General features: G+C 40.5%; 1 long non-coding RNA gene across 3 annotated transcripts; it reads left to right on the top strand.

Annotated features, from left to right (window-relative positions):
- The first annotated feature begins 43797 nt into the window (after positions 1 to 43797).
- On the top strand, positions 43798 to 137489 carry LOC132818792 (uncharacterized). Of its 3 annotated transcripts, none has more exons than XR_009645025.1 (6): positions 43798 to 43908; positions 96309 to 96431; positions 115605 to 115716; positions 125818 to 125925; positions 127771 to 127934; positions 137255 to 137489. It is a non-coding gene; the product is annotated as an uncharacterized LOC132818792 (long non-coding RNA). The 3 variants fall into 3 exon arrangements; XR_009645024.1 differs by lacking the exon at positions 43798 to 43908 and adding an exon at positions 62183 to 62541; XR_009645023.1 differs by lacking the exon at positions 43798 to 43908 and adding an exon at positions 62183 to 62574.
- Positions 137490 to 144179: the final 6690 nt, after the last annotated feature.

Below are 144179 nucleotides of genomic sequence, written 5' to 3'. Positions count from 1 at the left end.
AAGAATGTTACAGGTTGCAGGGCGACTTGGATAAACTGCAGAATTGGGCGGAGAGCTGGCAAATGGAGTTCAATGCAGTTAAATGTGAGGTGATGCACTTTGGGAAGAATAACAGGAAGGCAGAGTACTGGGTCAATGGAAAGATTCTTGGTAGTGTGAATGTGCAGAGGGACCTTGGAGTCCATGAATATAGATCCCTGAAAGTTTCCACCCAGGTTGATAGTGCTGTTAAGAAGGCATACGGTGTGTTGGGTTTCATTGTTAGAGGGATTGAGTTCCGGAGCCATAATATCATGCTGCAACTATACAAAATGCTAGTGTGGCCGCACTTGGAATATTGTATACAGTTCTGATCGCCATATTTCAGGAAGGATGCGGAAGCATTGGAAAAGATGCAGAGAAGATTTACCAGGAGGATGCCTGGTCTGGAGGGAGGTCTTATGAGGAAAAGCTGAGAGATTTGGGTCTGTTCTCATTGGAGAGAAGAAGGCTAAGAGAGGATTTGATAAAGACTTGCAAGGGTAGATAGTGAAAGTCTTTTTCCTAGGATGATGACGTCAGCTTGTATGAGAGGACATAACTACAAATTGAGAGATGATAGATTTAAGACAGATGTCATAGGCATGTTCTTTACTCAGAGAGTGGTAAGGGTGTGGAATGCCCTGTCTGCCAATGTAGTTAACTCTGTCACATTAGGGAGATTTAAACAATACTTAGATAAGCACATGGATGATGATGGGATAGTGTAGGGGGATGAGCTGAGAATAGTTCACAGGTCGGCGCAACATTGAGGGCCGAAGGGCCTGTTTTGCACTGTATTGTTCTATGTTCTATGGCTGTGAAGGGCTGCACTATGCCATTGAATGTTCAGTGCTATAATGTACTAAGCACCAGCCTTTTAATGACTTAATTGTCCAGCAGTCTAATGTTACTCAGTATTCAGTATTTTAATAGACAGAGTTGGCCTATAGAGTCATAGAGATGTACAGCATGGAAACAGACCCTTCAGTCCAACCTGTCCATATAGTTCTATAATAGCTGAGCACTGGGCATTGCAAACATGTTGAGTGAGCAGCACTGCAATGTTTAACTCTCAACATTGCAATAATACTTTGCCCAGATTTGAAAAGCTGCTGGTTGTCCAGCAGTTTAATAGTACTGAGTCTTCATCATTGTAAAGGTGCTGATAATACATAAAGCCATTCAGTGTCAATGCAGTATGTGTCCTCTTGATGGGAGAGGGGATGGGTAAAACTCCTAACCGAAACGTATCGAAATAGGACAGAATCTGATCAGACCCAACAGCCAGCCCAAATTAAAGAAACGCCACAATTTTTTTTAAAAATTGCCTTTTTGACTTTCAGAATTTTACAGTTGATGTTGGCAGAAAATGCACCACAGAAAGAGAAGCTCCAATCACTAGGTCCTTGAGGATGGACTGGAGTGTGAAAGAGAAGCTGGATCAGAGCAAGCTTTTGCTCCAGAGATTGTAAGTGGAAGTTATTTGGAGGATGTAGAAATTCCCAGAGTTCTGTATTTTATAGCACTGCATCATTGACAAATCGGGCTGATTCCAACATGCTCCAAAACAAATAAAGATATTTTTCTCTTGCTGATATTAAAAAGATAAACACTTCATTAATATAAACAGCAGAATGAGAAATGTCTTAATTCAGGTATTGGTCTGTTTATCTTAAATTGTTAAATAGTGTAAGCATTGGCCAGATCACACATGCAGAGAAATATACAGTCACCCTGATTTAACCATCAGCATTGGCTCCTCTGCATTGTCTCCAACTACTGACTTATTATTTTCTGTTCTAGTGCTATCTGTCTCACCTTTGTATTGCTCTTTGATGCTTTTTTCTTATTCCTTCACTCCTGCTGAGTTAGTTTAAACTCTGCTTAATAGCAAAATGCCCACAAGGACTCAGTCCTGCCTCTGCTAAAGTACAAACCATTCACCCTGTACAGATCCCACCTTCCCCAGAATCAGCTCCAAGAATCAAAAGCCACATATACAACTCTCCAGCCATATATACAACTGTCGTTTCCTTACCTTTCTACACTCTCTTCCTACAGTACTGGGAGTAATCAGGGGACTTCTATTTTTGAGGACCTACTGGTTATTTTTCTACCTAGCTCCCTAAATTCTGACAGTTGGTCTACCCCATATCATTGACTGACTTCACCTTTTCTCAATTTATCAGCTGCTGAATCCTTCATTCATGCCTTTGTTATCTCCAGGTGTGGCTATTTCAATGCAATCTTGGCAGATCACAAAAACTTCGGGTCATCCAAAACCTCGGCTTTCAATGCTTTAACTCACACACAAGTCTTGTTCCTCTATTTCCCACCTTCTGCTCTGCGATACACCCCCAACACCCACACCACACTCTCTAACCTACATTGGCTCCCAGTCATTTGAAAATGATATTTCTTGACTTCAAATACCTTTATGCACTTGCCAATCCACAATTTTCTTAAGTTGCGCCACCTTCCGAGATACCTGTGTTCCATTAATTCTGGTGTCTGTACATTACTCCTCCATTTGTGGCTGCATCTGCAGTTGCCTTTGTACCAAAACTGGGGCATACTACTTAAATTCAACCACCTTCGTGCCTCACTTGCACCTTAAATTGTATCTCTTTCATCATGCTTTTCATCATTTCACTTAATATTGCCTTATGCAGCTCAGTGTCATAATTACAATTACAAATTTTTGTTTTAACTAGCACCATATCACCTGGCACTCTTGATAAACGAACAAAAAAAAAGTACGTCAAATGCAGTACTGCGACCTATCAAGATGTCCAACTAATTCTGTTGCAAGTAAATTGAATTGAATTGAATTGAATTTATTGTCACGTGTACTGAGATACAGTGAAAAGCTTTGACTTGCAAGCAATACAGGCATATCACGTAGTTAAATAGCAGGGATCGTAAATAATAGATAAACAGTGGCAAAAATCAAAACAGAGCTACAGGCAAATGTTAAGAGTTTGTGCATCCATTCTGTACTCTAACAACAGTAGGGTAGAAACAGTTGCGAAACCGGCTAGTGTATGTGTTCTGGCTTCTGTACCTTCTCCCCGATGGTAGAGGTTGTAGAAAAGCATTGCCAGGATGAGATGGATCTTTGAGAATGCTGGCAGCCTTTTCTTGACAGTGGGCCTGGTGGATGGATTCTACAGATGGGAGGTTGGCATTTGTGATTGTCCAGACTGAGTTCACCACTCTCTGTAACGTCTCCAATCTTGAATGGTACAATTGCCATACCAGGTAGTGATACATCCAGACAGAATGCTTTCAATGGCGCACCTACAGCTGCATTACTTTTCGATTATTTACTGCATATTTTTACATTGATTGTTGGAGGTGTGTTGATGTTTTTACATAGATATTTTGAGGGGTATTGATGTTTCAAAGCTTTGCTTGGTCAGGGTTTACTATGGTATGTGTATAGCTTGAATATCCAGAATATTTGATCAACTGGCACACTTCTGGTCCCAATGATGTGGGTTAATAAAATGCTTGCTGGATATAGGTAATGCTCATGTGGGATGCTTTGGGACTTTTCATTATGCTAAAAGGCAATATTGCTGGTTACATGTCACCTTGTTGATTCCGTGACTCTACTAAAACAGCAAAGAAACATAATTAAATTGTTCATTAAAAATATACTGCCTCCCCCCTGTAATCTCTGGTCCTTTGTTTATGTTATTTTTCGGCCTGAATCCACTGTAGCTTGCTATGTGCAAATTGTTTGTTCCATTTTCTACATTGCAAGAGTACAGGCTGAGTCTTCCCAGAAATTGACCAATTGTCAATTTTAGGGAGTTTCGTGGAGAGATTCTCTGCAAAAGCTCCAGCAAGTTACCCCACAGAATTCTTTGCATCGTACCTCATTATGTAAACACCATGCCCTGGTCATGTTATCCTCCAATCAGCAATGATGGATGTAATCGCCACTGCCAGCACTGGCTGCATACTTAAAGCCCAGTTGAGCTATCATTCACACTGCAAATAACGGGTGGCAAATGAAAAAGAAATGCTTCTGAGACCACATGGATGACACTTCGATGCAAATAGAAGCTCAGATTTTGCACAAATGTTAGGTAAATGCAAGTGCTGTAGCAATACTGGAACACCTTGGACTGGACACATCAACACATACAAGAGCCCTCTCAATGTTCACTAATGAGGCTCTCTTCTCACGTTTCAAAACCTGGTTGTTGAGGCTGGAGTTATTTTTCGTGGTGGTGAGACTGTCAGTTCTTTGAACTCACTATATTTTCTCAAATGTCGCATATCATCTTGGGGCTGGAAACATTCAGCCTTATGTTTGAAGAGTTCTTCTTTGGCGACAAAGTGCTTTGGAATATGTGGTGGTCATTAAATGCACAATAAATAGTGAAAAGCAGGAAAGACTTTCTTTCATTTTCATTATCCATGCTGTTTGTACATTTTTTCCCAATACTTAGAGTTGAAAACACAAGCATGCAATTTATGCACTAGAATTTACTTGTTGAGTAAACAAAATAAAATTTAATTCCTTTCCTACCTCATTCAAAAATCTTTGGGGATTAATATATTGAATCTACACAATTTGGAGGCCAAGTTCAAAAAATCTGTAAACGCTAGTCAATATGCTCAAGGTCAGGGCCAACCAAAATATCTACATGTTAAACTAACAGAGTCTGTCATCTCCCCATCTCCTTGTATATCATATCACACTTAACAGGAAATGAGAATCAATTAGGCTATTTCCTAAGGTGACAGATGCCTCCCTTTGAGTGATACACATGGAACCTTCTGAAGCAGTGTTAGCTAGATGCAAAAGATGACATGTGAAGAAATGAAGGCCATAGTTACCATGCCCCCTCATCTCTCGATCATCCATAATTTTATGGGATAGTGGATACTGCAAATCGAATTGATTGCAAAATGTCTGTATTTGCAAAGAGCTAAAGTTACTGCAAAACAAATTTCTACTGTGAAGCCCAGAGTTCGCTGGGACCTGTGGTCAAAAATATCTGGGAATATAACACTAAACATAAAAGCTGTTAGACTTATGTGTAAAAAAAGAACAAACATCTGGTTCACAAAATCCTTTGTCCTTCCTTGCCCAGACTTGCCTATATGAATGCGGCCCCATGTGGTTAACTCTTAACTGCCTGATGTGGCCCAGCAGGCTTTCATAAACTTCAAGGAAGAAAACAGAAATCAAACATTGAGTTGTACTTACAGCCTAGAGGAAGCCATTCAGTCCATCACATCCATTCTGGCTCTCTGTAATATATTTACATGAAATGATTTTGTTTGTTTCAACATATCTGTACCCAATCTTTGAATGGACTTTGCATTTATTCTTCTCATTTATTTATCTTTTTTATGGTTTTCTTATTTGTGTTTCTGTCCTGCACTTTCTTTTTTTAAATCTACATGATTTAGAATTCTCGCATGCAATCTGTTCAATCCTCCATTATAGCTTTCCTGATGTCTTGTGAGTGGGATGTATAAAATGCTATCTTCATTTCTTGCAACTGGACTGCCACAGGAAAGAAGAGATGACGGACAAATGAAAGCTGATTGCCAGCATTTATCAAGCACCGAAAGCGGGTAAGCGTAGGGCTCGGAACGCTCGGAAACATGTAGTCTGCTCGATGATGCCCTATATTTGCTCAGAATATGGCTGTTGGTGAAATAGTTCTTCAGAGGCCAGTATCTTTTCTCCAAGTCTCTCTTTACTTCTATTTGGACAGTCCTTGACACTGATCCAGCTTCTCACAGAGCCAGCTCTCAGAGTATTAGAATGACTTATATTCCTCTTTTTATCTGTCAGCCAGGGGTCCCTGATTGGAGCAGATTAACAACCCCAATCACAGAACTCATATTCTATGAGATCTACCTGGCCAACTTTGTAACAATCACTACACCCTCCCCCTCTGAGTCTGAGGACATAGGTCAGCTCTTTTTTTATAGCTTCTTGTAGGACATTTTAACAGAGCCAGGTTGCTCCAAATTGCCTCTGATACAGATGGTGTGTAACACACAGTAGCTCACCTCTTGCGCCAGGAGTGTCTTGGAAGAAAGTCATTCTCTTCTTCAGATGACAAAGGTATTGAGGCAGTGACATCAACTGTGTCCATCTCAGATTCCAAGCTACCTTCAATGCTTGATGGAGAGGGGGAACCCACAGGTTGGGAAAGCCATTCTGACTGTTCCGAGGTGACTTGCATTTTGCTCCTGCCCCATTTGCAAGTTTGCAGCTTTCATGTGGTACACATGCTTGTTCAGGAATGTCATACCTAGCCAAACTTTATATGTCTCTGGACCAGACCTCGTGTCAAACATACCTCTTACCCAAGCATGGCCATTCCTGAGGTATGTACACCAAACTTCGTCTCCTGAAGTAAACTGTCTCTCTCACTTAATGGAGTCTTGTGTCTGATTTTGGTGTTCCTGGTGCCATTTCACCATCACCCCCATGTCCAGGAGGTTCAGATTTAATCTGGTGCAGTTTTCTCCACATTAGCATCTCTACTGGAGCTATCCCTGTTGTTGAATGAGTGATGGTCCTATAATCAAATAGGAACTAGTATCTCGTGAAGCTTTAAGCCTGCTTTCAAAATTTGCATGGCCCTTTCTGCCAGACCATTGGATGATGGATGGTATGGAGCTGTCCATATATGTCGAATGTCATTCGATTTTAGGAAATACTCAAACTCCTTGCTGGTAATTGATGGCCTATTTTCTGCAACCAGCACTCCCAGGAGTCCGTGTATTGCAAAGGATGCATGCAATTCTTATATCATTGTCTCTGCATTTGACAAATGAACTCTGTGCACATCTAGCCACTCTGAGTGGGCATCCACAATGAAGAAGAACATGCATAGTTGATGTGTAACCGAGTCCCAGGGTTTAAACCCATTATGGACTCTCCAAGTTATTGGTAGAACTTTCTGACTCAAAATATGATTGCCAAATCTAGGCGTATTTACATTCTGCATTAGCCGTATGGATGCATATACAATTGGGTGTTCCTTTCCTTTGGACCACCTATGAGCTAAAACTACCCTGATGCCATACAGGGAGGCATCATAGGTCAATACCAGATCTTGCTTGGGATCATTGTGTGCTAATACCTTAGAGGATGATAGCTGTTTCTTCAGTTCCCTGAAACGTATGGCTTGGCTACCTTTAATCTATAATGGTTCCCTGGTACAAGTTCTCAGTCTAGCCCAGGTCATATGGAAACTTAAGGGTTGAAGTCCAGAGTGAAGTTTGTTAAAGACTCATTCTGCAATCACTGAAATGATCATGTGAGTATCAACCTCTATTAGAACACGATAAACTGTTAACCAGATGTTTGTTTTGATTGGTTCTCATTTGAATGTTGTTCAGCAACTCAGCTGTTCCAAGCCAGGTGTAGGTAGACTTTCCAGGATTTTCACTGCCCTGGATATCAGCTTATGAGTTCTCTTACTCAATTCTAGGTCTGGTGGGACTGTTTTGCTGTCTTGAGTCTGCACACTGGCAGCCACTACAATGACTTGCCAGCCGAGATTCTGAAGAAACTTTTAACCATTTGGCAGAGCTTGGCTTTGTTTTGTTTAGGGGTTTGACTATGGGCTGACCGAAAGTCCTGCTGTTCAAGTTATGTCCTGAGGGCAGCTATGAAATTGCCTCCACTCAAGTGGTTTTCCACAAGCTCAGTCTGACTGGTGAGGGTGTCCACTTCCATTGGAACACCCAGCAATTCAAATGCTCCACAACTGAAGATGGTTGGGCCTAGGACACTAACCTGAGGAACTCCTGCAGAGATGTCCTGGAGCTGAGATGACTGACTTCCAACAATGTGTCAGGCCTGACTGTAAACACCAGAGCATTTTTCCTGATACCCGTTGCTTCCAGTTTTGCTAGGGCTCTGAGATGCCATACTTAGTCAATGTCAAGGGCTATCACACTCACCTCACCTCTGGAATTTAGCTTTTTTGTCAATGTTTGAACCAAGGCTATAATGAGGCCAGGAACTGAATGGGCCTGGTGGAATACAAACTGGGCATCACTAAGCAGGTTATTGCTGAGCAGTTGCTACTTGATAGCACTGTTGATGATATCTTCTATCAGTGTACTGATGATCAAAAGTAGACTGATGAGTGGTAATTGGCTGGGTTGGATTTGTCCTGCTTTTGATATATAGGATGTACTTTGGCAATTTTCCACATTGTCCGGTAGATGCCATGTTGCAACTGTACTGGAGCAGCTTGGCTATGGAAGTGGCAAGTTCTGGAGCACCAATCCTCAATACTATTGCCCTAATGTTGTTAGGGCCCATAGCCTTTGCAGTATCCTGTGCCTCCAACCGTTTCTTGATATCACATGGAGTGAATCAAATTGGCTGAAGAATGGTATCTGTGATGCTCGGGAATCACTGAAGGAGGCTGAGATGGATCATCCACTCGGCACTTCTGGCTGATGATTGCTCTGAAAGTTTCATCCTTATCTTTTGCACTGATGTGCTAGGCTCTTCTATCTTTTAAGATAAGGATATTTGTGGAGCCTCCTCCTGCAGTGAGTTGTTTAATTGCCTATCACCATTCATGACTGGATGTGGAAGGACGGCAGAGCTCAGTTCTGATCCCTGGTTGTGGGATCACTTAGTTCTGTCAATCACTTGCTGTTTATGCTGTTTGGCATGCAAGTCCTGTTTAGTGGCTTCACCAGGTTGACACCTCATCATCGGGTATGCCTGGTGCTCCTGGCATGCCCTCCTGCACTCTCCATTGAACCAGTGTTGATCCCCTGACTTGATGGTAATGATTGAGTGGGGGATGTGCTGGAGGACAATTCTGCTGCTGTTGATGGACCACAGCGCCTCATGTATGCACAACTTTGAGTGGCTCGTCTGTCCCCTTTAGCACGCTGATAGTAATACACAATATGATGGAAGTTACTCTCAATGAAGGCAGGACTTCATCTCCACAAGGACTGTGCGCTGGTCACTATTACTGATACTGTCATGGGCAGTGTACCTGCAGCTGGCAGATTGATAAGGATGAGGTCATGTATATTTTAACGTCTTGTTGGTTCCCTCATCACCGCATAAGGATTAAACCAAAGTGACATGTCTCTGCCAGTTGTCTTAATCTTGTCAAAAATCCTGATACAGATTCGCCTGATTCCTGAATTGCCAAGTAAAGCCGATAACATCTCAGAATTAGAGGAGGCTTGGGGCTGTAATATTATTTAACTGAATCCATCTACTCTTGAAAGGTTTTAGTATCTCGTGCCTCAGGGAAAATTAGGCTCCAAGTAACTGAAAACACTGCAGGTCCACAAGCAGATTGGCAGATTAGTTATAATCGGGGACCATAGGTAAGTGCAATGCAGGACTTATGATGACTTTTAGGACAATTCCTATGCAGTGCAAAGCAGGTTAGTAGTCAACACATTATTGGTACCTTCTGAGATTCTGATCCTTGCAGTTACTCTCCAGATAGCAATTAAGATATTAAGAACAATGTCTCTTGCAGCACAATCACCACAGCTGCCAAATATGAATACAGAATTTGGATCTGACTGCTTAACCATCTCAAAATATCATTAAAGTTCAGCATACCTCTTACCTATTAGTATTTCTTTAAGATTAATCCAGGTGAAAACTCAGTAAGAAAGTGACAGCGCCCACTTAAATTGAAAAATGGAAGGGATGGAGTTCTATTCAGTTCTGACTAATCCCTCAGTGGGATGTGTTGGAAACACCCAGCTAATTTACTAGGAGGAATTGAAGTCTGCAACCATGAATGTCCCATTGTTTCACACAGCTAGGGTAACTGATACCAACATGTATTTACAACCTCACTGCAACAGTCATTATAGGGAGGGTTTGTGGATCTGAAGTGAGCAAGAACAAATGATACTGAGAATTCTGATAAAACCAGCATTGACTAAGTAATGTGGTTAGCTAATTAAGATGGCTTGTGATGTCAGGAAATCATTTCTTTGTAGGCACAAATTTCAATTCATAGATGAAAAATTAAAGCTTCCACTAATAATCTCATTTCTACTCAATCAATGGAACATTGCAATTCTTTATAGTGAGGCTTAGTTAGAATTTTATAAAAACAGTGAAGGGTAAAGTGTATCTGTGAGGAACAAATCTCTTTTCAAATTCAACAAATCAAAATATAGTAGTTACATTTGCAGTTTGGACATTTTTTTCCCCTGTATTGGAGACCAGCACACACATACAAGATACTGACTGACAATATTCTAATATAAATCACAAACGGAAAGAACTGTGGATGCTGAAAATCAGAAACAAAATCAGAAATTTGCCGTTCTGAAGAAGGATCACTGGACCTGAACATTAATTTTCTCCAAGATGCTGCCAGACCTGCTGAGATTTTCCAGCATTTTCTGTTTTTGTTTCAAACATCTAAGTTGTTTATATTACTTGCACATAAATTAATTTTCAAAGCCATTTATCTATTTATAGAGTACTTTGCATGACTGCAGGCTGTTTCAATGAGCCTCACACGCAATGTACATTTTGAAGTACAGCCCCTATGGTAACGTAAGAAACATAGCAGACTCTGTTTTTGCTTCGGTTGTGGAAGAATGTGTATGAATATCCATTTTTTTCCTAATATTTATATGATCAGTCCTGGTTTATCTGCTAATATGGTAGTCCTGAAAATGAAAAGCTTGGAAATGCAAATAATCCAGAGCTGGGCCTATGACTATTTCCTTTCCACTGTGGCATTGTTAAGTTGTACACAGAAAGGTTCAAGAAAGAGCAACAAAAAGAATTAGCCAGATCATTTGTTTTAATTTTTAGTTGAGGGACAAATGTTGCATGGTATGGAGGACTATTCAGCTCCTTTTTGTACCATAGGACTTTTCTTTCACTTTAAACAATGCAGAGCAACCTCAGCACTGTGCTGAGTGTTAGCCTAGATTTTGCATTTGGACCTTTTGTGCAGGCCTTAAACTATTGATGCTCTGACTCAAAAATGCAGGCAATGTTAAGGTAAAGTCAGAGTTACTTTATCTGCTAACTCTCTGTGGGACCTGGCAAAGTCTTATGACTCTCCTACACCAATCCTTCAGCCTGTTGGATTTGCTTCTAGTGGATACAAGCTCACCTCCACCCCCACCCACCCCCCTCCACCTCACTATTAGCATCAGGTTCAACCTCAGATGGTCCTAGTGACAACACACAGCAAAGGCAGGTTCCATTCAAGAGCATTCTGCTTGCATACTGTGTCCAATGAACTCATTGATACATTCTCCTGCTCAAAATTTACACAGGGTTTTTTGAAGAGACTGTGGTGGCTCATGTTATGCATTATATTCAGGCAATTCCCTTAGCGAACAAATTCTGAAAAGTCTAAAGTTGTCTTTAGTTTAGGAAGAACTGTGTCACGTATACTCAAATCAGGTAACTAGCGTTAGAATCAGGTCAGTAAACGGTTGCTTGCCTTTATAAAATTTATTGTTTCATGGGATGTGGGCAACATTAGCTGGGACAGCATTTGTTGCTCATTCTTGATTGATCTGAATGGTTTTCTCAGGGTATTTCAGCAGCCAGTTTAGTGTCAATTACATTACTGTGTGTCAGGAGTTTTAAGGATGACAGATAAGTCAACCAGGTAAAAACAATGACTGCAGATGCTGGAAACCAGATTCTGGATTAGTGGTGCTGGAAGAGCACAGCAATTCAGGCAGCATCCAAAGTGCAGCGAAATCGACGTTTCGGGCAAAAGCCCTTCATCAGGAATAAAGGCAGAGAGCCTGAAGGGTGGAGAGATAAGTGAGAAGAGGGTGGGGTGGGGAGAAAGTAGCATAGAGTACAACAGGTGAGTGGGGGAGAGGATGAAGGTGATAGGTCAGGGAGGAGAGGGTGGCGAGGATAGGTGGAAAAGGAGCTAGGCAGGTAGGACAAGTCCGGACAAGTCATGGGGACGGTGCAGAGCTGGAAGTTTGGAACTAGGGTGAGGTGGGGGAAGGGGAAATGAGGAAACTGTTGAAGTCCACATTGATGCCCTGGGGTTGAAGTGTTCCGAGATGGAAGATGAGGCTTTCTTCCTCCAGGCGTCTGGTGATGAGGGAGCGGCTGTGAAGGAGACCCAGGACCTCCATGTTCTCGGCAGAGTGGGAGGGGGAGTTGAAATGTTGGGCCACGGGGCGGTGTGGTTGATTGGTGTGGGTGTCCCGGAGATGTTCCCAAAAGCGCTCTGCTAGGAGGCGCCCAGTCTCCCCAATGTAGAGGAGACCGCATCAGGAGCAACGGATACAATAAATGATATTAGTGGATGTGCAGGTAAAACTTTGATGGATGTGGAAGGCTCCTTTAGGGCCTTGGATAGAGGTGAGGGAGGAGGTGTGGGCACAGGTTTTACAGTTCCTCTGGTGGCAGGGGAAAGTGCCAGAATGGGAGGGTGGGTTGTAGGGGGGCGTGGACCTGACCAGGTAGTCACGGAGGGAACGGTCTTTGTGGAAGGCGGAGAGGGGTGGGGAAGGAAATATATCCCTGGTGGTGGGGTCTTTTTGGAGGTGGCGGAAATGTCGTAGGATGATTTGGTTTATGCGAAGGTTTGTAGGGTGGGAGGTGAGCACCAGGGGCGTTCTGTCCTTGTTACTGTTGGAGGGGTGGGGTCTGAGGGCGGAGGTGCTGGATGTGGACGAGATGCATTGGAGGACATCTTTAACCACGTGGGAAGGGAAATTGTGGTCTCTAAAGAAGGAGGCCATCTGGTGTGTTCTATGGTGGAACTGGTCCTCCTGGGAGCAGATACGGCGGAGGCGGAGGAATTGGGAATACAGGATGGCACTTTTGCAACAGGTAGGGTGGGAAGAGGTGTAATCCAGGTAGCTGTGGGAGTTGGTGGGTTTGTAAAAAATGTCAGTGTCAAGTCGGTCGTCATTAATGGAGATGGAGAGGTCTCAGAGATGGTCCAGGTAAATTTAAGGTCAGGGTGGAATGTGTTGGTGAAGTTGATGAATTGCTCAACCTCCTCGCGGGAGCATGAGGTGGCGCCAATGCAGTCATCAATGTAACGGAGAAAGAGGTGGGGAGTGATGCCTGTGTAATTACGGAAGATCAACTGTTCTATGTAGCTAACAAAGAGGCAGGCCAAGCTGGGGCCCATACGTGTGCCCATGGCTACCCCTTTGGTCTGGAGGAAGTGGGAGGATTCAAAGGAGAAATTGTTAAGGGTGAGGACCAGTTCGGCCAAACGAATGAGAGTGTCGGTGGAATGTACTGTTGGGGACATCTGGAGAGGAAAAAACGGAGGGCTTGGAGGCCCTGGTCATGGCGGATGGAGGTGTAGAGGGATTGGATATCCATGGTGAAGATGAGGCATTGGGGGCTGGGGAAATGGAAGTCTTGGAGGCGTTGGGGGCCGGGACCAGTTAAGGATGACAGATCTCCTTCCCTAAAGGATATTAGTGAACCCAATGGGTTTGTAATAGAAATCAACAATGGCTTCCTTGTCCCATTTGGCTACCTCAATTCCATACTTTCATTGAATTCATGGGATTTGGAAACTATGACTCCAGACTGGGCTTCTGATTACTAGATCACATTTCCAATACACCATTGTGTCAATCTTAATTATCTCAGCAGCTTTCTCATGATAGTTGGTAAAAATGTAAATGTCAAAATGTACAATAAAATGAGAAAATTGGAGGCAATCATGCCTGAAACAATTACAACCAAACAGAATATATTGTTGAAGAAAATGCCACATATGTTAATTGTATAGGTATTTTCATTAGATATTTGCAAGAATGTTGTATTGCAAGTTTCTTTCAGTCATAGACAGTCAGAGATGTATCACATGGAAACAGACTCTTCGGTTCAACCTCGTCCATGCTGACCAGATATCTTAAATTAATCTAATCCCATTTGCTAGCACTTGGCCCATATTCCTATTCATATATGCATCCTGATGCCTTTTAAATGTGGTAATTGTACCAGCCTCCACTACTTCCTCTGACAGCTCATTCCAAACATGCCACACTCTCTGCTTAAAAAAGTTCCCCCTTAGGTCCCTTTTAAGTGTTTCCCCTCTCACCTTAAGCTGATGCTCCCCAGTTTTGGACTCCCCTACTCTGGGAAAATGACCTTGTCTATTTACTCTACCTATGCACCTCATGATTTTATAAACTTCTATAAGCCCACTCATTAGCCTCTCTTACTGCAGGGAAAAGAGTCCTAGCCTATTCATTCTCTCCCTATAGCTCAAACCCTCCAATCTTGGCAACATCCTTGTAAATCTTTTCTGAACTCTTTCAAGTTTCATAACATCCTTCCGATAGGAGGGAGACCAGAATTGAACACAGTATTCCAAAAGTGGCCTAACCAATGTCCTGGACAGTCATAACATCTCCTCCCAACTCCTATACTCAATGCTCTGACCAATAAAGGCAAGCTTACCAAATGCCTTCTTCACTACCCTGTCTACCGGAAACTCCATTTTCAAGGAACTATGAACCTGCACCTCAAGGTGCCTTTGTTCCGGAACACTCCCCAGAACCTTACCATTAAGTGTATAAGTCCTGCCGTGATGTGCCTTTCCAAAATGCAGTACCTCACATTTATCGAAATTAAACTTCATCAGCCATTCTTTGGCCTATCTGCTCATCTGATCAAGGTACCATTGTACTCTTAGGTAAACTTCGTTGTCCACTGCATCACCAATTTTGGTGTCATCTGCAAATTTCCAAACACACCTCCCATATTCACAACCAAATCATTTATACAAATGATAAAAAGCAGTGGACCCAGCACCGGCCCCTGCAGCCAATCGCAGGTCACAGGCCTCCAGTCCAAAAAGCAACTCTCCAGCACTACCCTCTTTCTCTTACCTTCTTGTCAATTTTGCATCCAAATGCCTAGCTCTCTCTGGTTTCTATGTGGTCTAACCTTGTTAACCAGACTACCATTTGGAAAATTAATGAAATCCATATGGACAATGTCTACTGTCTGCCTTCATCATATGTCAAAATTATTAAAAATATCCTTTCCTTCCACATTGCTTACTTGATAGCCCCACAACCATTTTATTTTAACACAAAACGTAGCCTCTTTTCAAGCCTTGTTACCCATCAATTGCACTTAGAGTCATAGAGATGTACAGCACGGAAACAGACCCTTTGGTCCAACCCGTCCATGCCGACCAGATATCTCAACCCAATCTAGTCCCACCTGCCAGCACCCAGCCCATATTCCTCCAAACCCTTCCTATTCATATACCCATCCAAATGCATCTTAAATGTTGCAATTGTACTAGCCTCCACCACTTCCTCTGGCAGCTCATTCCATACACGTACCACCCTCTGCGTGAAAGAGTTGTCCCTTAGGTCTCTTTTATATCTTTCCCCTCTCACCCTAAACCTATGCCCTCTAATTCTGGACTCCCACACCCCAGGGAAGAGATTTTGTCTATTTATCCTATCCATGCCCTTCATGATTTTTATTGTTCTAGATTGCTTTAATTCTTTCATTTATGTTCTAACATCAGGAACCTGACAAATCACAAATGTGGAATGTGATGGTTCTTTCACCTTCAGGAAGTCAGCAGTCCTGGTGAGTATGGTTTCCAGCAGAGTATTAGTTGATAGTTTTCAATCAGCTTCACCAGAAAAAAATGCATACTGTATAGTAATTGCTGTCTAATAGCGAAGTGTAGATATTAGACTGGAATTAGCTTCCACATGGGAATGGAATTGTGTAGGCAATATTCAGACATATTTACAAAATGTCAGAAAGTGTGATCTCAACTCAGTTGGTTTTGATTTCCAGATTTCAAATCTCCAAGTTCACATGCCACATTCTCAACTGCATTTAAATGGACATTAAACAAATGGAAATTGTAGATGGTCAGGATAGATGGTGAACATTGATCGAAGATGCCAAGCAAATTCATTGGTGCACCATTGGAATGTGTGCAGTTATAGCACTATTGAGAGCAGCAGGGCCAACATGGGAGAAGAAATCTGTGACCCCCGTCAAGGTGAGAGGTGAACAGCAGGACTGGTGTCTCAGATTGTGTGTGTAATGTAGGAAGTGGTTTACTGACTTAATCACATCCTGAAAAGTTCATTCAATGGGAAAATAAACTACATTCTGTACTTTAACTGCACTTCACTCTTCCAACTCTGTGTTTCTTCAAGATATCACTCTTCACTCCTACTGAGATTTCAACAGCAGCCAACCGTACACTTTTTATTTGCTTCAGCACCTAGCCATCTACCATCATGACTCACATTCTTATACAATGTGATATGCCTTTCTGATAATCATTTCCATTAAATGCTCTACATCCATGGATGGGAGGTAGCTAAGAGTGCAATAGGTAGAGAGGTGGGTGTAATGGTGATAGGTTCGAGAGGAGGGTGGAGTGCATAGGTGGGAAGGAAAGTGGACAGGTAGGACAGGTCATGATGGTGATACCGAGTTGGAAGGTTGGAACTGGGATAAGGTGGGAGGAGGGGAAATGAGGAAACTGGTGAAATCCACATTGATGCTGTGGGGTTGGAGAGTCCCAAGGCAAAGAAGAGGCATTCTTCCTCCAGGCATTGGGTGGTTAGGGAGTGGTGATGGAGGAAGCTCAGAACCTGTATGTTCTCAGCAGAGTGGGATGAAGTTTTCAGCCACAGGGCGGTGGGGTTGGTTGGTGCGGGTGTCCCAGAGCTGTCTCAGCAGCGGTCTGTAAGTGGGCGTCCAGTCTCCCCGATGTGGAGGAGACTACATCAGGAGCAATGGATACAGTAAATGATATGGGTGGAAGCATGGGTAAAACTCTGATGGATGTGGAAGGCTCCTTTGGGGCCTTGGACGGAGGTGAGGGGGGAGGTGTGGGCGCAGGATTTGTAATTCCTGCGGTAGGAGGGGAAGGTGACAGGAGAGGACGGTGGTTTGGTATGGGGGGACGGCGCGTGGACCTGACAAGGGAGTCGTGGAGGGAATAGTCTTTACAGAAAGTGGATAGGCTTGGGGAAGGAAATATATCTCTGATGGTGGGGTAGTTTGTAGGTGGTGTAAATGGAGGAGGATGATGCGATATATACGGAGGTAGGTGGGGTGGAAGGTGAGGACCATGGGAATTCTGTCCTTAAGTTCACGTGGGCCACCTCAGATACATCCCTACCCTTCCAGGATCTCTCCATCTCCATCAATGGTAATCGGTTCAATACTGACAACTTCTACAAACCCACTGACTCCCACAGCAACCTGGATTATACCTCCTCCCACCCTACCTCCTGTAAAAACGCTACCCCTTATTCCCAATTCCTCCACCTCCACTGTGTCTGCTCCCAGGAGGACCAATTCCACCACAGAACACACCAGATGTCCTCCTTCTTTAAATACTGCAATTTCCCCTCCAGCACATCTCATCCGCTTCCCGCATCTCTGCCCTCGAGCCCCATCCCTCCAACTGCAACAAGAACAGAACAGAACCCCCCCCCCCACCGGTCCTCACCTTCAATCCCGCCAACGTCCGGATACATCGCATCATCCTCCACTATTTCTGCCACCTACAAATGGACCCCGCCACTAGAGATATATTTCCCTCCCCACCCCATCTGCTTTCCACAAAGACCATTCCCTCCGTGACTCCCTTGTCAAGTCCATGCCCCCTAACAACATACACTCCCCTCCCAATACCTTCCCTTGCCACCGTAGGAATTGCAAAACGTGCACCCACACATCTGCCCTCACCTCCATCCAAGGCCTCAAAGGAGCCTTCCACATCCATCAGAGTTTTACCTGCACTTCCACACGTGTCATTTTCTGTATCCGTCGCTCTGGATGTGGTCTCCTGTACACTGGGGAGACAGGACGCCTACCCGCTGAGCGCTTCAGAGACCATCTCCGGGACACCTGCACCAACCACCCCACCGCCCCATGGCCAAACACTTCAACTCTCCTCCCATTCAGCTTTGGACACTTAGGTCCTGGCCTCCTCCATCAACACTCCTTAACCACTGAATGCCTGGAGGAAGACCGCCTCTTCTTCGCCTCGAGACCCTCCAACCCCATGGCATCAATGTAGATTTCACCAGTTTCCTCATTTCCCCTCCCCCCACCTTATTCCAGTTCCAACTTTCCAAATTGGCACCACCCTCAAGACTTGTCCTACGTGTCCTTCCTTCCCACCTATCCCTCTACCCTCCTTTCCAACCTATCACCATTACCCCCACCTCCATCTACCTCTCGCACTCTCAGCTACTTTGCCCCAGCCCCACCCCTCTCCCATTTATCTCACCACCCCTTTGGCTCACAGCCTCATTCCGGATGAAGGGCTTTTGTCTGAAACATCGATTCTCCTGCTCCGCAAATGCTGCCTGATCTGCTGTGCTTTTCCAGCACCACACTCTCAACTCTAACCTCCAGCATCTGCAGTCCTCATTTTCGCCTCTCTTATGTCCAAGTCCCTTACCCCACACCCCAGGCTGTGTTATCACATAGTCTGCCTTTACACACTACCTATTGTTAGTCACTATCAATCTTCATTAACATTTATTCACCCTCCTAGCCAGATCGTTATCCACTCCTTTGTCTTTCCAACTGTCTTCTCTCTCTCTGAGCTCATCCATACCTATCATTTACTCCTTACCCTCTCCCCACCACCCTATCTTCTGCAAAATAAGCCAATATTTTCCTAGCTATCATCAGTTCTGAGGAAGGGTCACTAGACCCGAAACATTAACTCTGTTTGTGAGTGGCACGGTGGCTCCGTAGTTAGCCCTGCTGCCTCACAGCACCCGGGTCCCAGGTTTAATTCCTGCCTCAGGCGACTGTCTGTGTGGAGTTTGCACATTCTCCCTGTGTCTGCGTGGGTTTGCTCTGGTTTCCTCCCACAGTTCAAAGATATGCAGGTCAGGTGAATTGGCCATGCTAAATTGTCTGCAGTATTAGGTGCATTAGTCAGAGGGAGCAGGATTGGGTGGGTTACTCTTCAGAGGGCCGATGTGGGGAATCTAATCTAAAATTATCTTCACTTTTGCTGCCAGACCTGCTGAGCTTTTCCAGCAACTTCTGTTGGGCTGAGAAATGGCAGATGGAGTTCAAAATGGGTAAATATGAAGTGATGCATTTTGGAAGGTGGAACTCGAAAGCTGAATATAGGATTAAAGACTGGATTTCTGGCAGTGTGAAGGAACATAGGGATCTGGGTGTGCAAGTCCCTAGGTCCCTCAAAGTTGCCACACAGGTGGATAGGATTGTTAAGAAAGCATATGGTGTTTTGGCTTTCACTAACAGGGGGATAGAGTTTAAGAGCAATGAGGTTTTGCTGCAGCTCTACAAGTCCCTGGTGAGACCCCACTTGGAATATTGTGTCCAGTTCTGGTCACCCTACTATAGGAAAGATACAGAGGCTTTGGAGAGGGTGCAAAGAAGGTTTACCAGGATGCTGCCTGGACTGGAGGGCTTGCCTTATGAAGAAAAGTTGAATAGGGTCATACTTTTCTCTCTGGAGAGAAGGAGGAAGAGAGGAGACCTGATCGAGTTGTACAAAATAATGAGAGGAATAGATAGATTCAATAGCCAGAGACTTTTCCGCAGGGCAAGATTGACTGGTACGGGAAGTCATAATTTGAAGATATTAGGAGGAAGGTATGCAGGAGACGTCAGAGGTAGGTTTTTTTACACAGAGAGTTGTGAATGCATGGAATACGTTTCCAGTGGTGGTGATGGAAGCAGAGTCATTGGGGACATTTAAGTGACTGCTGGACATGCACATGGATAGCAGTGAGTTGAGGGGTGTGTAGGTTGTTACTATATTTTACATTAGAATTAAGTCTCGGCACAACAGCGTGGGCCAAAGGGCCTGTTCTGTGCTGTACTTTTCTATGTTCTATGTTCTAATTTGTAGCATCTAATCTAATCTTATCCGCAGTTCTTCCGGTTTTTCCCAGAACATTACCTTGGTCTCTGGATTAACCGCCTGCAATAACACCATGAGGGCATCACCTCCCCTGAGAAAGAAAATGCTAGAGATGTATCAGTAACTTAGCCAGACATGGATTAATATGCCCACACTTATCATTTACATTATTGAAGAACATGGAGTAATAGATTTTCTTTGCTGTTGAGAGAATTGTGAAAATGTCTGCCATGGGGAGAGTGCCTGCCCCCATGGAGCTTAAAAGTTCTCAAATGAATGCATGCAGACTAATGACCATGATCATGCAGATTTTGGATGCTAACTTGTCTTGTACCCTGTAGGCTGATAGATAGCCATGACCATACAATCTGTCATTGATCTTCAACCAAGGGGGTCTACAGCAGAGAGGTAGAAATTGACCTAGGGGAGGGATGACAGTGAAGGAGGAAGTGAAAACTCTACACCCACTCCTCACCTGTTGCACATTCCACAAAAAGCACTTGATGATATCTTTACTCAGATCAGACAATGACAAATGTAATCTCCCACTTGGATGGCACTTTGATCTCACTGCTGTTTCCCTGATCAGTGTTCCTTATCTCAAGGAAACCAGAGCTGCACACTTTCAATTTGAAGCAATGTTAGAATCAATTTGCAAAGGACTCATTAATTTCTCCTGATTGCTCCAGTCTTGATCCTCCTACCTGCAAGAAATAAATCCTTGATTCTCACTGCCATCCAGACATGGCTCCAGAGTGGATGCACTGAGATGGATTAAAGTTCCAATTAAAAATTAACGGGCTGGGCTGGGCTGATTTCCCTGGAGACTACCCTGGATGGACAACATTTCTGGTCCATCCACTTAATGTCCAGAGACCAAATTTGCCCTCAGTCTCAATCACTGAGTATTGCATAAAAAAAGCATTGAAGCTATTTTACCAAAGTCATTTTCTTTGAATTGAATTTTACACATTTCTGCTATTTTGGTAGATCAAATTGATGACGGCATGTAGTTTATTTTCAAGAGTGGCTCCAGTAAAGGAAGGATAACCATTACTAGCATGTTTATATTTGTTTACTTCCGTAAACGTTGAAGTAAGATGTTGTCTGATTAGATTTTCCCAGTCATTGCCAGAGCATTGCCTCTGTTCCCTCCCCATACTGAACTATTGAAGTATGTTTCCTTTATTGCTAAGACATCAAAAGTAATACCTAAAATGTTGGCTAAATGTTGCGGGAGTCATGCATACTCTTTGAGGTGTAAGCTGCAGGGCACATCCCAATCTAAGTAATGGTTTCCATGTTTGTGTATACAAGATGGTTTGTTCAATAATTCTACTCGAGGCTTTAAACTAAACAAATAGCAACAGACTGTAGAAAGGAAAATGCTGGGAAAACATTACCGATAAGTCCATATCTGTAAAGAGAAGAGAGGTTATGGTTTCAGACAGTGCTGTCCAACAGAACAGAAATGGAAGGTATAAAAGAATACTTTATTACAATGAAAAGATAGGGGAAGACAAACAAGAGAAGCAAGCATCACAAAAAAGGTGAAGTTCACAGTTAAACAGCCTGCTGTCAGCGTGAAACAAAAGCAATGTTGTTAAGTGATGTAATGAATGCGCTCAGACAAAATAGACAGACATTAAAGAAGCAATATAAATAACTGGTGAGAGGCCCACTTTGGCAAAATGCAAGGAAATGTGGAGATTTGAAAACAAAAAGGAGAAACGAAGCCTGTAAGCTACAACGAAAATTTGACAGAGCTCAGTGATCACAGCAGATGGCTACAGCATGAATGAGAGAAAGGGAACAAACAAAATGCTTGAGAAATTGCTCTAAATCTGAAATCAAAAGGAAAAATGTTGCAACATTCAGTAGGTCAGGCAGTATCTGTAAACAGCGAAAAAGATGGTAAAATTTAATGTTCTACCCCCATGGCAGGTTTGATGACATGGATGTATTAAACTAAGAAGGAACGTGATAGTCGGCAGAGACCCTGACACCTTCCTGCCTCCATCTCTACCAATACCACTAGCTACATCCAGATGTTTTCACATATCTTCAGCTATTCATCAATGGCAGACACACCATCCAAATGCAGCAGTATACAATTACTGGCATCCTTTCATTTCTCTTTAAAGTAAAGATGGCACGCTATTAATGACAGGAGAGCAGAACTGGTAGGGCTCAAAGACCTGAGGCCTAGACACAAAATATTTCTCAGTATCACATTGGAAGTGGCCGTTGCTAGTTGGGGCAGCATTTCTTACCCATCTGTACTTGGTCAGGAAAAGGTGGCAGTGAGCTTCATTCTTGAACTGCTGCAGTTGGGGTAGGTAGACCCACAATGGCATGAGGGAAGGAATTCCTGGCTTTTGACAGGAAGGGTGAGTGGTTTGGTAGGGAACTTGTAGCTAGTGGTGTTCCCTATATATCTACTATCCTTGTGCTTTTATAATAGATGTTGCTGGTTTAGAAGCTGCTGTTTAAGGAGTCTTTGTGAGTAACTGAAATGCATCTTGTAGAAGGCACACACTATTGTTATTGTGAGGTAGTGGTTGAAATAACGCCACAGAGGCCAGGATACAGTCACTAAGTCATCCTTTATTGACACAAGAATAGTCCTTGACTTTAGTACTGTCTCTTCAGAGCCAGCTATCAGAATGACAGTATCTCTGACACTTCCTAGTTTATCTGTCAGCCAGGGCTCTCTGATTGGACCAGATTAACAGCCCCAGTCATGGAACTCATGTTCTGAAGCCAAGCTGGCTAACCTTGTTACAATCATAGTGCAATTACAGGGGTGAAGGGGGTGAATGTCATAAGATGTTAGGTAAATATTAATCAAAATGTCTCCTTTATCCTGAATGGCGTTGAACTTCTTGACAGTTATTTGTACTGCACTCATCCAAGCAAGTGAAGAGTATTCCAATACACCTTGACTTAGCTTAGATTGGATTAGATTACTTACAGTGTGGAAACAGGCCCTTCGGCCCAACAAGTCCACACCGACCCGCCGAAGCGCAACCCACCCACACCCATTCCCCTACATTTACACTTCGCCTAATACTACGGGCAATTTAGCATGGCCAATTCACCTGCACATTTTTGGACTGTGGGAGGAAACTGGAGGACCCAGAGGAAGCCCACACAGACATGGGGAGAATATGCAAACTCCACATAGTCAGTCGCCTGAGGCCTGACTTGTAATTTGTAGATGGTGGACAGGCTTTGGGGAGACAGGAGGTGAATGTGTTTGTTGCTGAATTCTCAGCCTCTGACACCTCTCTTTAGGCACTGCATTTATATGGCTGGTCCAGTTCAGCTTCTGGTTAATTGTAACCTTTAGAATGTTGATAGTTAGGGATTCAGTGATAATAATGCCATTGAATGTCAAGAACCAATGCTTAGATTATTTCCAGGTCCTTCCATATCCGTCGCAAATTCACCTGCACTCCCACACACATCATTTACTGTATCTGCTGCGCCCGATGTGGTCTCCTCTACATTGGGGAGACAGGCCGCCTACTTGCGGAATGTTTCAGGGAACACCTCTGGGACACCCCCACCAACCAACCCAACCGCCTTGTGGCTGAACGCTTTAACTCCTCCTCCCAATCTGGCAAGGACATGCAGGTCCTTGGCCTCCTCCATTGCCAGACCCTGACCACATGACGCCTGAAGGAAGAGCGCCTCATCTTCCGCTTAGGAACCTTCCAACCAATTGGGATGAATATAGATTTCTCCAGCTTCCTCATTTCCCCTCTTCCCACCTTATCTCAGTCCCAACCCCCGGATTCAGCACCGCCCTCTTGACCTGCTATCTTCTTCACGACCTCTCCGGCCTATCACCCTCACCCTCACCTCCTTCCACCTATCGTATTTCCAATGCCTCTCCTCCAAATTCCCTCGCCCCTACCTTTTATCTCAGCCCGCTTGGCATACCAGCCTCATTCCTGAAGAAGGGTTTATACCCAAAACGTCGATTCTCCTGCTCCTTGGATGCTGCCTGGCCTGCCGTGTTTTTCCAGCACCACATTTTTCAACTCTGGTCTCCAGCATCTGCAGTCCTCATTTCTACTTAGATTATTTCTTGTTGGAGTTAGTAGCTGTCTGGAATTTGTGAAGCATAAATGTTATTAACCACTTATCAGCCTAAGACTGAGTGTGGTTTAGGTCTTGCTGCATATGAACATGGTAAAAACAATGACTGCAGATGCTGGAAACTAGATTCTGGATAGTGGTGCTGGAAGAGCACAGCAGTTCAGGCAACATCTGAGGAGCAGTGAAATCGACATTTCGGGCAAAAGCCCTTCATTAGGAATAAAGGCAGAGAGCCTGAAGGGTGGAGGGATAAACTAGAGGAGGGTGGGGGTGGGGAGAAAGTAGCATAGTGTACAGTACGTGAGTGGGGGAGGGGATGAAGGTGATAGGTCGGGGTGGGGGTAGGGTGGAGTGGATAGGTGGAAAAGAAGATAGGCAGGTAGGACAAGGCATGGGGACAGTGCTGAGCTGGAAGTTTGGAACTAGGGTGAGGTGGGGGAAGGGGAAATGAGGAAACTGTTGAAGTCCATATTGATGCCCTGGGGTTGAAGTATTCTGAGGCGGAAGATGAGGCGTTCTTCCTCCAGGCGTCTGGTGGTGAGGGAGCAGCGGTGAAGGAGGCCCAGGACCTCCATGTCCTTGGCAGAGTGGGGGGAGGGGGAGTGTTGAAATGTTGGGCCACAGGGCAGTGTGTTTGATTGGTGCTGGTGTCCTGGAGATGTTCCCTAAAGCCTCTGCTAGGAGGCATCCAGTCTCCCCAATGTAGAGGAGACCACATCGGTAGCAACAATAAATGATATTGGTGGATGTGCAGGCAAAACTTTGATGGATGTGGAAGGCTCCTTTAGGGCCTTGGATGTAGGTGAGGGAGGAGGTGTGGGCACAGGTTTTGCAGTTCCTGCAGTGGCAATGGAAAGTGCCAGAATGGGAGGGTGGGTTGTAGGGGGGGCGTGGACCTGACCAGGTAGTCACGGAGGGAATGGTCTTTGCGGAAGCGGAAAGGGGTGGGGAGGGAAATATATCCCTAGTGGTGGGGTCTTTTTGGAGGTGGCGGAAATGTCGGCAGATGATTTGGTTTATGTGAAGGTTGGTCGGGTGAAAGGTGAGCACCAGGGACGTTCTGACCTTGTTACGGTTGGAGGGGTGGGGTCTGAGAGCGGAGGTGCGGGATGTGGACTAGATGCGTTGGAGGGCATCTTTAACCATGTGGGAGGGGAAATTGCGTCCATCTGGTGTGGTCTGTGGTGGAACTGGTCCTCCTGGGAGCAGATACGACGGAGGCGGAGGAATTGGGAATACAGGATGGCATTTCTGCAACCCACCCTCCCATCCTGACACCTTCCCCTGCCACCGCAGGAACTACAAAATCTGTGCTCACCCCTCCTCCCTCACCTCCATCCAAGGCCCTAAAGGAGCCTTCCACATCCATCAAAGTTTTACCTGCACATCCACTAATATCATTTATTGTATCTGTTGCTCCCGATGCGGTCTCCTCTACAATGGGGAGACTGGACGCCTCCTAGCAGAATGCTTTAGGGGACACCAGCACCAATCAACCACACCACCCTGTGGCCCAGCATTTCAACTCCCCCTCAAACACTGCCAAGGACATGGAAGTCCTGTGCCTCCTTCATCGCTGCTCCCTCACCACCAGACGCCTGGAGGAAGAACGCCTCTTCCGCCTCGGAACACTTCAACCCCAGGGCATCGATATGGACTTCAACAGTTTCCTCATTTCCCCTTCCCCCACCTCACTCTAGTTCCAAACTTCCAGCTCAGCACTGTCCCCATGCCTTGTCCTACCTGCCTATCTTCTTTTCCACCTATCCACTCCACCCTCCCCCCACCCCCGACCTATCACCTTCATCCCTCCCCCACTCACCTATTGTACTCTATGCTACTTTCTCCTCACCCCCACCCTCCTCTAGCTTATCTCTCCACGCTTCAGGCTCTCTGCCTTTATTTCTGATGAAGGGCTTTTGCCCGTAACGTCGATTTTACTGCTCCTCGGATGCTGCCTGAACTGCTGTGCTCCTCCAGCACCACTAATCCAGAATGCATATGAACATGGACCGCTTCAGTATTTATGCAATCATCAGTGTACACCTCCACTTCTGTCTTATGATAGAGGTGTGGTCATTGATGAAGATTGTTGGGCTTAGGGTATTACCCTGAGAAAGACCTACATTGGTGTCCTGTAGCTGAAATGACTGTCTTTTAAAACCATTTCTCCCTTTCCGGCAATTTCAGATTGCGTCTCACTGATTGCTTACTTTATTTTTATCTCTATTTCATATTTTTCTTTTCACTTTGCCCTATTCTTCCCATTCTGTTGGCCTCTCCAACACTTTTCCACATTGCCATCTCCATCTGTTGCTCCCATCACCTTTTCACGCAAGTTTATTCCCTCCTAGTCTCTCTGTCCCTCTTCTTTAGGCTTCTTTCATTGATGCATAGAATTATAATGTCTGACATTTTGAAAATGCTTGATAGGACATCAGCCAAATTGCTAATTGTGTTTATTGAGCTAAAGTGAAGCAGGAGTTGAAATGGGGGAAGCAGTCTGAGACCAGATTGTAGAAATGTAGGTGTGCAAACAACTGGGCTCAGGCTGCAGCTCACTTCGGGTTTACTACAATAGACATGAACACCACTATTAAAAGCTTCAAGCAACATTTTTGTACTGCTTAAAAATATCTGAAACAGGAAAGAAATGTTTTTGTTGACAAATTCTTTTACGTCTCCTGGTAGGGAGATTGTAAATCAGGCTAACAATTAGAACAAGTAAAAAAGGATTTTGTTACGTGCATAACACACAGCGTGACCTACTATACATAAAAGCAAATGAAGAAAATATTGCCTCATGTGCCACTAGGCACGGAAGAGAGAAGGAGAGGAATTCTATACTTTAATTAGCAGTGAAATCTCAAATACTATTGCATTACAAAAATGAACTGGTCAGGTACCGAATGTAATTGCCAAACCAATCCTCACCATATTAGACAGACAAAGGCACAAATCTACAAGTTGCATTAGTAGGTTGGAAATTGTAACATAATAGAAAGTGACAGAGATTGATTTACTTTGAACTTACAATTCTGTAATCTGCCAATATTGGACAACCACATGAACATTGCTGCACAGACAGCAACTTGGCAGCAGATGGATCACATTAGGCAGGAGTTTAGTACTGTACTCAGAATAACAACTAATACGATTCTCAGAGATTTAAGGGCAATGGTTGCAAATTCAATGTCAAGGGAGGGCCTGTATCTTTAATCATTACTCCAGTTTGGCCAGCTGCCTGTGGGCTTTCCAATTGGTGGTCATGGAGAGCAAAATGGCTTTTGAAGTTTTTATCTTTGGCATTTGGTCCTAAAAATAATACAATTTGACTTCCTCTGTTTGCTGGTCTTTTCCGTTTAAGAAGAAAAGCACAACAACGCAATAAACTGTAGTTTAACTGCTTGAGTACCAAGCAAGTCATGAAATGCCTGCTTCAAAGAAATCAAGCAGCTGGGGCGGTCAGGTCAGAGCAGTGGAATTGGACTAACTGTGGTCAGTAAGAAGTGAAAGGTATATCGCACACTTACATAACACAAGAAATGACAACTCACCTCTCAGGTGGGAGATTGTATGCCAACACATTTTGGAGTCAAATACTGAAGATAACAGGTTGGAGGTGGCTTCCCAACACAATGAAATCTTTACAGGAACCAAACCGACAAGGTCACCCATTTTGACATTGCTCCCTTTTCGTTTGATAACAACAAACTTTTGATGCTGCAGAAAGATGAAGGATTGTAGAATGGAAATGTGTAATGCTGTTTCCAAACACCTTTGTTTCAGTATTAAAAATAACTGTTGCAAATAAAATATAAAATGCCAGAAAGAGTCAGCAGGTCTAGGAGCGTTTGCAAAAACAAAGTTAATATTTTAGGCCAGTTGCTTTCAAGTTTCAGGGGTCAGTGATATGAGGTAGTAACACTGTTGTGATAATGGATTTTACAAGTGTTTGTGTCCTTTGTTAGGATCATTACAGAGTGCAGGAAGTTAGGCTCTTCATAATTTATTAAATATTCTTCTGACTATTATCAGGGTTCGCATGATTCTATACATATAGCTATCTCTCTTCTGTTGTCATGTCATAATTTACATCACTGTACACTGACTACTAACGTACATATGAACGTACAAAATAGGAGAAGATAGATCATTCAATCCCATCACGCCAGCTCCAACACTCAACAAAATTATGGCTGATCCTTTTGAATTTTGAATTTCACATGCCTATCCAACCCTAATAACTTTTGATTCCCTATCCCTAACAAGAATTTACCTCTGAGTTTAAAATATTCAATAACCCCACTTCCACCACCTTTTAAGGGAGAGTGTTCAAAAGTCACATAATTCTCTGAAAGAAGTTCTCTTTATCTCTTTTCTGGAGTTTTAAAACTGTGCACCTTAGTTCTAGATGGACCCCACAAGAAGAAACATCCTTTCCACATCCACCTTCTCAAGACCTTTCAGGATTTAATACACTTCTGTCAATTCATCCCTCTTTTCTAAACTCCAATGGAAACAAGCCCGGTCTATTCAACCTCCCCTCATAACATGACCCACTCACTTAGATATCAATTCAATAAACTACTCTGAATCACTTTTATGACTCATGCATGAATAACCATTTCCCATTGTCTTCTGTCCTGCTTAAATTTTCCTTTGGTGCTTTTACCATTGCTTTTACCAGGGCTGCCACTATCTGTTATTAATATCGAGTTATTGAATTTTTACAGCACAGAAAGAGGCCCTGCAGTCTATTATGTACAAATTGGTCATCCAACATACGTTTATTCTAATCCCTTTTTCTAGGGCATACTCCCTCACTTGCATGCTATGGTATTTCAAGTATTTTTCTAAATAATTCTTAAATGTCTTGAGTTTTCGGCCTTTACCACTCTTTAAGAGACAAAAAAAAATGTCAGATGCTGGTTTCCAAGGCAGGAGGCTGGAAGAACACAGCAAGCCAGGCAGCATCAGGAGGTAGAGAATCAACATTGCGGGTGTATCCCTTGTTCAGGACTGGAAGTGGCTGTAAGGGGAACTTATATTCGCTAGCTCTCCTGACTGCAAATTTGCTGAGGGCTGAATGGTCCATTCTCAGTAAACGGTGCACATCGGCATCCCTCCGCCCCACCTCAATGAATTCTGTACCCACCATGCCGTGAGGCTCTTTTTCTGCCACTTCTGCCTCTGTGCCTCCTTCTTCAACAAAAACTCCCAAACTCCCTCTAAAGACCCCTTCTCCCACATCCAACCTTCCCCATCCACTTGGTCACCCCCTGCCAGATTGGAACCCACACTAGACTACTGACTGCTGATGTGACGTCAGTCGCCACAATTTCTCCAGTCTCTCACTGACTCCAACCTCATCCCCTCCAAACGTGCAGCACTCCACTCTCTCCACACCAATCCTCAGTTCACCATTAAACTCGCTGACAAAGATGGGGTGGTGGTAGTCTGGAGAACAGACCTCTACGTCACAGAGGGCGAACAGTAATTCTCCAACACCACATCCTACCTCCCCCTTGACCATGACCCTACTGTGACCCATCAAGCCACAATCTCTCGCACAGTACGTGACCTCATTGCCTCCGGTGATCTCCCCTCCCCTGCCTCCAACCTCAGAGTCCCTAGCCCTGCACTGCCTGGATCTACCTGCTCCCGAAGATCCACAAACCCAACTACTCTGGCTTACCTATCACCTCCGCATGCTCCTGCCCTACCGAATGCGTCTCGTTCTATCTCAACCTCTCCCCCTTGATTCAGGCAGTTCACACCTACATTTATGACACTAACCATGCCCTCCAACTCTTTAGTAACTTCCAGTTCCCTGGCTGCAAGTGCTTCATTTTCACTATGGATGTCCAGTCCGTATACACGTCCATATCCCAAAGGGATGGCCTTCAGGCCCTCAGCTTCTTCCTGTCCAACAGGCCCATCCAGACCCCTTCACCAATACCTTCCTCTGCCTTGTTGAACTAGTCCTCACCCATAATAACATTTCCTTAACTCCTCCCATTTCATCCTGGGGGTTGCCATGGGCACTTGGATGGGTCCTAGCTACACCTACCTCTTTGATGGCTATGTCAAACAGTCCATCTTCAGTACCTACACAGGCACTGTGCCCCAACTCTTCCACCCTTACAGCGATGACAGCATCAGTGCGGTGTCCCACACCCAGGCTGAACTGGAGCAGTTAGTGGACTTCGCCCACAACTTCCACTCTACCCTCAAAATCACTTGGTTCATCTCGGTCATCTCCCTCCCCTCTCTTGACCGCACCATTTCCATCTCCAGCGACAGTCTCCAGACAGACATTTACTAAAAACCCATAGACTCTCACAACTATCTGGATGACACCTCCTCCCACCCAGCATCTTGCAAGAGCTCCGACCCATTCTCGCAATTCCTCTGCCTCTACTGCATCTGCTTGAACAAGGAGACATTCAGTCCCAAGCATCCCAGATGTCCACCTATTTTGAACAAAGTGCTTTCTCCCCTCTGTCATCCAGACAGCCCTCTATCCCACCACCTCCATTCACTGTTCCAATGCTCTAACCACTCCGTCCAAACGCAATAAAGACAAAGATCCCTTTTGTTCTCACCTACCACCCCACCAGTCTCCACATTTAGTGCATCATCCTTAAACATTTCCACCAAGTGCAACAAGACCCCACCACCAAGGACATCTTCCCCTCCCCACCCCTCTTTGCCTTCTGCAAGGACTGTTCCCTTCACCAATCCTTGCTACATGCTGCACTCCCCATCAAGCATCCAAACCCCCAGATACCTTCCCTTGCAACTGGAAAAGATGCAAAACCTGCCAGCACACCATGCGCCCTCACCTCCACACAGGGCTCCAAACAGTCCTTCCAGGTGAGATAGAGGTTCACCTGCATCTACTCCAAACTAGTTTACTGTATTAGATGCTCCCAATGTGGTCTTCTCTACATCAGAGAGACCAAACATGAAGTTAAGGAATGGTTCACTGAGCATCTCAGCCAGGCCCACAGGGGCCGACCAGACCTCCCAGTCACCACCCATTCTAACTCGCCTTCCCATTCTCTTTCAGACATGACCAATCTTAGCTGCTTCCATTGCCACAATGAACCAAACCACGATTGAAGGAACAACACCTCATCTTCTGCCTGGGTAGCCTACAGCCCAGAGGACTCAACACTGGGTTCTCCAATTTCATATACCCCCCTTCCCATCACCCCATTCCCTTTTCAGCCCCTCTGTCTCTCTTCCATTTCTCTGATTGATCCTTCCTTCCAGCTGCCAACCAGATTCATTCCTCCCAACCAGTTCGTACCCTCTACCTGTCTTCACCCAACCTCATCACTCTGCCCCCACCACACCTTTTATCTGCAGTTCCACTTACTCCCACCCCCAGTCCTGAAGAAGGGTTACACATAAAACGATGATTCTCCACCTCGTGATGCTGCCTGGCTTGCTGTGTTCTTCCAGCCTCCTGTTTGTCATTAAAGAGTTACAGATATCCCAAACTCTTCTGAGGGAGAAACCTTTCCTCAAGTTCCTTCTAAACCTCCTGCTCCTTACCTTAAAACTGTGTCCCTTGATTATTGACCGCTCTACTGAGAGAAAAAGTTTTTCCCTATCCACCCTGTCTATATCCCTCAGAGATTTGAGCACCTTGATAAGATTGTCCATCAGCCTCTCAGTGTTAAGTATAACAAGCCCAGCTTATCCATTCCCTCTTCATAGCTCCAGCCTATGCAACATCCTGGTGAATCGCCAACAGTTGCCTCATTGACTTTATATGGAGCTCCATCATAACCTTCTTGATCTTATATTCAATCCCTTGACAAAGGTCATAGTTGGTCTAATGGAGCTTGTGCCCTAGTACAGGATCAATACAAACAGATGGAAGCAAGACCTTTGGCAATTTCATCTTTCGTTAAATACTCTTCTAATTATTTACAGGATGAGATTTAACGCAGAACCATGAGTGTGTTGTCACATGATTTTTTTTACATCACTGATGATGTAGGTTGAGTATTTACATTTTTAACATGAACCTTTTACACTACAATTATCTCCATTGATGCTGCGCGAACACTTGCAGAACTGTCTGCTTTTATCTCACTCTGTTTCAACGATGTATTTATTTCCAAGCTAATATTCCTTTCCAACTGGACATTAGGATGTGCATTAGAGCACGCAAAGCAATTTCCCTGCAGATTCTGTCTCTCTCTTGTGACATATGTTGGAAGGCATCCAATAAGGGACCGTGAAATCAGGAATCTTCATCTGCTATGTGTTCATAACTGGGATTCTTCAGTCTTACTATAAACTTCTTTTTTAAGCAGCTGTAGAAATAATCCTTGATGATCCTGTGCTGTAACAAGTCTCATATTGAACAAGCATCAAGGTCTACCCAATGATGAGCCTTGACTTCATTCATTTGACATTAGTCATTCTAAGTTGTTTGTAAATAAAGGCAATTTAGCTTTCAGGTTTCTGCACTCTAACAGTTAATCCAGGGAATCGAAAGGTTAGATGAAGGTACTGCAGATGGTGGATGGGGTGTTTTGGTTGTGGTCAGAGTGGTGCTGGAAAAGCACAGCAGGTCATGCAGCATCTGAGGAGCAGGAAAATCGATGTTATGGGCAAAAGACCTTCATCAGGTTTTGGTTGTGGTCTTTTTACATTTGCTTAGAAGTTATTCCCATCTTTTATTGCCCAGAGGGTAGTTAAAGTCAACCGCAGTATTGGTTCACCAGGGTTCTATAGATAGCACCTTCCAAACCCATGTAGAAAAACAAAATGCATGGGAGCAATGTCACCAGAAGTGGCACTCCAAACCACTCACCATCCTGACTCGGAAACTATATTGCCATTTCTTCACTGTCACTGGGCTAAAACATTGGAGCTCCCTCCCTAATGGCTTTGTAAGTTTGCCTACCCCAACTTCAGTGATTCAAGAAGCCAGCTCACCACCACCTTCTCCTGGGCAAGTACAGATGGGCAGCAAATGAACGATTGAAAAAATATTTACAGCTGCTGAGCTTCCCACTATCACAAAGTATCACATTTCCACTTCCATTACGTCACTAAACTTTGATCCCGTCTTCATTCAGCTGCTGCTGAAATTCATTCACTGCTTTGTTGTCAAGAATCTTAACCATTCTAATCTGTCCCTTGAAAATCTCCAAATCCAACCCAACATATACTTCAGGTCAGGGAGAAAGTGAGAGCTTGCTGATGCTAGAGAGTCAGTCAAAAAGTGTGGCGCTGGAAATGCACAGCAGGTCAGGCAGCATCCGAGGAACAGGAGAGGAGATGTTTCCGGCATAAGCCCTTTATCAGGAATAATGATTAAGGGCCTATGCCCGAAACATCAACTTTCTTGTTCCTTGGATGCCACCTGACTTGCTGTGCTTTTCCGGTACCACACTTTTCGACGTACATTTGAGTTCACCCAAGTCTCTGAAGCCTATTTCCTTATTCACACTACATCTTGTTTACCCATCACACGTCTGCCCCGATTAAGCAGCAGCTTAATTTTAAAATCCTTACCCATGATTTTCAAATCCCTCTATGGGATTTGCCACTCATTACACCCATTGTCTACGGCTGTACAACCCTTGAGATACCTGGAATAATCTTATCATCATATTGTACATTCCCAAATTAATCACTTCATCACTTGACTTGCCTATCCACATTGTGTCTGACACCATACCTATCTGGTACACTGCTGACCTAGCATCCTACCCTCGACCACTTGGCATCCTACTTAAATGGTGTTGTATCCCCCAGCACTCTATCCTCTTTGCATCCTACCCATCTCGCACTCTACACCCTGGCACCTATACCTTACATCCCTGGCTGTTACTCTCCCGAAATCCTAACCTAACATTCGCCTCCGGAACTTACCTCTTGACAGCAACTGTCAAAGTGGTTGTCTATGATTCTGGATCTTAACATTCAGAAAATGGCAGCTTACTGCTGTGAAAAAGGGGGTGTGATTTGTCTTTCACAAATAGTTTTACATGAGAGGGAACTGTTAGACTGGAAATATGGCTCTGCATTTTTGAAGGAGCCTGGATTGGAATCTCCTGTCAGAAATGTGGAACTCTTTCATAGAGTAAAAAAGAGTGAATGATCAATCTGTGTGAAATTATTACTCCTTGGAAATCTGGCACAATATCGATGTATACTTAGCATATGATTTACACTGTTGCTTCTCTCTTCCGAGTCTGTTTCAAAAGAATAAACACAAGTGATTTCTTCAAACCCTTGTTTGAGGTTTCCTTTGGAGATGCTGAAAATGTGTTGCTGGAAAAGCGCAGCAGGTCAGGCAGCATCCAAAGAGCAGGAGAAGCGACGTTTCGGGCATGAGCCCTTCTTCATGAATGAGAAGGGCTCATGCCCGAAACGTCGATTCTCCTGCTCTTTGGATGCTGCCCGACCTGCTGTGCTTTTCAAGCAACACATTTTCAGCTCTGATCTTCAGCATCTGTGGTCCTCACTTTTTCCTTTGGAGATGGCTAAGGATTTGTATTCTTCAAGTTTGCATTTGAATCATTGGTTAACTCATCAGGGAATGTCAGCTGCTTGGTTGTTTTCTTCCTGGACATCTGGATAACTAGTCCATCGCTGTAATAGTTATTTTCTCATTGATACTAATGTGATCCTGTTCCATCTGATTCTCTTCTCTGGAGTAGAAAGTATCTATTTTTTTGGAGCTTGTCTAATTTCCAGCAGGTTTCTCACTGTTGCGAGCCAAGTACCTGGTAGTCCACGATGTGAAAGACTCTACTTCTTCAATAAAATTCATCTCTTCCTCTTCTGGTTGATTAGTTTACATAACAACATATCTACTTTCCTTGAACATATCTGTTGTAGCATTATATTTCATTAACTTTAATTGGAACTTATTTTTACAATTTTGGTCGTGTTCAACAATGTTACTAGTAGCTTATTGTATTTTTCTATTTTAAATTGAAACCCTGAGGCAAAGATAGAAAACGTTTTGCATGCCCATGTATCTTCTAGTGCTTCTTTATCGATCACAGCATACTCTTGTTTAGTTTCTGTCAATGAGCTGAATACAGAGTAAATGTAGTCTTCATTCCCATCTTTTTGGATTTGGATTATCAATGACCCTAGTCCAGTTGATGACGCAGCAGCCACTACAATAGTTGATCAGTCTAGATCATAATGAGCTAGAATTTCAAATGCAACAAGCATTTCTTTATTTTTCAAAGGAGTTATGGGTGAGTTTTATTCCATGCAATGCTTCATTCTGTCAGAAGAGTTGTTAGAAATGTTTGTTTATTTGTATGAGAAGTAATTAGAATTTGCACACTCTGTTGACCTCTGCAGTTTCATAGATTTTCCAGGTGATGGGAACTCTTGGTAGTCCGTGTCCTCTCTGTGTCTGCTGTAATGTCTCTTCCATGAATAATGTGCCCCAAGCACTTGATAGTGACTTTCAGAACCCACATTTCTCACTTAAAATTAGCCCTGTTGCCATAATCAGTTCTGGTTGAACCCATGTGTTAAAATGTCATCCATATGCACATATTGCCTTTTAATTCCTCTAGGATGTTTGTCACTGCTCTTTAGAATATTTCAGAGGCTGAATTACTACTGTAAAGTAATATGTTAAAGTAATATCATCCAAAGGGTGTGATGAACATCATTGAGCATTTAGGTTCTTCATTCCATGGAGCTGCTTGAAACCATCATTAGTATTGAGTTTGGTGAAAACACACTGTTTGCTAACTTTGCTGAGCTTTCATCAATTGATTGGATTTCTCACTCTATAGATTACTTTCATCGTGTAGAGTCCACACAGAATTTTAGTGATCCATTCATTTCTAGAAATATTACCATCCCAGAATGCCAGTTTGTTGACTTGGTCACTGATGATTAATTTTTCAGTGCAACACTGTCACAATGTCATATTGTAAACTTTTCAAAAGTGGGTGTGGAACATTTTCAGATCTGATTAGACATGTTGGCTTGTCATCTCCTCTCTATGTTGGTAAAATGACTTTAGCTTCTTCAAGTCACTGAAACACCACAGGAAATCAGTTCCTAACCCATCTTTTCCCCATGTTGTCAACTCTATCAACATTAAAAAGTACTAGATCTGTGCATGCTTTTCTGCTCAGTAAAGAACATTTTTGATTCTGAATCACATGCAAAGTCTTGAAAATTGTTCTACCTTGATACTAAAGGCTTGCAGTTAACTGGCCCTTTGTTTCTCATTGATTATCTCGTGGTCCCTTAGGTCAAATTGAATGTCTGGACTGTTATTTGATTCAGCCATTCTATAGCATAGGAGGACTGATTCACTTGCCCCAATATCAAATTTAAAATGTACTTGGTGTCATTTGTTTCTAGGTCAGCACTTGAATACATCCCATTACATTGTCTTATTTTTAATAAGAATGTGGTTTCACTGCTGTTTGGCTTTTAATCTCTTGGATACTGTTCTTTCTTATGGCCCTACTGTTATCAAGGTAAAATCTTTTTACTATGACAGATTGTTTTAAAATGTGGATGTTTTGATATGGTACTCCATATATTTGGCAGGTCTGATACAGTCTTTCCTGGTCGCAGAGAGAAGAGTGCAGAATGGTACCTGCAACTACATCTTTGTGCCTTCTAGGCTGAACTTTGATTGCTTTCACTTTTGTGCCTGATATACTTTCTCCAGTGATTTTTGCTTATCTAGCTAATTGCACTGCTTTTGTCTTTCCTGGACTGTAAGAAACCCAATCGAGTTATATCCAAAACTCCAACTGTAATCCCATCCCTAATCAGGTCATTTTTAATGTTGCATTTTCAAAGTTATCCACTAAAATAAATCTAATAAATAAATCCACAATCTTTTCTGGCTCTTGTTTCTGTTTATTAAATTTTGTTCTTTTTCTCTATATTTCATCAAACTCTGAACTAATGCATCAAAACTCCAATAAGCTCATTGCAATTGGTTGTTTTGTCATCTAGTGCCTGTTTTGCTACAAGGAGAAAGTGAGGACTGCAGATGCTGGAGATCAGAGCTGAAAATGTGTTGCTGGAAAAGCGCAGCAGGTCAGGCAGCATCCAAGGAGAAGGAGAATCGACGTTTCGGGCATGAGCCCTTCTTCAGGATTCCTGAAGGGCTCAAGCCTGAAACGTCGATTCTCCTTCTCCTTGGATGCTCCTGACCTGCTGCGCTTTTCCAGCAACACATTTTCAGCCCTGTTTTGCTACAATGTCATCTGCAATCTCACAGGGCAGGGTATTGACCTAATCCTTATTTGATTTTTCCGCAAACCCTAAAATGTACCTGTACTGAGAGAATCATTCTGGCCAGTTCGGCCATTTCTCAGATTATCATTGGCATTCCACTTGCTGAAGAGATTCTGGTAGCTGCATGGTTTGTTCCATGCCTAAACTTCATTAGGGCTTGCTCCCATCACTGTTTCTTCGGAAGTGTTATCTTCTGCTTCTCTGACATGTGGCTATTTATTTTGAGATTTTCAAACTGCACTTGCTTCTGCGATTACCTCCGAGGTTTCTCCACTGCTCTGTCTTACTGACAATAAGACCATAAGATAAAGGAGCAGAATTAGGCCATTTAGCCCATCAGCTCCGCTCTGCCATTCAACCATGGCTGAAATGTTTCCCAACTCCATTCTCCTGCTTTCTCCCTGTCACACTTGATCCCCTTATTAATCAAGTACCTGTCTATCTCTGCCTTAACTATATGCAATGACTTGATCTGCACAGCCCGTTGTGGCAAGGAGATCCATAGAATCATCCTTTGGCTGAAGAAATTCCTCACCTCCATTCTAAAGAGTCATCCCTTCTCTCTGAGTCTGTGCCCTCAGATTCTAGTCTTTCCTATAATGGAAACATCTTCCCCATGGTCACTCTATCCAGGCCTCTCAGTATTCTGCAAGTTGCAATGAGATCCTCCCTCATCTTTCTAAACTTTATTGAGGACTGACTCAGACTCCTTAACTGCTTCTCATATGTCAAGCCCTTTGTTCCCAGGATCATTCTTGTAAACTACCTCTGATCCCCTCCAATGCCCACATTTTCTTTCTTAGGCACGGGGTCCAAAACTGCTCACAATATTCTAAACATGGCCTGACCAGAGCCTTGTACAGCTTCACAAAGAGATTCCTAAACTAGGACTCCGAGGAGCAGGAGAATCAACGTCCCTGACGAAGGGCTTTTGCCCAGAACATCGATTCCCCTGCTCCTCGGATGCTGCCTGACCTGCTGTGCTTTTCCAGCACCACACTCTCGACTCTATCTTACCTATTCCTTTCATAATTCTATATGTTTATATAAGATCCCTTCTCATCCTTCTAAATTCTAGTGAGTACAATCCCAGGCAGTTCAACCTTTCCTCACTGGGTAACTCCCTCATCTCCGGAATCAACCTGGTGAACCTCCTCTGCACCGCCTCCAAAGCCAGTATATCTGTCCTCAAGTAAGCAGACCAGAACTGCGCACAACACTCCAGGTGTGGCCTCACCAACACCTTGTACAATTACAGCAGAAAATCCCCGCTCTTAAATTCAATCCCTCTAGCAATGAAAGCTAATATCCTGTTTGCTTTCCTGATAAATCAACTTTTAACGACTCATGTATGAGCACACCTAAGTCCCTCTGCACAACAGCATGTTGCAATCTTTCACCATTTAAATAATGCTCTGACCTACTATTTTTACTTCCAAAGTGGATAACCTCACATTTAGCAAAGTTGTACTGCCAGACCCTTACCCACTCACTTAACCTGTCAAACTTTCTCTGCAGACCCTCCACATCCTCCGCACCATTTGCTTTTCCACGCAATTTAGTGTCATCAACAAACTTAGATATATTACCCTCAGTCTCCTCTTCCAAATCATTGATATAAATCATGAACAGTTGTGGGACCAACACTGACCCCTGCAACACCTTGCTTAACACTGATCTCCAACCAGAGAAACACTTATTTATCATAACTCTCTGCTTTCTATTGGTTAACTAGTCCTCTATCCATGCTAGTACATTCCCCACAACTCCATGCATTCCTATCTTATATATGCCTCTATTCATCCTACCAAAGTTTATAACCTCACACTTTCCAACATTGAAACCTGTTTGCCACTTCTTTGCCCACTGTCCTAGCCTAAGTCCTTCTGCAGCCTCTGCTGTCTCATTGCAACCATCTATTATTGCTGGATTAGTCTTGGAGAAGGTTATGTGCACTGAACCTTTCACTAAAGTCTTACCAGACCACAGGGCTGCTCTCTCATTCGACAGAGAGAGAGAGAGAGGACTGGTGGTGGATTAACCTGAGGGTCATCATGCCTCAGATAAGGGAAGAGGTCGAATAAGAGAGTTCTTCATGGAATTGCTGCCAGTGAGGAATTGAAACTACACTGTTGGCAACACTCCGTATTCAAATCAACCATCCAACTAACTGAACTAAATGCACTATAATACTTAAGACAGGTTGCAGGAGTCAAAGGTATTTTCAAATAAGTGTTTATTTCTATTCAAATAACAAAATGCACACTTAGACTAATATGAGGTCTATTCTGATGCTTGTCACTTCAGAGTTTCTCTATTATCATGTGTGTGCAGGTTCATAACTCCTTAAAGTGGAGTCACGGGTAAATAGGATAGTGAAGAAGACATTTGGTATGCGTTCCTTCATTGGTTAGAGCATTAAGTATAGGGGTTGGGAGGTCATGTTGTGGCTGTACAGGACATTGGTTAGGCCACTTTTGGAATATTGTTTGCAATTCAGGTCTCTCTCCTATCAGAAGGATGTTGTGAAACTTGAAAGGGTTCAGAAAAGATTTACAAGGATGTTGGAGGGTTTGAGCTATCAGGAGTGGCTGAATAGGTTGAGGCTATTTTCCCTGGAGCATCAGAGGCTGAAGGGTCACTTTATAGAGATTTATAAGTTCATGAGGGGCATGAATATGGTAATTAGACTAGATCTTTCCCCTGGAGTGGGAGAGTTCAGAACTAGAGGACATAGGTTTTGGGTGAGAGGGGAAAAATTTAAAAGGATCCTAAGGGATAACTTTTCACTCAGAGGTGGTACATGTATGGAATGCGTTGCCAGAGGAAGTGATAGCGGCTAATACAATTGCACTATATAAAAGGCATCGGAATGGGTATATGAATAGGAAGGATTTAGAGGGATATGGGCCAAGTGCTGGCAAATGAGACTAGATAAGTTTAAGATATCTAGTTGGCATGGACAAGTTGGACCTGTTGCTGTGCTGTCCATCTTTATGACTCTATGACTCTATGTGATCTATTGCATCACTGCTGGTGTAGCTTCCTATTTATATATTTAAGTGTTAACCTTTACACTACACTACTGGGCGGAACGGTGGCACAGTGGTTAGCACTGCTGCCTCACAGTGCCAGAGACCCTGGTTCAATTCCCTCCTCAGACGACTGACTGTGTGGCGTTTGCACATTCTCCCCATGTCTGTGTGGGTTTCCTCCGGGTGCTCTGGTTTCCTCCCACAGTCCAAAAATGTGCAGGTTAGGTGAATTGGCCATGCTAAATTGCCTGTAGCGTTAGGTGAAGGGGTAAATATAGGGTGAATGTGTCTGGGTGGGTTGCGCTTCGGCAGGTCGGTGTGGACTTGTTGGGTCGAAGGGCCTGTTTCCACACTGTAAAGTAATCTAATCTACAATGGGCAAGAACATTCAGGACAGAAGGGGGGCTGAACAAAAAAAACTGAAAACAATACCGCATCTGAGCCAGAGGTGTAATTCTGTTCCTCTTGGCCTCAAGAAAAATATTTGATCGAAAAGGGAATTTTCAGTGGTGGACTTGAGCAATGCTTTTAAGATTTTTACTGAACAGAATTAGCCAGCCTGCCGTAAAGTCCAGAAATTAGTCCCAGACTTATTTATATGCAAAGGCTCAACAGCCTTGCCGATACTCTACCTGACCATTTTTCTATCATTGTGGTAAGGGATGTACTCGATGTAAGTAATGAGTATGTGTACTCCATCCTCCATATTAATTCTCTGGCATTTAATTTATGCCTGAAAAATAGCCATCAAAACTTGAAACTGTCGAATTCTATGAAGATCTTCAAGTTACCATTTCTGGCATGAAGTAAAGACCTAGGAAGTTACTGAATATTTTCATCAGATGTTCACTCATTCAAGACTTTTACAGTTGAGAAATTTAATTCAGCATGTTAATTCATCAAGTCAGATCTAAGTTGTCACCTCCTTGTATTTGTTAAACAACTCCTTTTGCCCCATTGTTCTGCCAGCAGCTTTGCTGTAGAACTGCACCATTTCCACATTTACATATATATCTCTGATGTGATTTTTAAGCAGTGTTATATTTGTCAATGGTGTCTAGGTGATTGAACTTTCTAAGCCTACCTTTGGGACTTCATTGATGCAAAACTGGTGTAAACTTCTGTACGATATGAAAATTACTGTGCAGCCTTTAAAAGGACAAGTTAACATGTACTCTACTGCAGCAAACTGGGGAGCAAGCAAACAATAGGGAATGAGTAATCATGTCCTCTACGAATGTCTTGTTTTCACTTTGACAGAATTATGATTGTTCAAGTACAGTCTCAACCCAAAGGACAACAGTGAATGGCACCAAACTAGAGAAGAACACACAGCTTAGCTTATTCAGTCCTTCAAATGGAGTCATGACAAGCTTGCTCCTGGTAGTGGGTGCCACACAGGATTAGTGTTAATGGTGCCTGGGAAGGGATAAAACAGTCACAGCATAATCTGTAATTGTCAGAATTCCAGACAGCATGAGCAGGCAAAGTTACATCGTGAATATCTCAGCCTTCTGGCCCTTTTTCACCTTGGACACCAAGGGCATTCATCACCCTCTTGAAGTAACACTTCAATGAATCTTTCACAGTGTGCACTGGTTAACAAAAGGTCCAACATGGCATCTTCTGCTATGGTTCCTCTAACAATAAATTCACACACACACACACACACACACACACACACACACACACACACACACACACACACACACACACACACACACAAATATTTTATTCTGCTTTGACAGCCTCACATCCTATTCCATATCTCTTATTTCACTTCTCCCTTGCTAATTGATGCATGCTCCTCAATTGTTAGCTAACGCCTTGCAGAACAAGTCAGTACACATAACCTGCCAAGACACCCCTACCTTTAAACCACTTACCCAGATAACAGACTGAGCATGTACATATCATCTGGACATTTCTCTGAAACACTACACAGACATAATCTTCTCTCCATTACTTAAGAAGACAACAGCTTTGATTCCTACCTTTTTTTGTAGATCTACCACAGAGCCATTCAACACAGGAGGAGGAGGAGAAGGAGGATTATGGCAAGACAGAAGAAGATGTTGGAATTTAATTCGTCCAAGCGTTGTAGCTGTATTATAATATCATCTCTCAGACTAGAGACTTGGCCCAGATTGTAACTGACATTAGTGATGTAAGTACTCCCCTTTTCTCTCTCCAATTTGCATGCAGCATGAAGCACAGTAATCACAAAGAATAATCAGCTCTACAGTGCAATCTAGTGAAAGGAGACGAGTCTACTCATGTTTTTCCACACAGTGAGGGACATACTTGGCTGCACTGTTGTCAGGAGCTGCCAGGCATGAATGGAAGAGAGGAAATTGTGCTGGCTCGTCAGCCTGGCCTAACTCAGTAGAGATTTATTTCCTGGCGGGATTTGTTGATGTGTTATATTTATGTATGTGGATGGTGGGAGCGAATAAATTTCTGTGGAGATTGATTTATCTGACAGCGGAGTCATCAACACCTAGAAATACATCACTTTCCCAAGGTATACATTCTGAACATTATTTTTCCCAAGGTTCCCATGGCTGTTCCACCAAGGTCAAGGCAGGCAATAGAGAGAGTCTCCATACAATTTTTATCCTTCTGTTTTACATCTCAGAGTGTCAGGATCGAATCCTATTGAAGTCCAATTCAACGTCTGATCTGTTTAAATTCCCTGTGTAGGACTCATCAAAGTTTGCATGAATTGGGAATTTGACTCATGGAGATTATAAAAATGCAAATCTCACACTGGTATTTGAGCATATACTAGTGAGGCAGGATTTAACGCACAGTGTTCTCACAGCATAACACAAGCTTTTCAATGCCACTCAATCTTACTAAAGAGCACTTAATGTTGATGCTAGATGAAAAACAGTGGAGAACAACCCATTCCCAGAAGTTTAACATAATTTACAAACATGTTAAAGTTAAAAATGTATGAGCATACATCACTTGCAAATAACACAGAGACAACATCACAGTAATACGCAGGTAGACTCGCTCACTCGCTCACATGTTTTAATTTATAAAGGATATGGCCTTTTATAGGTTCAAATCAGTCAAGTGGAAATTGGAAACATCTTTTGGCCCACATCTGTTTTTGTTGGAACATGTGCTTCCTCTTTGATTAAAGCACATAGACCAAATAATACCTTATTATAAAATATTACACAAAAGGAAGAAAGTGCAGCTTCTACAGGAAACCATTGAGTGGTTTATCATGTTACAAATTTATATGTGCTGGATCTGTTACTGCTTTAAAAATAATAATAATTTTTATTATTATTACTCTGCCTCCAAATCTGGGTGAGCACAGGGCTCAGGTTTGAAGAAATTTCTTGGGTCGATCTGGATGTAATTCTGCAGCAGTGACTCATCGCGCTGTTTTTCTTATTCTTGGCAGGAGTTTTCATGTGAACAGAAGTGTTTGCATTTTATCTCCACATTCTTTGGCTTCTTTAATGTCTGTGTGGCTATTCCTGCCAACTGTTCAGTGGTCCACAACATGGAGTTCCATACCTTTCAGACTGTGCATAGATGGAAAGAAAAGGACTTTGGTAAGTACTTTTGATGTTTATTTTAGTCACTGACGCTGAAAGGGCTTTGAAACCTCAAGCTATGGTTTTCAGTAGCTGGGAATTGAATGTTCCACAGGTTCTTCCAATTACTTAACACCAAGCATGAGTATGATTTGAAATGCAAATAGTGTCACTTTTACATTACATGTCAGGGAAAAAGACTGAGACATTATTCATGCTCATTTGATTATGCCTCAGCATATATTTTAGTGTCAATTTCTGCATGTGTAAATGCATGTTGGGTTAAAGTTGAATATTTAATACTTCTTCCATATTTGACCTCTGACCATGAACATTGAATAAGGAAAAAATGTAAATGAATGCTCGACTTAGCAGCGAAGACAAATAGTGAGAGCAAGATACATAAGAAAGGAATTGATTTGTTCAGTAGCTCAGCTAGATGGAATAGTGTTATAAATAAGGCACATCTCTCATATGATATGCATTTGAAACGTATGTTTATTATAACAGTGTCAGCTTTTACACTTTGTATACAGTAATTTGAGGAGTATCTAAATATTGAGTTACTACTGCAGTGCAATGTCGGCAGCATCAAATAAATTAAATATAGGGGTGGAATCTTCTGAGGCCCCACATCACTGGCAAAGTGTCACATGCCAGCAAGTGACTTATTAGAATATTGCGGGCAGCTCAGTTTTACAGGCAGCCATTTGCTGTGTGTGAAGTGTCATTGACAGCACAATAAGTTGGAAATTTTCACCCAAAATCGTCTATTACAGGCAGTTTTGATCTTACCAATTTTCTCAGCCACCCCCTTCCCTGAAGAAACGAATTGTTTTCTCAAGTACACTCAGTCATGTTCTGGTTAAACTTCAAGAAAGCTCACATACTCATTATTTATCTTTGAGCCTTGACTGTGAATGATAGTAGGCTTTTTCGGCCATGAAACTCTCAGAACTGAGCTAGACCCTACCTCAGGCAATGTCACCACAGATGTACATCACATGGAGATTGTCACATAGCGACTGGAAATCCAGAAGAGTAATGGTTTCCCAACTCAGGGATGCAGTGGCTAGTTTAGAATCTTTACTGTTGCCTGGGCTGACTTTGCTTGGTTCAGAACAGAGCAGGAATAAGACTGGATTCTTGCAGCTCAAATTCTTAATTTACTGGATTCATTCACAAAATAATTGAGGGTTCAATTATAGTTGACACAGTAGTTTGAAGTAAAGTACTTTTAATCTGATGTAAATGCACATATGGGAACCCCAGGACTCATTTAAACAATTAAATCTACAGTCAGTGGAATCACCCCCATGCAGCGTATCCCACGCAGCACTTCCGTTCAGCTGCCATGACTACACATACTTATGATCACATACTGCATGGGTTAACCACATCAGCCAACATGACAGAATCCCAATAATCTGAACGCAATTCTGCCAATTTAAAAATCATAATTAAGATTTATTTTGGCATAATATGCCAGGTCACTAATATATGTCTTGAACATTTGTGGGAAAATGTTCATGTGGTGTATCAAAAATAGTCAATATTTTCCTTAAACATTACTAGGCAGCTATTTCCCAACTGGCTTTGCTGCATTCCCTTTATTGGACATCCATATGTCAGTAATGTCACCAGCAGATAAAAGTTCTGCTGTGTCCTACACACAGTACACATGCCGGTACAACCTGGAAACACATCTAGTGTGGAACAGTGTTTTCTTCAGCTTTCTGATGCTATCCATGTGTTAATGAAACTGATAGCTGTGGGCGTCAATGTCTGCCTCTCAAGATTGATGTTCCTTACTACCTTCTTGTGTTGGAGTCAGAAAATGGCCAGCAATTTCAATTACTACACAAATCTAGTACAGTGACTGCATGTATCTGTATTACTAGGGATACATCTGCACTTATTTCAGTGAATGATAGGAATCGATATGAATCAATAAAGCATAGGATCCTAAAATTAAACTTTGCACCCTATCATTCCTCATTCAAGTCCAGTAGCACTCACCTCATCACTTGGACAAGCATGGCACCAACCATCTTTGCCTCCAATGGTCTGGTAGCACTACCACACCACCCTACTATGCACACAGCTATTCAATTTCTAAGTTTCAAGACAGAATAACAGCTGGTGGTGTGATTGATAAAATATATTAAAATGAGAAAGTATAAAATTGAATACAATAATTAAATTATAATACATTAAGGATGGTTAGACAGGTGATGTTTTACTGGATACCACTTTTGTCCAGATGAAACAAGCCTGAAATATATAGAGAGGTCTTGATGGAGTAGATGTGGAGTGTGTGTTTCCTAGAAAATCTGGTTAAAATCCTAGATTTGCAGACTTAAAACAGCGCTTAGGTGAAATGAGTCTTTGGAACTCTCTTTCTGAAAAGGTGGTAGAAGCAGTGCCCTTGAATATTTTTAAGGCAAAGTTAAGATTTTCTTTGAGCAAGGGGATGTGTGGTCATCCTATATGGATGGGAATATGGAGTTGAGGTTACAATCAGATGATCTTACTAAATAATGGAGCAGGCTTGAGACACTGAATGGCCTACTCTTGTTATTAACTTGCATGTTTGGACATGTCATATGGTTCTCTGACTGATCCTCACAGCACATTAGTTCTTGAACCCAAGCTCGTGCTTAAGCCTACTGGTACACATGGACACCTTACCTCAGTAGCGTACATTTCTTGCCATTAACACACTGACTAGGATTGACTTGCCGTTTAGCCTTACTTTTATGCGTTCTTGTGAAGGAAAGGCACAAAACATGTCTATCACCCAGAGTGTTGTCTTTTTCCATCATGTTTATGCTCCACAAGGATTGGTTCTGGGTTGCCTTTGGTTGGCACTTATATAAATGATTTGGATGTGAATAAGGAAGGCAAGGTTAGTAAGTTTGCAGATGACACCAAAATTGGTGGCATAGTAGACAGTGAAGAAGGTTTTCTAAGACTACAAAGGTATCTTAATCAAATGGATCAATGGGCTGAAAAATGGCAGATGGAGTTAAATCTGGATAAATGCAAGGTATTGCATTTTGGTACAACAAACATGGGTCAGAATTGTACAATTAATGCTCGGGCCTTGCATGGTGATGTAGAACAGAAAAACCTAGGAGTGCAGGTACATAAATTCTTGAAGTTTATGTCACATATAGACAGAATGGTTAAAAAATTGTTTGGCACACTTGCCTTCATTGCTCAGTCCTTCGAGTATCGGAGTTGGGGAGTCATGCTGAGGTTGTCCAGAACATTGGTGAGGTCTCTTCTAGAATACTGTGTCCAGCTGTGGTCGCCCAGTTATAGGAAGGATATTATTAAAGCTGGGGAGTATTCAGAAGAGATTTACCAGGATGTTACCAGTATGGAAGGTTTGAGTTATAAAGAAAGGCTGGATAGGCTCGGACTTTTTATTACTGGAGCGTAGGAGGTTGAGAGGTGACCTGATAGAAGTTTATAAAATAATGAGAGGTATAGCTAGAGTTAATAGTAATTGTCTTTTCTCAAGGATGGGGGGCTTCAAGACTAGGAGTCACATTTTTAAGATGAGAAGACAGAGATTTAATAAAGACATGAGGAGCAAGTTTTTTACATAGAGGGTGATTCGTGTGAGGAATGAACTTCCTGAGGAAGTGGTGGTTGTGGGTACAATTACAATGTTTAAAAGAATTTAGATAAATACATGAATAGGAAAGGTTTGGCGGGATTAGGGCCAAAAGTAGGCAGGTGGAACTAGTTTAGTTTAGCATTATGTTTGGCACGGACTGGTTAGACCAAAGGGTCTGTTTCCGTGCTGTATGACTTTTTGACTGTAAATGTTTAAATATGTCTGGACCTCAAGCATGGGATTGTTTAGTAAAATGGCCGTTAGTTTTTCAAAAGCTGTTTGGCATTTTTCAGTCCATACTATCCTTGCTTTTTACTGTAGTAGATATGACAATGATATAGGTATTGTGTTAGAGCGTGGGAGGAACCTACAGTAGAAGTCACACACAATAAAGAACCTCACAATTTCCTCTATTGCTATGGGAATAAGGTAATGTTCTATCGCTTGAACCTTAGTAGTTCTGGACAGTATTTAGCCTTGAACTACTCCATGATACAGATGGGTCAGCTTTTGGGTGACTACCAATGAAATTCTCTTTATTACCTCCATGAGGTCTTCTAGATTCCTGAAAAAGTTTCACATAGCCAGACCAGAGGGTCTTCTGTTGGCTCTGCTGGCTGAGCTTGTCTTGCTATAGACCATGTGACAACACAGTCAGCGAAAATGCCAGGTACTTTCTCCTGTAGCTGTTCCATTTCACTGACCTCAATGAACTTCTCAGAAACCACTGGCAATGCTTTCATCCTGCCAGGTCATTGTCAAGAAACAGATCAACCTCATCCACAGACACAGTAGAGACAACTCCGAAAGTCACTGTCCCAACACAAGGTTGCACTCTTGAAGCAGCTAGTAAAGGGAATGGCCATGTATCCTACTTCAATCTCTTTTACCAGAGCTTGAATTAATCAAGCATGACGGCAAATACCCTTGCCAACTTTTATAGATGCGCCATCGAGAGCATTCTGTCTGGATGTATCACTACCTGGTATGGCAACTGTATCATTCAAGAAGACGGTTACAGAGAGAGGTGAACTCAGCCCGGACAATCACAAAGGCCAATCTCCCATCTATAGAATCCATCTACCAGGACTGCTGTCAAGGAAAGGCCACCAGCATTCTCAAAGATCTAACCCACACTGGCAATGCTTTTCTACAACATCTACCATTGGGGAGAGGTACAGAAGCCTGAACATACGCACCAACCGGTTTTGAAACATTTTCTACCCTACTGTTGTTCGCCCACACCTGTGTTTTTGTTTTTGCCAATGTTTGCCGCTTATTTATTATCTATGCTACTTAACTATGTGATCTGCCAATATTGCTCGCAAGACAAAGCTTTTCACTGTGTCTCTGTACACGTGACAATAAATTCAATTCAATTCAATTCAGTGCAATGTATACCATTTTCTTCCATCTTTTCATGTAGGAGTTCATATTCATAAATATTAATCTCAGTCTGAAACTTGGATTATCAAAATGTGAAGTTTGGCCAACAGTTTATGAATTTAGTAACTGAGATAGACTTGAATTTGACATTGAGTCAAAGAAGGATGGACTCTAGATTCTGTTGGATTGAGCCAAGATGCTCATTGTTCTAATCTGACTCACCTTGTACTTGTCATTGAGTCATACTCTATGGAAACAGAACCTTTGTTCCAACTTATCTGTGCTGACCAGATATCCCAATCTGACCTAGTTCCATTTGCCAGCATTTGGCCCATATCCTTCTCAACCCTTCCTATTCATATATCCATCCAGATGCCTTTCAAATGTTGCAATTGTACCCTCCTCCCCCTCTTCCACTGGCAGATCATTCCATACATGCACAACCCTCAATTGAAAAACTTACCTTTCAGTTCTTTTTTATATCTTTCCCCTCTCATCTTAAACTTATGTCCCCTAGGTTTGGACTCATCCACCCTAGGAAAAAGACTGTGGCTATTCACCCAACCATGCCCCTCATGATTTCATAAACCTCTATAAGGTCTCCCCTCATATTCCGATGCTCAAGGGAAAGAGGTCCCAGCCTATTCAGCTCCTCCCTATAACTCAAACCCTCCAGTCCTGTCTTGATATGGCTACAGTTTGCAAGATGCTTTTATTTAAATCCTGGCAGAATCTGAGCAAAGTTTATCTTGCACTTGAAAGAGGGCTCAGATTTGGTTGATGTTCACTCTAAAGTTTATTCGTTTAGAAACTCATCAGGTGCTGATACTGATGTTGGTGTTTATGCTGGGACTACAATCATTTGTGCCCTCCCTGATCAAAGCCAGAGCTTTGGAATCAATGCAAGGACATATCATTTGCATGGTTCCAGTGGGAAGAGTATTAATTCAGTCCAGGAAAATAGGTGACTTCTTACCCATGGGAGAGTTGTCCAGACTCCCATCTGACCTTAGCCACCATTCTTTCTGGGTCACCAAGTGATTAAATAATCCAGATAGCAGCTGTCCTCTCCAATGCTCCAGGTACCTTGACCAGGTCTGGCTTCAATCAATAGGATACAAGCTGCTGTTGTGGAAGTCATTACATCTCATCAGCTTGCCACTGCAATATTGGATCCCAAGTAAGGCTCAGTGGAAGGATCTTCTGGCCTAGGAAGTCGTGCCCCTTACAGGGAAATGTGGAAATTGGCTGAAACAGTGGAGTTGAATGTGTGGTGCTGGAAAAGCACAACAGGTCAGGCAGCATCCAAAAAGCAGGAGAATCGACATTTCAGGATAAGCCTTTCATCAGGAATAAGGCTTGTGGGCCAGGGAGCTGAGAGATAAATGGGAAGGGGGTGGGGTTGGGGGGAAGGTAGCTGAGAAAGCGATAGGTAACCCCACCCATGTCCCATTTATCTCTCAGTCCCCCGGCCCACAAGCCTCATTCCTGATGAAAGGCTTATGCCCGAAACATCGATTCTCCTGCTCCACGGATGCTGCCTGACCTGCTGTGCTTTTCCAGCACCGCACTCTCAATTCTGATCTTCAGCATCTGCAGTCCTCACTTTTTCCTCCCTGAAACAATAGAGCTATGACACGACCCAGGTCTACTCAATCTACAGGGACTCCCATATTTTGCATAGACTAGGACAGTCCCTTCAGTGTAACTATATAGCCAAACTGTTGGTGCTTCAGTATTAAATGATTATTGAGCTTCAATACAGAGTATTGAAAGTGAGCAATGAACATAAGGTGCATCAGAAAGTTCATACTCAACCCTTTTTGTGAAACTCACCATTCCTTGGATTCATTTTGACATGGTGCAGTATGTTAATTGAGGATTTTCTTCTTCCTACACAAAAATGAGTTGGAGATGCCAATGTTGGACTGGGGTGTACAAAGTTAAAAATCACACAACACCAGGTTTTAGGCACCAGGTGAAAGAGCAGTGCTCCAAAAGCTAGTGTGCTTCCAAATAAACCTGTTGGACTACAACCTGATGTTGTGTGATTTTTAATTTTGTACACAAAAAATAATAATGACATTTGCATGTATGTGTGACATTGAATAAGTAATGAATAAGGTGAATTAAGTAATCATTCATAAATCAGAGCAAGGGATTATTGCATGTGTTATGCATTCAATGTGTTCAGTAACTTTCATAGTTTCTGTTTGTTCAACATAGCTGGGGTTAAAGTCCTCATTGCTGCACTTGTGTAATCACATGGGATTTTTGTTTATTCAGCAGGACAAGGGTTAAAAGACTAATCACAGTACATCATGTTCACTGTGTGCTGTAATTCAGCAGGGCAGAGGTATCCTGCTGTAACACTGGGGGTGTTAACCATGTGACATTTCTGATATAGAAATTAAATCAATGAGAAGAGGCAGGAATTGTGTTCAATTTTATAATTTTAAATTGATTCCTCTTGTAAAAGGAGGTACACTAAAAAAGGCACATGCACTTTTATTTGGGTCTAAAACATTTGATTAAGGAATTTTAAAACTATAGGACTTGAAGTCTTCTCCTCCATTTTTAGTTGTAACTTGTCTTAGCCCAAAATGCTTCCCAGCAGCATCTGTTTTGAGGTTATTCAAATTTTCATGTTAGAAGTGTGTTGTCAGTGAACTTGAATCACTGACTTCCACCTTTCTCCTGGGATCCTTGACAATCACAGTGACGTTGCTGAGAAGAATACTATCACACAGATGACCCTACTGGCAGCACAGTGGCTCACTGCTGCCTCACAATTCCAGGGACCCAAGTTTAATTCCAGGCGACTGTGCAAACTCCACACAGACATTCTCCCTGTGACTACATGGGCTTCCTCCAAGTGCTCCGGTTCCCTCCCAAAGTGCAAAGATGTGCAGGTTAGGTGAATTGACAGTTGCCCATAGTGTTCAGAGATGTGTTGGGTTAGACACATTAGTCAGGGGTAAATGTAGTGTAATAGAGTAGGGGAAGGGGTTTGGGAGGGTTACTCTTCGGAGGGTTGGCGTGGATCTTCTGGGCCTAATGGCCTTTTTCAACACTGTAGGGATTCTATGGAAAGGGGAATTTGAAAGAAATTTTCCAGGTTGTGTTTTTGAGGGCAAATCTGATAACATGAAAGAAGACCCCAAATCATGCTACTAATTTTTTTTAAAAATGGCATGCTGTATTAAACCCGCAATGTTTATTGGCAATGCACCTGATGGGCTGGACCATCCATCATGCTTCTGATATGGTTCGAAGACAGTTGACCCCTTTTAAAGAGAACTGTTGTGGTGCAGAGGTGGCCTCACTCCACCTTATGTTTGAAGAAACAATCTTAGAGATTAGCAGAGAATTATGTACATGTAGCTTCACCCAGCAGATGAGTACACCAGTGAGAGATTGTTACCCCATCCATCAGTTTGAGCACTCATTGCCTCCACCACTGGTGGAAAGTCACAGCATTGTTGAGCATATACAAGATGCATTTCAGTAAATCACCAGTGCTGCTTTGGAAAGATATTGAAAACCCATGATTTCAGTGACATAGGAAAAGAAGCACAGCCTTCACCTCCTGAAAGCTCCCATCGAAGGAACTTTGCTTCCTGACTTTGTGGTTCTTTCACTCTACTGTGACAAAACTCTGGAACCTCCTCCCTAGAACAACTAAGGATGTATTTCCCTTTTGTAGACTGCAATAGTTCAAGAAGATTGTTCAAAACAATACCCTCAGGGGAATTGAAGGATGAGCATTAAAGACAGACCTTGTCAGTAATGCTAATATCTCATGAATCAATAATAAAGATGTAGGATAGTGCAGATTTCTATAGAGAGCTCTGGAATCATATCTCTGATAGAGATAAATGTGAAAACTGACAGCAATCTACAGAAACCAACAAAGTGATCTGGACTGCCTGCTAGTGAACTTGTACACAACCTCAGAGAGGTCCAATTCCAACTGAGTAACATCTTTATGCATGACATTGAGACCATGCAGCTAAACATGGAAAGCTTGGTGATGTTTGTGAAGCTTCAGAGCAACAGAATTTCTGATAACGGGTCTGACTCTGGTTGCAGCTGCGTTCTTGGTTATGGGGGTCTGGATTACAAAGGTAGAGCAAGTGTGTGAGCAGAGCCTTTCAGCTCATCTGCATTCTGTTCTTCCACATAACATGGACAGTTCTCTGAGAGCGAATGTCATATCTTCTCCTGGGCTGACAGCATACCAATCTTTCAGCCAGCTGGACACTCAGTTCCAGCCAAAGACAAGTTCAAATATCCGTAGATGAAATGTCAATGGCCGGGTCCCTGTTTTGTTACAAACAAAAACAGAAATTGCTGGAAAAGCTCTACAGGTCTGGCAGCATCTGTGGAGAGGAATCATAGTTAACTTTCGGGTTCAATGACCCCTCCTCAAAACCCCTTATTGTTGTTCATCTTGGTTAACCCAAGTGTCTTCAGTGGAAAATTAGTGGCTATCCATCTCCCAATATATTAGCATTGAAGAACCATCTGGGTGGAGCACGAAAATAAATGAACAAACATTTGGAGAAGATATCAAGAGAAAAGAGGTCACAAAGGATGATGGTTATGGTTGTTGGAGGTTAGTTATTTCAGTACTAAGATTGAATGACAAAAATATAATTGTATTAGAGGCTGATCAGAAGAGGATTACTAAGATTGATATCTTCAATGCACAGATTGTCTTATCAGGAAAGTTCGTACAGGCTGGGCATGATCCTAGAAAACTGAGAGGTGACTTGAATGTACGAGATCCCCTATTGTCCTGACAAGTTGGATGTGAAAAGGATGTTTCCTGTTGTGGGGGAGTCCACAATTATTTTAAAATTAGAGGATATCTCTTTAGGACAGATAGGGACAATACATTTTCTTTCAGAGTGTTATGCATCTTTGCAAATCTCTGCCTCAGAAGCCGGTGGAGGCACGGTCATAATTTCAGTTACATCACACTGTAAACCTTTGCTATAAATTCTGTGTCCTATGACCTTATACTCTACAATCACCTAAAGAAGGAGTGGCGCTCCGAAAGCTAGTGGAGGACAGATTCCTGTTAGGCAAGATAATCAAAGATTATTGGGGGCAAAACATAAACTGATCAGCCATGGTCTTATTGAATGGTGGAGCAACCTCAAGGACCAAATTGTTTCCTTCTGCTCCTACATTGGATGTTGGCCCATTGATATGGAGGTGACATTTAACCAGAAGCCAAGTTGGACTAGACATTTAAATATTGTGGCTACAAGAGCAGATCAGATACTGGGAATTTACCTTCTGTCTTCTCAAAGTCTGTCAACCATCTACAAGTCACAGAATCATGGAATCACAGAATTGTTATAGCCCAGAACAAAGCCATTCAGCATTCTGTGCCTGCTTCGGTTCAACTACGCAGAGCCAATCTCCTGCCCTTTCTCCATATCCATGTACACTATTTCTATCCTAATAATCATCCACTACCCTCTTGAATGCCTTAATTGAACCTACCTCATTCACAAGCAATGCATTCCATACCTTGACTACTCACTCTGTGATAAAGTTTTTTCTTGCATTACCCTTGTTACATTTGCTCAAGACTTTAAATCAGGAACATGATTGAAAATTCTCCACTCAAGAAGTTCAACATCATTCAAACACAAAGCAGCCCACTTGAAAACCATTGGAATATACAAAGTTAAAAATCACACAACACCAGATTATAGTCCAACAGTTTTTTTTGAATGCACTAGCTTTCAGAGCGCCACTCCCTCATCAGATGGTTATAGAGTATAAGATCGCAGGAAACTAGTTTATAGCAAAAGTTTACAGTGTGATGTAACTGAAATTATATATTGAAAAAGACCTGGATTGTTTATTAAGTCTCTCATCTTTTAGAACGGGCATGTTGGTTTCAGTTCTTTTGTAAGTAAATTCCAGAACTTTCTTGATGTTACATTCTCAAGTGAACTTTAACAATAGGATTGAGAATGTAACATTAAGAAAGTTCTGGAAATTACATATGAAAGAGCTGAAACCAACATGCCAATTCTAAAAGATGAGAGACTTAACAAATGAACCAGGTCTTTTTCAATACATAATTTCAGTTACTTCACACTGTAAACTTCTGCTACACAGGGTGGTTCACATAGGGAATGAACTTCCTGAGGAAGTGGTGGATATGAGCATAATTACAATATATAAAAGAAATTTGGATAAGTACCTGAATAGGAATTGGAGGGATATGGACCAGGAGCAGGCAGGTGGGACTAGTTTAATTTGGCATTATATTTGGCATGGACTGGTTGGACTGAAAGGTATGTTTCCATGCTATATGACTTTGACTGTATAAATTCTTTGTCCTACGATCTTATACTCCACAACCACCTGATAAAGGAATTGCACCCCAGTGTAACACCGGTACCTCCAAATCATGACTGGAATGTAACATCACCTGCTGGTTCTCCTTTAATCCATACACCATCCCAGACTGGAAATATATCTCTGTTTCTGTCTCTGGGTCAAAATCCTAGTATGTAACTACATAACCTGGACTAAAAAGGCAGCTCACCAGCTTTTAAAGGCACTAAGGATTTGGCAATGAATGCTAACTTAACCAGTTTTTTTTTGCTCCTTTAACAAGTTTATGCTGTCCTTGGTTTCTTTTTCAAAGACATCATAAACATAGAGTTGCCCAGAGGTCTAGGTTTGAAGGGTTTAGGGTCAGTTTGATTGTAGCTAACAGATACTGCCTCAGGAAAAGACTTTCAAGTTTAAAAAAAAACTTGTACGATGAAAGGGCAGTGGCCAGTTCTCCCAGCTCAGCTTTATTCTGGTTTGATTTGGTTTGGTTTTAGCAGTCTGGCTGTTCAGTGAAAGCAGTCAGTCATTGTGAAACAGCTAGACCCAAAGAAGCAGGTCCACGGTGATCCTCTCTCTCTGACATCTCTCCTGTAAGAACCTGAATTGGATTTTTCCTTTTTATGCAAAGGGATCTTTATGGGGATTGTTGCAAGTATTTGGAGCAACATCATTAAAGTGTGATGATCTGTTGGGTTTTCAGATAAATTTGGTTATTCTATATTCTGCTCTCTTTTGTTTGTGTTTTTTTCACTAATCTTACAAGTAAATTCTGCTTTATTTAAAAACTAAGTGGTTGGGCCAGCTCCATCGCTCCTAGAATATCCACTATACGCCTGCTTAAAACAACTGGCAAAGTTAGGGTCCGGGCTATATTCTTGATATGTTCTGAGGGAGTCTGGCCTGGTCCATAACACCAGGGACACCTTCTTTAATGACTTTTTAAAAAACATTTCTGATCAATTGGTTCTCCGCAAATCAGCTCAGTAACAATATTGTCTAACATCTCCAGAGTATTAGTCCAGGCCTCTCAATTACTACTCCAGTAATAGAACTACTCAGTTACTGTTAGCTTTTCTCCTTACTCATGGTGAAATGTTAGCACTGAATCAAAATGAAATTTGATCATAATGAAGACAATGTAAAGCAAAGCCAAGGGATCTATTGATCAAAGGGAAACTAGACAAGCTTATGAGAGTAAAGGGAATAATTCCTTATAATGGTAGGGTTAGATGACAAAAGATGGGAGCTGTTGTGAGTGGAGTACAAATACTGGTTTAAGTTTTTTCAGTTGGATGGCCTAGCCTATGTCTAATAGGCAGCAGATCCAATGTGACCTATTTAACAAAAAAAAATCAGTGAATTTAGCATTCTTTTGGTACATTACACAGAAGAAAGCATTTTGTCAGAGGTGCATTTAGCTGTAAAGATCATCACAGGAAATACTGCAGAAACCTCGGACTATGATTCAGAATTTATTATGGATTCTCTGTTCAGCATGTAGCAGCACTTTATGTATCTTCTGTTCTCAGGCCTAACTTTCAAGAGAAAGCAAATCATTGTTAATCAACGGGCTGTACGGGACAATCAAGCCTCAGTCTGTTAAACAGTGCACTGTTCATTCATATATTAAGTAAATAACAACTTACTGGACATTTGACTACTCAGAATTTTCTCAAAGGTTGTGACATTGGGATCACATGTGGGTCTTGTTTCTGTATGAAGGGGCAGTGGGATCACAGAAGGAATCTTCCTGAAGTTGTCTTCTTAATGGGAAGCTGATGGTGTAATGGTAATGTCAGGGACTAATAATCCAGAAATCCTAAACTAATGCTTGGAGGATATGAGTTCAATCCCCACCAAGGCAAACAGTGAAGTTTGAATTTAATTAAAAGAATTTTGAATTAAAAGCAAGTCTGATGATGACTATGTAATCACTGTCAATTGTTGTAAACTCTATCTGGTTCAGTAATATTCTTAGGGGTAGAAATCTGCCATTTTTACCTGGTCTGGCCTACATGCGACTCCTGATCCACAGCAATATGATAGACTCTTAAATGCCCTCTGGATTATAAGGGATAGGCAATAAATGCTGGCTGAGCCAGCGACACCTGATTCCCATGAACAAATACAATTTTTTATAAATGCCTGCTATCTAACTAACGAAAACAATTTGGCTCTCCACACTCCTGGCTCAATCAGAATCCCAGTCCTTCCACTGTGGGATTGGGTGGGAAGTCATTCCACCAACAGAAAATGGCAGGGTAATTTCCCTTCTGCAGATTGTGCCAGGCATTGTTCCAGCCTGCCTCAGTGACATTTTACCTTCACCCCACCCCTCACACCTCCTTCTGATCTGTCACCAGTGGGCTGGTAGTTTCTCACTGCTGAAGTCAGTAATGCAAGGAGAATTCATAATATATCATGTGATACTTTCCAGTTGGCAATACGTAGAGTGAGGAATCTCTGGTACAATCCTTGCGATGCTGCCTTTGTGAGAATGCAAAACCTGTTGAAAGGAATAACAAGTAATCCTGAAACAGGTTAGAAACAGTTAAGATAGTAAAACAGCATTCAAACTAACTGTTGGTCAACTATTCAATTGAAAATAAATTAACATTATATTATCATCACTTGAAGCTTTAACTGATACCCTGAGCTAGTTGATAACAGATGGCAAATTTTATGTGGACATGGTCAGTAAAATCCACTGGAGTGCGTGGAATAATGGGCTGGTGTAACAACTTAACTCTTTGAATGCTCCCAGATCCTTTTCAGCATCAGGATCCACACTGCTTCCTCTCTGCAATTTTACATTCTTAAAGATGATTTGATCAGAACCTATCTTGGTGTTCACAGATTCGGAAAGAAACCTTTAAAAAATTATAACATTAGTTGTGGAACTCACTCTGATCAAAGCCCTTGAGAGGATGTGGAACTCACTCTGATCAAAGCTCTTGAGAGGATAGGTCTGATGCCTTAAAACTTCCTCCTGTTATTGTAGAATTGAAGAAATATGGATGGTACAACACAGAAGACTATTTAGCCTGACACCTCTACTCTTTAAAGAAAATATTAAATGGATTAGGAGGCTCCAGGTGGGGCACTATGACAAAAAGAAACAAAAGAGTTAATGGAAACTTTTCAAACTTAAATTAAAACATTATTTCGGGGGGACAATGCACTGCACTCCCTAGAAGGCTCATTGGTCATAAAAGTACCTGTCACCTCCATGCTGGCTCTTCAGGAAAACAACTCAATTAATTGGACTAAAAAATCTGAGCAGATGGAGTGCAGGAAAATGGGAGGAAGAACAGAAAAAGACGTACTATTACTTAAATGCAGAGATTGTAGATTGCAGTCGTACAAAAGCATTCTGTGTCTCCTTCTACATGAATCACAAAGAAATAGTCAACATTCAGATACAACAAGGGTTTAGGAAGTCAAATGGAATGTGTTTATTCCAATGAGCAAGGCTTGTTCCAACTGTACTCCTGGTGCATTGTATATAATTTTGGTCTCCTTACTTCAAGAGGGATATAATTAAGCAGTTCACTAGGTTGATTTGCCCGAAATGTCAATTTTCCTGCTCCTCGGATGCTGCCTAACCTGCTGTGCTTTTCCAGCACAACTCAGATCTAAACTCTGGTTTCCAGCATCTGCAGACCTCACTTTTGCCTGCCTGATTGCTGGGATGAAGGGGTTTGAATTTTATATACAGGAAGGTTGGCCCTGTATTGATTGGAGTTTAGAAGTATAAGAGATGATCTTTTTGAAATATATGAGATTAGGAAGGAGTTTGACAAGGTTGATGCAGGGAAGATGTTTCCTTTCCAAAGAGACATAGTTTTAAAATTAGGAATTTTCCAATTAAAACTGAGATTAAGAATTTCTTCAGTATAATACATCCCTTGTTTGTAATTCTCATTCCCCGGTGAGCTGGGTCATTGAATATATTCAAGGTTGAGCTGGAGAGATTATTGATTGACAGGGAGTTAACAACTTTGGGGCAGGCAGAGAAGTGAAGTGAAGGCACAATCAGATCAACCAAGGTTTAAGGAGTCGCAAAGCAAGTTCAAGGAGCTGAATGTCCCACTGTTGCTCCTATTTCTCATGCTATTTTGTTTGAATTCCATGGTGTCACTCTCAACACTCCTCTAAGTTTTTCCCCTTGTGGTATTTATCTAATTTCCTTGGTGCTGTCAAATTTGCTTCCACCACCTTTTTATTCCAAATTACAACAACTTGCTGCATAAAATTTATTTTTTTAATGTTCCCTGGAATTAGAATGTAAAAGATCGAATTCAACAAGACTGTGGCTAATCTGATTGTGATCTTACCTTTTTTTTCTGCCTGAACCCTATAATCCTTCACTCCTTTGTCAATCAAAAATCTGTCTATCCCAGCTTTGAAGTATTCAATGATAGTATCTAACATTCTTCCCTATCATCCCAAACCCAGATCCTCTGGTTACCAAGCCTTTTGCAACCAGAAACCTTTTCTACTTATTTACTCAAATTGTACAAAACTTTGAGCACCTCATGCACTGCTCCATGTATTAATCTTCTCTGCTTTAAGGACTATAACTCAACATAATGACTCCAAATGACAGATGTTCACCATCTCTGGTACCACTATAGTAAATTTCCTTCACAATCTTTCTAAGATTTTGATATCTTTCCTAAAGTGTGGTGTCCAAAAGTGAATTGGTTTAGCCAAAGTCAATTAATGTTTTCCAGTGGTTTTGCAAAATTTTGATGCTCTAGCAATATCATGATGATCATGCGTGTTGTGCCTATTGGCAGGTTCTTGCCTTGTTAAAGCCTTCCCATGTCTTTCTCTATCCTGTGGCAGCCTTTTCATTTGCCATTAATTTCCTTACATTGTCAATTAATCCGCCATGGATACTCTCTCCCCTCTCCTTCCTTTATTGCCTTGAATTCTTCCTTCCATCACATCACTTACAATGTTATTCCTTCCTAAAATGTGCTCTATCCAGGTTCTGTCTCTGTTCCTATCACAGTCAACAAATTTCTCTGTTCATTCACTCTCCATACATTTAAGTATTTTTTTTGCCTCTCTGTCCAACTGACCCTTTCTATTTTCCTGTAAACTCACACTTGAAAGTGATTTAGCAATTTGTTCTCATTTTTTGCAGAGCCTGAGTTTCACATCCATACAGAACAACACTCCAAATCAAGGCCTTTATAAGTCACTTCCTGAATAGCTTATTCATGTCTATCTAGCAACCGTCACTTCTTACCAAATTTGGGCGTATATTCTATGCATCTATTAATGAAGCAAAGAGTCCCAAGTACAATTTTAATGGCCTTCTCAATTTATGTTGCCACTATTAAACATTTATATACTTAAATCTGCATCCGTGTCATTATGTAGTACATTTCAGAATTTCCTGTCTTGTTATCTATAAACATTGTATGCCCAAGTCCAGATCATTAATATAGATCAAAGAGAGCAATGGTTCTAATATCAACTTCTAGAGAACATGATTGAAAACTTCCCTTCGGTCTATAAAAAAACCATTCACGGGGTGGCACGACAGCTCAGTGGTTAGTACTGTGGCCTCATAGCACCAGTGACTCGGGTTTGATTCCTGCTTTGGGTGACTGTCTGTGTGGAGTTTGTATTTTCTCCGTTTCTGTGTGGGTTTTCTCTGGGTGCTACTGTTTCCTCCCACAATCCAAAGATGAGCAGGTCAGGTGAATTGCCCATAGTGTTAGATACATTGGTGTAGGGTAATGGGTGTGGGTGGGTTCAGAGGGTCAGTGTGGACTTGTTTGGCCAAATGTTCCTTGGAATTAGAATGTAAGAGATAGAATTCAATAAGACTGTGGCTAATCTGATTTTGATCTTAACTTTTTTGCCTGAACCCTATAATCCTTCACTCCTTTGACAATCAAAAATCTGTCTATCTCTAATCTAATCTAACTTCTATGCTTTACTTTCTGTTCCTTGGCCAATTTTGCATCCACATTGACCCTTTAATTCCCTATGCTTTAATTTCACTAAAGTTTATTATGTGGCATTTGTCAAATGTCTTTTGAAAATCTATATGCATATCAGCCTCTACCAACCCACTCCATTAGTTCATCAGCAAGTTCAGTCAACTTATTTAAACATGATTTGCCTTCAAAAACTCTGTGCTGATTTTTAGTTTTCAGTCCATTTAATTCCAAAACCCAACTACTTTCACTGCAGATCATTATCCCTGAAAGATTCCTCACCGTCAACGGGCTGACCAATACATGAAAGATATTAAAAGAAAGGAAACAAGATTACATTCCTAAAATGGGAAGTCAATATTGTTTAAATGGAGTCACTAAGATGAAAATAAACATGAAATCAGGGAATGAAAGTTAGTCGAAGGGGAGTGGAATGTCACATGACAGAGGTAGGGGACAGCAGATCAAGATGAGGGAGATCTTCAGATCTGTACAGTCCGAAATATGCCACACAAGACTTAAGGCAGGCAGAAATCAATGAAAAGATTTGAATCTATTTATAGACATGCAAGCAGCCATTAGGTTTGCTTAGCTGCTTAAGTGTCTAAAATGAGGTTGGTGATGAATTGGATTTTACAGCATACTGAACGATTAGCGATAAAATGTTATGAAAGTTGAGTTATAAGAAAAAAAACTGAAGAAAATGAAAATCCTTGTCTATATAGGTCATCAAAAGATAGACATTGTCTGTTTATGCTGGCAATATAAGACTTAAATGACAGTTCAAGCCGCTTACACTGGGTGGGGTTCCTCTGGCTGACTCATAAGCATTATCATCGATAAGAATTCCCCACACAGCAGGTGAAAGTTACATAGCCTGCTGAACTTCACAGCTCAGTAAGCCAGTTCAAGAGCAAGGTGGGAGTTTGCAGACTCTGCTGTGATTCTGTCTCAGAGAAACTATTTATTGACAGCAATTAATTCTCCACTTCCATTATTCCACCCCCTTTCCTTCTTGTCCCTTATCCTCTGGCTACACTGCACCAGGGTGGAGTTCTGATTTTTTTTTAAGAAGCCATGAATGATCTGAGAAGGCTTATTATTTCCAGCCACTAACCATGTCCCTGCCCTAAAAAGGAGGAAGGAGGAGTTTCAGGGGGCTGTCCTTTATAAAACAAAGTCATTTTTTTCTTCAGAAGAAAGTTGAATGCAATTGACCACCAGATGGGATGTTGTAGCAATGAAGTAATGATGTTGAAATATGTTCCTGTTGAACATGAGTCGTCTGAGGGGAAGACCGGCTTGATTGTGAGTAACAATTCAAAACAAGTCTTCCTAAGTGTAAGTCCTTTCACTTTAATCTTTCTCATTTTGAGACACGCATGTACAGCTCAGGCTTACTGTGTCTATGAGTAAGTTACTTCTGAAAAATGTTCAGTTAAAAGCAGGCTGCTGCTGTCTATAATGTTTGCCTTTGACTCGTTTTGAAGGGGTGTGGGTTTCTGTACAAATAAAATTGCACTTGTTGCTAAATTTAGTTCACAATAGTCCTTTATCCTGGCAAATCTTTTGATCAAAAATTCTTTGTCATGACGTATTTATTATAAGAAATAGCATTGAATGGTCCATTTTGGCACGACAGTGAGACAGATTCTGAAGGCAGCAGTTCATTTGTGCCAAATACGATGTGTACGTGGCTGATGGGGTCGCTTTAGTATATGTGAAGCAACTACCTTTGTCTTTTCAAACATGGCTGGAGTGAACTGCAAAATTTACAGGAGGGAAATGAGCCTGAAAATATATCTGCCCGCAACAAAGTTTTACCTTTCCTTAATGTCTCCTTTTTTTTAACTCTTTCCATGACTAGTCCTGTCTGCATAGACACCTTTATTGCATTGTTGAGTTTTCATGTTATTAATCTGTAATCCGCAGAAGCTACCACTAAATTCTGTTTCTCTTTATTGAAAAAGTATCAACATTGTCTTGTTGAAACTTCATATTCTGGTCCACATCATTAATTCACCAACTGAATGATTACATTTTCATTTTCAAAAAGTTAAGGAAGACTGAACGCATAGGTTCGTGGTACATTAAAGGTAAAATTTGCTAAGATTGGCTGGAATTAGAATGACTTCCAGTTAGAGATGATCAAAAAACCAAACACTAGTCATCGTCACTGCTCCAGTTAAATGAAGTAAACTCTTTTTTCAGGTTTAAATGCTTGCAAATTGTATTTTCCCGAGCTTACGAAGTCTACCTAATTAAATTATTCTGACTGCAGTGAAATTGATGAGATTTTGCTGTTAGCATTTAAGGTATTGAAGGAACATCAATTTATTGTGCAACAATGATAAAAGAAATGGTGTCCTTACTCCAACCAGTGTGGTTTTCCTGAAGAAGTTATCAATGACTGAACTCTGAGTGCAATGAAACCAACTCTACCAATGCACTTTTAGAAGCCTTCTGATTGATTTTTGAAAACTTTCTTCTGCTTTGATGATGGGTTTTCCCTCTTTTGTTGGAACTTACAGCCTAATGTTACTATTATAAATTTATGACCACGGTGAAGAAATTAGTTCTGGAAGAGAGGATTGGATTGATATTCAGTTTCAGCAAGGACTGTAATAAAACAAAATGATATAATGAAATGTTTGTTGTAACAAAATTCTCACTGTAACTTGATTATTTCTATTTTATTTCCACTTAAAAGAAAAACGAGTGAGCGCATGAGACAAGAAGATAGGCAGTATGGGAGAAAAAAATAAGCACATTATAAAACTTGAGAAAATAAAGACAGGAATTCTGACACAAAATGCACTGAAGAAAATCTTGAGGAAAATAATAAAATATTCTCTGAATTTACTTATAATGGGGGTTAAAAGTAACTTTTCCTTCAGAGAGTTTCTTGTTGGCCAAATCCTACAACCTTTCACCCATAATTAGAACATTCTGAGTTGAGCTGCATTTTTGCATGGTCATTTTCTTGTGATTCAAGTTCAGGATAGGAAAAGATTATTGATATAACACATTGTATCTTCAAGTTTTGCTTTGACTTTTGGAGCTCCATAACTTGTATCTGTAATTATTGATCCCTTTCCTCTCAACATCACTGCTACTTACTGATATAATATTATTAATACGAAAGCTGCCTTTTGGTCCTAAAACCTCAGTGTTTTTTAAATTAAAAATTAAAAATTAAATAAATAGTTCATTTATCTTTAGATATGCACAGGTTTAAGGTATTCTCATCAAGTATATTCAGTAAAATCAGATGGGCCTGGAGGGGAGGTACTCCACCCTCGAAAGAAGCTGGTATTTGGATTTTTTAAAAACATGTCTATCGTGAGTCTCCACTTACTGTAGACTTGTATATATGTGTACTGACAGGTTTATGGGAGAGAAGAGCTATGTTCAGTCTGTTGACCTCCAGAAAGGTACAGATTCCAATGTTTAGTAAGTCATTTATTCATTCTGTAATTGTATGAGTGAATTGGCATCTGCGCGGTGTTCCACGTGTACAAAGTTAGACGTACGCAGAACATAGTAGTATCGTTACAATAGATATAACTACATAGGGGCCTATCTGAGTGGAGGTGTATTTTGATAATGTAGTGCCTGTGTCGACCAAATATATTCACTTATGAACTTTATACAATCAAGAGATAAAGGGAGACACAGAGTAATTCCTGAAAAAACATACACATGCCGTTGTTCATTGTGACCAGTACCAGATGCAATGAAGTAGCTATTAAATAATGTATTTAGATTGTTGCCATTACGTAGACTTCTTTGGGAATGGGGTTCAACCTGAGGGCTTTGACATTATGTTTTCAGAAACTTATTATTAATGCAGATCAGCTTATGGGTCCTGTTCCTCTCCCGTACAGCTATTTGTTATAAATAATTAACGCTGTTTTGGTGCTACATTTTATACATCAATATAGGGGTTTCTTGGAGAACAATTGTGTCCTTTTTTTTAAATATGCAATATGATTTTGCTTGTACACTCTGCATTTTCCAATCTACTGTCCTTTGGTGGAGGAAAGTAGATTCTCTGCTTCTGATTTCTCCTTAAAAAATTTCAAAGGGGTTACAAACAAATGGGATTCCAAATATGCTGTCTTGCTAAAGGAACAACTCATTTAAACATATCACAGACAGCCCAATAAACCCATTGCCCTTCTTAAACAAACAAATTCAAATTAATCGCCTGAAGCATTTGAGTGTGTCATTAAATCCTTCAAAAACTGATATGGATGTCAGACAATTATCTTCTTTTGTGAATTTCCAAGGTACAACACCCTAAAGTAGATCAGGGAATTATGAAAAGTGCTTTCTTTGCTGTTTATACTTTGAATACCTGATTGACATTGACATTGAAGAAATGTTACTATCGCATGTGACAATGTTAATCCTAAGAAAGGCCTTCATTCATGGATTTGAAAATATATTTCTGTTCCTTCCAATGCTTGATGACTGAAAAAGCCAGTGTTCCATCTTGTTTTAGTTATTTTTAACTGAATCCTTGCTGGGCCTTTGTTGAATCATATGAAAACAAACCAAAGGCCTGGTGAAATGTGGCATTTGTGTGCTAACTCGCTGTGCCACAGCGTGGCACAATCAGCAGATTTCCCCACCCCTGTATAATGAGTTCCAAATTCAGCACAGTCCACAAAAGATGGGAAAAATTTAATGACTTCTGATGCCTCTCAAAAGCAGTCCAACAACACTATTTACATATTAGGAATGGGTGTGTTCCCACTCCAAAACAGCAAAGAGCATATGACATGGCTGGAAGCGATGATAGATAAAGGAAATTCTTTGAAAGATTAAATCTGCAGAGGACATGAATTTTCATCACTTTTATTATAACAATGCCTATTTATTCACTAGTCGTTAGGACTTTGTCTAACCCAATTAAGCAAAACTCCAGTCTGAATGAGCCTATAGGGATCACTGGTTGGTGACTTCTGAATGTATGTAATTAGCCTTAACTCAGTAAATAGATTATAGCAAAAGGGAAACGCAGCTGTAATTGTTCCAGTAAAGGAAGCAGACACCCATACCCCACAGGGTTGTAAAATGGCTCCTGCGGAGGAGGTATAGAAGAAGGCGGAATTTAGAGTAAACATGATAGAACTATGAATTTTCAGTGACCAGCCTCAATCTGCAACAAGTTTATACCATTTAACTTCTATGTGTCAGAGCTCTAAAAGGCCACACGATCATGAGGGAAATTATAAGCACAACGATAATGATCCCTGGAGCCACACAACTCACATGTCTAAGTTTCAGATTATTGCAGAAACATGATTGCTCCCAAAATGGTAGAAACAAAATCTTACTCCACATCCATGCTTCCATGACTTATTAACATTTAGCTGTTGCAAATCTGAGCTCAGAAATGCTTATCGAGTCCTTACTTGTTTCTAACTTGGTAGTGATATGACCCTCCAGTAATACTTGCCTTTTTAGCACATTGTCAAACTCGCGTTAGATTGGGAGAAACTGTTCCTCTCATGAAAGCAACAGGAACCGAGGGGGCATTGAGTTAAAGTGATCTGCAAAAGAAGCAAACGTGAAGTGAGCAAAAATCTTTTCATTCAGCGAGTAGTTAGGGTACAGAATGCATTTCCATGGATGTGTGATGGTAACATGTTCAACTGAATCATTCAAGAGGATATTGGATAATGTTTTGAATAAAATAATATACAAAGGTGTGTAGAAAAGGCAGAGGATTAATAAAATCCATTTAATGAACAAGTACAGACTGAATAGCCTTCTTCTGTGATTCTGCTTAACATAGTTCAAATCCAGCATTGTTCAAAATGTCAAATATAATGTAAAATGCCCTCTTGAAGCCTCATACTCTGGGATAATCCACACTCACAATCTCCATTCACTATTTAATACCTGGAATACTATATGTGCACTCAGTATTGACGTGTGCTCACAGTTCATTTGACTTTGTGAGATAGTTTAAGTTGAGGCATAGCTAATTGATATCCTGCGATACATCTCTCATACTTTATTTTCTCTGGTGAAGTATTTTAAACAAACTGAAATCCAAATTAAGAAAAAGAAACGTAAGTTACAATGCTGAATGGACATTGCTGGATGGTTGAGTGTTTGTAGCAGTTCCACGTTAAGGTACAGAAAGAACCACTCCCTGGTTTAAAAACTGAAGCAATATTAGCATTGACATCAATTTTGTACCAACTTTGAAGGCCAGGGCATGATTTCAGCCAGGATTATCCTGGGTGGATATGGTAGCAAAAAGAGAATATAATCAACATTGCTCCATAGATCAACAACAAGTGTTCACACCATCATAGCATTAACGATCCCAATTTATCTGCAAAATGAGGATACACCTTCCAATTTATATCCACTGTATAGATAGAATGCTGAAGAAGACTTCTTTTGTTGATTTATAGCTCAGTTTAGAATGTTGTGATGCATCTTACTTACAGATTTATTTTAATTATATTTTAGATAAATTTTAATGACCTTCAACTTAAACTTCCAATTTGAGATATTGAAGGGAAACTTTTAACTGCTGATTTGTTGGTAACGCTTGCAGCAACGTGATGCAACAGGCTTCCATTGCTGAACCTCAATTCAATGCTATTAGAATCATAGAATTGTTCTAGTACAGAAGTAGACCATTCAGCCCATTGGTTCTGAGTTGGCTATCTGCAAGGACAACCCAGCTAGTCTCACTTCTAAACCTTTTTCCCATAGTTCCCGCAAATCTTTTCCCTTCAGATAATTATTCAATTTTCTTTAAAAGCTATGCTTAAATCTTCCATCGTCACAATCTCAGACAGGGCTTTCCAGATCCTCACCCTCACTGTGTAAAACTGTTTTGTTCATGTTGCTTTTGGTTTATTTGCCATTCACTTTATATCAATGGCCTCTGAATCTTGACTCTTCAGATTTTCCTCATCTACTCTGTCAAGTCTCTTCGATTCTGTGTGATTTGCAAGGCTTTCACTGGTTCCAACAGAACTGCACCAGAAAAGCCACACAGTCATGCTCCAAACCTTGATTCCCTAAAGGAAACCTGCAACACATACACGCTACAGTATTCTTTGATATTTAGGTGAGATTCAATTTTATCAATGTTATATAGATAAGAACAGATACATTTAGCAAATTCAACTATTCTGATTTCTGAAATGCTCGCAAAAAGCCAACAAAATATACCAATGAAAGAAAATAGTTTTTGAGATGGATATGGTTACAGATCAATCATATAATGTAATATAAGGAAACACTAAACACTATGAAAATATTGCCACATTTTTGAATGAGCAGAATGTGATTTATACCAAACTGCATGCAATTCTCTATAAAAATGTCAAATAATATAATAACTTTGAAATTGAAGTTGCAGAAAATTTATTTTGTTTATGAGTTCCAGTTGTCAGTACTTGTGTCTCTGGTATTTCTAAAATGTCTTTTCCATTATAATTTTAGTTGTTGTATTATGTTAACGGATGCCATTTTTTAACCTTGTGTGTTTATATTGTCTTAATGGATATCGGACTGAATTTAATGTAACTTCATATAAATGGATCCCAGCTTCAAACCTGCCATGTAACCTCCCTGAACTGGGTGTCAACACATTTTAAAAAGCAATAATAATTCTTATTATAGAGGCTGAATATTTTTCATTGTACTGTTTAGAATTAGAGATTTGGAATTAAACAGTTATTTCTTCATTGATTCTTTAAGATTAGAATTCCATCAATTATTATTTTTGCAAGTTGTTATTGGCAAGTTGTTGCCTATTTTCCAAGCATGTAGTTAGGGACGGAAAGGTTTGCTCCTGATGTGTCCCAGTAGTCTTTTCTATTCAACCGGTCATTTTTGAGTCCTGTCTGATACAGATAACTCCACATATCTCACAGCACCTTTGTGCTGACCCTTGTACTCGTATTGAATTTAAGAGGTACAAGGGAAAAGTTTGTTGTCAGGCATTATACAATTCTTCTCTGTTTTGTTACCAGTTCCTACATTATGTAAATTATAGATGCACTTTAAATGTGCATATTAGTGATTAAAACAGAAGTTAGGAAAACCTATTATTTGAAGTACTTCACTGACATGGAGCTGTTCCGAGTGCGTTACTAATTGGAGTTTTTCCTGGCATTAGATCAAAGAAGATTTTCATTAGCAAATTACTGAAATAATTGTGTTTTTTTAAATTTGTTTCTGACCTTGAAGCTTTCAAATGTGCCTAATTCATATTGCGCTAATCTGTCTGGTACATACATAGGCAACATGTACATTTTAGAAAATGATCCATTGAAACTAAAGTGTTCCTTTCACAAGGTAAGAAGAAAGGCAACTTTTTAAAACAGTATTAACCACTCCAAAGTGCTAGATGACAAATATCACATTTATACTAGGGAGAACAGAACATACTAGGAAGCTGTTGAAAACTCAGTCCTGCCCGGAATGTCTTAACATACATGTCTAGTGCACATTTAGTATGAGGGAATCATTCTCGTTCGTATGGTAGCAGCTGTGCAGCTTGTGAAGAAATTGGCATACTATTCCATTGAGGTGTACTAGCTGTGAGTGTTCTTTTAGCTTAAAGCACTGAATTGTGGAAGCATCCCATATTTGTTTTCCATGAGATGCATTAATTATGCAAACGTCGGACAAAAAGTATGAATAAAGCAATAAAACTAAATAACTGAGTAGACCATTCAGCAAAAATGATGCACACAACAATGAGGCTGAGTGCTGACCAAAGTGGTAACAAATGTGTAGGGACATGCAGAATTAGAAGCCATTTCATTTTTCTGCTTAATCCAGGACCCAAAAAGTAGCAAAATCAGCTCCATGCAAATACTTTTAGATAGAAATAAAATACAATGTTTCTAGTCAGGAAATGTGTTTAATTAGTGACATAACTTCACACGTAAAAACTACTCTGGCAGAAATAAACAATGTTTAGGAGTAAGAGTAATGCTGAATACTTCTCTGGAATATCTTAACATATTTATTGGTGACTATTTTATATTTATGGCTTCCATTTCTGATCTCAAAGGTGGAAGCATCTTCTGTGCATCTACATTATAAAAATGCTTATAAAAGCTTACTCTAAAATCATAACTCTTAAGAATGAACATGTCAAATGGACAAGTTTATGCATGGGTCATCAGAGACAGCGTCAGGCAGGTCAGTAGGCAGACAAGAATCAAACTTCATACATTCCCTTAGCCATATAGTAGAGCAGAGCTGGAGAACCAAATGGTCATGATAACAATGTTCTTTGTATGAATGTTTTAACCAGTAGCAGATTACCAGAGCAAAAACAATGGCAAAAAAACACAAGCTGCACAGACAATAATACATGTAAAAAAAACCCTTAAACTGAAGGGGTTCAAAAATCAGACACTTTTGTTTTCAAAAATTACCCCTCATTCTTTTTAAATCTTTTCTCCTCTTACCTTAAGAATATGTCTCCTAGTTTTGAACTCCTCCACTTTAAGAATAAGCCCTTTGCTATTCACCTAATCTATGCCCCTCATGATTTTATAAACCTCTTTAAGGTTACCCCTTAACTACCTATGCTCTGGTGTAAGAAGTCCCAGCATACCCAGTGTATTTTTATAACTCAAACTCTCCATTCCTGGCAACAAGCTGCTAAATCTTTTCTGAACACTCTTCAATTTAATAATATGCTTGAAAAATATCCTTCCTATAGCAGAGCAACCAGAACTGCACACGGTACTCCAGAAGAGGCCTCACAAACGTTCTGTACAACCTCAGCATGACTTCTCAACTCCTATACTCAAAGATTAGAGCAATGAAGGCAAGTGTGTTAAGTGCCTTCTTAACCTGTGACACAAATTTCAAAGAATTGTCTCTGAACCCCTAGGTCTCTCTGTTCTACAACACTACCAAGCATTTAGAGTTTAGAATTTATTGTCATGTGTATTTTTACAATAAAAATACAGTGAAAAGTGTCCTACCATTAATTGTATCAGTCCTGCTCATGTTTGTTTTCCAAAATGCAATAACTCGTATTTATCCAAATTTAACCCTGTTGCCACTCCTTAGCCCATTGACCCAAATGATCAGGATCCTTTTGTAAAATAGGTAACCGTTTTTCACTATCCACTTTTGGCATTTGAAGCTGAGAAAAGAATGGAAAAATCTGAGAGGTGGTCTTTATTGTCTCTGTAGGCAAAAACCAGGCACTAGAATTCTAAAAATGTTGGTGTCATCTGCAAATTTACTAATCATGCCTCCTATATTCTCATCCAAAGCATTTATATAAATGACGGACAAAAGCACCGATTTTTTTTGGAACACCACTGGTCACAGGCCTCCATTCCGAAAAGTAACTCCCCTTCGCCACCCTCTGTTTCTAACCATAAAGCCAATTTTGTATCAAATTGGCAAACTTACCCTGAAATCTATGTGATCTAACTTTACTAATCAGTCTACAATGTGGAACCTTATCAAAGGCTTTACTAAAGTCCAAGTAAACAACATCTATCACTCCTCGTCAAAAGCCTCCTTTTTGGTCACTTCCTCAAAAAGCTTAAGTTTGTGAGACATAATTTTCCTTGCACGAAATCTTTCTGACTATCCCTAATCATTCCTTGCCCTCTCCAAATGCATGTAAATCCTACTTTTCAGAATCACCTTCAACAACTTATACACCATCAGCGTTAGACTCACAAGTACCTGTCGTTCATCAAAAAAAGGTAAAAACAGCACATAACAAGAAAAATCAAAGAAAAAGCTGTTCCATTTCAAGATCACATAAATTATCTAAGTTCACAAGATTTTAGATTAGATTAGACTTACAGTGTGGAAACAGGCCCTTCGGCCCAACAAGTCCACACCGACCCGCCGAAGCGCAACCCACCCATACCCCTACATTTACCCCTTACCTAACACTATGGGCAATTTAGCTTGGCCAATTCACCTGACCCGCACATCTTTGTGACTGTGGGAGGAAACCGGAGCACCCGGAGGAAACCCACGCAGACACGGGGAGAACGTGCAAACTCCACACAGTCAGTCGCCTGAGTCGGGAATTGAACCCGGGTCTACAGGCGCTGTGAGGCAGCAGTGCTAACCACTGTGCCACCGTGCCGCCCACTTGTGAGATGGCTATAGTGATTCATTTAAGGACATTGGTTAGGTTACTCTATCAATGGTGTCTGAAAATAGTATGGGGAATCTCAGAAATTCTTAGTGAATAACAAAGGACCTTGCTTTGCTACATTAATGAGGGAAGTGCCTGAAACATGCTCTCTGCCTGTTTATTTTTACGAGTTTAGGAAATAGAGGTATATTGAATGAAAGAATGAATAGGTGGGAGTTAAGTGTTGTTTTTTTTTAGAATTCTAGTGCCTGGTTTTGCCTACAGACTCAATAAAGACCACCTCCTGGATTTTTCTATTCTTTTTTCAGCTTCAAACACAAACTCTACTCTGAGCAAAATTATCGTCTATAATTAATCAGTGGTTTAAAGATCACGACAGAAAGGAGGAGCATTAGGAGCAATTACAAGGCAAATATTTTATCAATTAGCTTTGGTGCAGCTATCGTGATTTGTAAATATCATCTGAACTCACAATATTATTATCTTTGAAAGTATATCCTGGTAATCAATTTCAATATGTTTCCTTTTGTATTTTCAAACCTATTTTTGAACTGTGGATATTTCTGCTTTTGTTCTAGCAGTGATCCATCTATGCATATATCCAAAATCAGCATACTCCTAAATTCTTGTGTTTAAATAAGGGCGTTAATTATCTGCATATGTTTTCTTTAAATTTCATAGAAACAGTTACTGATAATATAGTCAGCCAATAAATATTGTGCATTTATTTATTGACATTGAGTCTATAGGTTAGCTATCTGTTTACATTCTTGCCTCCCCGTTCCATCGCGCATGGATTGCCGCACCTGTGAAAACATTCTGGGAATTAAATTCAACTCCAACTGGGAAATAAATCGTATAGACATGGACCAACTGCCTGTTGTACGCCCAGATGTTCCTTCCATTGATTCAAAAGGAATCAATGATATATTCTATAAGTGTATGACGAGCAACTGACTAGCAACGTGGTTTGCCTCAGTTGTCTCAACTGATGATTTGCTTGTCTCAATTGACAATGAGTTTTGTCCCTAAAGTAGGTAGAGAAACATTATCATTTATTACAAAATAAAGAGGAACCTAAGTTTCAAACATCACTTCACGATAATGATGAATGTTAATAAATATTTTTGAATTAATTGAAAAGGATGTGTAATTTTTTTATGTAAGAGGCTTATAAGACAACTCTTTTTTTAACATTTCAAAAGAAATATATTTCTTAAACAAAACTTTCATTTTAAGTTAGTTATTGGTTGCCGGAGTCAAAACATGTGGAATGTTAATATAACATAGTTCGGTACAGCAGCATTTTATTGTTCAAATACTGGAATTTGTGAGTATTAAATCAGCAGCTATGCTAAGTAGAAATGATTTTGTCTTTAAATGGATGAAGTTTCATGGATTGGTTATAAATTTCACTGATAACAGTACCTAAATGAGGTATGACAATACAACACATTTGTTAGAAATTATTTTCATCCCTATTTTAGTGGACTAGTTAATTCAAGTAAAATGAATTAATGGGCTGTATACCAATCCTGTAACAGTGGCAGGTTTAAAAGAAGTCTGGTGGCCATTTTGTGTTCCCAAGTATTGTGTCATTGGGTATCCATTATGGCCAATTACAAAATGTCTGGACTTTTCCAGAAGGCAGAATTGAGAGTGTGGTGCGGGAAAAGCATAACAGGTCAAGCAGCACCAGAGGAGCAGGAGGATACACTCTCAACTGTAATCCCCAGCATTTGCAGACCTCACTTTCGCTTTTTCCAGAAGGTATACAAACCCTGCTGAGGCAGACTGAAGGAGACAATTTCCCTGTGACAAATCAGGGGGAATCATTGAGGCCTCCTTTCACATCCTCTTCCTTGACATTGGTAGGTACCAGAAAGCCATATTGCAGTTGGCCACCATCCTGTGAATGGATTCCACCTGATGATGTTAGCTTCTCTTGATGTGGCAGCCTTGATTACACTTCAATTTTCAACTTTTCAACTTTCTAAAGTCTTCAGACATTGCTGTCTCCTCCTTCAGTGACAACACACACCTTTCCCAGTGGGGCTACCACACACTTAAATCTTCCATTGGCTAGCCCACCATCCTTAATTCTACAGGGCTCCCAAAGTGTGCTTCTTCACTGGCTTTCAACTCAAAATCTTCTTAGAGGTCCCAACACAGAAACTCCTGGTTGCCGCCAAAATTCAGCGTGCCATTGGGTTGGAGGCTCTGGAGCTAAAATCCAACTCAATGTTTCTGTTCATATAGTGTAATGAGGAATTCCAGCCAAACACATCAACTATTCAGTAGTCCAATGAAGAGTGCAGGAGGGCATGTCAGGACCAGGCACATTTTGTAAAATGAGGTATCAACCTCGTGAAAGCTACAGCACAGGACTACTTGATGCCAAATAGGAGAAACAACATGCAATAGCTGGGCCTAAACAATCCAACATCCATGGACCAGATCTAAGATTTGCAGTCCTGCCAACCCAGTCATGAATGGCAATGGACAGTTAAACAACCAACAGGGGCTGAAGGTTCCACAAATATTCCCATCCTCATCAGTCAGATAGCCAAGCATGTCAAGGATGAAGTATTTGCATCCATTTTCGGTCAGATGTGGTGAATAGATGATCCATTTTGACCTTATCCTGAGGCACCAACTCAGTTCACTCCATGTGTTATCAAAAAAGACACTGAAAACTGCAAAAGCTGTGGAGCCTGACATTATAAGACTGTAAGACATAGGAGTGGAAGTAAGGCCATTCGGCCCATCGAGTCCACTCCGCCATTCAATCATGGCTGATGGACATTTCAACTCCGCTTACCAGCATTCTCCCCGTAGCCCTTAATTCCTTGTGACGTCAAGAATTTATCAATCTCTGCCTTGAAGACATTTAGTGTCACGGCCTCCTCTGCACTCTGCGGCAATGAATTCCACAGGGTCACCACTCTCTGGCTGAAGAAATGTCTCTGCATTTCTGTTCTGAATTTAGCCCCTCTAATTCTCAGGCTGTGTCCACGGGTCCTAGTCTCCTCGCCTAACGGAAACAATTTCCTAGCATCCACCCTTTCCAAGCCTTTCTGGCAATAGCACTGATGGAATACTCCCTACTTGCCTGGATGACTGCAGCTCATCAACCGCTTGTGTGAATTGAATTGAATTAGCTTTATTGTCACATGTACTCAAATGAGTACAGTGAAAAACTTATGTGTCCACCTATGATGCCACCTTAGGTGCAAGGTACCTGAATACAGATTCTTCAGTACAAGTTCTTGGGGAAAACAACATTTGATAAATAAAGAAATAAAATGTCCAACATTTCAGATCATAGGAATTAATTAGAAAATAGTGAAATAAAAAGTTCAGAACAACAGTCCTTTCAACCTAGATTAAACCGGCACTTAGCCTCTAGTCCGCATTACTCACCATATCTAACATCCACTCCCTTCACCACTGACAGTGGCAGTACTGCATAGCATCTATCAGAAGCATTTTAGTGACTCACCAAAGTTCTATAGATGACACCTTCCAAATTCTCAACGTCTACCATTTATAAAGACACAGGCAGCAGATACATGCGAACATCACAATTAGGAAGTTCCTTGCCAAGCCACACACCATCCTGACTATGAACTCTATTGCCATTCCTAAACTGTCACTGGGTTAATATCATGGAACGCCCTTCCTAACAGCACTGTGTGTGTCACTATATCCCAAGGACGACAGCAGTTAAACAAGCCAACCCACCATCACCTTTTCCAGGGCAATTATAAACAGGCAATAAATGCCGTCCTGGCCAACAACACCTAATTCCCATGAACAAATTTTTTTTAAAATCATCTGGTTGTATCCCACAGTGTAATTTAGAGTTTTTGGAGAATGTTCAGTTGATTTTTGATGAGCATCACTTACTTTTGGCCATCGTTGCTGTGATTTTCTTTAAGGCTACTGATGATTTATGTCATTTTTTGCTCTTTGTTACAATATTTTTGATGGCACTTATTATTTTTTCATATGTTTTATTTGCTTCTGGTGATTTGCTGCTTTACATTTGTGAGTCATAGCTTTTTAAAAAGAAAATTTGCATGAAATCCATTTTAGGGAGGGGGTAACCCTCTTTATCTGATTAGAATTGCAGATAAAGATGTGCTTCATTAGAAAGGTACCTATGGATGAAGATTCCTAACAGTGAGACTCCTTCTTGTAAAGAAATTCCTTTTTTTAAAATTCTCCCTTTAAAAGGATTCATGATGCCAGAACTCTGTATTTAATATGCCCACTGAGAGATTTATAGACATTTGGCCAGAAACAACCCCCTATAAATACAACTTCACAGCACATTAGTGATTCCATATCCACAATAACAGCTGAAATGAAGAGGGCCTGAAAAGGGGCAAAACAAATTTTAAAAGAGCAGGATCTTTGTGGGAAAGCTGGATTGCATTAATGTAGAAACTGTTTGATCAGAGTGTGCGATAGTTTTTGAACACAACCTCTGTGTCTGCCATATCGCTATCAAACAGTATGTTACTCTTAATCCCAGACTTTCGATGAGAAAAATGAATTCTCTGACTCACTGAAGCATATCAACCACCTCCCAATAAACAGAAACGCTTGTATATTTCAGAAAATACTGACAAAACAATATTTCAAATATTAACATTTCCCTTTTCTGGCACTAGCCCTTTTCAATAATGTTTTATTTACTGTTGAAATCATGCTTTAAATGTTTTTTTTACTTTGTGAGATCCTGATCCTATTGACGGCCCTCATTTATTAACTTTGTACCAATTAATGAGTTCTACTTATTTTAGCCGAGAAAGAGGCTTCGTTAGTCATTATTTAGAAGGGAGAGATGAGGAAGGTATTTCCTCTCTCCTGTCCATTGTTTTGGGTCTCTTGTGACTTAGTCACAAGCTATCTGATTTCCAAATCACTGCCAATGGTGCATTGATCTTCCTGTTCAGAGATGCCTGATGTCTGACTATTTTTGTTCTTAGTTTCAGGGTGTGGCTTCCACTGGCAAGGATGGCATGTATTGCTCACCCCTAGTTGCCTTTGTTTGAATCAACTGAGTAGGTTAGGCAAGTTCAGAGTTAAATTCATTAATATGGGATGGGGGCTATATGTTAACTTGACTGGATAAGGATAGCAGGACTGTTTCCTTTTCGAGGTTTGGGGTAGTACTACAATTCTGAATTTTGTGTTACTTTTCCTTCTGAGATTTTTAAAAACTGAATTAAAGTTCTTAAAGCACCCGGATTTGAAATACTTGTGTCGTCAAATCCACACTTCTGGATTACTATACAAGCAACATTAATAGTACATTGGTATACTGCAGTTATTTACATTGGACAACATACATTTTACTGATAAGGGAAACATGTTGGTCGCAGTTATACAAAGTTGGCAACATCATTTTCGTCTGACTGGTGGCAAAACTGGGCAAAGAACTGTTCAGTCTATATACTCCTAGCTGACATTTTACGTCTCTGGAAACTATATTTAATTCGGAATTTCTGTGACATCAAATGTATTCACCAAGGCATTGATGAATGAAAAACCAAACAAAGAATCTGACAGCTGTACGCAATTAGCTTCCTGTGAATTGTCAACAATGTGTAAATTCCAAGAAATTTCTTTTAACAAAGCTCAACAATATATTTATCGAGTTATTCCAAGTTTCTGGAAATTAATATCCCAAAAATTGTTGATTAACTGAAGAAATAGGTAAAAGGGGTGAGGTTGAGAAAGTTGCACCTTCCCAGTAACCTCAGCTGGTACAGGAATTGAACCATGCTGTTGGTGTCACTCTGCATAGCAAACCAGTTATCCAGCCAGCAGAACTAACCAACCCCTAAGAAAAGCAATATTCTCCTCCTGAATCTAGGTAATGGGTTTCAACAAATGGCTTAGTTTCATTTTGGTACCTCATGCTTTGGCATAAATTGTCGCCATGGTGGATATCCCAACAACAAATAGTCCTGGTTAAGTTGGCATGTGATGACATCCATACTGAAAAAGTGATGATTGAGACATTGCAATGATAGGTGCATCAAGTGAGCATCTATCAGATGCATATAACTAACACAGTCAGCAAGATACTAACAAGAGGAAAATACAGCAGATACTGAAAATCTGAAATGAAACCAAACATGCTGGAAATGCTCCCAAGGACTAGGATTATCACTGATGAGAGAAACAGGGTTAACTATTATGGTTGTTGATTTTTTTTTATCAGCATGCTAACACATTTCTCTTTCCATTGATACAGCCTGACCTGATAAGTATTTTCAATCATTACTGTTTTTATTTCATGTGATTTATAAATAAAGTCATTCGAAAGACCAAAAACAGTCACCATCAAATTTGTATGCATAGGGTAACATCTTCTGGCCCTGAAAAAAACCCACCTGTGCACTCTGTTGGCTCACAAACTGTACATCCATCCCATGTACGACTTTACATTGTACTTTTTTGACTTTGTAACTGGGGATTGGTTTGCAAGTCATAAATCCGTGTGAGGGCTATGAGTGCAAGGTGATTCAGTTTGTTCACCTCAGCTTTCCCACATAGCATCCTGTTCCAAACAATATTTAAAGTTCAGCCCTCTGCTTCCTCACCCATTATCATACAACCCCTTTGTCACCTCATGCCAACTCTCTCACCCTAATATATTCTCCATGTTCCTTCAGAAAGCCATGCCATCCATTCTACCTCTATGGTCTCATGTATCCTCCATATCCATCCACACAGTATCTCCAGACCTCAGATTCCATGTAATATCAGTAAAAATATTTTACATTCCTTAGGAAAGAAATAAACTTCTCACCATCTAATGAAACCTCCATATCAATCATTCTACTGGAAAAAATGCATTCTGGTATGTGAAACGTTTTGCAATAGTTGTAATCCTGTTAGCTTGTGAAAACAAACCAGAAACCATATTAAAGCACAATCTGTTAATACAGCTTCTTGAAACTGTCATTCATTCTCCAAACATTGGATCACCTACTGTGCTCGAACCCATTAGAACTTAAAGTTCAGTCAAGCATTGATAATGACCACAGCTGTACAAACAACAGGCTTCTCTCTGAGAAGGAAGGAACATCAGGTGTTCTTTCCAATTTGAAAGCCAAATGTCTGTCAATAACATAGAGAACAGATATTTAGGGTTTTCTTTCATATGTATATTTTTAACTTGCAAAACTAGTTTTGCTTTCAGCCAGAACCATTTAAATCACTGAAGGCAGCACAGGTTGATAGGATATTTTTAAATATTTTCCACTGCATTTATCCTTTGGAAAAGCATATTAATAGGATCTTCAAGTGTACAAGGCTGGTCAATGTAATGGTCAGCATAACACCTGATAGGAACAGGAAGATATGAAAGTGTTTCCAATATGTCTCAAATTCCATGGCAGGTGTTTCATTTCCTTTCTAAGTCTAGGATGCTCTTAATGGGCTTCCAAACTCTTACACCACCAGATGAAAATTGCACGCAGGAGGAAATCCAGTTCTCATTGCTCATTTTAAATGGAGAACTTGACCTCAGCAGACATGGGTGTGCATTTTGTGTACTTGGCATTCCTGACACTTGAAAAGGCCAGAGGAAAATGGTGCAGGTTTGGGAGTGCAGAGAAAGTCAGATTTATTATAAAAATAACTGAATGTGGCCATGAGTGCAGTAGCATGAACTTCTAACCCATGATAAAACATCTTTTATAATCTCATGTAGATACGATGAATGAGGGGTATGTGGCACTGACAATGAGGAAAGACTGAAGAGATGAAGCATCTTCTCAAAATGAGACCAGCTCTCTAATCACTAGGATCATTCTTGCCAAAGCTTTGAGTTATACATTGCTTACTTCAAAAATCACTTCATCCCACATTGACAGCATTAATACCCATTCGAATGTGGAAAGTGAGCTGACAGCACCTTATCATACACAATAAGGGGTGTTGTCTCCTTCATGGTCTGGTGAGAATTATGGTATGCATTGTGACAAAATAGGATGAGAATTAAAAGAAAATTGGAGGGTGGAAACTTCCTAGTCTCTTAACAACTTGGGCTATGTCATTGCTAAGAGAAGACTGAAAGTGGAAGCTTTTCTTCTGGTGCTCATCTGAACTGGGACACAAGAAACTGACTAAAGGAAAAAGACACCATTTTGTAAAGTGGAAAGAGGGTTTAGCTGGGCTATAATTGGCCTGGAGATACAGTAAGAACTGATAACCATTCATCATAATTCTCAGACCAAGCCAGAGTCTCTGATTGGTTAGGGCATTGCCATCTGGATGCAGCAAAGTTTGAGCGTCTCCATGACAACTTTTATGAGAACATGTGCAACAATCTCCAAGCTAATTATGGTCTAGTCAAACAGAACCCTCTTCTCATTCTGCATAAAATCGTGTTTTGTTTCTATTCCAAGCCTATTTCTTGTGTGCCAGCTTTGACGAGTGTAAGATGAAAATCTTCAACTTCTAGTCTCCTTTTAGCAATGTTTAAGTTCTGTGCTACCACACATTAAGGTTGAGATTTGGGCTAGGGTGAAAAATTTGGAAACATCAGGTGAGATGTCAAATGAGGACTTTCTCAATGTGAAGAATAAAAGCTGCATTTTCATAGCAAGATTCTCCATAGTAAGAAGACTACTTGTATGGAATATTACTCATTATCACTTTTATTATTACCTAATTAATATGCAGTTTCCCATCCTGGGGATTCCTGTCCTGAAAGTCAGAGCGGGTACCTGGTCAATCCAGCGTGCCACCTTCTCTTCTGCACCCTTATCGTGGACATCTGGCTCTAACATTTCAGGATAGACCCCAAGGGCAGTGGTCACATGCACCCCATGTCCATGAGCATTGCCGTCGAACACATACAAGTCCCAACACATCATTATGGCACATCTCAGAATCACTTTAGTACACATCTGCATTTCAACATTGGACCACACTAGCAGGTCTCCTTGCAATGACATTGCAAGGATACTTTGTGAACTGGGACAGGCATTCAGCTCATTGATTAAACTAGGCTGCATCTCAGAGCTGTTTTCCCACCTCTTAGCACTTACTGGATATCTGTCTATGTGGATGCTCACAGTGCCTTGCTTTGCCCTGCTTTGCCTTTTGACAATTTGCTCCCTTAGCCACAACTTAAAGACACCCTTTAGCACAGACACAAATCCAGACAGCTTGTCTTTTCTCAGCAGTCATCACTCAATGGGGTAGATGTGTTGCTTTTTGCCACATCAATGTTACACGTGCACTATGTGCCAGCTATGTACATTCCAAAGATACTGCATGTGCTTCAAGAAGGCAGTCATGTCTTCATGTCTAAAGGGAGTAGTCCTCAGTGAAGCCCAGGTAGACACCATATATGCAGGATCTCCCAGCATGGTTAGTAAAGGGCAGCCTCCAATATTGGTCCAGGGGAGTGGATACTGTCAGTTGACCACATGAAGTGGTTAAGGTCAGGGAGTCTGTACCTGTACAGGCTGGGGAATGAGCTGCAGGGAGCTCTGTGAGTCCAGTGCAACAAGTCTGAGGAGTTCCACAAAGATAGTTGGGGAGCCACATAGATAACAAAACTTCATCCACAGAATCCCCATGAGAGAACCACCAGGCTGACACTGTCTTGCCAACTCAGGCATCACGTCAGCCGTACAACAGTCTACTTTGGAGCTGACAGACACCTACAATTTGCATGTTCCTGCCAGGTGTCTTTGCGGACAGGGACAACTATGCATCTCATGCATTTACACAGGATGCTTTAGCTCAAACATTAATACACTCATCTTATGGGGCTGCGCTTTCATTCCTAATGCTCATGAATTGCATGTTGATGTGCAGGCCGCCAGGCTTTGTGAGATGTATGGAGAGTGACAAAGTTGGAGTGAGTGCTAGCCTTTGTGTGTTAAGTGGCAGAGAGAAGATAATGATACTTATCCATTCAGTGCACAGAAGATCATTTACTTCTTGCTGCACTGCTGGGCTTTCCGTTTCACTCATGTTATAGCACTGACATGTACTGCAGTCGCTACTCAGTACAGGCTGCACCTACTTGCATTGTCTCCTTTAGTGGCTGACGGAGAAAACAGCTGTCCTTCTCAACACTGCCCCAACAAGTAGCAGCTGCAGATCTCTGTCCTGGAGGTGGGGAGGTTAGCTTGTTCTTCCTCCGAGACATTTTCAGGATTGAGCACCATGGTTTTGAGGGTTTGCATTTGCAGTGTCTGAAGGGGGCTTTAAATAACAGAGAAGCCAGACAATCTTACCAGTGACGAACAATTCTGCCTTGCTCACAACATGACTCCTTGAGAACTATATGGGTACATCTATAGAAAAGGGACTGCTGTGATTCAAGAAGTCAGCTCACCACCACCATCTTAAGGGCAACTGGTGGTGGGCAATAAATGCTGGCCCAGCAAACAGTGCCCACATCTCATGAACGAATGAAAGAAAAGAAAACACACAGTTGCATAACTAATAAGTTCAAAATCACATGAAAAATCTCATCCCTGGCTTTGCTGTAGAGGATGTCTTTCACTCACCACTACACATTAACGGCATGTGAGAAAATTCAGCTCGAGAAATTTGCTTGAATTAATTTGGTTAAAAGGCTTTTGTTTCGTGATTCCATTCACAGGGCAAATGTTGAGGGAATGCTTCCCCTTGTGAGGTAATCAAGGAACTAGGAACTGAGGACAAGTTTTTCTCTCAGAATGTCATTAACCTTTGGAATTCTTTACCCAAGAATCAGGAGAGGCTGAGTCATTCAATACATTCAAGACAGAACTATGGTTTATAGGAGAGTCAAGTGTTAGTGGGAGCTGGTAGGGGAATGGGAGTGAGACATCAGGTTAACCATGATCTCATTGAATGATGGAGCAGGCTTGTGAGGCTGAATGGCCGATCTTGCTCTTTTTTCTTACAGATTGCCAAAGGAGTGTAAAACTTTATTTAAATTAGCACAAAATCTAAAACAAAAATCCATGCATTTGCGATTCAATCCAATTTTGAACTATAATTCTTAAAATATAATTTCACTTTGTTGAAATATGTATCTTGAGTTAAGCCTATCACCAAATTGCTCCTACCTCTGCTATCGTATCCTTCGCCACTACCTCATCCCCATTGCTACTGAAACTGCCATCTGCACTTCTGCTATCTTCAGATTCAACTGCTATTACACTTTTCTGTCTAGTTTCCCAAGCCACAGACAATACAAGTGTCAATTCATCCAAAGTTTCATTTGAGTATGATACCCAATACCAATCCCACCTGCCTGTTGACCTTGATGTAATTGATTTCAGAACCAGATGGGTTTGTGGTAACAACCAACAGTGGTTACATTACACAATTAGAGCTAAAAATGTGTTGCTGGAAAAGCGCAGCAGGTCAGGCAGCATCCAAAGAGCAGGAGAATCGACATTTCGGGCATGAGCCCTTCTTCAGGAATCTCCTCGAACATTACACAATTAGGCCAACTCATTATTCCAAATTTTTATTGAGTTCAAACTTCATTCTCTGGCGGAGAGGGATTTGAACCCATGTACCCAGAGCATTGGCAGAGGATGCTGGATTATTAGTACAGTGAAATCATCACTATACCATTGCCACCCTGCTCTCCTCTGAAATGTTTTCATCTTGTTGCATCTGCGCCCAATTTTAAAAATCTCCTCAAGACCCATTTCTTTTATCACTTCTTGAATCACCTCACCTAATCCGTTTCCTAATTACTCCTTGACGTTCATTTCTCTCTGGTCTCAAATAAAGTTGGAAATATTATGACATTAAAGGCAATATTAAAATGAAAATTGTTGTCATATTTGGGTACTATTAAACAAATGACTGAACATCATTCAGAAACTGAAACACTTGTATCAGAATGAGATTTATCTTACTTTGCTTATGATCTGAATCTCATAGGTTCTACATTTTAACTTACATGCAGTAACCTTTATCCTGCTGGATAAATAAAAAGCTGAGGCTTCTAAGCACACAGAATGCTGACTGATGCTTAATCCCATCCCTAACAAATAAACAGGAAGCCTAGTCATGATACAACAAACACAGTGAATGGTATATAAAGTTTGACTCTACTGAATGGTTAAGACCTGGAATTAGTTAAGTAAAAGATATGTAGCTGACCTTTTACTCTTTTCCTTACTTAATAAGGAGGAACGTAGTTTGCAGAATAAATACAGTGACTCATGTTTAACTTTTACCCTTCAGAATAAATGGGGACTTTCTAGAGTTAGTATAAGTAATGCTGTAAATTGTGCATTCATACAGACCTAGTAATGCAGGAAGTTCATATAATATCACAGTAAAGGTGTTAAGATATGAATTATCTTATATCAAGGTATATCCAATAATATTATAAATATATTAGTTAAAGGAGCAAGAAATATTTAAAAGGGCCAAAATACCATGCGTTATAAATTGATTTTATTGCCAATTAAATTAGAAATGAGAGACACACAGCACTTTGTGCTTGGAGGAAGAAGGATAAAGTTGGTTTTCAGTCAACACAGATTTCCATTTCAAATTTGTTCCAGAGAAAATCTAAACTTGAAACTATAAAGAGTAAATGTGTCTATTTTATTCCTCTGGCTGTTAATAAAACAAAAAACAAATTAGTTGAAAAATCTATAATGATATGAAGAGAATATTTGAGAAAAGTCCAGTCTGAAGTGAACAAAGTGTATGAGGGAAATAAGTAATGAAAATAAGATGTGAAGATGTGAAGATGTTTCTTTGAGAACTGCAAAACTATTGGGTCTGGTTTTCAGTCATGTACTGTGCCTTTTTTTTCTGTTCCATGTATTGCGTGGATCAAAAATTTCTTTTTAAATCTTGGTCCCAACACTCCACCTGAGACCTGCCTGAGGTAACTTTTGGGTAGGTTTCAATGTAGACAGTGAAATGGCCTTTCCTGAAACTGATAGGAGTCCCAGTAAGCTATATCCAAAAATGGGAGATGACAGAGAGTAATTGTTATTTTTCATTAAAATATAGCAAAATATATGCAGGAATTACATCTTGTGTCATGTTTTGATTTTCAAAGTGAGCTCAGCTCCTGTCTTAGAAAGAAGGCCTACAGTTGATGGAGATGTTTTACTTTACTGTGTTCTGCATTTTTTTTCCTTATTTATAATCATTAGAAATTTGAGACCTATATATCTTTCCAGGTGAATTGGCTTCAGTCTTTTGCTGAAGCAGCCTATGTTTTTATTGAGCTGAATCATATTGCTCTGTGTCTACTTAGATAATACTAAAGGATGTGATCATTATATCCATTTGCATTTTGAACAGGTATTCATGTGTTTTGCACAGCTTTGTTCAATTTCACTGAAGCCAGTTGGTCATTTAATTGTTTTCCTTCATGAGATCTCTCTGTTCTCTGGAAATATCAGCATTTGTTGTCCATCACTAATTATCTTTAAGATGAAGTAGTGAGGCACATTCCTAAATAGCTGACAGTATGGCCATCATTGGAGAGGTGAATGAACTCTGTGCTGGGCAAGAAATGCAGAACAAACACTACATTACTATCGGAGGAATAAAATTCTAAGTCGGCCATATCTCACATAACTGTAACAGTTAATGCAATGAATTAGTCATATCAAAGATTATTCCAACAGTAAACCAGTGTGCTCAGTTTCCTATAGCAACTATTAACAGAGGAACCATTTGAACGGATACAGACAGGCTGTATTCAAAGCAACTTTGTTTTATTGCATTCTGCAACTTACATCGAACCTCCTGAACTTCTCCCACCACTTGTGTAAGTGAGAGGAACAGGGTAGTGCCAAGTTTTTCAGTTATAATTCCAATTAAATTCTCCTGACATGAGCAAGAATTAGATGAATATATCTTTGAAGGTTATAGAGTTGAAGAACATTATGAAAATACGGAGGAACGAGGCCAATGGGAAGGTTTTCAAAACAGCAATGAGAATGTTAAAATTGAGGCATTACTTATTTGGGACCCAGTGTAGAAAAGTAAGCACAGGGGTAATAGGAGAACCATATTTGATGTAAGTTAGGATATAGGAATAGCGTCTTGGGTGATATCAAGTTAACAGACAGTACAGTGTGAAATTAGCCAACAGCATGTTATGATAGTCAGATGTAGATGAAACAAAGGTGCAAGTAAGCATTTTCAGCAGTTAAAGAGCTGAGGCTGGAGTGCAGATGGAGTGATCTGACATCAATGAAGTTAGTTGGCCTTAATGAGGCTTAGGTGATCTTAGGTGTATGGTTGAAAGCTCATCTCAGCATCAAAAATGACACTAAAGATACAGATAGTCTGGTTCAGCCCTAGCCTGTTACCAGGGATAAAGATGGTGTCAAGGAATCAGAGTTCATGGCAGGGACTGAAGGCAATGATTTCAGTATTCCCAGTATTTAATAAGAAGCCATTTCTGCTCCTCCAGTACTAGCTATCATATAAGCAGTGTGCCAATTGAGAGACAGTGAGGAGTTAGGGGAGGTGTCATTGGAGCAAAGTTGATGTAGATGTGGAAACTGATGTGATGTTTTTGGATATCACCATGGGATTACATCCAGATGAAAACAAGTAAAGACTCATAAGGATTGATTCTTGACAGACACCAGAGGTAGAAAGGCAATAATTGTTTCAAGATATCTTCAGATTGTTACCCCAAGCAGCAGGTGACATGTTGATATTAAAATCAGTCCAGGGTAGAGTGTTGATGCTACCCTCCTTGGGATTATAGTGCCATTGACTGCAACCTCAAAACAGCAATGTTTGATTTCATTCATTCTCAATTTATGAAAATCCACATCATTTGCACCCATCACTAAATATTTGTGCCTATGAATAATTAATAAGTTTCTGGGGAGAGCCTTTCTGTCCATTGCATAAAGGAATCATCGAGTCCCTCCTTCTTCCAGGAAAAATAAGTAGGCAAATTGAATGATTGACTCCTCAAAATATGGGGTTGCTCTCTCAAAACATGGCCCATGACATTGCTACAAAACATTCATGTTTCCCAACAAAAAAGCATGCAGTGTAAAACTCTAGGGAAACAAGAGCATCATTGAGCAAACAACTGATGTATTCAAACAATGCTTGAGCTGTTTGCATCACTGTGGGAACGTTCTACAATAAAGTCCTGAAAAGATTGGCTGAATGCTCGGGTGGTGTGTTACATACTGTACAATATAACCATTAGAAAGGCGAACAAGCGTTGTTTCCCGGATCCTACGTGTCACAGTTCTGACAAGTGGTTACAACAGACGTGCTAACACGTTCTTGCTTTTGACAGATTCTATTTGGATATGCTGTTATATTACTTTCATTCCTCTGCAGCACCATTAAAGCAGAAACCATTAACTTCTTATATTGACAGTGATGTGTTGTGAATTTGTTGAAAGTAATAGCATAGTATTGTGGAAGTGTGCTTCTGGGCTTGTCTCTTGTACAATTTTCTTCGTATCTGTGGTATTCTTGCTCGAGTTCAACTTCATGATGCCCACTGAATGTTCTGCTTGCCAGCCAGTTGTTAAGTGGCTGTAGATGGGAGATGTGCATCGAGACCCTGTGGCATCCCCATTGACTCATTCTCTGAAGGAACTGCCTGGGAACTTGAATTTTCCACTGGGATTTCCAGTACACCTCAACCCTACAAGAGTTTCCATAACAGTTAGAGAATTAAGATGGTTCAAATGAAATGAAGTGAAATATTTACTTAGGAAAGATTACACTGTTAAATACATTGTCAAACTCCTGAGTAACTATTAAACAGACCCCACATTTAACTCACTCACATCTTCCAGATTCCTTACACACCTCAGATTCTGACCAGACAATCCTTGGGGAGCCAATAACTACAGCCCTCCCACCAGTACCAGCTCCAATCCACACCAGAACTCCTCTCTGTCAAATCAATGCCCTCTTCCTTCCCTGCACCCCCTACCCAGACCCAACTCAACACCCTGCGCCCCCTCACCAGCCCTGTTGCTGCTGTCACTTCTTCCCTGCTGCCCGGCTACCAGACCTGACCATTCATTCTCTTCTGCCTGATGGACTGGAGTTGATCTGGATCCCCTCTCCCTCTGCACCCAACCCAAAATCCCCACAGCCAAACCTGAAACATAGCACACCCCTATCCCCAGACCTGACATCTACTCTGCCCCCCTCCCAATTTCTCCAGCCCACCCCAACTTTCTAGAAACACTTACCTGACTCTTGCATCCCTTCCCTAAGTGATACCCTACTCACTGGGCACCCTACTCACCAGGCAACTACACCCCAGACCCATCTGGCACCTAACCCTCCCAACACACAATCAGACACTTACTTTATGTACAGATGGTTTGCCCACACTATCAACCACAGAATCATTTCTGATCTGACTATTCTCGGACTGAAGGCCAGAAATGCTAAACCAGTATTGCTTCTTGGATCACTGACCTTCCCTTGTCTACAGCGTGAGACAGCTACCAGGAAAATAAGGCAAAATAGCTGTCTGGACCTTGAAAGTCAGAATGGAGCAGCAGACTGCAATGAAAAGATGGCGTGGTTTGCCTCCTTCTGACAGCTCGATGCCATGAAAGGACTGGAAGAATAGAAGTACAGCTCTGGATTTCTGAATGAGCACTGAACAGAATATCTTCTCAGAAATACAGAACTCCCATCTTTCATAAAATAAGGCAGGAGTGGCGATCTGCATGAGGTTGCAAATGATCTTGTGAATTAGCGCATCATTTCATTCAGTGTGTAGCAGACCCAAGTGCTGTCTGTCACAAGCAATCAGACCCATTCATCCATTGCCTTTTTTTCCTGTTAGCTGTCTCACGCTGTAGACAAGGGAAGGTCAGTGATCCAAGAAGCAATACTGGTTTAGTATTTCTGGCCTTCAGTCCGAGAATAGTCAGATCAGAAATGATTCTATGGTTGATAGTGTGGTGCTGGAAAAGCACAGCAGGTCAGACATCATCCGAGGAGCGGGAGAATCAACGTTTCAGGCATAAGCCCTTCATCATGATTCCATGATTCTATGGACCCCTTCTTCTGTTTGCTCACCACTGCAGAATTTTGTATTTGCCACTTTATTTTATTCTGTCAGGGGAGGTGGGTGTTGCTGGCAAGTCCAAGATTTGTTGCCCATCCCCTTGAACTGAATGGCTTCCTGGGCCATTTCAACAGACAGTTAAGGGTCAACCACATTATTGTCAATCTGGAGTAAGAACAGGCCAAGCCAGATATCCCTCGCAAAAGAATATTAGTTTTTACAAGAATCTATGCAAGTTTCATTACTGACTTTAGCTTTCAATTCCAATGTTTTTGTCATTAATCAATTTTAAATTCTACCATGTGCCAACATGTCCCTAGCATTGATATGTGGATTACTAGTCCCATTACACCACTGTCTCCCCAGGAAGGCTCCAGATATAAGGACAAACAATGTGCTAATCTGTTTCATTGAGGGAAGCCATTTGTAGTGTGAACATTGGAGCCCTATAACACACATAGGGCTCTAATTGTGATTTTGAGGTATACACAGGAGAAAAATGAAAAAAAAAACCAACCCAAAGAACAAATTTTTAATTTAACATTTAGAGGCTAGGGATCACTTAGGTGCTCTTTCAGGCCTCATAGAACAACATGACCCTTGTTGCTATGGCATTGTGTCTATGGTATTGCTCATGAAAAGCAGGCAACATATGCCCTTACCAATTTTAAATAGCCAATATGAATGAATTTTCATCACTTAGCATGTATTGGTAGACTCTGAGTACATTTCTAACAATGCCCTTCTGGAGATAACACTTTGGTGTATAAAATCAAACAGGCAACAGGAGGTCCGAGCTCTCCACTTTTTATCTTTGATTTAACTTGACATGGTACCTCAGGCTTGAGCAGAACTTTTTATTTATTAAAATCAGATTCCAAATTGTGTTTCACCATCTTGGGCTCAGCTCAGTACACAACATAGCACCAATCTACATAAAATCAGCATCCTGCTTATGCGAGCATTTTTTTCATTCATTAATGGAACATGGGAATCATTGGCTGACCTAGCATTTACTTCTCACGGTTAATTGTCCTCAAGAAGGGATGGTGAGCTGCCTTCATGAACTACTGCAAGCCTTGGGGGTGTAAGGACACCCACAGTGCTGTTAGCAAGGGAGTTTGAAGATCTTCATGCCATGACAGTGAAGAAATGGTGATATAGTTCCAAATCAGGATGGTGTGTGCCTTAAAGGGGAAACATGCAGGTGATAGTGTTGCCAATTCCCTGCTGTCCTCATCCTTCCAGAGGTCACAGGTTTGGAAGGTGCTGTCAGAGGATCTTGCATGAATTTTTGCGGAACATTTTGAAATTGATACACAATGTTGCTTCTGTGTGTCCGCAGTAGAGGGAGGGAATATTGAAAATGATCATTGGGGTGGCAATCATACAGGCTGTTTTGTCCTAAATGGTGTAGACCTTCTTGAGTATTGTTGGAATTGCACCCATCCTGGCATGTGAGGACGATTCCATCATTCCTTGTAGATAGTGGCCAGGCACTGGGAAGCAGAAAGCGAGTACACACTGCAAAATTTCTAGCCTCTGACCTGATCTTTTAACCATAAGGGTTTATATAATTGGCTGGCACATAGATGGTGCGAATTCTACTTGCCACTTATCATCCCAAGACTGGATGTTGTCCACGTCTTGCTCCAAATGGACACAGACATCTTCAATATCTGAGGAGTGCTGAATGGAACAGATAAAGATATTTGGGACTAGGATACTCCCCTGATGAACTCTTGCAGACATATCCTGAGCTGGGATGATTGGCCTCCAACAACCATAAACCTAACACAACCACCAGAGACCTTTCCGCATGATTCCCATTGACTCCAGTTCTCCCAGGGATCCTTGAAGCCACACTCAGTTAATATTGCTTTAATTCAGAGCAGTCGCCTCATTTCTGGAATTCAGCTCTTTTGTCCATGTTTGGACTAAGGTTATAATGTGATCAGGAGCTTAGTGAACCTAAACTCATGTCAGTGAGCAGTTTATTGTTGGGGACTTTCTGTTAGACAGCACTGTTTCTGATCGCTTTCATCACTTTGCTGATTAGGAGAGTAATTGCTGACAGGTGGCAATTGGCCAGCTTGGATTTGTCCTTTTTTGTGGACAGCATGCACTCTGTCAATTTTCCACATTGCTGGGTGGATACCAGTATTGTAGCTGCACTGGCATGTGTTGGTAAGGGGCATGGCTAGTTCAGGAGCAGTTCCTGTTGGAATGTCGTTAAGGTACATAGATTTTGCAGTATCCAGATCTTCAGTTGTTTCTTGACATCATGTGGAGTTATGTTTCTGAAAAAGGGTATTTGTTGGAGTCAGAAGTACTTGATATTGCAGTAGTAACATTTTCTTGAGATTTCCTTCACAATTAGTTGGTTTGGCTAGTGGCCTTCTACTAACATATTTGGTTTCACAGTTTTTCACTTCAGTTCTCCTGCTTGTTATTACAGATTGTTTCAGGTGAAACTTCCTTTTTAATAGCTCCCATAACTCAGTTGATTGGATGGCTGGTCTTTGCACTACAGAGTAAGGCTACCAGTGTGGGTTCAATCCCTGCACTGGCTGACAATGAAGGTCTCTCCTTCTTGACCTCTCCCCTCACCTGAGACATGATGACCCTTAGGTTAAACCACCTCCAGCACCTCTGCCTCATAAGAGATTAAGACAATTGAAACTTTATCTTTAGACATGTTTCCTCAATGTGTAAAATTTGAAATATTTATCCTTGTGTTTAAACCCTGTAATGGTCATGTTTCTCTCTGTATTTATTGCCTTCCCCAGTACAACACTCACTTTTACCTATCATAGAACTTTCCATTCAACGAGCATCCTATGTCTCTAGTTTATTTTTTTCCCTAGTACTAGTAACAGGAAGTCGGTCCCTAATCCTATAACTCTCTGTTGACCTTTAAAGTTTTGCTTAAAATTTACCATTTTGATTTACATTTTGAGCATTCATTCTAATATCTTCTTGTGTGACTTGGTATCCATTTACCCCCCTCGCATTTCTGTAAACTACCTTGTGACATTTTCTGCATGAAACGATATATAAAAATGCAAGTTAATGTCATCAACTCTTGGCCTACCATACTGTAGCAGAGTAGGTTGAAAGGCATATGCAACATTATTTTGCTCTTTTATATAGCGCCATTGCATCTGAAGTGGAGACTGAAATGCTCCATCTATAAAAACCCACATCACTGCATACAGGAAAACAGAGTACAAGCAAGAACAATTTGCACTTTTACAGCACCTTCATATAAAGAAATGTCGCAGAACATTTTACAAGGGACATTGAGCTGGACGAATTTAAGTAGGGGCGATTCCACATCAAGCTTTTATTTTCTTTTCAAAATCATCAAAGTGACAGAGGGGGGGAGCAAATTACTTTTTCTATAAATGTCATGAGAGACAAGAAAATAAATTACACTCTAAACTTTTCACTTTTGCTCATAGGTAACTGCATACAAAATGGTGACTTTAGATAAAAATAGTGATTTTACTGAAAGTGAAGCTTCACTGCAGTTTCGGCTACACTGAATTTCCAAAATTGGGGCTGTTGTGAAGTGTCAAGAATCTACCCAACAGCTTTTAATTAACATTCGTTCCTACATGTCTTGTAAACTATGTATGTATACATACTGTATTTACTTAAAAAAAGACCTTGAGATAATTTATTTCATGTGAAAAATCAATAAAGTGTGTTAGCTACTAATTGCTAACAGATAGAAAAAGATGTGCATTGTCTGCATCTGGAGCTTTGTAAAAAATCAGCACGCTCATAAATTATCAAACAGCAGGAAATGCCTCCCTTTTTTTCCCCTCAAAGAGAACTTGAAACTTTTTCTCCCTTCCTGCACTTGCTTGCTAATGGCATGAATAAAATTTTTAATTAGTGAGGATCTCTGAAAGGCTCAGCCTCAATGACAAATTATTTACGGGATCCTTTTATTCAACAGTTGACAGGGACTGGATTTAAAGGAAGCTTGATTATCAAAAAAGCTTGGGGCTACCTGAAGGTGAGAAAGCTAACCCTCCCCTGGGCAGCGTTGCTGCTCTCATTTAAAGAGAAGGGAAAGATAATTATCCTTTGACAGTTGGTGATAAACTAAAAGAATGAACATATCATTTACATCACGTGACAGCAAAAAGAGCTATCTTCTTTGAGACCCAATAATCACAGAAGCAATGTTGACGGTCACTTGATGAAGGATTAATACTTGTTTCCTTATACCACTGGAGAGCACAGGAGGAGTGAGTATGTTATCTCTTTGGGAGGATATTACTCCAGTTGTAGGTTGAAAAATGATTTAATGTAAACTTTGGCCTTTGTAAACTCCTCGAATGGAAACAGCAAAGCCTTTGACTAGAGGGTGACAGAATTCACAAAATGCCAAAGCTAATTAAAAGCCTAAACAAGGAACGTGAAATAATACCATGGCACATCAAACACAATATTTTAAGTGATTTATTGCTGTCATTAAAATATTGCAAAATGTAATCTGAGACAATTTGGTTAAGCATTATTTTATCCGTTCCCACAGTGTGATTTCAGGATCTAAATTAGTAAAGATAGCGATGTCTGTTCAAACACAATTTTTGATATATCAGCCAACTATTTATTCTTGTTCCTGGTTCTAGATAAAATGCAATATCCTACAGTTTTTTAATGTTATAATATTCTTCAATAAGTTTGATCCAAAGTGAAGAGAGAACACATAGTTGGGTATTTGCTTGTTTTGCAGCTGTGATTGTGAGTAGAACTGCACTTAACACAAATTTGCTGACAATCCACAACCTTTATTGGCTCATGAGCTAACAAAGCATGCTTTTACTGCCCATTTTAATTGCCTCCAGAATGTGGCAGCGAGCTATCTTCTTGAATTCTTGCAGTTCTTGAGGTGTAGGTACAGTCACAGTGCTGTCATGAAGGGAGGTTTCAGGAAATTGACCCGGCGACAATGAAGGAATGGTGATATATTTACAAGTTGAACGGTGTGTGGCCTGGAGAGGAGTGTCTGGATGTTTGTATTCAGCTGCCCTTGACCACCTGGATGGTACAGTTTGCAGATTTAAGAGATATTGTTGAAGAAACATTGGTGAGTTGTTGCAATGCATGCAGATTGTGGATGCAGCCATCATGTGTCAAAGTAGAGGCCATTTAATGTTGAAAGAAAAAATGAAGGTGCAGCAGATGAAAATTAGATTTAGTGGGCCTAATTGGTAATGAAAATTTGCTCAGATAAGTTGAGCCAACAATTTAAAACAGCATGTTTATTTTTTTCACTGTTTTCAATGAATTGTACAGTGTGCCTATGAATCTAATGGGACCTGAGGTAAAATATTTCAAACTCATTGGATGTCAAATTCTCAAAAGAACTTATTTTCCTTAGTTTCAGTTGAATTCTTGTTCTGAGGTGTGAAAGAACAATGGTTTAATCCACTACCCAACCCCATGAATATTCAGTCTAAGTTGGCAGTGATATTCTTTAGTGATTCCATTACAACTGAGTGTAACATTTTGTGTCAGTTTGGAATATTTCCAATAAATGTACCTTTGATTTGAAGTCAGAAATGCTTTAAGCAGTACCTCATGCATACTTTTATCGTGCAACCATTGGCTACTACGCAGATGGGGAAAAGCTATGGCATTGAATCTTTTGCTCATCTCCCACCCAGTTTTCACCTCCCATGTTCAGAATACTAAAACTTGCAGTTCAGTATCATTGTTCTGTGCTGGTCTGTGTACAGACAAACATAAAAGATTGACAACTAGTGATGATAGATGTTTTCATCAGATGGGCTTTCTATCCATGCACCCAGCTCTTCAATCAACAATGGTACAGATTATAAACCCCTTTACAATATTTGAAAAATGACATTTAGACTGTAATGCTGAAAGCCAAAATAGAGGCTTCAAAGACGGCAACAGTCTAGCTGATCATCAATGTTGATAACGTCTGCACAAAATATAGAACCTCTAAGATGCTTTAGAAGTTGGCAAGTACATAGTAGACTACACAAACAAAAATTTGCATTACTGCACTTATAAATAGAGTCAACAGAGTTCTCTAGTTCTCTCAAAGAACTTGTATCAAAGCAGTACCTCAAACCTGAAATAAGACAGCTGACTTAGCGACAGCCTGAGTGAGTAAACTGAAGCAAGCAGCAGTTAATTATTAATATTATACATCTCAACAAATGTTCTCCTAATCTGGAAAAAATAAAAAAGACTCTTTGTCCAGTCAAATCACATGATTAGGCCCTGCATCCTAAAGCAGTATTACGTCCCTTCTAACTGTGTACTACAGTGCAATTGTAAATTCAATCATACCACAAAATCACCATAGATCAAATCAGCAAGAATACTTTAAAATGAAGATTTACTATCTAAGCACATGCTGCAATTAATACCTAGTACATTATTGGCAGGATCAGATGACCAGAATAAATCATCGTGCTTTCCTGGCTGGGTTTGATGTCACTTAAATCCTTTGACTGGATCAATGTTTTATAAATTATTGATGTGCCATTTTCCCATTTAATGTTTTGAATCAATTAGGGACATTGCTGATAATTTTATGTTGTTTTTGTTTCGACTTTGTAACATATTATGTTGTGCATCTACATGTGGCTGTTGGGTCCAAAGCATTGACCCCATATTTTTCTGACGCTTGATTCAAGCACTGAATATTTTTTGTGAAGCTGTCAATAAAAATGTCAATTTAAGCTCATTGGTTGGAAGGGGTGATGGGATGATCTAATTAAAGAACATGTACTTTCAAGTCTGGCTAGCTCTGAGCTGGCATTAACAGGATGAATTAGAAGGAGTGCAGCTTAGAAATATGTACTAACATGACTGCCTTTCATCTTCCAGTTGATCAGTGGGATGAACAGCGGGGATGTCGAAATTTGGGTGCCACAGTTTAAACTGGCTCATTTTCCATGTTGAGACTGAAATAAACTGTATGACAGACTGGTCGATTATTTTGCATTAATGGTAAGTACTTCTACAATCAAGTTGAATTCAATGCTATTAATTCCAGAAACTGGAAAATATTTTGAGTGTTGAAGCATGACTCTAATATTTGCAAACTGCACATTTCTGGTACGGATTTGGAGGGATCATCTCCTGTCTGTTAGCAAACAAACACCCAAATGGTGAACTTCTTTGTGGATTTTATGAGGAGTATGTTTGGTGAAATTCACTGGTTACTTGATGTGGGTTCAAACCCAGTACTGGCCATGTTTGGTAATGTGGACTGACTGTTCAGTGCAGCATGCAGGGAGTTTCATACTGTTTAAAGATGTCCATTTTTTCAGATGAAGTGTTAAATCATGTCTCTAACTGTTTATTCACATAGCTATGATAGATTCTATGACATTGTTCAGAGCAGGCAATTGATGAGTATCTGGTCAGCAGTTTTCTGTCAACCAGCTGGCCAGTCATTGAGTGACTGTTAATAGGACCTTGAAGTAACTCCCTTACTTGCCTGCAACTGTGGCTGCACTCACTATTAATTGAGAGTAAAACACTTAAGCATTTCCTGAGGATGCAATGAGGTACCATGTGAATGCAAGTTAATATTTTTCCAAATTTGACTTTGATTACTTCAAAAGTTAAAGATGATAAATAAAATCAAAAACATGGGAATCCAAGCGATGACAAAAAAGGGAAATAGAAGCTGCTTTTATGTTGCTGTCCAGATCTCAGAGGAATGGCCTAAGTACACTGCTCTCTCTTTCGTGCCTTGAATAGTGCGGACAGTCCCCATATAAATCATTGTAGACAGCTGAGTTGCAGCACGTAGTACATAGATACACAAATTGATTGTGACTACTGGGCTAGTGCGCCCAGAATAGTCAAATTATGGCTGCAGTGTTTACAGAGAAGCAGAAAGGCTGTATGAGATGGCAGGGAGGGCCTCCTTAACACCTTAAAGCTCCAGTCCCTGCCCAGCAGCTCATCTTATACACAGCCTTACCTGTGGGTGGAGGGAATTGCAGCTTGATGGGCTGCAGCCAAGGATTATTCTTGGGTACCATCCCTGACATGCAGGAGGAGACGAGGAGAAGGTGGCAAAGTAGCCTTACAGGAATTAATTGGAGCTGATAGGAAGTCTCCAACTGGTGGGGTGAGATTGATAATTGGGACTGGATCGGGGCTGCTGAGATGAGTGCTGGAAAGAGATGTGCGTCTGCTGTTGGTGGTCAGTGTATGGAAGGTTTGAAATCAGTTTGGGAGGAGAGGTCAGGAATTGGTGCTGCAATGAGGTTGATCTGAATGCCGGCAAGAAGTATCAACTGTCATGTTGGGGAATAGGCTACTCTTGGAACTGCAGGGAGTGGAGAGGGGGAGCAGCCTACATTTGGAGGGAGAGGGGGAGACTGTCAACCGTGATGGAGGGATAGGCATATGACTGGGAATATAGGCCTGTCATTGTGGGGGGTAGTGGTGGGTTTAGCAGCAGGTGAGGCCTGGGATCAGGCTCTGAGGGTAAGGTTAATGAGAGACCTGAGATCAGGAGGGACTGGAGAGCTGGAGGTGTGCCTGGAGTAAGGAAGCTGCTAATTGAGAATTCCACAAGGAGGCTAATGGTCAGGAGTGGAGGAGGCCGAAATGTTCCATTCAGGAGCTGGGAAGAGTGATGCTACTCCACCTGGAAGACAATGTGCTAAGTTTCCTGACTATTAAGAAACGTATCTTGTGGCGTCTAGGTGCCACAAGAAGACAATATATCCACCATGATAAGAATGGTGACAGGTATCCAACTTGGAGTTAATAGCAGGGTCTCCAGTATGAAATGGCTATATTTAGACCATGATGTTTCCTGATGGTAATTGCACTGTAGAAAACCATGAACTTGAATAGCCTTTACTACCATTCTTTTTGGCAAAACTTGCATTTATATGATGATGTTTACTCTCTATCCCTGGCAAAGTTAACAAAAAGCGCATAAGCAACTTCAAGGAAACTCCGGGCCTGTGTTGAAAACAAAGTGGGACTGCCTGATTGTGGTGCTGAATAAATACAGCAAGTCAGGTAGCATCCAAGGGGCAGGAGAATCGACGTTTCAGGAATTATGCCCAAAATGTCGATTCTCTTGCTGCTTGGATGCTGCCTGGCCTGCTGTGCTTATCCAGCAGCAGAGTCTCGACTCTGATTGCCAGCATCTGCAGTCCTTCCTTTCTCCTAGGGATTTCCTGATTGTGAGTTTTATGAAATGACTTCGGGAAACGACTGCCGGAGAACTAAGTCTCAGTAACTGCTGGCCACAGAAGACTCTATAAAAGACTCTATAGAGGGTACTGCAATAGCAACAGATTGTATTTATGTAGCACCTTCAACATAAGGTTTTCAAGGTGTTTCACAGGAATATGCACCAGAGTATTATCAAACAAAATTTGACACTGAACCACAATGATGATGCATCATGGTAAAGTCACTGCACCATTAACTCAAAAGCTCAGGCTTAAGATCTGGGATAAGAGTTCAAATCCCATCACATTAAATGACAAAATTAATAAAATCTGAAATGTCAAGCTGGTTTTACTAATGGCGATCATAAAACTATCATTGATCTTCTTCATAAACCTATATGGTTCATTAAAGTCCTTTTGTCTGATCTTTATCTGGCCTATACGTGATTCCAGATTTGCTGTATTGACTTATAACCATTCTCTGAAATGTCCAGGTAAGCCATTCACTTTAATGACAATGAGAGACAGACAACAAAAGCAATGCCCACATCTGATGAAAGCATAGATTTTAAAAAGTCTTTTGTGTTTGGGGGTTCAAATGCTGAAATGGCTGATTGGTAGAAGTATGAATATCAATGATTACTGTTTCTGACCTGAGTTTATTCTCTTCCAAATTTGGTAAATTAAAAAAACAGTTGGACTTCTGGAAGCCTTTATCCTAGAACCAGAGAACGACAAAATCACAGAATGACACAGGGCAGAGGGAAGGCATTTTATCCATTGGTAGAGCTATTCAACTTGTCCCACTTACCTGTACTTTCCCCATAGCCCTGACAATTTTTCCCAGCATATGTTTCTCCAAATCTCATTTGGAAGGAATGATTGAACCTGCTTCCACCACCATTTCAGGCAGTGCATTTCAGATCAAAAATACCTGTGGAGTAGAAAGAAATGTTTTTGATGCCATTTCTGTTTTTTTTTAAACCTGTGAGGAGAGTGCTTGAATAGTCTTCACTTAACACTCTAACAACCCATTAGAAGCTCGACATCACTCAGAACAAAACAGCTTACGTTAATTGGCACCACATACTCATACATTCCTTCCCTCTAACACTGAAGCACAGTGGCAGCAGCAAACACCATCTACAAGGTGCTCAGCAGTAACCATCAAGGCTCTTTGGATAGCATCTTCCAAACAGCAACCTCTCCCTCCTAGAAGGACAAAGCAGTTGATACACAAGAACACTGTTGCAAGCTGGTTCCCCTCCAAATTGCACACTAACCTGACTTGAAACTATATCGTCATTCCTTCACTGTCACTATCAAAATCCTGCAATCCCCTTCCGAAAGCATTGTGCATGTACCATGGGTGGTTCAAGGAGGTAGCTCACCATCACCTTCTCAAAGGCAATTAAGGATGAGGATCAAATGTTGGCCTTGTCAGCAACACAAATAATAAAAATGTTCATGAATTTGAACAATTCCTGAAAAAAAATCTCATTTTAACTTTCTCTGTTTCCCCACTCTTTGCACATAGTTGAAATCCTTCATCACTGGTATAATACAATTAAGACTCTGCCTGAGAACTTAATGCTCTTCCTAAAATTTGGTTCCTTGAATTAAACTCAACACTTAAGATTAAGTCAGGTACAAACGTTTACCATATGTTTCTTGTTTTTGCTTATTTTGTAAGCTGTTTGGGAGGAAGTTGGAGATTTCATGTCCAGATTAGTGGCCTTAGGGAGAGAGTCGTAGGATGGGGCTACCAAGTCACAAGGCCTCAAAGGGAAGCAACTGGAACAAGGAGATATGATGGCACATTTATCTTAAATCCACCAAGTTCCCATCTGGAGGGAATAAGTTGCTGGGTCAGAAAACCTGGTCAACAACTGTTAAAGTTGAAAAGTAAAATGACATTGAGGTTCAAACCCTTATTTTCATATTTAAAATGGTAGCCACCTACTTGGATCAAGTTGGTGACCCACTATGTTCTAATCTCAGTAACAATTGGAAATATGTGCACTGAAGGTAGGTATGGGTTGGAGAATAAATATCTCACCATTTAGTCCTCCACACCCAACACAAACCTGTAAATATTTTAATGATACAATTCAGCCCATACCACGAATAACCCAAAAGGAAAAAACAGTAAAATGTGCAAATTACACAAACTGAGCTGACTCACTTTGTATTCCTCAAAATGGAGGTCCATCATAACCAATACATTAATTTGCAAGTATTGCTTTATTTTACTGTTTTTCTTTCTGTCTGGGAAAGCTTAGGAATGTGGATATTTCTCAACAACCTATTAATATGCCATATCACCTTCAAAGATTTGGCTACATAATTGGTCTCTCTGCTTCTGCAGCTCTTTAAAAGTATTTTGTTTCAACTTTTCACCTCTTCCCATTGTCCGGACCAAAATGGATCACATCAAAGTTACTTGTGCTAAGTTTCATTTGCCATTTGTCTGCTCATTTTATGATGTGCACATATCTTTCTCGGTACATCACTTGCAGCTTATTGGTGTTTACCTTTCTGAGTTTCATGTTTTCTGCAAACATTGAAACAATGACCGATCCAATTCATGGTCATTAATCAAGACCAAAAAAAAGCAAAGGTCTCAATACCTAACCACTGGTGCAAACAATCATGGTGCTTTAATACCACAGGCTTCAGTTTTTCTAACAAGTCATTCACTATATATAAGAAACAATGGAGAGCATGAAAATGCTGACGTTAAATATTAATGTTCCCTTATGTTTGCACATTGTTCTTTCTTGCAAACTGGATCCACTGTAGACACAAAATAGTGTCATCCAGCTAAACATGCAAGGATAATTAAGGATGTCAATAAATGTAGGCCTAGCCAGCAATGCCCACATCTTTCTGAAGAATAAATAAAAATAACTTTATTTAATACTAACCTCAAATGTGCATTTCTTGAGATGTGGTATTTCCATATCTCCGTCACTCACTTCTTGCATTCACAAGTACAAAAATGTATCAGTTTGTACTATTATTCAGATCATCATTGCTGTTTCATGCCCAAAAGTTGCATTTACCTAAATTCATTGAAGTTTGTAAGGACTCCACATCAAAAGAAAAAGATTCTGCCCTTCAACATGAGCCGGATTGAAATCCAGGAATGTAAGTGCCATTGTGCAGTAACTCACTGCACTGTGTATATCAATTTTCATAAAATGCCATCTAGATTTGATCACATTTGCTCCTGAATATGGATAATTAACTTGCATCATTTAAAATAATTCACTAAATGTACTATTTTGGCAATAAAGCACAAAGTAGACAAATGCATACCATGCAATTTTCTTTTTCCCAGATGTTTTACACTTCAAAGAAGGATTTCATCATGAGGCACCTATACTCTCTGAGAGCTAGATCTCTAGTTTGTTGTAACACAATTGGAGCCCCTTTTGCAAAATGGTAGACCTAGGAACATATTGGTAAGCTAAAACTATGGGTTCAGTTGGTTTTGATTTGACATTTAAGGGCAAATTACATTGCACAACACCCAGCAGCCAGTTGCCTGGTTGGCTCAGTACCTTATCTACATTTTGCCCGGATACTTTTGAGGGCAGACTTCAGTCTGCAGCTGCAATAGGCACACGCCCCTTAGGGATAGTTATTGACATGGGAGGAGGAACAGTTGCCATCCCGCGACTCATTTCCTTGAGAAGTAAAAGTAAGGTTCACTTTTACAATTTTTACAGACTTGCTCTTTAAGCATTCAGAATGTTCTGAGTATGCCTCTTTCGAGCTGCCCTTCTTCTTAAATCCTCATCTCAACACAATTTTACTCCAGTTGCGTGCTATTAAGAAGTTACCATCCATCTTATTTAAGCCTGCAGTATTTCTCAACAATGCAAAGACAAGGAGAGAAGAACATTTTCTTCTTCTTTTACATTACAGCTTAACTTCAGTCCAGAGTTGAATCAAGAAGGAGACATTTGGGGATTGTGGGGTGGTGGTGGAGCATTCTACTCTCCTTTTCCTTTTTACTTTTGCCTCCTCCTCTACAACAGACAATAGTTTATGGAAAAAGTGAAGAGCTTTTTGTGTGCCATTCATCACCGTTTCAGACCTACTTAGCTTTATAAATTGAAGTCATAGCAGAAGTAGGTCCACCTTGGAAATACCCTATATTATCTTTGGATTCTCTCAAAAACTAAACAAAAAGTCATCCAGAAAAATTACCTTCCAGGCTAAACATACACGGGCAGAAGTCGAGTTTGCCAGAATTGCTGACTTCATTGCTGCTTCTAATTTCCTCTGAAAAATATTTGTCTTGCCACAGTGATTTTTTTTATTGATTAAAGAAGTACTCTTTACTTTCTCCAACTCTTCTTGAGAAATACCACTGATAAGAAGCTCACATTTGATGAAACCTTGATCATCACAAAAATAAATGGTTCTGACTTGTTTGAATTGCAGTGAAAGATTGTGGTCTTTGTCAGGCAGGAAACCTGGAGCACTGAAAGCTCTTTGTTACCATGGAGATGGGAAAAACACATTACAAGTCTGATTCTTCTTCCAAGACTGATGAATTTACCTGATGCTGTTAACCCTTCCAACAGTCAAGACTTGATATTATCTGTCCATAATACAACTAAATGGTCACTTCACTTTGTGTGCCTTACGTGCCCTGTTGGACTTGGTATAATCATTTCCCTAAGCTAACTTCGCACGGTCCATCTTCAAAAACCTTTTCAATAGCTTTCCACTGATTTAAACCAAAGGAAATGCTGGATAAAAAAGACCAAGACCCTTCCAGATCAACTTCCATCATCCTTGTAATCACATGACGATTGAGTTTTTGACCAATTAGAGTAACTAATCTTAAAAGCTTGGATCATTGCCTAGATATCCAATATTTGGAATGACAACAATTGCTATCACTCACACTCAATATCTATCAGAAAACCATATTGTTTAGGAGTTTAATTGTTAGCAAGATACTTGGAGGTCAATCAAGTATCAAAGAGAGCAATTATCAGAAAACTTTACTCCTAGTTCTCCAGTTTTAGTTTTTCAGTGAAAAGAGTTGGAATTCTGTTTACATAACGCATTGATTTTCAAATCAGTGCTACAGGCTAATACCTGTAGTTCCCTCCCCTTTTAGTTTGCTAAATGGAAGTTCTTTTTAAAAACAATAAAAGTCACTTCCTTTCTCAGTCGACAAATGAAAGCTCACAGCTCTGCACTTTATCTCCTCCACATTTGGAGAGACAATGGACAAAATGTCCTTCCTGCTTGATGGCCTGTGGGGAGGGGGATATTTAATCATGCGGTGACAGTTGGGACCCTATCATTTCCCCATCTCCATCCTGACTAAGTCCATGGCAGGGAGGCCATGGACCACCTTTCCACTTTGCAAGCAATTATTGCCCATTTGAGGCCCTTTTCCCATAGCCAACAGTATTCAACTGATAATGGATTTGTCAGGGGAAGGGGGCTCACAATACAGGGTACACAACGAGTAACCCCATAAACCCACAGCCACCAGTATTAATTACTGATGCATTCTCCTGACAATGCTTCTACAAATCAAAGTCCATTTGCTAATCAATCAGAACTATCCTTTTTTTATTTTATTTCAATCCTATCCTTCCATCATAAATGTTGTTTTCCCTTTACTTTGGTATTTCTTGGAAATTGTCCTGATAAGTGAAAAATGAAAAGCTTTGACAAAACGTATATTGTTCAGCAATATTATTGAGACCCAGCCGATACATTTTCCCAGAATTTAAAACCAGTGGCAAAGGGGCAGTGACCTTGTGGAAAGTTACCAACAAAGATGTAGCAGGCTTAGAGAATGGATTTTCTCTTTCCCAATGTGCCTTTGAATTGGGCACTACCTGTAGCATCCAGCAATAGTGCAAGCAGCATTCAGATTGAAATCAGCCAATTAGACAGAATAATCCTCACAGACAACAAAACAAGAGGTTGGAAGTACAGATCATAATTTGTATTTTAATCCCCTCACAGAGAATAAATTTGTGACAAGACTACAAAATGGAAGCCAAAATTACAATAAAAATGCTTTAAAATATATTTTTCAATAAATCATGGAATTTTTACACATTCCTCTGAGAGAATGAGAATCCGCATTTACAAAATTAAGTTTACAGGGCCAAGGAGTTGTTCCTCAATAATAACGTTTAAACTGCGATTAAGAATTCAGTCACATCCTTTCAACAAGGTTTATTTTCTTCAATGAATAATGTGAAAAGGTTGAAGTTTATGCCAATTCATTGATTCTGCTGGTAATATCCACAGACGCTGTAACAACAGGACATGTGGAGGAGTAGAGAGTTCTATTATCAGAGCTTGATAAAATGTTGGAGTGGAGAAGAAGCAGGATATTCAGCAACAGGCATTCAGCATCATGACTGACAAGTCAACTCTTTCATTGAGCACTAAGTTGCTGCACCTCCAAAACCTGATATCAGAAAAGCAGCTACTTCAGCATTCAGGCAATGAGTTGTCTCTTGATTACGTCGAGCTGAGCATCTCCAGATTTGTGTTTTGTTCTACCAAGTAAACAGAATTAACCCAGCAAGATTCTCACCAACTCCAATGCTTTTCATTCTTTGTGAGGCAGTATCTTTGTCCCATTTGCTGCCTTCCAATTGCAGCATCAGGAATTGAGTTGAAAGGGGTTGTGCATTCGTGCGTTCCTACAGTTACTGGGACTCTATAATCAAGAAACCAGCACTGACGAAGACATCTGGCATTAACAGCTTTTAAAGTTGTTTCCTAAAATAAACATTCTTTTAAAAATAATTTTTTTTTGAAAATCTTTGCAAAGGCTGAAATGCATTCACAATTGTTGTGTGTACCAAGTAATGACCATTTTTGGCTTTGTTGACTGAGAGTTTTAACATGCCAATTTTTCCTCAAAAGGATCATTTCAAATCCATTCACTGCATGTCTGATAATATCGTGATACTTTATTTTTAACTGATGACATTATTGCTTCAGGAAACTCTCCCCTCATCACCCACCCATTACTAAAAAGTTCTGATTCTGTGGTTATTGAATCATGTTTCCTCTCTGATACAAATTGACGATAATGTCTGTCAAGCTCTTCCTGTCTGGCTTAAACAGTAACGCAATTGCTTTTTGTCTTCAGCTTATTGCATCAGTCAGGGGCAATGTTCATAAAAGGCTGCATCCTGCAGAAATGACAGTTCCATGACTTCATTCATCATTTTACTGCTTTTAGCCTCAGTCCAAGCTTATTCTGTAAACCATACCTCATTGCTGACAGCATTGGTAAAGATTGTAGTTGCAGGGTTTTGTACTGTATGTAAGTGAAATAGGAAGTTTACAAACCTCACATTTTTCAATTATTATGCAGTGTCCTTGTAACAATCACATTTATAATTATAACATTTGTCATTTATAATTTGTCTTTCATTTCTGATACACTTCGCATAAGTATTATAAAACAGAATTTGAGACATTATCATGAAGTAGTCAATATTGGGGCAGATAATTAGCCCCTGGATCAAATAGGAGTTATTGAGCATCCTTTAAAAGACAAAGTGAGGTGGACAGAGTCAAGAAAGGAAATTCTGTGTGTAGAATCTTTGAAAGTGCCGCAAGATGGCCTGGTTATAGTCAGGAATGTGCAGGAGGATAGAATTGGAGGAGTTCAGATATCGTGAAATTATAGAAGATTACAAAGATAAGGTGGAGCAAAGTCATGAGGGAAATTATCTTCTTCTCAGGCGCTCTGGTGTGTTATTGCCTTCTGCTCTTTGTATCGGGCAATCTTTTATTCTAAGTTCCTTCCAAGACTTGATCTTTAGTTCACCTTCTTGCTTCCCCCTTGTTCCTGCAACTTTCGTTCAATTATTTTCCATGCTTACAGACTTGCAAAGCATTAACTACAATCTTGGGCCAAATGCTCTATAACTACTGACAATTAATTTAAATCATATAGGTACTGAGGAAGCATTGAACTGTGACAACCTCAGGACTTTCCAAAGTATAGTACAGTGAATCAAGTCATGTTTTGAAGTTTACTGCCCTGGGCATTTTTGCAGTGCTGGAGAACAGATATTTTGAATTTTCAAGAGAGTCATGGTGGATCTAAATGTAAGGTAACAGAAGTTGGCTGGACTGTCAAGGAATATGTCTGCTTCAGTAATATATTGTTGTAATTCCTCATGGACTGATGCATAATTTGGAAAAGGATCATGGGTAGTAGACAGTGGGAGCAGAAAGATAGAGCAGTATTTAAAAGGAGGAGGAAGCATCTGGAATCCATATGCCATGGACAAGTTATATGTGAGCAGATAACTAGACTTCAGTTCTCCTAAGATGTAATCCCAATATCACAACCATTGTAAATTTTACCATCTTTCAATTCATTTGCTACATAGCATCACAGCATCCTCTTGGCCAAAAGTGTAAAATAAAACTTTCCAACGTGTAACCATTCCAACTACTTTTTCAGTAAAACCTCCAGTCACACATACAAAACCATTGAAATTCCCCGGCATTGTGCTAAGCCGACTGCTGTAGCAAGGTTAGCGGACAGCTGCTGTTTTTCACTGGGTGGCTGCGAATGACCAATAGCAGGATAAACAAACAACACTGGCTTTGCGCTGTGTGGCAGCAGCAGTTTGAGCTGTTTGGCTGAGGGGCAACTGCAATTGGTGGAGTAGCAGTGGTGGCAGAATGCGTGCATTCATCCTGAGAGAGAGATCAACTCTATTTGTGCACAATGGAGCCCCTGCCACACCACCAGCATTGGTCACTCACCAATCCTTGTGTAATATGCTGGAACACAGGCTGCTTGGCTGATGTGAAAACCACCGAGTCTCTTTGAGCACTGGTAGCTGACAGGCAGCAGTTTGAAACTGCACGGCAACTGGTACACAGCACATGTCTGAGGTTCCACTACAGCACTGAGACATTTGGGCTTCTGGAGTGAAAACTGACACATTGGTCACGACAGAGTCTGCAAATGCTGTCATAGAGTTAGCCATCAGGTCCACCTTGAAAGGCTGGACTCCAAGCAGAATGTGAAGCTCTGCACTACGTTTGAACCACCCATGCTCATTTCATTGACAGTGATGGTAGGATGTCCAGTAGGCATCTTAATAGGAATGACCATTCGCATCTTCCAATGTGTTCGTCCCCATTAAAGTCCTCACCTGCGTCTCCTGGAGCAGAATTCATCTGCAACCTTCCACATAGTTATCACACAAATTAGTCTTTCCCAGCCTTTCACATACTCAATGACGAGTGATCACAACGTGACCCTCACCTGTATCAGAGCTGAGGGCTGTCAAATGAAGTGATACTATCTCATTGTCACGTCAGCTGTTCCTCGTGGCTTTCTCAGGAGGCTGCAGTTGCTGTCTAGCCAGCTGTCATTAAACAGCTGAAAGTAGAAATACAGAAGGGTAGGGGTTGGGTGAGGGGTTGAGATGGCAGATGGTAACAATCAAACTGCACTTCATGCCAGACAGCAGGATGTGGTGTGAGATGGGAGTTGAGAAGAGACATAAAGCAAAAACAGTCACCCTGCATGTGTTCAGCATTGCTGCATATATTGGTTTCTGTCCCAACTGGCTGCATGCTACACAGCACCATCTCCACATAGCTTCACCTATGTGGAATCACTAGGAATTGGATATGAAGCAGGTGGCAGTATTGCTTGTGTGAATGTGAGGTGGAGTATCTGAATGATAGACCTGAGTTCCAATTGCAGAGATTGATGGTGGGTGTGTAATGGAGCTGTTCTGTGCATTGGGGAGCTGCAAGAAAGTTTAGTGAACAGTGCATTCACTGACCTCACTCGCAGCTGTTTCCTGCCCATTAGTCACTTCTCTATCTTTACTAACACACTCTTATCTTATGAGTTAATCTTTTGTAAGGGACCTTGTTGAATGCCTCTGGAAGTCCAAATACAACATACCTGCTGGTTCCCTTCTCTCTACTCTGGTTGAGATTTCTTTGAAAAACACCTGATAAATTAGTCAAACATGATTTCCTTTTCATGAAACCATGCTGACTCTGCTTAATCAGATCATTATTCTGATCATTACCTACTTAAGATCTGATTCTAACAATAGCTATTAGACTAATCAGCCCATAGGTGCCCGCTATTTGCATCTCCCTCTTTTTGAATAGGATGTCACATTGGCAGTTTCACAAGCCTCCAACCCTTCTCCAGAATCCAAGGATTTTTTGGAAACTTACAGGCAAAGCATTCATTATCTATGTAGCTACGTCTTTTAGGATCTTATGATGCAAGCCATAGGGCAAAGCGTCCTATCTGCCTGGAGCCAGTTTGTCCAATTAGTTTGTCCAATACAAATTCTCAATGATGATGACGATATTTAGTTCCTCAGTGTGGTGCTGGAAAAGCACAGCAGGTCAGGAAATATCTGAAGAGCAGGAGAATTGACATTTCGGGCATAAGCCCTTGATTACTAATGAAGGGTTTATGCCCAAAATGTCGATTGATTCTCCTGCTCCTCAGATGTTGCCTGATCCGCTGTGCTTTTCCAGACAGCACCATACTCTTGACTCTGATGTTCAGCATCTGCAATCTTCACTTTCTCCTACTTAGTTTATTCCCTATATCTTTTAGAATTAATGGGATGTTTGAAGTATCTTCCACCATAACTCATCTGCCATTCTTTTGTTTCCTGAAACCATCTCCCCAGTTTCATTTTCTAAGTGGCCTATATTCACTTTGCCTTCTCTCTTCCTTTATACATAATGTAAAGAAGCTCTTATTGTAGTTCTTTATATTCCTCTCTAGTTTCACCTTGTACTTTATTTTCTCTGACTTTACATCTTCTAGTCCTCTTTTGCTGGATTCTGAATTGTTCCAGTCTTCAGGGCTATCATTATTTTTGGCTCCTTAAATCCTTTGCCTTTCGATTTAATACTCTCCCTAACTTCTTTAGTTAGCCATAGTTGGATCATGGTTTATCCCATGCTTAGAATCTTTCTTCCTTGCTGGAACGTATTTTTGCTGAGAGCCATTGATTACCTCTTTAAATGTCTGCCACAGCTTGCTTACTGTCAGTCCTGCTCATCTATCTGTCCAGTTCACTGCAGCCAACTTTAACCTCATTTCATTGTAATTCCCTTTATTAAGTTAGACACAGTTGTTTCTGACCCAAGTTTCTCACTCTCTAACTTAAATTAAACTTTATCATGTTATGATCACTATTTCCTATATACTTTGAGGTTATTAAAACCTACCTCTTGAACTTCTTGTAGTACTGGTGTCATGTCCTCAGGGTTAGACTCTAGTTACTAATGCTCCTGGTCACCTTTCCACCCACATTTCCTTTTCAAGATTGCCTTGACAGCCTCCTGGCTGTATGTAGAAACATCCCTTGCCCTTTCACCGACTGTACTAATGCTTCCGCGAAATCCTGAGAACCCTCCCTGTTTCCTATTGCTCTATTTCTTTTACTTTTGCTTTTTACCAATTTCAGAGACATTCTGTAGCGATTTTGACTCAATGGTGCTACATTATTTTCTTTGATATTAACATACTAATAATAAACAAGGATTGGTGAAACAAATAATGTGGGTTCTTATTTGAAGATAAGACTGTATACAGATAATATTCACTATGAGCTGAGTATGGTATATCTAATTTCTATCACCACTGTTCATGGAGCTAATAATGGGACTAATACCACATTCTGCTGAGCCAAATTATGGTAGACTGTATTTTAAGGTATTTCCTCTTAAAGATATATGTACATTAAATTAAAGCATCATGCTGACTTCGAAACCAAATAATTGCCCTTAAAATAAATCCAGCTACTTAGAAAAAAAAGGAAAAATAACTTGTGCCTGAATTAACTTTAACACAGGAGCAATAAATGTACAATCCTCCAAACTGCATTGGCAGTTTGCTTCTCCATCCAGCTTTGGTTACGATGAACTTTGTCAGAGATTCTATACATTTTCAGAATGTTAGCTATGGTTGCTTTGCTTATGTTGCCTTCATCACAGTAAGGTTATTTAAAGTTTCTCTTTTTGGTGTTGTTCTTATTTTGCATCTGTTTCATCACAATATCATGATACTTGGTATTTACACTTGAAATAAGCTTGGCTTTGGGAATATCCCAAGGATTTCTGAGAAATTCCAGCTGTTGTACTCAAAATTTCTTACCTGCTGGTCTTGGGCAGCTTTCATTTTTCCCTGTTGTCCACGGAGTACATCATGCTCTCCCAGGAGTATCAATGACTGATGATGGGGAGTTTTGCCCACACTTGACTGCCACTGTTTTTGATGGTGCTCCTTGTGGTTCATGGTCCTAAAATGTCTTAATACACATTTGCATGTCAATAGATCTGCAAGCATGGAACTCATCAAATCCACAATGTAACTTGAGTAATCAGGGTGAGTTTATAGATTAAAGTTCTGTGTAATGGATCCCAGGTTTGGAATCTCCAACCCATGGCACACATTGGGTTGGTGTTGGTTTGTTGTGTCATTGTCATCATCATTAGATGACCCTTGATCTTTGGGTATATAATCTGATGGTGTCAAGGGCTCATATTCTTTACTGTTCACCATATTGCTCATTTGTGTGTAAATGATCCAGTTACCTTCATCGTCTTGTGTAGCTTGGCTAGAAAATTTGTGGATATTGTCTTGATGCCATTTGGTATGCACTGTTGGTTTAGAATGATACAGACTCCTTTTACAGAATGAGTCTTGATATATGTTTCACTTTCACACTCATCAAATCCACAATGTAACTTGAGTAATCAGGGTGAGTTTATAGATTAAAGTTCTGTGTAATGGATCCCAGGTTTGGAATCTCCAACCCATGGCACACATTGGGTTGGTGTTGGTTTGTTGTGTCATTGTCATCATCATTAGATGACCCTTGATCTTTGGGTATATAATCTGATGGTGTCAAGGGCTCATATTCTTTACTGTTCACCATATTGCTCATTTGTGTGTAAATGATCCAATTACCTTCATCGTCTTGTGTAGCTTGGCTAGAAAATTTGTGGATATTGTCTTGATGCCATTTGGTATGCACTGTTGGTTTAGAATGATACAGACTCCTTTTACAGAATGAGTCTTGATATATGTTTCACTTTCACACCAGCTCCTTTCTTCTTGCTCCATGTGAAAGATTGAGGGTTGAACATTCTGCTCAGTCAAATCTTCAAAATCCATGCTCCCACGAAACACCACCATGTAGATGTCTACTTTAAAAACACTCAGAAATCTTCAAACAGCATAGCTGCTTACAAGTTACATTTATCTCTTTGATGTAAACATCCAGATCATATGAAACGACATATGAAAAGATAGTGGGGGTTCTTTATTTAGTATTTTATTAGTAGCCTTCTGATTAACAGAGTGGACTGGATCAGAGTCCGTAAGCTGACCCCAGTGAAATACCCTTGGACATGAAGTCTGTTCTGCTTGCAAAGTTCAATTTGTCTAATGCATTCTATTGCTTGTAAGGTCTTCTTTAGACTGCAACCATTCTGATATGGCTTCATATAGTATTTTCACTATTATCCAGTACTGTATGAGTTTTTTTTAAAGTTGCATACCAGCAAATATTCACAAATAATATGAATTGTTTATAAAATGGCTTTCCCTAGCTCTTGACCATGCTGATTACATTTTGCTTAATCTGCAATGGGGGTTTTGTTAAACTGAAATAGGATTAAAAACCTTTAATTACTCTATTGTATATTCCAGTTTCTTCTATTATAACTTGTCTGGCAGCATTGGTGCTGGTACTGGTGTTGATCATGAATAATAGTACACTAACCAGGTCTTAAATCACTTTTTATCAAGACCTAAAGTAGCATGGCATCTGCTAAACCTATTGGTGCTAATTTACCCAACACAGCCTGATCTGGGCCCTCTAAAGGACCAAACAAAGGCATGACGGTTTCCAACATCACTGTATTTGCTAACTGAGCTACGGTAACCAAAATGCTTACTTTCATTTTTAGCACTGCATGGGTTACGTCATCTCCAGTTATTCCTTTCTAAAGAAAATCTGATCTACGAGAGATTATTACTCACTGTGGCCTATCGGGTATTTGTTGGTCAATGTGATCCAGTTTCTTTGTTACGTGCTTTCTACCATGGTGTTGCAGCTTTGAGTGGGCTTTCCCTCTCTGCAGTTTGGTGACTGGGTGGGTCTTGAAGCCTGTCACTTGTTGCTTCCTGTCACTGCTGAGGTTCCACAGAAACACAGATGCTTTACAGTGCTGAAAGAAGTTATTCAGCCCATTGTGCCTGCATCAGCTCTGCAAACAAATCAAAGCCCCTTCAGACTTCCCCACCACTGGGGTCAGATTGTTGGGCTGGCATCATCTTTTCTCTACAACACCATGTTATCTCTGGGTTTCATGTCAAGTGCCCCTTACCTTGTATTCCAGGAATCAGGTCACCACCACTACCATGCGGTAAGATCAGATCCATATTCCTGTAAGTGAACATTAACAGACTTGATTTAGCATAGTTATGTACATGGGATAGTAAGACATCTTCTGGAACTCTACAGACTCAGACTCTAATTTCATCAGATTCAAAGTCACAATAACATAGCACCATATACTATTCTTAAAGGTATAGTTAATCCTTTAATCCACAGACAAGCTGACTCTTACCCCCACATACCTGTGCTGTAGTACCCAAAACTGGATACAATTCTCCAGACAAAGGTCTGACCAGTTTGTTTGAACTGCATTTCATGAGCCTAACAGGCCAGTCTCCTTCAGTGAGTGATCGCTTCAACTTTTGGGTGACAAAAAACATTCTAAGTTCATAGAGTCATAGAGTCACAGAGATGTACAGCAAGGAAACAGACCCTTCAGTCCAACTCATCCATGTCGACTAGGTATCCCAACCCAATCTAGTCCCATCTGTCAGCACCCGGCTCATATCCCTCTAAACCCTTCCTATTCATATACCCATCCAGATGCCTTTTAAATGTTGCAATTGTACTAGCCTCCACCACTTCCTCTGGCAGCCCATTCCACACATGCAGCACCATCTGCGTGAAAAAGTTTCCCCTTAGGTCTCCTTTAAATGTTTCCCCTCTCACCCTAAACCTATGCCCTCTAGTTCTGGACTCCCCCACCCCAGAGAAAAGACCTTGTCCATTTATCCTATCCACGTCCCTCATGATTTTATAAACCTCTATGAGGTCACCCCTCAGCTTCCGACATTCCAGGGAAAACAGCCCCAGCCTGTTCAGCCTCTCCCTGGAGCTCAAATCCTCCAACCCTGGCAACATCCTTGTCAATCCTTTCTGAATCCTTTTCAAGTTTCACAACATCATTCTGTCATTTTGTTCTCATTTTTAATCAAGCAATCAGGTCTGGCATATTATTAACTCCTCCACTGGTAAATTATATGTCAAAATTCCTGCCCTGCCACACATTCATTTTTTTAAATATGTCTTATCATTACAAATTCAAGGGCACAGTAAAAAACTATGGAAAGAATTGACTGCAAATCTCATATGGAAAGCATCTCAAACCTGCACAGGTATCAAAAAGGATCCATTAGATTCCCATAAATCCAGTGCTTTCTATGTCATCTGATCCAACTACATGGCCTAGGGGAAAATCATTCTTAAGTTATTAACAATTGAATATTACAAAGTCCTTGGTGCTGTGGTACAAAAGTGGAAACAAAAAGGGGTATATGAATCTTTTAGTGGTATTCTACAAACCATTGTAACACTGCTGGAGAAAAATCAAATATCAAATTGAACCAAATTAATAAATTCAATGCTTTTACTTAATTTTTTTAGCCCCTATTCCTCACCTGCCTCATGCAGCTTTCTGTCATGCTGTTTTCTTTCATACTGTTGATGCTTTGCTAAGATTTTAAAGCGATGATGGCAGTGACTCTGGGAGGCCGTCTGAGTTGCCGAGACTAACTCTGCTCTCAAATTGTTGCCAGGTTTTTCCATCCAAAGTTTTCTTTTTCTTAGATCTTAAAGAAGGTTTGACGAAAGCCATTCCCTAAAGACTCTAAACTTAAACAGTGGACAAAGCAGACTCCACGGCATTTCAAGTGTAGTGTTCTCACATAGTATGACCACTAGATGCCACTGCCTTGAGAAATAAAGAACGAACAGAAGCCACCATTGTCTATTTTGACAAGAGTTCTCCTCTTTCCTCCCCATGCCCTGATGTCTATGGTTGTTAACTTTGTTTGAAGTATACAGCCAGAGCTTTAATTTACTCAGCTGTGCACACACTGCAAATGACAGCCTTTCCAATGGTAACTGCAGCCTCTCTCTGTATTGAATTAATAGTTAACAAAAGTATATTTGGCAGATTAATGGTGATAGAATTTAAACATTAATGACTCTACTGTCAACAATACTGATTTAAAACAAATCCCATCCCTTTTCCGTGTACTTTAGAAGAGATTTACTATGAAGGAGATCAGCAGAATGACAGAGGAACAAACCCATATCCAAGCAAAGTCCTGCTGTAACATGCCTCCCTTAATCCTCACATCCTTTCCCCAACATTAATCACAAACACTGAAGGTTCATGTTGGATATGAAATAAATGAATATGAGAACAGGCTGCCGACTGATCATTAGATATGAAAACAGGTTATAAGCAAGGTGTGATCCATTCAATAGAAGGATCTACTTAGCCGATGAGCTCCGATGCAGATGTAAATTCAACCACGACAGCAACAATAATGGAGTGAGGTGTGAGAGGAGTGGAGACAGAGAGGAAAGTAGAAAGTATTGACTTTGCTGCAGATGAATTGATTCCCATGAAAGCAAATTCCTATAAAGCAGGCCACTCCTGTGCTTACTGAAGTAGAAATTAGCTCCTCTTGCTTTCAATCTTCTCAAAGCCTTCTTTAGTTGTCAGTGCCAGCATATGGCAGAAAGAACGGTGCTTATTATTTACACAAAGCATATGTTATTTTCAGATCCCGCATGATGAAAGAATATAATGTAAATTAGAGGAAAAGCATGGAGACTGAATTTCCATAAGCCATAATCAGCAGCATCCCCAGAATCGTCGAGGTGACAATCAAAAAAGTGAGTACTGTATGTTTTTCATTTATATGACGTGCGACTATAGGGGGCAGTCCAGAGTCAGGGGTCACCGTTTAAGGATATGGGGTAAACCATTTAGGACTGAGATGAGGAGAAATTTCTTCACACAGAGAGTGGTGGCTGTGCCTGTGGAATTTGTTACCATTGAAACCAGTCAAGGCCAAAACACTGATGATTTCAAATAGAATTAGGATATAGCATATAGGGCTAAATGAATCAAAGGATATGGTGGGAAAGCAGGAAGAGATTGTTGAATTGGATAATCAACCATAATGAACAGCTCAAAGGGGCCAAATGGCCTATTCTTCCTCCTAGTTTCTATGTTCTTATGCTTTTCTAACAAGCTTACTTCATCAGGTCCTTCCAAACCAGTGATCTCCAGCACCCAGCAAGACATGGCAGCAGTCAACTGGAAGGGATACCAGCACCTTCACATTCCCATTCCCCTCCAAGTCACGTTGAGTTTCCTTGTTGTTGAGTCAAAAGCCCAGAGCTCCCTTCTTAAGATCAATGTGAATGTACCAACACCAGGCGGGTTGCAGTAGTTCAGGAAAGCAGCTCATCAGTCCCTTCACTGGGGCTAGAATGGACAATAAATGTTAGCCTGGCCATCCACTCTTGGAAGATTATTTTTATTAAAACTCACTGTATAATTAATATTCTCATCATGAATATAAATAGATTACATTTACTTATAGGTGGAGACTCCACCTGGATTAGTGGGATGAAATCGTTTTTTTTTGCCTCAGCCCTGTTTTAATTGATTAAAAAGTCTGAAATCAAAATAAATCCATAATCTGACACTACAATGACAAACTTATACAGCTTAACTCTACACTGTACAGCAAAGGAACACAGGGAACTTTGTCATGATGTTAAAGTTTGCTATCCCTAAACTTGGGGCATTTGATTTTGACGTAGTGCCAGTAGATTCCATTCTTGTGCGATATCACCTTGAGTACAAAACTCAATAGCAACCAACAAAAATATATTTGTTTTATGCTGGCACAAAGTAACAAAGACAAATAGCGAGGAAGCCATTTTGAAAGCTAAGAAGTGAGTACAATATAGCAAAAAGGACAGAAATACACTCCCTGGAATTTGTACTGTGGGTTAATTGTTTGTTAGATTAAGATGCTTTTCTCAGTTGCTTTAGTAGCAAATGTTAATCTATTTCAGATAACAGAGAGAACTTCAAGTGAATGTGTTAAGCATTTATATGTAGCTGCCCTACAGGGTATTTCTGTGCCATTACACGCTGAAGAAATGTTGAGAAACATTGAAGATCACTGGTTGTGAGGAACACTTTACCACTTCCATATCAGTCATGGCAAAAAAAGTCAACTTTACATTTTTGTTTTGTTTTACTTTTTCTCTGCTGAGTTTCTATCAAGTTTGTTTCACAACTCACATGCTGATATGTTCCGCTATAGAAAGTTCTGGAGGCTATGCGAGGGTAGGGCCAGTGGAAATTGTTTCTGACAGCTGATGTTTCTAATAATTTTGCCAAGAACATTCACGAGCCATTGGCTTAAGTAGGAATACCATAAATGAATAGAAGATGCTGCAATGTTGGATACTTTACCAGCTACAGGATCACAATTTTCATATGTTTATAGCCTACAGCTGGAATATAAAATATGAAGGAGCACCATATGCTGTGGCTAAGAATTAAAGAAATTCCCATCCATTGGTGATACTGCATCTGGATAGAACCTCTACTTGACCTTGCCTTGATCCTGATTGTTTTTTCTCAGCCATTAGGTTAATAGGGCTGTCTGCCAGTGTGATCTTTGCTACAGAACGACAGCCTGCTGCTGCAGGACTGGAAACCCAGGTTCAAATCTCACCATGACAGATGGTGGAATTTGAATTCAATACAATTGAAGAATCTGGAATTAAGAATCTTCTGATAACCATGAAACAGTTGCCAATTGTTGGCAAAAACCTGTCTGGCTCACGAATGACCTTCAGGGAAGGGAATTTAATGTCTTCACTTGGTTTGGCCTACATATGATTCCAGACCCACAGCAGTGTGGTTGTCTCTTACCCACCGTCTGAAATAGCATAGTAAGCCACTCAGTTCAAGAACAGCTAGAGATGGGCAATGAAACATCTGACCAGCCAGTGATATCCATGTTCACCAAGGGAATTTAAATAAAAAATGGTCATGCAAAGGTGCTGCTCCAGTACATAGAACGAAGGTGGAGCTGCTGGGAAGGGTAATGAGTTAGCCCAAAGATCACGCAAGAATAATATTCACCAAAGAATTAATAAGGCCACTTGTTTAGATCTCAGCCTCTCCAAGATGATAAATATGCTGCGACCTGTTTCTTCTTATCATGAGATTAATCAGATCAGTGGTAAAAGACAAAGATGTAGGGAAATGTACAAGGTCACATCATCTACCAGCCCAACAGCTCTGTTAGGCAGTATGCAGCAAAGGAGCAGCTGACTGGGAGAAGGGAAGTGAATTGAAATTGTGATGATAACAGGATAAAAACCATAATTTCTCATTTTTTGCAACAATAAGGATTTGATTTTGTTTAAAATGGCAGGTGAATTCAGAGCAATTTATATTGTGTTACACATTGTGAAACATGCAGATTGAATTCCAGTCAAGGACTGACAACCTTGAAAATACTGTTATAATCATAACTGGAGACAAATATTTGCCTGTTTTTCATAATCATCCTGATATCTCTAATATATATAACGTTGTTCTGCATTATCCACAAGTTAGCATCATCGATGGGGTTTACTTGATTACCAGTTGTAATAAGATAAAAGATCAGTAAAAACCCCAAAGAACACAAACAACATTTATTTTGTTCCCTTAATCTTTTACTTTAATCTTTAAAGTCACTGAAGATGTTTGGGGAAAACCATGTGCATCATATGCATCATATATACTGCCATGGCCATTTTCTGTCTTTGGTTTTGCAATCTGATTAGCCAATGGAAGACCATGCAGATTTTGAATAAGATCATTCATACAAATGTAAAACATTTCATTAGGCGGATACATAGCTCAGCATTAGTATGTGATAATGTCAAGATTACAGTGATGCTGGAAAAGCACAGCAGGTCAAGCAGCATCCTAGGAGCAGGACGTTTCGGGGAAAAGCCCTTCATGAGGAATCAGAAATGTGATAATGTGTAATGCACCCAGAAGAGTTGTACCCCATTTACAGAAAGTGTTTTGTCCTATCTATCAATATTAAGTCCAGTGGTTCATAAATTTTCAGTGTATATTTGCACTGTTGGTAGAAATCCAATGCATTAAATTTCAATGCTTGAATGTCAATGGGAAAAGGACCCAGGAAAGTCAGTCTATGCATATATTACCAGCAGCTTGCCAGAGATTGCAGCGAGGAACTCTATGATTGTATTACCTAGATTGCTTTCCTGTTGCATCTGGACACTGCAACCTGATAGTGGTACAAGTGACAATGAAGCTGTCGGATTGCCACCAAAGCACAGCTCATTCTTATGCATCAGTGAAAGAAATGTATCACTATGACTTGATCTGGTCCGTATTTGACTCCTGTGACAAGCCAATGTGGTTGACTCTGAACTGTTCAATAACGTGGTCTGGTCTTTCTGAAGGAAGTCACAGGTAGGCAATAAAAGATGAGTTATCAGCCATATTATCTTACACAAATTAATTAATGTAAACAAAAAGATCCTCCTACATTCCAAATGATTCCTTTTTTTAATGCCTTGAACTGCCAATGTTATTACAGTCTTGACACTATATTTATTTTCCAAACTGCCCTATGTTACCTAAAAAGCACACATAATTACAGCCTTCTTGTGATCTTTGGTGCCACATTTATATAACATACAATTCAATCCTTTTCCATAACATCAAGGAAAGTTAATACTTTGAGAAGGCAAAACCTTGCAGTGTAAGAGATAACAGAATGCAGTGGAATACAGAGCTTTGCAGGCTGCGGCAAACTGACATAGCAGTAACAACAGAGGTTTCACAGCTGCCTGTTCTGGGAAGTGACTAACCCTGAAAACTCCTGTTTCCAAGTAAGCAATGTCTGATCAAAGACTGATACAGTTTCTCAAAAGTCTTTTTTAGTTATTTCTATCTATTCTTTCACAAACATGGATGCATACACTTACTTCACCCATTACTGAACCTTGGCCTTGTGAGATAATAATATGGCTTTTATTCACTAATGAGATATGAACATCGCTACTGGGTCAAAAATGTATTGTCCTGAAGAAGAAGGTGGTATCGAACCACCTCTCTGAACTACTGCAATTCTTGGGAAGGGGTGGGAGGGGAGGACTGGCAGTGCTGCTGCTGCCGATATAAGGTATACCCTCGTGCTGATTGGAAGGATTTTGAATGAGCAATAGTGAAGGTACAGCAATATAATTCTAATTTGGGATGGTGTATGGCTTGGAAGAGTAGGGTTGAATGAGTCAATGTTGAAGGTTGTAGGTGGAGTGCTAATCAAGAAATTTGCTTTGTTCTGGAGAGTGTTAAACTTTTGAGTGTTGGAACTGAACCCATCCAGAAAAATGGAGAATATCCAGGAAAGATATGTGCGCAATCAGTTACCCAGAGAAAGAGAGAGAGAGATTTATGGAATAAACTTGCAAGTCCAATGATTCAGATAGCGCTATGAAAACTGATTATACCTGTCATATTCATGTACAGGCTTCTCACTAACAGACAACTTGGCATTCTGAAGCCCTAAGGCCCCATGAGGAGAGTATCATTGAAACGTTGATGTGCTTCTTTATGTAAAACTGCCTGAAGACTAACATGATTAAATCTGTCGAAATCCAAATTAGGACATTCCACTTCAGTAACATCAAAAGAGGAATGTGAGGAGATTTGAGGGGAAATGTACAATAGCTTACAATTGAGCACATAACCAAGACTGACAGCAATGGACCGTCAATCGGTTTCTTTCTTTTTACCTCTTCACATACATCTCTGAGAAGTGATATTCTATTTATCGATACTTTATACAGAAATAAAATATATAAAATAATGATGTAAAGATGACATTGTTTTTAATTTAAAAATTAATGACTGTTCTCCAGTAAAGCAAATTTGAACATCTCATGCTTACAACAGGGAATCGAACAGGAAAGAGGGGTAGGTCAGAGGTAGGAATACAACACTGTAGATCAAGATTTTCAACATTTTTTCCATTTTCATCACGCTGGAGGTGGGGAGGCATCTTGGACTTAACTGTGGAGAAGGCTGTGCATTCAAGTGTCTATGCCCTTTGGAACTGTTAAACTTATTAAGACTTGTCAAGAGGTGTCTCATATAAATGCTTCAGAAAAGATTTATGACGATGCTGCTAAAGTTGGAGTGTTAGAGCTATAAGGTTATGCTGAATAGGTTGGGGCTGTTTTCCCTAGAGCATCAGAGGCTGAAGGGTGACCTTATTGAGATTTACAAAATCATGAGGGACATGGATAGGGTAAATAGATAAGGTTTTTCTCTGGGATGGAGGGGAGTCCAGAACTTGGGGGCGTATGATTAAGGTGAGTGAGGAAAGATTTAAAAGCGTCCTTAGGGGCAACTTTTTCACACAGATGGTAATACATTTATGGAATGAGCTGCCTGAGAAAGTCGTGGAGGCTGGTACAATTACGACTTTTAAAAGGCATCTGAATGGGTATATAAATAGAAAATGTTCAGAGGAATGGCCTAGGGCTGGCAAATAAGACTAGATTTTTTAGTGTGTCTGGTTGACATGGATGAGTTGGACTGAAAGGTCTGTTTTCATGCTGTACATCTCTATGACTCTATGACTCTAAGAGTAGAACTGACGAGAAGTGTTAAAATGTGTCTTAATGAACAAGATTGCTTTTGTCAATAAAGTATGGTCTGCAATATAAAGCATAAGCAACAGAACTATTTTTTTCTCCTGTATATGTGAATACTTAATGAGTTGGCATGGTAAGTGAAGGAGGAAAGGGATAAAGTGGGCACTAGTTGCCATTGGGGTGTGAGGGGCCAGAGAAGATAGGTTAAGGGCATTAGGTTGTACGGAACATCATGGATGGGACATGGAGAGTGAGGGGGATAAAGGGGTAAGAGGATGAGGAATGATTCAACGTTGTTTTTAAAATGTTGAACCTAGTGTTGGTGCCTCCAGCCAGACTTTTACCCCAGCCCACCTCAGGAACCGGCAACTTATTTTGTTCTTAGGTTGCCCAGCCTGACCCTAAGTTAGCTCAGACCACCGGACTGAAAATGGGAAATCGAGGTGACCATTTCAAATATTAGCTTCAAGGGACTGGGATTTTTTCTGCCCCTGTGCTCTAACCCTGAAACGAGAATCAGGGTCTTGCATTTCCACCTAAAACCACTGGATGTCCTGCAGTATTTTATAGGAGAAAGTGAGGTCTGCAGATGCTGGAGATCAGAGCTGAAAATGTGTTGCTGGAAAAGCGCAGCAGGTCAGGCAGCATCCAAGGAACAGGAGATTCGACGTTTCGGGCATAAGCCCTTCTTCAGGAAATTCCTGAAGAAGGGCTTATGCCCGAAACGTCGAATCTCCTGTTCCTTGGATGCTGCCTGACCTGCTGAGCTTTTCCAGCACCAATTTTCAGCTCTGTCGTATTTTATACACAATAAAGTGCAGGCATTGTTGTAAGGTAAAAACATATGCCTGGAAAAATAAAAGGCTCTGCCTTTATCTTTGATCCTTCTTTGACTTTGGAACTGTAATGTTGTAACATTACAAATGTTATGTAAGGGATCCCCTGAGTTCCAAACAATTGTACATACAAACGCAATCCCGTACAGGAATGTAATTTTAAATATCCAATATATGAACACTTCCTGTGCTTACAGCTGCTTTCCATTGTACGGCATTGTGTTCGAATTGTGGATAATTTGACTTGCAGAATGGAACTTGTTTGTAACCCAGAGACTGTCTATACCCTAATTTAAAATAAAGATTAAATCTGGCAGCTATAGACCAATTAGCCTAATAGGATCATGAGGTATCCAGATGGTGAGATTTAGGTCTAGATCTTGAGACGGCTGATTACAAGAGAAGGATCGTGGTTGCAAGGGAGGGTCTGACAGTGGATTTGATGGGCAGCAGACTGATCATGGTGGGAGATTAAAATTACGACACATAGCCTCATTATAAAAAATGTGATCAGATTGCTCATCTACTCCTGAACCTACATTCATTCAAACTAGAAGTGGGAGAGTACAAGGCAGATTCACTTCCTGTTCCAGATTAATTTGATCTTTGACATGAACCTGTTTTTTGAGTTGAGACTCAGATGAAAATACTGAGGAAAAATGCGTTGACATTTGGACAACCATAGGCTAATAGACAAACTCAACATGAGTTTGTGAAATGCAAATTGTGTTTAACTAACGTATCCATTCTGTATGAAGTAATTAGGTGGAATAATGATGATAGAGCAATTGATGTACATTTGAACTTTCAAAAGTCATTCATCAATATGCTAACTATAAATATGACAGCAAAAGTAAAGCTCTTAGGATTAAAGGATAGTGACAGTGTGAATTACTAGATTTATAATAATGTTATTGTTTGCAGATGGCACAAAACTCAGAACTTTGTAAATATTGAGGCCTGAAGAGATTACAGGTGCAACGATAAAATGAGCAGACACATCGTGGATGAAATATAATGCCAAGTATGATTTGATTGCTGATTGGGATGAAATAATGTAAACCAAATTAAATCATTTTTAAAAGAGACTAAAACCTCCCTTCAAAATAAAACTGGGGCACAATAACTTCTTAAAGCTACAGCATTGTCACAGGACCAAGTATCATCCAAGTCTGGACAGACGAATAAACTCCTCACTTTTTAATCCTGAACTTGGTTTTATAACAGTGTTTTTTGAGCTTTTTTTCATTCAATATGTACTGGACCCTATATATCTTGGGTTACCACAATGAAAGGGTTAGTTTTATTGTAAACGGACACAAGTAAAATATAAAACATATTTGAAAAATGTAAATCTCATCCTAAATGCAGCATCATACACACATACAACACACTAGCATGCAGAACAAAATATGTTATAGAATGGGGGAGGTGTAATTGGAAAGAAATTAAAATCTATAAGTAGAAATAATTTTATGTTTCAATGTTTCTTTGGTAGAGTTGAAGTTCCAGTGGGTTGCAGCCAATTTAAGCTTGTACTTGTTCTTCTGGAGATGGTTCTTTCAAACTGCACTCAGTTCTTTTCCAGAGTGGGTGTTATGGCACTTGAAGTTCCTTTTATTTATAAATTCACTGTCTCAGTTATGTATTCCAACTTGTTACAGAGCTTTAAGAAACTGTCGGGATAAGGAGCTGTTGTTATTTAACACAGCATGTACTTCTTTTCTGTTACAAACAGAAAAGCTCATAATCAGCTTTTCATAAAGGGCAGTTTTGGTCAAGTGATGGCTGACTATTGGAACAAAATGGGGACAAACCATGCTAATGAAGGAGATTATCTCCCATTGTTAATGAAACCAAAATGCAATTAAACAAATAGGAGAGTCTTCAGAACCCCTTTTATTAATATTTTTGAATTGTATTGTAGTAAGAGTTTTGGTAGATTTCCTATGTTTCTAGCAGCTTCTACAGACAAGGTTGCTTATGGCCCTTAGGATATCTCAAGATAGTTTGCATAATGGCAAGCATAAACTTCTTCAGGGGAACAGCTCAGGCATATCTATCGTTAATCCATGTCAAATGGTTTTAGAAAATTGTTTGCTCTTATAGATCAGGTGACCCTTGCAGCCATTTTAAAACACAATGTTCTAGCCCATTTGTTTTCATTCATAATAAAGTCTTGGTTGTAAGTCAATCAATGGAATTAAGGATTAATATTCTGTATACTATGACTTCACAATGGGGTGTATTCAAATTTTTGAACGTGACAAGATAATTTGAAAAGGCCATTAACGAAAGCAAATGGGATTCATTAATAGAATAGGGGGCTAAACTAAAGGAGTTATGCGAAACTGTTGAAAACTTTAACTGGAGTATTGTGTGGAATTCTGAGAGCCACAACTTAGAGAGATGTTAGCGGTCTTAGAAAGACTGCAAAAGAGATTTATTCAAGTGGTACTAGAGATGGGGGACTCAGAGAGATTTGAGAATCTGGATTGCTCTCCTTATAGCAAGTAATAGTGAAATAAATAAAGATGAATTGTTTCCACTGGCAACAGAAAAGTCAGCAAAAGAGCCAGATTTAAGATGGTTGGCAACAGAACCTGAGATGACAACATGAGACTTTTTTTACACAATGAATTTTTATGCACTCCCAGAGGGTGTTGGAAGCAGCATCAATAGTAATTTTCAAATGAGATTTGTAAAAATACTTAAAGAGAAAAAAATTGCAGTATAACTGCAACCACCAAAGAACAAACAAACACAAAGGACCAAGTGACCTTCTTTTATGTATCAATCTTTAATTTGTACCAATATAGGATCCTATCCTGCCCCACTAACCATCTTTCCCTGGTCTCCCTTTGTGAGATTGCCATTTCACTAACCAATAACACTGAATGGCACAGTTTGTTTCAATATGGGTTAATGCTCATTTAATTATGTTTGCCAGTACTAATTTCTCTAAGCTTCTATAACTGATAGAAAAAGCTTTCACACCGTAAATGTGCTTGATTCACTAAGATGAAAGACAAGTATTCTAAAAGATAAAGGAAGACTTACATTTTTATATTGAATTAACTTTTTTTTAAATATAGACATTGCTGTAATGTGGGAAACATAGCAGCCAATTAATACCAGCAAACTCCCACAAACAGCTATCTAATCATGATCAGGTAACCTGATTTTATGATACTGGTTGCGGGATAAATATTGGCCAGGGCCCATGAGATAACTGTCCTTCAACCCATACAAGCAGGCAAATGGGGCCTCAGTTTAACATCACATCTTAAAGCTAATGCTGTTCAGCACTGAACTGGATTTTTGTGCTCATGTCCTAAAATAAGAGTTGAGCCCAGGACCTTGTGATAGAGGTAAGAGTGCTAGTCACTGAACCACAGCCGGCATAAATAATATTCATATTCATTTTGTTTTACAGATAGATATCCAGTCTATAACAGGACTTGGACATGGGAAAACTTTATCCATTTCACTGCTGTAGTAACTGACATTGTGGCCTTGTACGAGATGATTACATTTTGAAGAGGTAACATGTGTTAACTTCCTTTAGTCTCTGATATACATTCTTTTCACCCCTCTGGAAGCTCCATATTTTACCTCAATGACCAACAGATTTTTTTTCCTTTAATTACTTTACTCAAACAGTTTTACTTCTGTTGAAGCTTTTAAACACGTTTAATTTCTAATATCACAACCTATTTTTGTTGTTTTTGTTTTTGTTCAACAGCAGCCCAGTTACTTTCAATATTTTTGTCATACTTTGGATTCAAAAATGTTGGCTGTTTAGTGAAGGGACTGAACTTCGCACCATCACCCAGAATAACAATTAATAACTCACCTGGATCAGCTACATCTCAAAAAAAACCTATTTTTGGGTCTCAGCTTGGCTTTAGGTACAAATCAGCGATTCCTGCGGGCTGTGAGATATTGCCTGCTGTGGCTGGTTGGGTTCCTGGCAGAGTGATTTGATTTAATAATGTAAAATCACATTGCCAGGGATTACCAACCTGTCACCAGCTATTACCGACCGTTCCTAGGAGAAAAATGCATCTTGCCACTGGGGACAGTTGGGAATGGTAAACCCTGTCCACCTCATTGCAAACATTGGAACTGCTGGAGGAGAAACCTTCAGAGTCTGACATCTGCCACTCCATTGACAGCATGATGCATCAGAGCAGCTTCTGTTGGTCACACACTTAAGAGTGAATGTCGCCCTAACCTGTGTGATGTTCCCCTTGTTAGAAAGCATTTGAGCAGACAGAGAAAGCATTTTGACCCCCAATAATGGTGTAGAATGCATTTGCCCGCTCAGTAAACATCTACCGGAGTTATCAGAACTGAAGAGCTGTTTTAATAGATGGCCAATATTGTGCATTATATACTATTATTGAACTCATATTATAAAAATTATGCTTGAGAATTTTGTTTTGAATTCACCTTTTATCAAAATCAATTTATTTGGGCGGGCCATTTGTTAATGTGAAAAGTCCATTTACAGTGCTAATTGTTCTATGATTCCTCAGCACAACAATTATCACTCACTCTGAAGGAGTGGTGAACATGGTGAGAGTTGATGAGGGTAACTCCACAACAAATCTACTCTGCTGATCTGGAATCCCACCCACTGCCAGTACAAATTGGATGTGCATTGCTCATAATTTTCCAACCAGTAGAATTATCCTCTGTACATCAAGGAAAATAATAACTCAAAAATGATTCAGTTGCTCACTGCACATTCTTCCTTTCTCTTTAAGATAAGAAGCTGAGAATGTGTTTGATTCCAGTGTAAGGTATTACTTTCCATTGAAAAAGACTAAAAATTCAGTTTTTTGTTTTGATACAAGGGAGTGAGTCCCTAGCGTGCAATGATTTCTGGCTACTCAGCATCAGCTGCTTCAGATTATGAAGTGCATACCCACGTGGAAATACAAAGGGAGCCCTGGAGGAGGGATTTTCTTTTTCCATGAGCCTTGTGCGGTGAAGGACTTAGCTAACTCTGTGAACAGATTTTTGAATGCCTTCATGTTCACAGTGGCTAAGTTCCGCACCTCAGGGGGTCAAACTCAAAAGGATTTCCGGGCTACCATTTGCAGTTCATATGTCACTGCAGGCTTATGTCAATCAGTCCACAGGTCGTGTTAGTACTAATTATCTTTTTTGTGTTGGGTGATTCAGTGTAACATTTCCCAGAATGAGTTCTATGGGATGATTAAAACCGCATGCTAGACAGAGGGAGACACTATCCAAATATTCAATATGTTTTATTTTCTCAGATCTCACCTCTCCAAAGGTTTCAAAAGCATCAGGTGCACATGCCTTTGATCAGATTTATATCATTCTTTTAATCACATGCTCTCTTTATGTTACACAGCCCTGGAAACATCATGAATTATTTGTTAACACATGTTCCCCCTTTGTACTACAATGCAAGTTGTGACTATTCCGGATTTTGGAACTCTTGTGACCAGCACATGGAGAAGAGTTAGTTTCCTGGATTCAAACTGAGGCCATGGACGTGCATGTTCCAACAAAATGGTAATGCTATGGTATCTACACTACACCTCCCCCAACTCACCCAGTATAATAATTTCCTATCAATTATCTATTGTATCTCAATAAGTAAACATTTTAAAATTGATAATCACATTTTTGTGCTTTCACCAGCAATCAATAACTGAAATTATTTACCAATATAGTCACAATAGAATGCCATCTGGAAATTCATGAGCATGTGTGGGCTTTCAATATAATGATTGTAAGTGGAAGAGGAGGTCCAGATTTCTGACATGGTATCTTATGATGTTTTAAGTAAGATTCAGAAATAAATGCTTTTTCATAACTTCCCTGTGAATTTTAAGCAATGGGTTATGACACATGAGGCGGAATGTACTGAGCTACAGTGAAAAGTTTGAAGGCAAAATGCAAGTCAAGAAGCTGGGGAAAATTCCCTGTGGGCCGATACCCATTGCATTCCTGCTTTCAGCAGCAAACAATTAAAGTTACTGAAACTCCAATTAGGAGTGATTTTGCAGCCTAACCAGTCTTTTGCCAGCTGCATTATGGCGTCGTGGTGATGTGGGAAGGCACAATGAAGGAGTGTCCCTTCAAAGGCTGAGGGCAGGCCCTAATTGGAGGCTCCATGCTCTAGTGACAGAGCCTAGGGAGGAGAAGCTCTGCCTATGACCCAAACTACTCATCATTCAGCAGCAGTTCCTCTCTACTCGGAAGGCCTGAGTTTCATTCATCAGAATGTTTTATGTGCATTTATGTTTCCTATGGAGGTCTCTAACCTGCTTCAGTGACACCCACCTCTCTTGGCTATTAATCCAGGTGTTCTGTTTGGTTCTGTAGCATTCAGACCCAGCCTACTGACCCGAATGGCACAGTGAAATGCTCCATACTGGGCACAGCTGGCAAATGCAGACTTGGGATCTCAACTTGCTCTTGACAATGAAGTCCCAAAGCCTCAGGAAAGTTCAGCTGATAGCACAGATTAGCGATGGGAGTATGAGATAAATCAGCATGTGGCAATCGAGAGCCAAAATGGTACCTTGAACACTTGGATCTAAAGAAGGAAGGGAAGTAAATAATTCTGCAGTATTGAAATCCTGTAAAAGAATTAAGTGGAGTGAAAGTCAATAAATTTTAACACCTGATAGAGTTGGGAGGACATGTTAGAGTTGGAGCTACTGAGGTGTAAGAGGTGTAATCACTGACAAAGCAGGTCAAGAGGGAATATAATGAGGAGAGAGTTTGGGGGATTTGACATCAATGAGAGTATTACTTGGTCTCATACCCAATCCAGTACTGTATGAGAGGGATGAGAGGAAACTCCCAGCATTTGTAATCAGTGTTGAATGGATATGGGCTTTAGATGGTACCTAAAGTTGTGCTGGGGAAAAGATGCATTGAGTATGAAAGAAGGAACAAAGCATCTTGTGGGCAACTTCAGCCACACAGAGGGTCATTGTTCCACTTGTCATTAAACAATAGACTAAGAAGAGTAGAACTCTCAAATTTGAGAGGTCACAGTTGTTTCATTTGTGGACTGAAGTTGCAGGATTAAAAGAATGTTGTAGAGTGTGAATTGACAGCAATGTGTTGGTGAACAATCTTCGAATCAACAAGAATGGCAATTGAAATGGAATGGGAGCACAATTAATGTGAGAACAAGTGACTACAAAACACATAAAATTGTAGTGGGAACAAGATGTATTTGTATGGAAGGAGAAGTAAAGTATCTTGTGGGCAATAAAGAAGGGTGACAAGAAAATAAAATCAGAATTTCATCTTATAAGGACAGGTCCAGGCATCTTTAAATTATGTTATTTTTAATCCTAAGAAACATTGTAAAAAAAATTCTCTTAAATATACTTGCATTTCATTCGATCTGGCTCCAAAGAGTCTGGAAAATTCCTCGTCACCTATTTAAATAGATATCAAGTATAGCAGGACTACGACAGGATAAATGTATGAAAAAAAAATGTGAATGCAAAGAGAACGAACCATGCTCAGGCATCATTAAATGCATAAAACATCTTAAAAGTTTGTACCGGCCTGAGAACAGGACTTACCTGAAACAACTTTCCACTCACAGAATACTATTATGTGAAGTTTAACCTTGTTTCACCATGTAAGCACTTCAATAACGGTACATCACTATTAAATTACCTTTACAACTCTTTCAATGCTGGGTCCCACAGGAGAATTATGTTTGATATTAAAGGAATGTTCCATTTCTGGGTCTGCTAAAAATATACATTCATTTGATGAAATTAAGAAAAACAAAGTGCTGGAAAATCTCAGAAAAGGGAAGGCATTGATCTGGAGTGGATGTTCATGATAGAATAAAGGTCAGCACTGACAGAAAGCAAAGACCTGAAAACAAGGGTGGCAAAGTGGCTCAGTGGTTAGCACTACTGCTTCAAAACAACAGGGACCTGGGTTCAGTTCCAGCTTTGGTGACTGTCTGTGTGGAGTTTGCATGTTCTGCCTCTGTCTTTGCGGGTTTCCTCCTGCAGTGCAGGTTAAAAGGGTTAGCTATGGGAAATGCAGGGTGATGGGGATGGATGGAGAGTCACTGGCCAGAATGGTTACTTTCTGCACTGTAAGGAAGATATGATTTTAAGGTGCAGATACTGGGCATAAAAATGGTGGGCAGAGTTCATGATCCGATAGGTTTGATGTACCAACCCACCCTCGCTGGGTTCCATAGGCTGAAATTTATGCCTTTTTGGCTACATCTCAGTTGCATCGAGATTTTTGGAGGAATATCCACTGTATTTGCCCTTCATTAGCAACCTCATGATACAGTAGCCACAAAGCCACTCTGCTCACAGTATGTAGCTGGCATAGTTGTCACTCCTACACATATACAAACCCAGTCTCTCAGACCATTCACTGTTTAACGCCCAGCCCGGCAGTTTATCAGCCTATAGCTACATCCTGTGGAAACACCTTCCTCAGGTCAACATTAGCCTTGACCCAATGCCCACATAAGATCCACTGATTGTCATTGCCCACTTGTGGACCATCACAGACAGTCAAATGGACAAATATAAACATGAACTATTATTTGCAAACTAAGCTAAAAGGGAACACAAACAAAATCAATAGAAGCCAAAACAAAAACAGAAGTTGCTGAAGAAACTCAGTAATAGAGACTAATGTTTGCTCTGACAATGCAAACCACATTTTAGCATCATCACCAAAGAATATTGAACATTCCACGATGGTCAGATGCATTCAACTTTCATCCACTGGAACCAGACAATGAGGTCCTGTCTGGCTTGTACTGCTCAACACATCCACAAGGAGGGATGAACTATACTGGAAGGCCAAACAATGGAACTACATCTTCATCAGCTCCATCACTTGCTCCACCATGGTCCTGGCTGAGGAATGGATGCCATAATATTTGTGCTCCACTTCAGTCAGGGGGTTTTCCAGTGGTGTCATCATCCATATTTTCAGCCTTTGTCTCTCAGTAACTAGCTTTGTAAACACCCTGCACCCTCAAACACACAGGTTCACAAGAGTGCTCCAGGATGTTGGAATTATGGCAACTGCCAGGGTAACAGACTCACACCGCCAGGAAGTGGGTAGTGATTACAGATCACTTGGACATTAATCTAATAGAACGCCTTCCTGTTGATGAATCCCACAGTGTTGTGATATAGTCAATGGCACTCTGTAAACTGGGAGAAGCCATCCATGTTTCAGAATCCTAATGCCTGAGCTCCAGCACTAACCTCTTTACTGGGAAGCTAAATGAACTGATGTGATGTTACCCAGATGGCACCAATCACTTTCAGATGTAATTGTGGATGTATGACTAAGAGATCCCACACAGCTCCCCGGAAGGAACCGATTGCAAACCAGACATTCAAAGCTGCACTCACCTTCACAGGCACTGGGGGAGGATGGCCTGTCACTGTTGCAGCCTTCAGGTTCCGCTGCAGCATCTAGCATCCAAAGTTCTGTTACAGTGTCCCCTGACTTACAGAGTTTTCATCAGCACTGCGCTTCCCTTCTTCCCTGCAAATAGAGTTGGAACCAATAAAACTCTGGGTTTCTTGTATACTGCACACATTCTGAGGGGCCTTACCTTTGCAAACTCTGTTTGAGCTCCTAATCCTCCACACCAGTCTGATGGTGCTGGGTTTACCATCAGCCCTGGTCTTCTTACATCCATCTTCACACTTGTAGGTAAGCAGCCGCAGTAACTAACAGTGGCAGGGCCTGGTGAAAATAGTAAAAGAAGGACCTCTGAAGAGGTTCTCAGAATGTAGAGCAGTTATAGATGGCAGACTGTGCAGATAAGGGCTGAGCACACCCCTCTATACAGTGAGCCATGCTGTACGCTGAGAATAGAACCATTTCTCTATCACCTGCCCGCAATCAAACTCAGCTTGTACAGTAGCTTGGTGAGGGTGCCAATCAACGTCACCAAGAAGGAAATGCCTAAAACAATCCAACACCCTTTGTATCAAATGCTCAATATCTCTCTGCATTCAGTCCAGATTATTGTCATATTTATGTGATAGATGATGTGTTAACATTGTGTCGCTCACACAGTTGCATGAATACTGGTTCCCCTTCAGCCAGCATTGGCCTTTTGTAACATTCTTGCTGCAAACATCAAAATCGTTAAGGTGCCAAAGTTCAATTTGCAAGAACCAATGGCTTGTTGCAGACCACCTTTGAGCTGCATCTGACCCCTAAGCACCTTCACTCTACATGCATACAATGTTTGGTGAGTTTTAGTAAAGTAGGAAACTGAATATTAATAAGGAGAGTGGGCTGTCAACATGGTGTTTAACAAGCCACAGTCCCCTTTAATATGCAACTTGCTGCTGCCTAGTGAGGAACTCAACATAATAGTTAAGAAAACATGAAATATTGAACAAGATGATCCCAATCTGGAGATGGGTCTTGCCAGACTTCTCTGATTGTGCCACACGTCTTGCCATAGTCTACTTCACTCAGATTTCAACCCATGTTTTTGCTTTCAGACAAAATTGACCTTTATTCTGCTCTTACCACCTACTCAGGATGTATGGTTTATATTTTCTCTACAATCATTACCACTTTTGTTCAGTGACACCTTTGATTTCTAAACTCCCTCAACCTCTAACCTATTCCTGACCTCCCCATGCCTTCTAGTTGCTCTTCCTGATTCTACAGAATAAAAAAAGTTACTTTCCATGTGTTTTTGGTTCCAAAGAAGAATTACATTGGATTCGAAGCATTAACTCTTTTTCTATTCAACAGATGTTAGCACAACCGCAGTTTCTCCAGCTCTTTCTGTCTTTATTTTAGATCACCAGCGTTTGCAGTGTTTAACTTTTGCTCTATTTGGTAAATTCAGGGAAACAGGAGGGCTGAGCTTCACCCCATAACTGTATTTTTTAAGTGAAATGTTTAGTTATTATCACATTTAATTTTCACGAGTATTTACAGCACACACACAGGGCAATCCGCTAAATAGATCCATTTGTCCTTCATGCAAACCTGTCAGTCCCTTTCATGTTCATGATTAAGGTTTGAACTGTGCCATGAATAACAGAAATTAATTTCTTTAGTAGTTCTATAGAACCTAACCTGAAACACATTTCAATTGTTCCACTAGCTTGCTAGAAATCTTATGTTCATAGTTCATAATTATTCCATTGGAAGTCTCACTCAAGATTATCAAGCCATTCCAAAAACTGAAGTTACTGATGTTTTAAAATGAGAAATCTTCCTCATAAATTTAATATTTTCAAAAAGCTGCTTGCTTATGTTTGTAAAAGTGAAGGAGGCAAGCAAGATCATCATGTTCACAACTAATAGTATGAGCTTCCTAATGCATGATTTTGACTTGAATCCTGTTCGTGTTGTTTGTTTTCATGGAGCACCACAGCCTTTTGCACCACAAGATTTGTCAGACTAATGATTTGTTGCACTCTACTTGATGAGAAACCATTTTCTCCCTCATTGATAGTTAAAGCTTGTAAAATTCTCAGGCAATGTATTGGAAATGGGAACGTAATCCACACCTGAGAGCTAACAATCCCCATGTTGATGAAGATGAAATGTCCCCAAAATATGAAAGTATATTTATGTTGTCATTTGTTGTTTCTAGTTTTGAGCTTTCAAAATGTTTCTTTTAGAGGCAAGGTGGGGCTGTGGTGGAGGTGTTATTTTCTGCTCTCTGGGTTGTTACCTATAGCTCTCAATTGTGGTAGCAACGAATAAGAACTTGATGATGTAGCAGGAGATAAGATGCTGCTGAAAACATCTACCCCGAGCTTGCTGACCACTCCAACCATACAGCACAGGGCATACCTTACTTGCATTTCAGAATCATGGGAAGAATCATTCAGAAGTTCTAAGTCTCTTTTGACATGCATTTGGCACAGTACATTATTCCTGGGGTATTATAAGCAACCTTTGATTGATAGGATGACAATCATTACTTAGGCTCACACTGGGCACTTAGAGGCTGCACAAGCTGTTATTTATTTATAACTGTAATAAGAGATTTTTTGATTTAATAATGGGTTGCATACTTCTGAAATATACTTTGATACCAGCTTCTGTAATTTGTTTTCATCTCTGTGAGTGCTTGTTTTGTTTGGAGTATCTGAACATGAAATATAATAAAATTCTAAATATTGAAAACACAGCAACAAAGAAGACTGACAGATCCCAGCAAATGTGCAAATATAATAGTTATTTCTCTTAATAACAGTAAGTACTACATGGCAGTTGAATTGGATATCATCCCTGCTTAAATCAAATGCTCTAAACCACTCCTTTTGTAGCTCTATAGACAAATGGATTTTTCTCAATCCATTGTCAGAGAAATAAAACATTTCAAGAAGGATTTGCACCCAGTGAAAACAATTATTAAAAGTTCTGAAGTGCTCATAGTTGTCTTGTCTAGAAAGGTTATGATAGACATTTTTCAAATTAGAAGGAGTCCAGGCCTCTAGTCAAATTGGAACCAGAGTGCTGATTCGAGAAGTCCAGTGCCCAAATCCACCATTCTTACTGGGAGGGAAGAGAGTATTGGGGTGGGAGTATTTCATACATCTACAGTTCTTGAAGGCTACAGTACTTTCAAATGTGGAACTGCCTTGACTCAGCGCTGAAAATGTGTTGCTGGAAAAGCGCATCAGGTCAGGCAGCATCCAAGGAGCAGGATGCTGCCTGACCTGCTGCGCTTTTCCAGCAACATATTTTCAGCTCTGATCTCCAGAATCTGCAGTCCTCACTTTCTCCTAGAAGATTTTTGCCTTGACTCAGAGCCAACTTTCATCATCTAGGTTTCTGAAAAATGATCTGTGGTCTTCAGTTATTTGAGGAAAACTTCTCAACGTACCAGAGGTCTTGAGGGGGTCAGGTGATCCTTTGGGGCGCTCAGGTATCTCTCAAGTTTGGAGAGGCCTGGGTAGCCTTTGGAGTAGTTAAGGTAACTCTATAGGGTTGTTATCAGTAGACAATGACGTGTATCTGGAATTATCAACTTGTTTAAATCCCGTTCCCTTTAAATTTTCAAGAAAACAATGCCTACTGTGATAGAAAAAAAGTGGCTTCCAATTTCATTAAATATTTATTGATACAAGCCTGCTAATTATGATTTGAGCTTTAATACTTCTTTACTGCTTTGACAATGTATCTTATCTCAGTGGGGGGCCTGTAAATACACATGTTGATTGTAGGCTCTGTATAATTATAATGGAATAAAATGTCTTTGCCCTGAGGCTATGAGCATACATGTTTGCTTTTACAAAGGATTAAAAACTTTCAGGATGGTGTCTTCAACAGACACTTTGAATTTTACTTTATAGCACTCTGCATGTCCTGTGATCTGTCCGGGGCAGATATTTGGTGAGTTGACATTGGAGGATGTGAGAGCAAAGTGTACTAGGCATCATGGGGTTGACATGAGTTGACACTAAGTTAGCAAAGGGGCTATATTGGGCTATGAAGGTGAGTGGGGGTCATGAGTTGGTGCTAATTCAGCACAGAATCTGAGATACTATTTAGGGGTATGGGGTGAGTACAGAGGTATGAATTGGCATGGATGGAGCATGGAAACTGTGAGGAATGAGGGATAGAGAAGATACTGTTTCAATTATAATGGGGATAAAATCCCAGAGAACTGAGGTAGCGTTTTTAAGCTGCCTACCTCAGTGCTTGGGACCTGCTTGGTCGCCTGTGCCCCACTTTTAAGGGTGGCAGGATTAATTCCAGTTGGTGCCTGTCCCCAGAATGAAAGCCAATCATTTGGAGAAGTTTCTCACCAGTCAGAATTAAGGAATTGGAAATTTTTCTGACTCTGTGCACCTCACTCTGGATTAGAAGTTGGACCATATATCCCAGTGCTTGCTTCTGATATATTTACAAAAGTATTAACACAAGAGATTTGTTTTTAAACTGAAGTAATTTTCAGTAATTATGTGCAAAATATCTTTGTATCTGACAACAGGAAGAAGGGGTCCTCACCTCATTGTTCACATTCTGTTAATGAAAGCAAGAACATTACTTAAAAAAAAACACAATAGACCATAATCCAAATATAAAGAAAAGTAAGCTAAAGACTTTGCCACTTACATGTGAGCATACCATGATTGGTAAGATTGCTGATTGGTGCTATATACTCAATTATGTAACAAAGCTGTCAGTTAATTTTTTTGTCCCACAGAAATCTAATCTAATCTAATTTAATCTTATCCAGGAACTCCTTCCCAAATAGCACAAGGCACATGATATGGACTGCAGCAGTTCAAGAAGGCTTCACAAAATATCACCAAGGGCAACCAAAGATGGGTAATAGCTGCCCACTTTACAGCCAGTCCTCTCATCCCAACTATAAAAATTTAACCCCCATAAGAGAAATAGCTGAGGAATTATCTTGCGCAAAATTATTATTTAAATATTAACCTCTGTTTAAATAGCTGACAGAAATTAGACAGAAATGTAAAATATTATTGCATTGCATCGATCACAGGTTGATGGAGAGGTGGAATAAGATAGCTAGATTACAAATATTGGTACAGGTAAAAAAATAACTATTTTAAAGAATTTGTCCTTCAGTAGGAGCATACCATGAACTCAAGCATTTATCAAAACATAATCATACATTTGATTTTGTACCAATATTATAACTCAATGTCACTATTAATTCAAGGTGCAATATAGAATTAGATGTTATGGAAGAACATAAATGTATTTCGTGGAATTATTGTTCTTACTTAGTCTTCTATATGATTGTCCATTGTTACAAAATTGCTTCTAAGTGTAATATTTCTACTTTCTACACATTTCAAATGAAACTATCCTTTAACTTTTTTTTTATTTTGCAGAACGTTTCTAGATGGGAAGTAAGGACTGGCTATCCTTCAATAATACTGGAGCAAGCAGGGTTTGGGCTTGAAGCGGAAGGGAACATCAACAACATTAGATCATTTTTAAACAGGGCTGCCAAATCTATTGCATGACTGTTATGTCTAATAAGCTTGCGTCTACTTAATGCTGAGCTCTATTAAAGATGATTACTATAAAAGAAGATTACCAGTAAAGGAAACTTGTTAAACTGTCTTTACACTGGTATACTTTATTGGATACTTTCCCAGTGCTTCTCCCCAGCATTAGCTTCAAAGCCAAATATCAAAGACAATGTTATATTACTCACTGGGTGCTACTCTGTATTCAGCTAACAGTACATTTCTGACCTTCTACACCTCAATTAGTAAATCAATTTACCAGATGACGATAGTCCTCTAAATTAACTTCCATTAGTTGCAGATAAGCACAGTCAATACAGAGAAGATCCTCGTTGGCAACTTATGATGCACTCCAGAAACTGCACCACAATTAAGTGTTGAACTGATGGCACATAATGATGCAGCACTATTAAAACAAAATAAATATAAAGCACGTTATGATATGGATAATGTTATCGTGGTGCCTGGACCCATCCCTTTATCTAGGTAAAAACAATGACTGCAGATGCTGGAAACCAGAATCTAGATTAGAGTGCTGCTGGAAAAGCACAGCAGCTCAGGCAGCATCTGAGGAGCAGTAAAATCGACGTTTCGGGCAAAAGCCCTTTATCAGGAATACAGGCAGAGTGCCTGAAGGGTGGAGAGATAAATGAGAGGAGGGTGTGGGTGGGGAGAAAGTAGCATAGAGTACAATAGGTGAGTGGGGAAGGGGATGAAGGCGATAGGTCGGGGGCGGGGGGGAGGGTGGAGTGGATAGGTGGAAAAGAAGATAGGCAGGTAGGACAAGTCATGGGGACAGTGCTGAGCTGGAAGTTTGGAACTGGGGTGAGGTGGGGGAAGGGGAAATGAGGAAACTGGTGAAGTCCACACTGATGCCCTGGGGTTGAAGTGTTCCGAGGCGGAAGATGAGGCGTTCTTCCTCCAGGCATCTGGTGGTGAGGGAGCAGCGGTGAAGGAAGCCCAGGACCTCCATGTCCTCAGCAGAGTGGGAGGGGGAGTTAAAATGTTGGGTCACAGGGCGGTGTGGTTGATTGGTGCGGGTGTCCCGGAGATGTTCCCTAAAGCGCTCTGCTAGGTGTCCAGTCTCCCCTATGCAGAGGAGACTGCATCGGGAGCAATGGTTACAATAAATGATATTAGTGGATGTGCAGGTAAAACTTTGATAGATGTGGAAGGCTCCTTTAGGGCCTTGCTGGCAAGGCTGGAATTTATTGCTCATCACTATTGTCCTTCCTAAGGTATAAATGAGGCATCTTTTTGAGCCATTGCAGTGTATTTGGTGTAATCATATTTATAGGCCTGTAAGGATGACATTCCAGGATATATTGGCCCAATGACAAGGAAGAAACTATACATTTTCAAGTCAGGGTAGTGTGATGCTTGATTAGGAACCTGGAGATGGTAATGTTCCCTGCTACCCTTATGTTTCCAGGCAGCTAAAGTTGCAGATCAAGAAAATGCTGGTGACTTTGCTTTGCAAATGCTGCTTGAATTATCTCGGTTACTGATCTGAAACACTATCAACAGCTGGAGCAACCGGGCTCAATCTTCTGTGCCTACTGAGCTGATAACAGTTGATGTAGACTGCACTGGCTCAGTTCAGCAGGAACAGAAGTTGTTCCCCTTTGACAACACTTCCAGAGATTCATGATCAGCTCAATCTTCCCTCTGAAGGAGGAGTAACACAGATTCAAATTAATGAAGGAAGCATTTGGTCTTTGATCTTTTATGACTACCAGTCTTTGTGATTTGTAAGTACGGTTACTCTTATATCCATCATCTCACTTACAACAGTATTCCAAAATACTCACTGAACCTTGTAGTTGAATTAATTTTCAAAAATAAACTAAGTTATAAGATATAGTAGTTAGTGCATGCAATATATAGTTAGAATCTCTAACACCAGTCAATCAAACCTATAGGTTCCCGGAAAACAGTTGCACTTTATGTATTCTCTTTCAGAAATATCCATGACTAGAGGGCATAGGATTAGTGTGAGAGTGGAAAGATATAAAAGGGACCTATGGAACAATTTTTTCACGCAGAGGGTAGTACGTGTATGGAATGAGCTGCCAGAGGAAGTGGTGGACGCTAGTACAATAGCAACATTTAAAAGGTATTTGGAAATGCATATGAATAGGGTGGGTTTGAAGGGATATGGGCTGGGTGCTGGCAGGTGGAACTAGATTGGGTTGAGATATCTGGTTGGCATGGACGGGTTGAACAAAAAGGTCTTTTTCTGTGCTGTACATCTCTATGACTCTATGATAATAATGAAGTGTAATCCTAAAGTTCTATCGAGTACATTCTATCTAATTGCATTTGCAGCAGTACAGCACATGCACCAGAGACAGAAGGCAATAAAGTCCAAATTAGCCCATGCAATTCCTTAATTGGTAAGTTACCATTCTCAACAAAATATTTGAACATAAATACACCCAAACTGGTAGGGAGAGTTACTCCATAACAGCTGTTGTGTACTTCCTAGTGGCCACCATCTCAAACATTAATGCTGAATACTGTGAGAAAGTTATGATCAAAAGACTTCCATTTATGCTTGTTCAGAAATGCCATTGAATTAAATTTGAAGATTAATTCTTATGTCAGTAAACATTGATGTAGTTAAAGGGAAATCATGTGGAAAGAATGTGTCTTTTCTTTAACTGTTTGCTTATTTAGAATTGGGTATGTTTGTTAACTGTAGTACTTTCGGCATAAGTACAAGGACAATTGGAAGTCAACAACAAGACAAACTTCTGAAACTTCTAAGAGTCAATGCATGACTTAATAAGCCAATATTCAAATGGACAAAATTCTATATTTCCCCCTAACATGTTATTGGAAAGTTTACGTCACTGTCTTTTTTTAAATTCACATGAATAGCTCTTCTGGGGATATCATTGGATAGTGTGAGGAAGCTTGTCTATAGAATCATAAAAATGCTCATCCAACTGGCCAATTATATCTCTTTCAATTCAAAAAAATTCTATTTTTATACTGTAGCCCACAGGTCCTGTTATTGCTAATGTATATTCATGCATAGCGCACGTTCAGTTAAGAAGTAGCTTTCAACTTTTACTTTCCTTTTGGACAGTGAATCAGTACCTTACTCTCTTGTTAAAATAAATACCCCTCAACTCTCTAATCCTTCAGCCAATCACTTTAAATCTCTGCCTCCCGATTATTATCTGTTGACAAATAAAACTAGGTTTACGTAAATACTCTGTCAAGCACTTTGTACAGTGTTATGTACTTTTTTAAAAACTCCTCTCAGACACCTCTGTTTCAAAGAAAACAACTCCAGCCTATGCAATCTTTCCTCATAGCTAACTTTTTTTGAATCCTGACATTTTCAGAAATCTCCTCTGTACCTTTCGTACTGCAATTACACCTTATAATGTACACAGTACTTATACTGTAGTCAAACCTGTGTTTTGTGAATTCTAGTGTTACCTCAGTGTACTCATGTTCTGAGTCTCAGCCAATAAACAGAAAAAACTTCCTTAACCACTTGTCCTCTTGTGTTAAGAGATCCGCAGGCATGCATTTCAAAGTCTTTCTTCTCCTCTACACTTCTCAGTATCCTACAATTTATTGTGTATTCATATGAGTTGCTTGTTCTCCAAAAATGCATTATTTTACAGTTCTCTGGATTGAATTCCCATCGACTTATTTGCCCAATGGGCTGATACTCGTTTGCAATCTCCATCTTTTTTCCTTACTATCAACTACAAAATCAACTCTTGTATATCAGCATATCTTTAAACATGTCCCTCACACTCAAGGCTAAATTTGCCTCCAAGCTGAAATCCAGTTGAACATAGCCTTTCAATTACAGGAACATCTGTCAATTTAATGTTTAGTTCATGATATCCTTGGTGAAATAGCCAGAAGGAAGAGAAGATACTGATAACACATTGATCAAGGATGTATTTTGAGGATTTTAAACATGATGGTGCGAATGCATTATGTATCATTTTGCAAAATCACAGTGTTAATGGGGAACTCTGTCTATCCACGGCAAATAGTCGAGGGTGAGAAACTTTTCTTATAACTGAAATATAAGGTCAACAGTCAAGGCTTTCACTGAGCGTGCTAGCATAATGCGAAACCTAGGATCAATTTAACAGTTACTGTACTCCAAATGCTAAAGATTTAAGGTTTGAAATTGAAGCCAAGAATTGGTCACAGAATCCAGGAATTGTCTTTCTCAGACTCTGTCAAGAATCTTTTCCCAGACATTTGGAGGGACACTGTCACTGTCCCTTGTGATATCTGACAATGTATTACACAATGGCAGCAGTGTTTCTCCATTAGATTTTCTACAAGGAGAATAATTGTGTTAACAATGACTCTTGAAGAAGTAATTACTGAAGAGGAGATTCAGCTAAATAATTTCCTGACTTTCTTCATCCTTTACATGTAGCTGCTGATTTGATCTAGGAGGTGCTTAATATGTAAAATGGTTAGTCCCCTGCTTTCTAGTCACTGTAGTAGTTTACCTCCATTTATTGACCACGTCCTAACTCCCATTACATTTCATTCATCCATCACGGCTATACACACTGACTAACATTGAATTCTGGTTGAGCAATTTCTCAATTTTTAATTTGTCATCTTTGCTCTTAACTCCTTCCATGGCCTCACCCTGCCCCCTGTTTCTGAAGTCTGCTCCAGCCCTTCAAGCCTCTGTGACATCTGAACTTCTCCAGTGTGGAGCATTTCCAGTATTAATCACTTCATTATTATGCCATGTCTTCACCTAACCAGTCCATGAGCTTTGAAATTCTCTCTGCCCCTCTACTCTGCTTTATTCCTTGATGGCATCACTTTAAACCTACTTCTTTCACTAAGTTTTGGTCAATTGGCCTATCATTAAAGTGGCTCAATGTCAAATGTAATTTGATAATGCCCTGCAAAGCACTTTGGGAATGTTGTTATCATGTTGTCATTGATGTATAAAAGCAAGTTATTATTGCTGTATTTGCTGTAAATGTGAAGATCTCGTTGACGCATTAAATGCACTTGATGCTTTTCTGTGCATGCACTTGTGAAGGATTTAGAAGGCAGTCATACCTCTTTGATTCACGTGACATCTTGTGCCTGGATTTTCCTTTGTATACCTGTTTACTTACATAGAACATAGAACAGCACAGCACAGCCCAGCACAGGAACTTTGGCTGTCAATGTTGTGCTGACTTTTTATTTCACTCTAAAATCAAACTAATCTACATACCCTTAATTGTACTATCTTCCACGTGCCTATCCAAGAGTTGCTTAAATGTCCCTAATGTATCTGACCCAACTACCATCAATGTCAGTGCATTTCACGGACTCACCACTCTCTGTGTAAAGAACCTACCTCTGAGGTCTCCCCTAAACCTTCCTCCAATCACCTTAAAATTACTCCCCTTTGTGATAGCCATTTCCACACTCGGAAGAAGTCTCTGGCTATCCATTCTATGTATGCCTCTCATCTTCTTGTACACCTCTATCAAGTCACCACTGATCCTTCTTCGCTCCAATGAGAAAAGCCCTAGCTCCCTCATCCTTACCTCATAAGGCATACCCTCCAATCCAAGCAACATCCTATAAATCTTCTCTGCACCCTCTGTAAAGTATCCACATGCTTCTTATAATGAGGCAACCAGAACTTAATACAATATTCCAAATGTAGTTTAACCAGGGCGATATAGATCTGCAGCATAACCTTGCAATTCTTAAACTTATTCTACCTGCTAATGAAAACCAACACACCGTACATTTTTTTAACAACTCTATCAACTTGGGTGGCAACTTTGAGGATCGATGAACATGGACCCCAAAGATCCCTCTGTTCCTCTACATTGCCAAGAATCCTGCCTTTTACCTTGCATTATGCATTCAAATTTGACCTTCCAAAATGAATCATTTCACACATTTCCAGGTTGAAATCCAACTGTCATTTATCAGCCCAGTTCTGCATCCTGTTGATGTCCTGTTGCAACCTGCAATAGCCCTGCGCACTATCCACAACTCCACCAATCTTTGTGTCAGCTACAAACTTACTAATCTACGCTTCCACTTCCTCATGCATGTCATTTATTAAAGTCAAAAAGAGCAAAGATCCTAGAACCAATCCCCATGGAACATCACTTGTCACCAAGCTCTAGGCTGAAAACTTTCCATCTACTACCACTCTCTGTCTTCTATGGGTCCACCAATTCTGTATCCAAACAGCCAGATTTCCCTGGATCCCATGCCTCCTTACTTTATGAATGAGCCTATCATGGGGAACCGTATCAACGCTTTGCTAAAACCCGTGTACACCACATCCACTGCTCTACCTTAATCAATGTGTTTTGTTACTTCCTCAAAGAATTCAATAAGATTTGTGAGGCATGATCTGCTCCTCACAAAGCCATGCTGACTATCTCTAATAAAGCTATAGTTTTCCAAGTAGTCGTAAATCCTGTCTCTCAAAATACTCTCCAAACATTTGCCCACTACAGATGTAAGACTGACTGGTCTGTAGTTCCCAGGATTACCCCATTCCCTTTCCTGAACAAGGAAATAATATTTGCCAACCTCCAATCATCTGGCCCTACTCCAGTGGACAGTGAGGATTCAAAATCATCACCAACGATGCAGTAATCTCTTCCCTCATCTCCTGTAGCAACCTTGGGTATATCCCATCTGGCCCAGGGGACTTATCTATCATTATAATTTTCAAAATTTTCAGCACATTCTCCTTCTTAACATCAGCCTGTTTGAGCATGTCAGTCTTTTTTATGCTGTCCTCATG

Source organism: Hemiscyllium ocellatum, chromosome 9 (assembly GCF_020745735.1).
Source record: "Hemiscyllium ocellatum isolate sHemOce1 chromosome 9, sHemOce1.pat.X.cur, whole genome shotgun sequence".
In the NCBI taxonomy this organism is placed as follows: Eukaryota; Metazoa; Chordata; class Chondrichthyes; order Orectolobiformes; family Hemiscylliidae; genus Hemiscyllium; species Hemiscyllium ocellatum.
Note: the sequence above shows the minus strand (reverse complement) of the source record. Positions and strands in the feature narration are given on the sequence as shown.